General features: G+C 43.2%; 1 protein-coding gene across 1 annotated transcript; it reads left to right on the forward strand.

The window, feature by feature from the left end:
• The first annotated feature begins 18,797 nt into the window (after positions 1-18,797).
• VIPR2 (vasoactive intestinal peptide receptor 2) lies at positions 18,798-120,705 on the forward strand. The gene is made up of 13 exons (XM_074985048.1): positions 18,798-19,227; positions 25,322-25,424; positions 51,415-51,522; positions 64,085-64,182; positions 96,596-96,693; positions 101,331-101,472; positions 104,019-104,169; positions 104,883-104,943; positions 105,669-105,738; positions 112,364-112,455; positions 117,285-117,414; positions 117,500-117,541; positions 119,471-120,705. The coding sequence occupies exons 1-13, from the start codon at positions 19,177-19,179 to the stop codon at positions 119,642-119,644; spliced, it is 1,320 nt and encodes a 439-aa protein (XP_074841149.1). The 5' UTR covers positions 18,798-19,176; the 3' UTR covers positions 119,645-120,705.
• The last annotated feature ends 23,474 nt before the right edge of the window (positions 120,706-144,179 follow it).

Below are 144,179 nucleotides of genomic sequence, written 5' to 3' on the forward strand. Positions count from 1 at the left end.
GATTATATTGGCCTCCAGAGGTGTCCTGTTTGTATTTCCCAATGCCCCATGGTTGTCCACTCTGGCCACTTCCATCTCCGCTGCTCCACAGATGCACAGGAAGTAGATGACAGGAAGCCTGCAAATTTGAATTCAGCACCAGGAAGCCTGCGAAATTGAAGTGGGCACCTGGGCCCATTTTGAATTCATTTCTTTATAATCAGTGCAGCAATCACATCTAGCCATGAAAAAATAACCCCAGCACAGGGTGATGGCTTCTTCCCTGAATGGGATATAGCAGGAGAGGACAAGATTTTTCCAGCACTGGCGCCAGCCCATGTCCCCCCACACCAAGTGGGGTCTAGGCTGTGGGAGTCATGTTTGTATGAGAGGCAGAGAAACTTCTTTTCTGTGGTTCACATTTGTATAGGGGCAATTCCTCCTCCCCCAAAGACAACATGCAGTCAGGGGTCTATCCCCAACCCAACCACATCATGTGGCTAGTCCCTGACCCAATAAAAGCACATACCTGCAGTGCAGTGCAGACAATGCTTCCAGACAGTACCATGTTCTGGCTTGTGTGTGGTGAAGGCTCCAAAGGTGGAAAAGGTTTTCAGGGGCTGGCTGTTACCAGGGGGAAGTCTGGTGCCTGCAACATGCTAACAGGAGCCTTGTGGTGCAAGCTGGTGAGCGTGGTCTTTGCTATATTTTTGATTGGGTGTCTCTTCCCATGGGACTGGCAGAAACCCCCTGGAGGGATCATGTCAACTGGTCCCTCAGCTTCCATCCCCACCCTATACAGTGAACCATTGTACCAAAGCAAGCTTTGGAAGTTTGACTCCCTTTCAAGAAAGCACTTTTTGTTTTCAATGAACTGAATTGTTTCTGTTATTATTTGCCATTCAACCAGTGAATCTACAGCATGTGATTTTAAGTTGGATTAAAAGTTAGCCCATAACTTTATTTCAACCAGTAACTCTCAGGAAACCAAGATATGTTTAAATGAGTACCCTTGCTTTTCCTTAAAAGCTTTAATAAATGACGGAAGAAGACTGGCATCTCTTCCTGTAATATTTTCAGACATTGGCCGTGTCCACACTAGCCCCAAACTTCAAAATGGCCATGCAAATGGCCATTTCGAAGTTTACTAATGAAGCACTGAAATACATATTCAGCGCCTCATTAGCATGCGGGCTGCCGCAGCACTTCAAAATTGACGCGGCTCACTGCTGCGCAGCTCGTCCCAACTGGGCTCCTTTTCGAAAGGACCCCGCCTACTTCAAAGTCCCCTTATTCCCATCTGCTCATAGGAATAAGGGGACTTTGAAGTAGGCGGGGTCCTTTCGAAAAGGAGCTCTGTCTGGACGAGCCACGCGGTGGCAAGCCGTGTCAATTTAGAAGTGCCGTGGCCGCCTGCATGCTAATGAGGTGCTGAATATGTATTCCAGCGCTTCATTGGTAAACTTTGAAATGGCCATTTCGAAGGTTGGGGCTAGTGTAGACATAGCCATGATGTTTGATCTGATTTTTAAAAAATCTTTGATAATTCAGTTATAAAACAAGAAATTTCCATTAATTTGGTGAATTTTGTTGATTCTTTCTTTCCATTCTTCATTTCTTTTGGCCAAATCAAATGGCTTCCATAAGACAGGTCATACCATACAGTGGTTTCAAGGGGGGAAAAGTAGCTGAGGGACCAGCTGACATGGCACAGTCATCTGAGTGATCCCAGAGCACATATGCATTGTGTTTCCCTACTTTTCCTTCTTTCCTTCTGGAAAAATGGCCATTTGCTTTGGGGAATCAGGGCAATGCAATGTGGGAAGATGACATCACATACTCACAACCACTTGTGGGGCATTTTTTCCCTGTACTGCACCAGAGAAAAAACCCAGAATGCTACAGGGCTGAGAGAACTGTGGGATAGGTTCCCATAATACACTGCTACAACAGTCAATCTTTGGCAATTTAGTGTTGCAGCACTAATTGGATGTTGTAGAGACTTTGTGGGGAAGTGAAGATACTCAAATTCGAATTTATAGAACCCAGCATTACCAAACACAAATGGTGGAGGCCACCCAAGACCTTTCTGGCCCCTCATGGTACCTGCCTGATGGCTCTCCGGACCCACCACAGAGGTCAAAGAAGTGGGCCCCATCCTGGTTCGACTCTGAGCTGCAAGACCTCCTGGGTCTCTGGGCCAAGCAGAGCATACTGCTGGACCCCTTGGCTAAGAAGCATAATGTCCCAGGCTATGGATGCCTGGCCACAGCCCTGGTAGAGTGTGGACACCCCTCCTGAACCCTGGAGGTGGTACAGGCCAAAGTGAAAGAGCTGTGCCAGGGGTATTTTCAAGCACAGGACATGCAGTGCAGGTCAGGGGCAGGGACTGCCACCTGAGAAGTGATGATGGTGCCCCCAGCCAAGAGACCATTGATATGGCAGAGGAGCCCCCGCTCCCCGCGCCTGCAGTTGTAGCTGGAGCAGCTGGGAACCTCACCGGAGCCCCAGGCAGAGCCAGAATTGGGACCCTAACTCCAGCCAGGGGACCCTGGTCATTACCCTGGATTTGGGCCCCTCCAGGGTGTCTCTAGACCTCTTTGATGAACAATTTGGTGAGTACCCCATCGTTCACACACCCCATGGTGTGAGGGAGGGGCACAGATGGGGTGTGCTGTGAGCTGCACCAGGCCAGCCCAGGTGGGAACCCACTCTGTAGTCCCAGCATGTGCAGCTATGTGCAAGGTGGTGTTTCCTACTTGGACCTGGCAGGCAGCCTCTGGATACGGGCACTGGCCCTCTGCTGGCCCCATGGGGGGGCCACAAGAGCTCCAGGGACTTGGAGGAGTGGAAGCCTGCCTGCCCCTTCACACCTGGGATCAGGGTTGTAGTTCCCCACCCCATCCCTAGACTGAGGCCTCCCCACCTCCTATCTCAAGTTTTCATTAACAAATAGTCTTCATTGACAAAAGTTGTTTTGCACAAGCTTGTCTATCTTCAAAGGTAAAGGCAGTGCTTTTTTTCTAGAAAAAAGGGTGCTGGAATGCAAGTCTGTGCTAGGTTTTTATATATATTGGCTCTGTAGCTGTATTATAAATGTTTTAGTGATGAAATTCACAATAAGAGGTGTGATCACTTCCCCCAGCCTGTATGATGGACTAGACAAAGGCTCAGACGTTGAATGCACATCTCAGAAATTTGGGACTTGTCATCCATACCAGCCCAACTGGTCAGGTGATCTGGCTGAGCAATGGAATTGAAATCAGATGCCCACACATCCATTACACATAATATGCAAAAGGACTGGGATGTGCTAGCAAAACCAGTCACCAATGGCATCATGCCACAGTGGCTCTGGGTCAGATGACCCTCAAGGGCCTATGGGAAAAAGAAAGGACATTTTCCTGCCAGATAATAAAAATATAAAATGGCCCTGGCAGTGACCATCTTGGTTCCAGTTCTGGTTCTAGTGTTCCAGTCTTCAGTCCTCCAGTCACCATGAACTAAGCCAATGTAAGCTGGGATCACCCCCCAACCCCACCCCCCCAGCCGCATGGTATGTGTTTTCAGAGACTTTCAAGCAATCAGTATATAACATTGCTAGCGTACATCAACAACTTCAATTGATGTCTGTAATGAATCACTTTAATAAAGTTCTGTCTCACCTTATTCCTTCTTTCTTTGTTAATAAACCTGTAGATTCTAGATTCTAAAGAATTGGCACAGCATGTTGTTTTGGGTAAGATCCAAGTATATATTGACCTGGGACTGTGGATGGACCCTTTGGGGCCCGGAAGAATCTGTGTGGAGTTGGTGAAATAGGTTGAATAACCTCTCACCTGAGAAGAGAGGATTGTTGGTCTGGGCTTTTGTAGCAGCTGGAGAATTGGTGGGCTTGCTTCTGTGGTTACTGGCTGGCCAGTGAGGCTGACAGAGGTACTTTTGGGGGTGATTTGATTTGCTTTAGTGAGAAGGAAATCACAGCCTGGACTGTAAGTGGCCCATTTTTAAGCAAATATACCTTGGATTGATTCCTTTAGCTGTGCCCAGAACACCTGTCATATTATACCCCCACCAGGGGCACCCTGGGAGGGTCATTGGGAGCCATGGAAGAAGTTGTCCCTTAGGGCTGCTCAGATCCACAGCCCTTCCCTGTGGGATTGGTGGATGGGAGCCACACCCAGCTGTTAATAGCAATGGCCAGTGTTGGCTCCTGATCCCAGGAGAAAAGCCTAGCTCTTACCCTCCACAACCTTGTGGGGAGGGCACAACAGGCAGCCCTGACTTGGGGGACATTGTATTCCCCCATGTCCAGCTGGGTCAGGAGACATCTAAACCATGCCTTCAGATGGCTGAAGACACACTCGATATGGTTCCATGCCTAGTTGAGGTGGGTGTTGAAGAAGTCCTGGGTGGGGTCCAGGTGGCCAGTGTAGAGCTTCATGAACCAAGGCATGAGGGTTTAAGCAGTTTTGCCATGGTGCAGAGTGGTATCTGCATGTCCCCAACCATCAGCTCCCAGTGGGGGATATAGGTGCCTGCCCCCATCCTCTGGTGCAGGCCAGAGTTATGGAACACATGGGCATCATCTGCCCATCCCGACCACCCAACATAAATGTGGAAGAACCATAACCGGTGGTTGACACAGGCCTGCAGCATAATGGAGTAGTACCCCTTGCAGTTGATGTACTTGGCCATGCTGTGGTCTGGGGCATGGATAGGGATGTGGGTCCCATTGATTGCCGCAAAGCTGTTAGGGAACCCTGGGGCAGTGAAGCCATCTATGAAAGTGTCCAGGTCTGCAAGGCGGACGGCCCTCCGGACCACAATGGTGTTGATGACCACCACTACCTGCACAGGGCAGAGACCAAACATACACGTGACAGAGGGTGTCCCTGAGCACTGGCAGGCTCCCCTGACCCCTCACATCCCCCTTTCCCTGGGATCTCCGGGTATTACCTCCTGTGGGGCTGCCCTCCCTGGCAGCAGGTCTGTATGAGGGCGGGATGGCATGGTCCCCCACTCCCCAGCCCCATCCCTCACACTCCCAACTGCACTCCCTGAGGATCCCCCCTTGGGTAAGACCCCCTTTTCCTTCCCCCAACCTTACAGGACCTGCAGCCTGAGAGTTCCTTACTTGCATGAGGACAGCCCCAACAGTGGACCATCCCACTCCAAACTGGTGCCTGACAGAGCGGTAGCTGTCTGGGGTGGTGAGCTTCCAGAAGGTGATGGCGAATTGCTTCTCTATGGAGATGGCAGGCCACATATGGGTGTCCTGTCTGTGGAGGCTGGGGGCGAGCCAGGTGCAGTGCTCCAGGAAGGTCTTCTTCCTCATGCAGAAGTTCTGGAGCCACTGCTTGGTCCCACCACTCAGAACTGGTGATATATCTCCAGACCCACCTAGTCACCTGGATAGGATGCTGGGGTGCTGAACGCATGCTTCTCAATCCCAGCGGCAGGTCTGCCTGCCCAGAGGAGGTGGAGGACAGCTGCAATCAGGGTGATCTGAAGCTTGAGGAACTTGGAGTGGGTCCAGAGCAAGTCCAGGAGCTGGTCTGGCACCATGGTTAACTGGAAAGGTCAGAATCTCACCAAAAGCATGTTAGCCCTGCACTAGCTATGCTGTCCTTCGTGGAGATAAGCAAGCCTCGGCATAGGCAGGGAAAGTGGGTGGGGGGAGTCTCTTTAAGGGCACACCTGGCCAGGTCTCCTGGAAGGGCTTATTGGCCATGTGAACCTGTCTGACAAAGTTCTAGGGTCTGTTGTGTTGAGAGAGCAGCTGGGCTGTGTGGCCGCGCTCTGACAACAGGGCAGATCACTTTGTTGATCTGCTTTTGTGTGTGGATGTGATTTGTTGACAGATGTTTTGTCGGAAGATCTTTTCCAAAAGAAACTTCTGTCAACAGATCACTGTAGTGTAGATGTAGTCACTTTGTTCAAATGGAAGTGTTACGCAAGGTGTAAAGTGGTGGAAAAACAGGATCATTATGTTTCAATAAACCTGGTCTTCATTTTTAATCCTGAAGCTGATGAGTCACTCTTTGTCTGGTGCTCTGACACTTGTCTCCTGCTAGTCGGTCATGTGATTCAGTTAAAACTCTGTGTATTAAAGCCAGGGGGAAAGCATCTCTTAAGATTAATTTCCTCAGATGTCAAACCCAAAATAGCATTAAGTCAGGGGCAAAACTGAATTGGCATTTAAGTGCTGGAGATCTGGGTAGTTAATTGCTGACATAGTTATTTAGTGAACATTGCTACTTGATAGATGAGGTGTTGCGAACTATATTAGTGGCTGCTAAAAGGTATTTAAATTAGGGGCTGCACCACTATTTGTTTGACTAATACTAAATCCAGCCAGCTATGTGCTCAGCTTGAAAAGGGCAACATGATTTATGAAATTTTAGGTCTGAGCAATATTTATGTTGTCTAAGGGCCAAATGCTTGAACCCGTTTCCATTGAAACCAGTGGGAATGTTGCCATTGACTTTGATGGAATAGGATCAGGCTCCAAATTCAGCAGCCTGGAGTAAGAATTCAGTTATTCCCAAGTTAGGTCTGATCTTTCTAAACACTGAATATACTGAATTCAAAAGAGTCTCCGAGGACCTCGTAGAATCAAAACCTATAGACTTCTGGGTTAAGTTCTTGCATGAAAGTCTTGCTCAGCACTTGATCAAATGAACATGGAAGGCACATAGCATTTTCCAACAGATTTCACTTTGCTGCTGCTTTTGGTTTCAGATTGTACTTTTTATCCTTCAACCACAGGAGAAAATTGTTTGTATCACTTACAGTAGTCCATATCATGAGTCCAGTGTCCTTCAGTTCCTATTCCCCTGGACTGTTTGGGTATGTCTACACAGACTATTGGAGTATGCAGAGGTGAACATCCCAGCTTGGATCAACAGGCTCCAGTAGCAGGGCTCTAAACCTAGCTACGTACAGCACTTTAAAGTTGCATTCAGCCTGGAGTTTGATTTCTGATGCCTATCCCCTCCCTTAGGCTTCAGAGCCCCAGCTGCAACTTCACAGCTCTGTCTACACAGCTAATTTTTAGAGCTGTAGCTCAATTCTAAGTCCATCAGCCCAGGCTGGGAAGCTTACACTGAGGCTACAGTAACACCAGCAAGTTTTGCTGACAAAACTCAGATTTTGTTGTCAAAACTGGTGGAACGTCCACACGCAGTATGTGTTTTGTTGATAGTATATCACCAAAAGTTGGCACATTCAATGGCAATCTTCTGCCTCTCCCAGATGGGGAAGACTGCCTTTTGTCAACAGGTTCTGTCAATAAAAAACCTGTGTGGATGCTTGGGGGGCAAGGGGGGACTTCTCCCGACAGACAGTGTGTCCAGGACATTGGGCAGCCCTGTCTGCTGTGCTTCTGGGTGCCTGTTTTGTCAAGAGAGTGGCTGAGCAGTCTGGCCGCTCTGTCAACAGAGTCCAGCATTCTTCCAACTGTCTTCGTGTGTGGCTGCAATTTGTTGACAGCTTTTGTCAGGAAATCTCTTCTGAGAGTGACTTCTGTTGACAGAGCACTGTATTCTAACTACAGCCCTACAGGCTCCAAAATGGGATATAGACAGACCTTCGTCTCCATTTGCTACATTTTTTGCCAGTTGACTTTTTCACTTACAGAAGACAGCAATATTAGGATGTTTAAAAGTTTTGATTACCATGAAATTTTTCTTTGAAGTTTCATAGACAGATTTGAGATAAACAATATAAACCAAGGCTTATTGTGGTGGCTTCAGTGAAATTTCATATCTGTGGTTTACCCCTAAGGCCTTTGCCTCTGCACAGCTTAGTAGCCTCAGGGGCCCTCTGAAGTAAGGAACATTTGGAGAAAATGATGTATTGAACCCCCATAACGTCCCTAGTTCTTTGCTGTTGTTGTTTGTTGTTGTTCCTGACATGGCTGCAGTGAAAGTCGGTGCTAAAAATAATCCACCCTACTGTTCAATAGCTGGCATGTAACAGACTCCGAAATTATTGTGCCACATTGCAAATACTGTAAATCTGTGGTTTTCAACCTGTGGTCCACAGGATATGTTTAGGGGACCATGAAAGGTGATAGTGAAAAGAAAGGTTCAGCTCACAGAACAAAAACATTCAGTTTTTCTGATCAGTCGAAAGTATGTGAATATCCCCATCTACAGTTCAAAACCCAGAACGGTTGTTGTTACCATAGCAGCCCATAATTTTGTGTCCTTTCCACAGTGTCAAATCTGTGACAAGCACATGCAACATTTATAGATGAATTCTGTTCAGTCAGTTTTCACTCAAAAACTTCCATGGTGGGGGTGAATTTTCAAAGGGGTCTGTACTTCTATTCAAAAAATCTTAGAGGTCCACAAATGAAAAAATGTTGAAAAACACTGCTGTAGATAAATATGCACTATATATTTTCACATTCAGGTATGTGCTAAGATACTTAAAGCGGAACGCGTGTACTTAACATCATGACATCCCAAGAAAGTTTCACTCACTGTGTCTTCTGCTGGAATTAGGACATTTTCCCCTCTTTTCTCACATTACTACTGACTGTTATTACTACTCTATGCTTGTTTACATTCTTTGAGATGGAACTCAAACCAAACTGCCAAATGTGAATTATATCTGGATGTTCAGAATGTGAAGCTAGGGATCCAAATTTCACAACCTGGCCCCAGCTTTGCTTTGTACCAAGACCAGTGTACTCACTGAAAATAGCTCCTTTGAAACTAGAACTAGTTGGAAAAATGGTTCAGGTTTTTCCCCTTTCTGTGGAAAGTTTCATTTTTTCCCATTAAAACCCCAAAATCTGAAAACATGCAGCTAAATCCCAAACATCTTCAGTTTCATCCAAAAAGTTTTTGGTTTACACATTTCGCTTTTTTAATTAAAGTCAACATTTTCTATGGAAGTGGCAGATGCTTTTCACCGAAAAATTCTTTTTGTCCAAAAGATAAATTTTCCACTGAAAAAACAGCTTTGACTAAAAATTTTAAACCCACTATATTAGACACTTATGAAGGACAAATCTCCATTTTGGAATGAAACTCTGAGGCAGATCTACCAACCCATTCTGCTCCCTTTCTGTAGGCCAGGTGGCACAAAGGGACAGAAAACCTTTGGTTAGTTCTGTGCTGGATGATCTCACAGCATGAAGGAATTTCCAGAGCATGAAACCTGAAGCTGCATCCTGCACCTCCTAGCCTACAGCTTCCTGTTCAGCAAGCATGTTGGGGATTGGGACATGATTGGCCATACACTCATCCCTCATGAAACTAATACTTTACTTACGAGTACTCGCTAAAACAAGGGACACATATACTTACCTTTGTTCACTAGACGAGTGAACTCCCCCCACTAATATGAGCCTTGCCCCACAGCCCCAACCTGCCGCAGCCTCAAACCCTTGCCAGCCCCGCAACCCCAATCCACTTCAGCCTGAAACCCTCACCCTCCCTGTGGCCCCATCCCACCGCAGCCTGAAACCCTGCCGGCCCCACAGACCCAACTCGCCTCAGCCTGAAACCCTGCCGGCTCCTCTGCCCCAACCCGCAGCAGCCTGAACCCCACACTGGCCCTGCAGACCCAACCCACTGTAGCCTGAAACCCTGACAGCTTTGCGGACCAACCTGCTACAGCCCAAACTCCCCACCCCCCCAACGCCCCACAGACCCAACCCACCACAGCCTGAAACCCCGCCGGCTCTGCAGCCCCATCAAGTCGCAGCCTGATCCTCCTGCCAACCCTGCAGACCCAACCTGCTGCAGCCTCACCCCGACTCCACCTGCCCCACAGCCCTCAACCCACTGCAGCCTGAAACCCTGCCAGCCTCACATAACCAACCAGCCATGGCCTTAACCCCACCACCCACCGCATGGACCCAACCTGCAGCAGCCTTAACCCCCACTCCACCCGCCCCACGGACCCAACCCACCGCAGGCTTAACACCCCCAGTCTGCCCCATGGACCCAACCCACCACCAGGTTTTAACCTTCCCTCCCACCCAGGGTCCCAAACTACCCCCAGCCTTTAACCCTCTCCAACCTGCCCAACCCCACAAATCCAAGGTTCACTTACCTTTCAAAAGCAGGGGCACATGCTGCCACTCCTTTGCCAAGTTAGGAGCACTTGGAACCAATCAGAGACTTTTACTTGTATTTTAATGGGAATTTAACATCCCTCTTACAAGTTTTCACCTGTGCGCAGAAAGTTGGGAACCAATTGTGCTCATATAGTGAGGGATGAGTGTATTGTGTATGATCTTTAGGAAACCATAGCTAGCTGTGCAAGTTAAGGCAATCTTTAAGGTTTCTCTAGCCTGTCCCAGGGTTGAGGCAGAGAGTTTCAGCATTCTCTTTTCACTGACAAACAGCAGAAGCTGGGTGCAGTTTGTCCCCTGACTTCAGCTGAGGAATAAATTGCAGTAGCAAAACAAAAAGCAACCAACCAACCAAACATAACTGTTTGTTTATTTGGTCTATTTTATTCTTAGGTGTTTCTAAAAAAATAAAAAAAAATCACAAAGGAAGAAAGAACAAACAAACAGAAAATATGACAGATGCAAAAGTGCTTTCCAGTGGCAGATCTTTCAGCTTTTTCCATAAAGTGTCTGTTTAAACTTAAAATATGCACCTAACGGGAATGAACTTTTTTCTTCCCACTAGTTTTTGGTGCAAGAACTGTATCCATCAAAATGAAATCAGCCAAGGAGGCACCATTGTAATATGAACTGACAAATTCATCCACTCCAAAGTAAGGAATAACTTTTCATTCAGCATACCAGCTCAAATGTGCGTGCACACACACACACACACACGCACGCACACACACAAATACTCTCTGCTTTTAAAGGTTTCATTTGTTTTTCCATTATCTTAACGGATTACTGGGCCATACTGAAACTTTCTGAAAAATCAGCAGCCAACAAGACACTAGCTAACTAGATTGCAATTTGTATAGGATACCCAGATTACTTCCTTTCTAAAGAATGCTGCATCATTAGAGTCAGGCATTTTGGTGCCAAGTGCAAAGCTTGACACAGAAGCCATTGACTGTATTAGCCACTCACATATTTATTTTCCAGCTGCTCCACTCACAGTTAATGTTCCACCTGAAGTCAAGATGAGGGAGCTCATGGAAACACATCCAGGGCTTGATCCTGCCCTCACTGAAGCTAGTGGGAATTTTACTGGTTTCTATGTATGCAGGTTATGGGTCTGATCCTGGTTTCTTTAATTTAAAACAAGTAAGTGATTAAGCTTGCAAGCCCTGGTGGGGAGAGTTAATGGAGAATTTAAGTTTGAGCATCACAAGGTAAGTGGATCAGACACAAAATAATACAACACATGACAAACCACCTACATTAATTTTAAAAATTGTTTTTCTTTAACAAATATAAAAAAATATAAAACCCTACTTCACTTGGCCTGTGGGAGTGCAATGTAACACCCATCACTTAATTTTCTTAATGTTAGTTCTGTCTTTAAATGGAAAAAGCAAAACTGGAGTAACTGTGCCACACGTTAGTTTTTTATACTTGCACAAAGAAAAGAAATATACATTTTATTAAAGGTGAGTGGAGAAGAACACTGTGTTGGGAAGAACACCGCAGCGGTCAAACACTCTGGCATTTAATTTCAAAAAGGGGAATTACACTAAAATGAGGAAGCTAGTTAAACAGAAACTAAAAGGTAGAGTAATTAAACTAAAATCCCTGGAAGCTGCATGGAAACTGTTTAAAGACACCATACTAGAGGCCCAACTTAAATGTATACCCCAAATAAAAAAACACAGTAAGAGACCTAACAAAGAACCACCATGGCTAAACAGCCATGTTAAAAAGGCAGTGAGAGAGAAAAGGGCAGCTTTTAAAAAGTGGAAGTAAAATCCTAGTGAGGAAAATAGAAAGGAACATAAACACTCCCAAATTAAGTGTCATAATGTAGTAAGAAAAGCCAAAAAAGATTTTGAGGAACAGCTAGCCAAAAATTCAAAAAATGATAGTAAAATGTTTTTTAAATACATTAGAAGCAGGAAGCCCGCTAAAAAAGCAGTGGGGCCCTTGGACGATAAAGATATAAAAGGAGCGATCAAGGAAGACAGTGCCATTGCGGAGCGATTAAATGATTTCTTTGCTTCAGTCTTCACGGCTGAGGATGTTACAGAGGTTCCTAAATCTGAGCCAGCCTTTTTAGGTGACAAATCTGAGGAACCCACTCAGATTGAAGTGACATTAGAGGAGGTTTTGGAGTTAATTGATAAGCTGAATAGTAACAAGTCTCCAGGACCGGACGGCATTCACCCAAGGGTTCTGAAAGAACTCAAATGTGAAATTGCGGAGTTATTAACAGTGGTTTGTAACCTATCCTTTAAATCCACTTTGGTACCAAATGACTGGAAGACGGCCAATATAACACCAATATTTTAAAAAGGCTCTAGAGGAGACCCTGGCAATTATAGACTGATAAGTTTAACATCAGTACCAGGCAAATTAGTAGAAACACTAGTAAAGAATAAAATTGCAAGGCACGTAGAAGAGCACGAATTGTTGGGCAAAAGTCAGCATGGTTTCTGCAGAGGGAAGTCATGTCTAACTAATCTATTAGAATTCTTTGAAGGGGTTAATAAACATGCGGACAAGGGGCACCCAGTGGACATAATATACCTAGGTTTCCAGAAAGCCTTTGACACGGTCCCACACCAAAGGCTTTTATGTAAATTAGGTGGTCATGGGATAGGAGGAAAGATCCTTTCATGGATCGGGAATTGGTTAAAAGACAGAAAACAAAGGGTGGGAATAAATGGTAAATTTTCACAATGGAGGAGGGTAACTAGTGGTGTTCCCCAGGGGTCAGTCCTGGGACCAATCCTGTTCAACTTGTTCATCAATGATCTAGAAAATGAGGTAAGCAGTGAGGTGGCAAAGTTTGCAGATGACACCAAGTTGTTCAGGACAGTCAAAACCAAAAGGGATTGTGAAGAACTACAAAAAGATCTCAGCAAACTGAGTGATTGGGCAGCAAAATGGCAAATGAAATTTAATGTGGGTAAGTGTAAGGTAATGCATGTTGGAAAAAATAACCCAAATTACACGTACTACATGATGGGGTCAAATTTAGCTACGACAGATCAGGAAAGGGATCTTGGAGTTATAGTGGATAGTTCTCTGAAGACATCCACACAGTGTGCAGCGGCAGTTAGTAAGGCAAATAGGATGTTAGGAATTATTAAAAAAGGGATCGATAATAAGACAAAAGATATCATACTTCCCCTATATAAAACTATGGTACGCCCACATCTTGAGTACTGCGTGCAGATGTGGTCTCCTCACCTCAAAAAAGATATATTGGCATTAGAAAAGGTTCAGAAAAGGGCGACTAAGATGATTAGGGGCTTGGAACGGGTCCCATATGGGGAGAGGCTAGAGAGACTGGGACTTTGAGTTTGGAAAAGAGGCGATTGAGGGGCGATATGATAGAGGTATATAAAATCATGAATGGTGTGGAGAAAATGAATATAGAAAAATTATTTACCTTTTCCCATAATATAAGAACTAGGGGACACCAAATGAAATTGATGGGTAGTAGGTTCGAAACTAATAAAAGGAAATTTTTCTTCACACAGCGCACAGTCAACCTGTGGAACATCTTGCCCGAGGAGGCTGTGAAGGCCAGGACTCTATTAGGGTTTAAAAACGAGCTTGATAAATTTTTGCAGGTTAGGTCCATAAATGGCTATTAGCCAGGGATAAAGTATGGTGCCCTAGCCATCAGAACAAGGGCAGGAGACGGATGGCAGGAGATAAATCACTTGATCATTGTCTTCTGTTCTCCTTCTCTGGGGCACCTGGCATTGGCCACCGTTGGCAGATGGGATGCTGGGCTGGATGGACCTTTGGTCTGACCCAGTATGGCCATTCTTATGTTCTTATGTTCTTATGAGAACAATAGGAAAGGCAGTACCACATCCCAGTCCCTTCCTTCCTTATATGCACGGTTAGCATGGATTTATATGTCATTAAATCTTTCAACTAGTCCAAATTTTTCTGGGTGATATGGAGCAGACTTTGTTTTACCCTGCATCCTTTAAAGAATATAGAGAATACAGTGGATATGAAATTTGACCCACCCTTGTAATAAAAGGAGTGCAGATGCCACTATTTCTGCTTCTATAATAGCTAGGGCCAAAGGCTCTGGGTATCTGTGGCAAAATCAACTGCCACCAATATATATTTTCCCCCATTTGTGCATAGCTTAGAGCAGGGGTAGCCAACCCACAGCTTTCAAGCCTTCAAATGCGGCTCCTCAGAGCCACACACCGGGAGTGCCACTGGCTTGCTCTCTGTACCATGTGGTGGGAGAAGCATGTGGCAGTGACACAGCTCTGGTGGCTCCTCTTCAGAGCCACATGCTGGGAGTGCCACCTGCCTGCTCCCCACACACGACCCAATGCGTGGTGGGAGAAGTGCCTGGCAGCAGTGGCAGTGGCGGCTCCAGTGAATTGCCAGCATGGAATGGGGGCGGGGGTGCCTGGCTCTGGGGTAAGGCATTCATAGAGCAGGGAGGTCTGGCAGTGGCTGGCTCTGGGCGAGTCTGGTCCTGGGGGTTGGGGAGGGCATTCAATTATAGCAGGTGAGTGGGGCTGGGAGTGCCTGGCTCTGGGGAGAGAGGGAGGCCATTCAGTTACAGTGGGGGTGCTTGGGGAAGCCTGGCTCTGGAGGATGGGCAGGGCATTGAGCCATGTATTATATACTTATTTTTATCTATCAACCTATAGATATATATCTATATTTACATAGATAGATTGATAGATAGATAAAAATAAATATATAATACATGGCTCTTTGCACTCTATCTATGGGTCTTCATCCCTAACTGGTTGGCCACCCCATCTTAGGGAATAGTCCAGTAATGATCACAACAACTCAATGGAAAACTTCTCCAATTAGTCAATGGTTGCAACTGGGCTTTGTGGAGATCTACAGACCCCTGCCCCTCATCCTTTTACCTTTTTTTCCTATGTAATGACTAATTCTTTGCATAAACTTCTAAAGATCTGTTTTGTCATGCTTCTTTTGGGGTTTTAAACGTACAACAGTATGATTCTGGTGTGATTTGAAACCTGAGCAGCACATGTTTCAGAGGGGTGGCTGAGTTAATTTGTAATAATAATAATAATAATAATAATAATAATAATAAGGAGTCCTGTGGCACATTAAAGACTAACACATTTATTTGGACTTAAGCTTTTGTGGGCAGGAGCTCACTTCATCAGATGCATGAAGTGGGAACTTCAATATATCAGGGATACACACACATGCAAAGATGGGAGTGTCACATTCAATTCAAACAGGGTGGGTGTGACCCACTGCCAACTGCTGATGAGAAAGTAAGAATACCAAAAGGGAAAAATTACTTTTTGTAGTGAGCTAGCTGCTCCCAGGCTCTATTCAGACTCAGTCTGATAGTGTTAAGTTTGCGTATGAATTCCAGCTCTGTAGTTTTACGCTGCAGTCTGGTTTTGAAGATTTTTGCTGAAATACGGCAACTTTCAAGTCTATTACTGAGTGTCCAGGGAAGCTGAAATGTTCTCTTACTGTTTTTTTAAATGCTATAATTCTTGATGTATGATTTCAGTCCATTATTCTTTTGTGTAGAGTTTGGTTTGGCCAATGTACATGGCAGAGGGGCATTGCTAGCTCAAGATGGTATAGCATGAATCTACCTTGCTACAAAAAATAACTTTCTCTCTTATTCTCACCTCTTCATCAGCTCTAGGGAGTAGGCCACATCCACCCTGATTGAACTGACCTCGTTAGCACTCGTCCTCCAAATAGTAATGTAACACTCCCATCTTTTTGTGTGTATATCCCTGCCAAACAGAAGTTTCCACTTCATGCATCAGATGAAATGTGCATCCATTCATCAATCATATACTCCCTCTCCTCTTCTTTACTCATCTCAGTTCATCACTAGTTGGCTTGCTCCTCTGTCTCATGTTTAGCCTTGGTTGCCTGGATTACCTCCATGCACCACTGTTGAACTTCAACTTCCACTGCTGCTTTTCTGGCTTGTGGTTTAGTTTCTTTTGCCACCTCTCAGATCCTTAGCTCTCCCGCTTGCCCTGCTGCTCATGTTCCTCCTGCTCCCAGAGAAGCTGTTTGTGCATGTCACCTCCAGGGGTTTAAGGCTGGCTAATTTTCTCACTGCAGTTTCTTGCTGCTGCTCAAAATCCTGAGTGACCTCCTTTTGCAGATCCTCCTCTGATTTCGCCTTACAGGAAACCATATTTCATACATACATCTCAAGCTGTTGTTTATTCTTTCTGTCTACTGACTCATTCATTCTGCTGTTTCTTTGGTTTTTTTGGGGCTCAGATGATGGAGCAAAGAATCCCAAATGGTAAGCTTACACTTTGCACCTTCCCTTTTGAATCAATTTAGGGTGTGTTTGTCAAGTATTTGGAGCGTGGACTGCAATTTATGGATACCAGTGTACCACTCTCGCAGTGATTATTCCATTGTGTCATTCTGAGGGGTCTACCCTGGACAGTAAGGGGCTCTGTCATTGCCTGTCCTGTAACCTTAGTTGCCTTAATGCTGTGCAGTTATGGTTCAATCCTCTGAGACCAGTAACCTGCCCACAAGTACTAGCTAGACTACTTACTCCTTTTTGGGAGATACCAACATTCCTTCTCCCTCACGAGTCTGCCATTCTTAAGGTGACCATCTGTACCGTTTTCCCCAGGACAGTCCCTTATTTAAGTTGTCCCACAGGTGTCCTGATAAGAAAATGGGCAAAGTGGCCCATATTTTCTGGGAATCCTGTTCCCTGACAGGCAGTGTCTCAAAGCAGCAGTCTCTGCTGCCAGGCAGCCCCATTGCAGGGCAACTGCTCAGTTCTCTGGCACACTGTTGATTGAAGCAGCACCCCTACTGCCAGGGAACTCCTCTGTGGGGAGGCTGCCCTGTTACCTGGTGCCCTGTGCCTCAGGGCAGCAGCTCCTTCTGCAAGGGAGCACCTGCGTGGGGAAGCTGCCCTATTCCCTGGCACCCCATGGTGTCAGCCATTGCAAGCAAAGCTCTGCCGTGGGGCAGCTGCCTCATTCCCGGGTGCCCTACAATTAGGGGAGACAGCTCCCCTTCCAGGGAGCCCCTCCATGGGATGCCTGTCTCGTTCCCTGGCACCCTGTGGCTCAGTGAGGCAGCTCCTGCTGTGGGGAAGCTCCTCCATAGCTCTGTTCCCTGCTCCACTCCACTGCTGGGAAGCTGGGAAGCCCCTATTCTTAGAGACCCCACCCTCCCACCAAAAGGTTGCCAAGCCCCCATCCTCTGCTTCCCCTCAATGGGAGGCTGTGGAGCCCCCAACCTCAGTGCCTCACCATGGGGAAGCAGCATCCATCACCCAGGAGCCCTGACCTGGGAGAGCATCTCCGGAGACAAGTGTCCTGTATTTGCCATAGGGCAATGTGGTCACACTAGTCACTCCCTATTCTGGATAAAAAGATAATAGAGAAATGAAGCTCATCATTGGAGTGCCCTGCCAGTGAAAATTGTTTTCCACCCCAGCATAGAGAGTACATTTCTAAAGTTTGCCGATGATTCCAAGCTGAGAGGGATTGCAAGCAGTGTTCCCTGTAAGCTGTGGACTTGTGTGACCCTATAGGAGAAATTCTGATGCCACCCAGCTGATTAGTGGAGCACCCACAAAACAGGGTTGTGTTTCTCTGGGTGGTGCACATTCACATATGCATCAGTGCACATAAAAACTGATTCTGCACATGGATGGAAAAACTAGACGGAATATTGGTTACAAGTGCTTTTGGAGGACAAGATTAAAGTACAAACTGGAAGAAATTGTCTGAAGTCAAGGGATGAAATGCAATAAGGACAAATGCAAAGTACTTCTTTTAGGAAGGCACCACCAGTTGCCCACTGCTAACTGGGAAAATGAGTGCTTAGGAAGGAGTACTGCAGAAAGGGACTTGGGATTATAAGGAAACACAAGCTAAATATGAGTAAACAGCATAACACTGAAAATAAAGTGACCATCATTTTAGGAGGCATCAGCAAGAGGGTAAAGAAAGAAACAAGAAGGAATTTTTTCACTCTGCTCTGGGCTGGTAAAGCCTCAGCTGAAGTACTGCGTTCACTTCTCAGTGCCACATTGCATAACAATATGCACAAATGGAGAAAGTCCAGAGAAAAGCCACAGAAGTAATTAGAAATCTAGAAAGCATGACCTATGAAAAAAGACTGAAAAGACGGGGTTGTTTAGTCTAGAGAACATAAGATTGAAGGGGGTATAACGGTGTGCCAGAACACAGAAGATTATTGTAAGGAGGAGAATGAAAAATTGCTCTTAAACTTCTGAGGATAGGACAAGAAGTAAGGGGAAATAAATTGTAGCAGCGGTGGTTTAGGTTGGGCATTAAGCAAAACTGCCTAAACCAGGGGTTTTATGGAATCCCCAGCAGTGGAGGTTTTCGAGAACAGGTTGGTAAACACCTTTCAACAATGGTCTAGTCGAGGCTCCTACCTCAGGGCCTGGACTTACTGAGATCCTTTCCAGTCCTACATTTCTAAGGTTCTGTGCCTCCCCCCTCGCCCCATTAAGAGGCCCCGGGCTCTGTGGAAGCCAAGGCAAGGCATTGCTCATGCCTCCACAGCCTGCATCCCAGGGCTCTCTGGGGGTAGGAGGGTTGTCCATAGGTGGCTCAGGGCTGGCAGGGGGAGTGGCCAATGTTCCCTCATAGGTAGCCCAGACCTGGGGGGGCGTGGCCCAGGCTCCCCCATAGGTGGCCCAGAGCTGGGCGACGAGGATCTGCCATACCCCCGCCCGTGGCGCAGGACCTTGCCCGTCTCGCGGAGGGGCAGGCGCTGGGGTCGGAGTCGAGGGCGCCCAGGCGCGGGGAAGGCGGGAAGCCAGGCAGAGCCGAGAGGAGGAGCTGCCCGCCGCAGCGGCGGCGGGGCGCAGGCGGTGTCACTCGGGGCTGGGAGCTGGGCGCGCAGGAGCTGCCGGACGGCCCGGGGAGTGGCTGGGAGGCAGCAGCGGGGCAGGTGCCGAGTGGCTGCGGCTGAGTCCCGGCCCGAGGGCGGCTCTCCCGCGGCCCTTATGCGTCTGGCCCGGGCGCGCTCTGCTGCTTCGCGGGCCGCCTTTGGAGCCCGCCTGCGCCCGCCGCGCCGCACCGCGCCCGGCCGGGATGGGGAACCTGCTGCTCCTGCTCCTCGCCGCCTGCGGGAGCGCGAGGCCGGTAAGTCCGCCGCCGGCGCGACACAGCCCAGATGCCAAGCGGGGCAGCGGGCTCTAGACCCCGCGGGGCACAAACCCTGGGCCGGGTCGGCGTGGGGTGTCCCCGCCGGGGCGCCCCAGCCTGTGATCGGACTTGCGCGCTCCACGCGGAGCCAGGAAGTCCCTGGGGCCCCGCTGGACGCTCTGCAGCGGGAGCGCGGTCCTGTGCCCCCTGGCGGGCGGGGAACAGCAGCGCCAGGGCAGCTGGAAAGCAAGCGGGCGCGTGGGACTGGCCGCAGCTGACCGCGGATCAGCGCCGGGACCCAGGAGCGGGCCGGGCCCGTCTCAGCCAGGCGCACCTCGGGGCAGGCGCTGCAGCCGCGCTGGGCTCGGGTGGCTCCTGCAAACGCCCAGGCTGGTAACCGAAAAGCGGGTGTCTCCGTGCATTAAAGGGCCCTGGGTCCCGATCCTGCCCCGCTTAGCTCCAGAGAAGGAGCCTCGAGCTGTGTGGAGCGGGGCCACAGGGAGAGCGGGCGAGCAGCGCGCCTATGCTGCGTTACTTACACTCTGGCGTGCGGGTGTGGGCACATCCAGGGAGAGACGGCCCGGCAGTGTTACACTGCTACGTGGGGGCTGCCCCATCTAGCGTGGTGATGTAGCGAACCCCCTGAATCCGAGTGTTCTTCCCTTGGGGTTTCAGTAAACCTCGGAGCCAACGTCTGCTCTCGTTTACACCCCAGCGAAGCCAGAATAATGCAATTGATTTAAGGGGAGTTGTGCTTATTAACACCATGGAGTGAGAGCATCATTTGGCCCTTTCTATTATTCTGATGAGCTACTTTTTCTGGTATTTTTAACATATTCAAATAAAAAAGGGGAAACGGTCCCCTAGCAGAGGCTTGGGAGATTTCTTGGAGTATTGGCAGAGGAGAGTTTGAAGTAGTTATCATGTATGGCTGAAGAGTTTTATTCTGTGGAGTGTGTTGATCTGTTATGGTCTTACTGTAAAAATGATGCTGTTTAACTTCTATGCTGTGGATGTAATAATAATTACACTAAAAATCCTTAAAAATCTTTGGTTTAACTGCATTTAAAACTGTTGTTTATTGACCATGTTATTAACTAATTCATGACTTAACCGGAGACACACACAGGCATCTGACCACAGAATAGTCACCTTCTCTGCTTTTATAAATTGACAAATAAGGACTATTGTGCACAAAAACTCAGTAATCCCTATTGATGGTAAATGCAAAATGACTGTCAGAAGCAATTTTTTTGTATCGCAGGTGCCTGAAAAAAATGATTTATTAATGGGGATGCTAATAGACACTAAACTATAGTACCCAGTTAATTTGTACCAATGCACAGGTCTATAGTCACTTCTTATATAAACTAATCATTGGTAGAGTGGCGGGGGGGGAGAGACCCTAAAAGATCAATCAATAGTACTGTGCAGGATTGGGCCCTAAACTTTATAACACTGTGAGTACCTCTCAATTGAAGTGGTTCCTATACTGTACCAGAAAATGGATGCTGTTAAATATCTGATATGCTTTTGAAAAAGTATTGCAGTAGGAGTCGTCTTTGGGCACTATTGAATTGTATTTTCTCAAAGGAGTAACCTTCTCTGTTAAATCTCAGTTTATGGAATCTTTTCAATCGTGGGATTGAAGCTGTTTCACAAGTTTCTTTGCCAAAGTGTTTACACTTTAATTTATACACTCCATTAGTGGCTCTCCATTAAATTGTTATTTACAAGTCACACTAGCATTAATAATAAATGAGTATGAAATCTTTTGCAGAATAGCAAATGTTTGCAGACTGTCAAATGAACACATTATAAAAAGGATAACACATCACAAAATACACTGGCTGTGTCTACACTAGCAAGTTCTTTCGAAAGATTTTTCAAAAGAAGGGGGCTTTTTCAAACGATCCCGCAGAGCATCTATACACAAAATGTGTTCTTTCTAAAGTAAATAAAAAAAATGTGGTCCTCCTTTCGAAATTGCTCTTCATTTCCCATTTGAGGAAGAGTGGTCCCTTTCAAAACAAAATGTGTGTAAACACCTTGCAGGCCTTTTTTTTCAAAGGTGCAGTTCTCATGGGACTTATTTTTCGATCCTTGGCCCGTTCTTTCGAAAGAGTGGAGGCTTTATGGACACTTTCTTTCAAAAGAGGAGCTCACTCTTTTGATCCACTTTTTTGTGTGTGGATGCACTCTTTCAAAAGAAGTTCTTTTGGAAGAGATCTTCCAGAAGGGCTTCTTTCAAAAGATCTTTGTAATGTAGCCATAGCTACTTTGTTTATTCTGAGTTTCTTGACTACTGGGACAGGGACTGTATCTTCATGTAAGTTTATACAGCACCTAGTGCAATCCCATTTGGGGCCCCAGTCCTGACAGGGAATTTTGAGTGCTGCTAAAATACGGATAAGGAGTAATAATGATACTTGCAGATTATTTTATTTAATTTATCATAGCCCTTTAGAAACACTAACCTATACTAGGGATCTATTGAGCTTAGCACTGTGGATATACAGAGTAAGAGAAAGTGCCTGCTCTGAAAAGCTTATGATTTTAAATAGAAAATATGGAAGAAAAGTGGGGGAAAGGAAGTACCATTTCTGTTTTACAAATGGGAAACTGAGATTAATGCAGTCCTTAGATGCATCAGGTAAGGTATTTACAGTAAGAGGCAGGTAAGTATTAGTACCATTATACAAGGCACTGGTGAGACCTCATCTGGAATATTATGTTCAGGTCTGGTCTCCCATGTTTAAGATAGAAGAATTTAACTCAGAACAGGTGTAGAGAAGGTCTACTAGGATGATCAGAGGAATGTAAAACCTGCCTTGTGCCCAAAGAGACTCAAAGACCTTGCATAGTTTAGCCTGCTTTTTATAAATACAGAAGAAGGATAAATTCCAGGATGCATTATTTAAATTAAACACCAATGATGACAGAAGAATAAATAAAAACTGATGGCCAATAAGTTTTGTCTTGAACATAGTTAAAGATTTCTAACCATCAGGGTAGTGAAATTCTGGAACAGCCTTCCAATGGCAATGCTGGTGGCAAAAAATCTAACTGGTGTCAAGGCTGATCAGGATATGTTTATGGCGGGGAAGGTAGGATGAGACTGCCTACAGCAGCATGTAGCCGATATGTCACTGTTAGTAGCAAATATCTCCACTGCCCAGTGATGGAACCCTAGAAGTGGAGAACTCTGAATTGCAACAGAGGAGGTTTCCCCAGGCATCTGGAAGATGAGTCTTACCTACACACTCAGAGCCTAACTGAGCACCATGTTTGGAATCAGGAAGGAATTTTCTGCCAGGTCAAATTGTCACCAAAACTGAGGTAGGAGGAGGCTCTCCTTTCTCTGCAGTGTGCGGCATGGGCACTTACAGGTCTATATTAGTGTAGAAGGTGGATTCTGTGTAAGTTATGAAGTCTTTAAATCGTGATTGGAAGACTTCTGTAACTCAGCCAAAGGTCACGGGTCTATTACAAGAGTGTGTGAGTGGAGGTCTGTGGCCTGCAATGAGGTCAGATTAGATGACCGTGATGGTCTCTTCTGGCCTTAAACGGTATGTCTACACAGCAGTGTACATACAGGCCTAATTTACCTTGTGTCCACATACCAATTGTGTTAATCTGGGGCTCAGACCTAGGGTCTCAAGCTCCTGCAGGAATGGAGGGTCCAAGCCCATGTTAAACTGTAATACTGGTCTTGCTTTCTGGTATGCGCACAGCCCAGGCTTGACTTGGGTCCCCAGTGTCCTCCAGATATGTCTGAGGCCTTTGGGGGAACTTCCTTAGTCCTATCTATGCTGACAGTCTATGGTGCAGCAGTTTGTTGCACTCTACTGGAAACAGAAGCTGTTTGCAAAGTCAGCGTTAACCCATTGCCTACTGAACACCGATCTGCAAGCATGCTATAAGAGAGCCTGCAGGGTTTTCAACAGAGACATCACAGAATCCTAGCGCTGCAAGAGATCTTAGGAGGTCATCAGGTCTAATCCCCTGCCCAAAGCAGGACCAACCCTAACTAAATCACCCCAGCCGGGACTATGTCAAGCTGGCCCTAAAAACCCTCTAGGGGTAGAGATTCCACCATCTTTCTAAGTAACGCATTCCAGTGCTTCACCACCCTCCTGGTGAAGTATTTTTCCTAATAGAAAACCAGAAGATTTTTGTGAAGACAGCTGCTTCCTGGTCACAAGAGCACAGCCTAATATTTGGTCACTGTTCTGCCTCCCAGTCCAAAGCTCTGGCTGGCTGTGCCACTCAGTCTGCCTCCTCCCCTGCCAGCCTTGCTGCTCTGCTCCTGCAACCCTGCGTGCAGACCCCCACCCGCCCCATGGAGCTACTCCCCCCTCCAATTGAGGGATGGAGGGTGCAGGTCCTTGGACTGTTTAGGGTACAAAAATCATAAGGGCAGCCTTGCCTACAGTGCGACATATTTATAGGGCTAGAATGTCAGCAATGGAGGGAAGAGCAGATAATCTGCGATAGTTATTTTGATTTGGCTCTGTATACCTCAGTATGGACATCAAAGTCCTAGGTTTCAGCATGGGTCAGAAAATTCTTATCCTGGAGTTAAAATGCAGAATATTCTCATGCCCAGGGTTCACTGACATGGGTCAGCTGACTCAAGTCCCCCTAACACTCGGCTTACCTTGCTGTGTAGTCAAAGCCTATGAGGTACTCAGAATGAGGGGCAAGTTTTCAGATTTGCTTAACTCTCATGAACTCAGGTTGTGATCCTCTGGTCAGATTGAATAGAACACTCAGTCCTCTCTGATTCTTTGTAAATCTTGTCTTAATGGACTTGTCCACAGTCAAACAGGAGGTCTTCAGTACAACCAAAAGTTAAACTTAGATCTCCTGACCCATTCCACTGCCTGAAATCCAAGCCTCTACCTCCTCTCATTGATTTATGGTACTTTATAGTGTACCAGCTAATGTTTTAATGAAGTAATAGTGCCTTGTAAATTAGGTGTTGTTACAGGACTCTACTATTTGCTGACAAGGGGAAAGAAAGGCTGCTGCTTTGTGTAAATTACAAAATGTGCAGATGATTGAACAGTTCATCAAAGTCTTACTGCTGTACAATTTTGTTTCATTTGCTTAATCTTACTGCTTTGCTCCTGAAGACTAAAGTGAATTACTATTCCTAAATGCTTTGTTATCCCTACATCTCAATTCTACCAACATTTCCATCTTTACCTTGCAGCTTGTCAACTGATAACAGTGACCTATTCCATTCAGACTCCCTGTGAGATTCCTGAGTTCTTTTCTCCAATTTGTCTACTGCGCTGCCTGCCATGATTTTGTGGACTTTATTTTTTTTTTTTAAATCACTGTTTGTAGTTCTCCTTCCTCTAGCTTCAGTCTAGATAACTGTCCGTGCTCAGGACCAGAGACCTTCCCTTTTTGACTATCTTGAAAGTGCCTGGCATTCTGGAGGCAGTACTATAAGCAAAACCTAATAGTAAAAACACAGCTCTGTTTTAAAATAAGTTTCCCACTGCACACTACTTGCTTAAATCAAAGCATCTGTTATGAAGCATTGTGAGCCCAAGGAATTAATGATTGCTCTATGACAAAGGAAAGCAAATGTTAGTTCATTAAACATGGTTTAAAGATCACGCAGTTTAATTGCTGGACACATACAGTGATGCACATTCAGCTTTTCTAAAATTAAGCTGTTTTCTTTTAAAAAATCAAAGATGTACTTGTTGCCCTGCTTTATACTACATAGCTTTGATTCAGATTGCAACACTGCCTTTCCATAGGGTTGGAGTGTGTGTGGGGGGTCAGTTTCACAGAAGAATGTTGATAAATACACTATAGTGTCAAGGATTTTGTTTTGTAACCATCACTGGTTTGTGAATTCTGCAGAAAGGAGTTGAGGAGGACTTCTTTTTATGGAAGAGTTATTTTATGTTTCATTTTGAAAAGCCAAACTGAGAAAAGACTGGCACACACCTAAATGCTTAAAATGACTAATAAAAATTGTGGATTCTTCAATTGGTAGTTGCAGCTGTCATGGAACATTTTAATTAAAATGCTTTAAGACCCAGGCCTGTTTGTTCTTTTTGAACAGGTGAATGGCATCCATCCAGAATGCAGATTTCAGCTGGAGATGCATGAAGAGGAAATAAGATGTAGGGAACTTGAAAACAGTGTCAAAACAGTGGCATATAACGGTAAGAAAAAGATGTGCTGCAGTGCGCGGAGAGCTTGGGAATGAAAAAAAAAGATCCTTTATTCATCAGTGCTGTTGAACTTCTTTGGCAGTTAAAAATCACATTTTCAGATTTTACCTGTACTGTGACTGTACATTTATGGATTAGATAACTCATGCTAACTTTGTATTGAAAGTAAAAACTAAGGATGACAGACTTAGGGTTCTGATGCACAAAGCACTTCACAAACAGGATCAAAATCATCCTTGATGTATCACCATTGAAATCTATGTAATTATACCAAAGGTGAATTTAGACCTCAGTTGTAAATGAAACACAGCCCCCTCAATTTTCTGGATACAGTAACATTTAAAATATGTACATACAGTTTACTGTACTTCACAGAGGAGAAAGGGAGAAGAAAGTGACTTGTAATTAGATTTCATGAAGAGAAGACAAGTTTGAGGATTTTTGGTTTGTTTGTTTGTTTTAAGTAGTTAGGGGATTTTTCTCTGCAGCTAGAATATGACAGGAAGGTAAAGTGATCGGAAAACACATAAAAATGTATGGCATTTTCCTTGCAAGGAGGGGTCCGCAACAAGACCACCTCTACACTGAGCAAACAAAAGAGCTTTAATACCTTTCAGTATGAGCATAAGAAAGACACCCTGGAGTTTCAGTGTGAAAACAATAAATCCAGTATTGCAAAGAAAAAGCAGGTTGTGTTTTTTAAATAAAGTTCTGCTTCAGGGCCTCCATTCTAGATATTTTAATACTACAATTTATTATTTGTAGGTAAGGTGTCATTCAGCTGGAAGAATGTTTATAGTATTTATATTTTATTTGAATTATTAGTATTTTATGATAGTACATTTGTATAAGATTTATGTCCAGAAGCACCAGCAAGGAAAGAGCTCTCTGTACTCCCTGCATTGATGGAAAGGGAAAAGTGTGGCTATAAGATACCTTTTTTGCACAGATAGCCTACCACCGTTTTTTTCATGGTGTTTGAGATGAACTTTGGGGTTTTCCCTCTCAAGGAGGGAAAAAAAGAGATATTGCCTTGTGGCAAAAATGTTCATTTCACATGCTGGCTAGGAAATTTGCCATTTCCACAAAAAAATAAAAATAAAAATTTTCATGGGTAATTACGATTTCTAACTTGGAAAAAAATTAAATTAAATGTCCTGAATTTAAATTTCATTTTTTAATCTGGTACAGCACATTTTATTTTGAATCAGTTCAACCAAAAATGAAACTGCATTTCCCTGTCAGCAAATGGCCTTCTGGAATTGTAGTTCTGGCCCCAATGCCCTCTTATGGCCTTCAAGGATTACAGCTCCCATAATGGAAGGTGTATTTCCTGCTGACTGAGCCATGTAGTCCATAACAGTTCTCTTCTCCCCTGCGCAACATCTGTCCCCAGTCCCCTGTACCCCCTAAACTTTCCAAATTATCAGGTGTCAGCAGTGTCACTTTACCATCTGTAACAATTTGCGCACTCACCAGCACTTCACCCCTGCTGGTCTGCCTGGAAATTTGCTCTTCCAGCCCTGGAGCATGCCCCTTTTGGCTGGTGTTTCACCTTCAGTTACCTATTTTCTTCACCACCACTTCAGGCTGTGTCCTTACCAGCCCAACAAGCCCTTTCCGCCATGGTACTGCCTTATGGCAGAGCCCGCATGCACTAGTATCTTGCCCTCAAAGGGCTTGTCTACACTACCACCCTCCTTCGAAGGAAAGATGGTAAGAAGGGTGTTGGGAGTTTACTAATGAAGTGCTGCACTGCATACGCGCCTAGCCATGGCTCACCTGCCGGTACTTCGAAGTGCCAGGCTAATATCAAAGTCCCTTTACTCCTCAAAATTACTTCCTCAAAATTTTGTGGAGTAAAGGGACTTCGAAGTTCCCCTGGCACTTTGAAGTCCTGGCGGGTGAGCCACAGCTAGACGCGAGCCGGTACTTTGAAGTTTAAAACTTCGAAGTTGCTGCTGGGGGGAATTTGCTTAATGAGGTGCTGCGTATGCAGCGCAGCACTTCATTAATAAACTCACAACGCCCTACTTACCATCCTCCCTTCGAAGGAGGGTGGTAGTGTAGACATAGCTCAGGAGAACCCCAAACTCTTTTACCCACCTTGCCTCAGTGACCCACAGCCAGTTATCACATAGGCCAGTGTTTCTCTACTGGGGGTACATGTACAGTTGGGGATACACTGAGGTCTTCCGGGAGGTGCATCAGTTCCTCCAGATATTTGCCTAGTTTTACACCAGGCTACATAAAAACACTAGTAAAGTCAGTACAGTCAAAAAGTTCATTCAGACAATTACTTGTTTCTACTGCTTCATATGCCTTATGCTGAAACGTAAGTACAATATTTCTGTTCCAATTCATTTATTGGGTAAGATGGTAGAAAGGCAACAAGTTTTCAGTAGTCTTCTGTGATATTTTTCTATGTTTGTGTAAGTAGTTTTTAAGTGAAATGTAACTTGGTGATGTGCAAAACAAATCTGACTCCTGTAAAGGATACAGTAATCTGGAGCAGTTGAATGGCACCTATTTCAAGACCTCAGATTACCTTAGGACTGTATTTTTTAACTAGTGGTACACATACCCTTAAGGGTATGTGAGAGAAGTCTGGGTGTACCTATACATTTTTTTAAAGGAGTACTTTATTAAAAAACGGTCGAGAAGCACTGATCTAACCCCTGCTTTATGGGCAAACTGCAGTCTTGAAATGACCACTCGTCGTCAGCAAGGAGGTGTGGACCTGCTGCTTTTTTCTTCCCTGGATGCCTCCCTGCAGTCCTAGTACCCCTCAGGCCTTGAAAGCAAGGCCTCAGCCTGGGAGTTTGCCTGGTTAGAGCTTGCTGGCACTGCTATGTCTCTAATACCCTCTCTAACTTAACAGACAGCCAAGTCCTTCCTGCTCTGCAGTTTGAGCAAGAGTGCCCCCCTAGGCTTCTCAGCCCCTGTTTGTACTGCATTAGCCAGGCCCTGATTGGGTGCTACCTGCCCTCACTGATTGGTCCACGATTCTAGCACTCTCATCAGAGTGGTGTGACTTTCCCAATAAATCATCCATGACCCCTATTTCATGATCTTCTGAATGTCACTTACATCAGTGGTTCTCAATCAGGGGGTACGTGTACCCTTGGGTTTACCCAGAGGTCTTCTAGGAAGTACTCAACTCGTCTAAATGTTTGTGTAGGTTTACAATAGGCTTCTTGAAAAATAACTAGAAAAATCAGTGTAGACTAAAATTTCATACTTGCTTATGCTGCTCTCTATATCATACACTGACATGTAATTACAATATTTGTATTCCGGTTGTTTGTTTTTGTCATTATGGATGGTAAAATGAGAAAATAAGCACTTTTTCAGTGTAAAAACAAAAAGCAGTCAAGTAGCACTTTAAAGACTAGCAAAATGGTTTATTAGGTGAGCTTTCATGGGACAGACCCACTTCTTCAGACCATAGCCAGACCAGAACAGACTCAATATTTAAGGCACAGAGAAACAAAAACAGTAAGCAAGGAGGACAAATCAGAAAAAAGATAATCAAGGTGAGCAAATCAGAGAGTGGAGGGGTGGGGGGGAAGATCAAGAATTAGATTGAGCCAATGTAGTGTGCAGTCACGCTTTTGTATTTTTATGTCTGATTTTGTAAGTAAGTAGTTTTTAAGTGAGGCGAAACTTGAAGGTATGCAAGACAAATCAAATTTCAGAAGTGGGTACAGCAGTCTGGGAAGGCGGAGAACTACTGTCTTAGATTTTAGTGTGTGATCCCTAGACTACATGTTCACATATGCCTATGCCTGCAATAGCAGTCAAAAGCAACAGATTTATCTATCATTTCTCCTTTTGATTAATCTAGCTTAGGCATTGGGAGTTCAGTTGTAAAAACTATCAAACATGAATATCTGTTCCAAGAAAATTTCCACAGAAATCAATTGTCTACTCCTAGATTCTGTATTCACAGTGAAATTGTTTTATGGAAATAAGTGTTCAGGGAAGACACTGACATGAAAAATACTAGTGTGTAGCCAAATGTGAAATGTTTACTAAGCCTGCTTAAATAATTAATCTTAACTTATTAAATTCACTGGGGGCTGTTCAAGCATACAGACTCAGTGAACTTCCAAGTACACCTGAGCTGTACTCTGATACTGGACTGGTCCAAGGAGGAGGTCCTGGCTATCAATTTCAGCTGCCTTTGACTTTTTGGAGAGGAAGTGCTAATGTGTTGCTTTGACTTTTTTGGAGGAGTTTCCTTTCGCCAGGTTCTCCAAGCTCTCCTACCACAATTTGATGGTGGGCTCTGCTAAGGAATCTGCATGCTTCTTCTCATGCTTCGTATGGAAGAAGAACTGTTGACAGTGCAGCTTCAGTGCAGTAGGGCAGAGGGGACCCAGCAGTGGAAGAAGGGCTTGCACATGTAATTACGTAGTAGACTGGAACTTAACTGGAAATTTTCAAGTTCCAGCAGACTAGATTTAATGCCCTCTCAAGAATGAAACCAATTTATGGGGTGTAAATTTAACACCCTTGGTTAATTTATGTCCAATTCTCATGTTACAGGTAATTTCTACCATGAAACTAGCAAACTGTCACCAATAGGCTTATACTCACTCACTTGCATATCCTGAACTATTTGTTATATGCGTATCCTTGGCGCACCAGTAAAATGTCTCTGTTTATGAGCAAAATCCCCTAGTTTAAAGAATTTTAGACCTGTATACCCTTCACAGTGATGTTCTGTCACTGAAATAAATCCTTGATTTGTTTCCAAACTACATTTATGCACTCCAGAACAGCTATCCCAAAACACCAGGAAACTGAAGCAATGTAGGTGGTCAATCAAACCATGAACTGGTTAAGTCAGCAACAGTGTGGTGGTCAGGTTGGTTGGCTGGGCACCCACCCGCTCTGAGGGAGGTAATCTCTGCTTTTTGCCTGCAGGCCATGGGTGTGTTTTTCAAGTTTGGGAAATAGTTTGATTTTGTACTTTATTTCCACCCACATGGTAAGCAGACAAGGGTTTAACTTTCTATGGACAATGTTTTTCCAGTCCAAGACTCGGTGCAATATTATGCAGAACAATGTATGTAGCAGTGTACAAACATATTGGATGGGTCTACATGAGCCCCTTCCTTTCGAAAGCGTCATGTTAATGAGTGGGATCGAAAGGTGCTAATGAGGCACTGCCATGAATATGCAGCACCTCATTAGCATAATGGCGGCTGCAGTGATTTGAAAGTGCGGCTTTCGAATCATGCGCCGCCTGTGGAGATGGGGACCTTTCGAAAGGACCCCCCAGTTTTCAAATCCCCTTCTTCCTATCTGGTGTTAGACACAGGGATTGACAGAAATTCTTTCTGCGTCTTTAGGCATGTGAATGACTAGTGAGAAAAATCTGCTTAAAGGGGTAATTCAAAATGTTTGCCACTGCTATTTTTTCTTTGGCTAGCTTTCAGTTTAAGATTAAATTTCACAGGGTGGCTTTCATTTAAGTCTCATTTCCCACCATAATCAGATATAAACCTCTTCAAAGGATTATGATTCTTATGCCCTTATCTGACCTCACATAACCACACGTCACTCCCACAATAGCTCTGGGATATCATGGTGATGGGCATAGCATGAGGAAGAAAACAGAATAAGACTAGCAGTGAATTAAGCCTCAAAAAGAGACAAACTTTCTAAAGGAGATGAGTATACTCAGCCTCACACTGATTAAATAGTCAAACAAACATATGTAAAACCAAACTTATAAAAGCCACAAACACCTGGCTTTCCAGTCTAAAAAACTGGAGATTCTTCAGAGCCCCATTGTGAAAGAAAAAGAGCATGATGACACTATGCATTTCTGACTTTAGAGTCCCAACAGCGCTACAAAATTCAGATTTATTGTAATCACTGCATTTTTACTCTTCTTCATCCATTTCCTCCCACATATGGACCAGTATATAAGCTACCTATTTGGGTTATGTATATATGTATATGTATTTTGTGTTTTATTTATATCTTGTCTCAAGCTGTTGAGGAGGGACTGGTATGAGGACTGGAGCCCAGAGTATAGGACAGGCAACTGGTAACTATATTTTATAATTCAAATAAATAATCATTAGTTTTCATTTAGATAAATTAATAATTTGAACAGCATGCCAGAGGATGGGTTGGAGTCTCCATCTGTGGAAATATTCATGTCAATATTTTCAGTACTTTCTAAAAGACATGCTCTAGTTCAAGTTAAGTCTGGTGGAATTCTATGTCCTGTATTATGAGGGCAGTTGGGTGATATGATCACAAAGGTTCTGGGTTTAACATGTGAGTCAGTTGTAACATCTTTTTTGCTTGTCCTTTTGTTTTTCCACTCACTGCTGTATTTCGAAATTTCTGTTTGAAATGTTTGTAAAAGTTTCCTGTGATAGCTCCTTCTAAAGCTGTTGTCTGTCTTTCCATCCAGACACCTTTCTGGAGATTAGATGACACATCAAAGATGGAAATTTTTCACTAGCATGTGAATTTCACAAAACACATTTGAAAAGCAGCATCTGAAACTATTGATTTAAGTGTCTAGCCACAAAGCTCAAAATCAAAAAGGAATTCAGACATCAGGGTTTTATTTTTGTAATTAAATCTTTATTTTTTTTGCAGAAAATTTATGGTATACAGCGTAAGTATTTAAAACTTACAGCTTTTCTAATCTAGATGAGCAACAACATCTTTGGCTTCTCAGAGAGAGAGCCATGTTGGTCTGTATCTTTGAAACAGAAACAAGCAGTCTGACTCTTTACTTTGTTTTGTGTTCTTTGACATTAACAGTCATTCTTTTCCTTTTATGGAATAATTAAAGGAGCATGGATACGGATCTATTGCTTTAGAACTGTGTGAACCATCAAACATGGTGCAACAAAGCAATTTGCTACTGGCTTGTTTTAAGATTTTTTAAAAAGGCTTTTTTTAAATTGTTTCAGACTTTTCCCCTTTGGATTTTTGTTAGAGGTCAAATTAGTGGGCAATAGGTGATAGTCTGTTTTATTTATCTATAAAATATCCTACGTAGAATACAGGATCCATGTTAGCATAAACTGTGGATGTATTAAAGGTAGTACTTTTAGTATTTATACTGTATTCAACTATCAGAGAGCAGAAACCAGTCTCTCAACCTTTTTTTTTTTTTATAAAGTACCCCTTTTTAAAAAAAAATTATAAGTACCCCCGACATCTCATGCACCCCTAAGGGTATGCATACCTCCGGTTGAGAAACATGGTGCTGAGGTACTCCGAGTCTTGAAAGAAGTGCCATTCAACCTTTCCAGGTTACTGTACCCTTTTTAGGAGTCAGATTTGTTTTGTATATCACCAAGTTACACCTGACTTAAAAACTACTTACTTACAAAAACATCACAGAAAACTGCTACTGAAAACTTGCTGAGTTTCTGCCATCTTATTATCAAATAAATGAATTGAAATAGAAATATTGTACTTATGTTTCAGCGTAAGGTATGTGAAGCAGTAGAAACAAGTCTTTGAACTTTTAGTTTATGTATCCTGCTATAAAACGAAGCAAATATCTAGATGAATTGGTGTACCCCCAAGGGTCCACTTACCCCTGGTTGAGAAACACTGATGTAGACCACAGGCACTTCCTGAACTCCACAACTGAAGATTATGGGTTAAATGCAGAAATTACTGGCAGATGGTGTGGGCCATGTTACAGACTAGACAACAGTAATGTCCCTTTCTAACCTGTCAAAAAAAAAAGTTGATGCATCTTTATTTCTTCTGTCACACGCAGCTGATAGTTGGTCCACTAGCTAGAAGCATATTGGCTCATTTTCAGACAGCTTTAATTTTATTTTGTTTACTGTACACAAGTCCGTTGCTAAAAAGTATTAAACACTCTTCCTCCCACAGTTATTGAACACTTTGAATTGGTACTCTCTGCTATAATAAGAACATAAGAATGTCCATACTGGGTCAGACCAAAGGTCCATCCATCCCACTAGCCTGTCCGCCGACAGTGGCCAGTGCCAGGTGCCCTAGAGAGGTGGACCGAAGACAATGATCAAACAATTTGTCGCCTGCCATCCATCTCCAGCCTCTGACAATCAGAGGCCGGGGGCACCATTCCCGCCCTTGGCTAATAGCCTTTTATGGACCTAACCTCCATGAATTTATCTAGATCTTTCTTAAATTCTGTTATAGTCCTTGCCTTCACAGTCTTCTCTGGCAAGGAGTTCCACATGTTACCCATGTGCTGAGTGAAGAAGAACTTTCTTTTATTAGTTTTAAACCTGCTATCGATTAATTTCATTTGGTGTCCTCTAGTTCTTGTATTATGGGCACAAGTAAATAATTTCTCTTTATTCACCCTCTCCACACTTGTCATAATTGAATATACCTCTATCATGTCCCCCATCAGTCTCCTCTTTTCTAAACTGAAAAGTCCCCAATCTTTTTAGCCTCTCCTCACAGGGGACCTGTTCCAAGCCCCTAATAATGTTAGTTGCCCTTTTCTGAACCTTTTTCTAGTGCCAGGATATCTTTTTTTAGGTGAGGAGACCACATCTGTACACAATATTCAAGATGTGGGCATACCATAGATTTATATCGGGGCAGTAAAATACTCTGCCTTATTTTCTATCCCTTTTTTAATAATACCTAACATCCTATTTGCCTTTTTGACTACCTCTGCACACTGCGTGGATGTTTGCAAGGAACTATCCACGATAACTCCAAGATCTCTTTCCTGATTAGTTATAGCTAAATTAGCCCCCATCATATTGTATGTATAGTTGGGGTTATTTTTTCCAATGTGCATTACCTTACACTTATCCACATTAAATTTCATTTGCCATTTTGTTGCTCAGTCACTCAGTTTGATGAGATCTTTTTGAAGTTCTTCACAGTCTGCCTTTGTCTTGACTATCTGGAACAGTTTAGTGTCATCTGCAAATTTTGTCATCTCACTGCTCATCCCCTTCTCCAGATCATTTATGAATAAATTGAACAGAATTGGTCCTAGGACTGACCATTTGGGGACACCACTAGTTACCCCTCTCCATTCGTACAATTTACCATTTATGCCTACCCTCTGTTTCCTGTCTTTTAACCAGTTCTCAATCCACAAAAGGACCTTCCCTCTAACCCCATGACAACTTAATTTACATAAGAGCCTTTGATGAGGTACCTTGTCAAAGGCTTTCTGGAAATCTAAGTATACTATATCCACTGGATCTCCCCTGTCTGCATGTTTGTTAACCCCTTCAAGGAACTCTAACAGATTAGTAAGACATGATTTCCCTCTGCAGAAACCATGTTGACTTTTGCCTATCAAATTATGTTCTTCTACGTGCCTGACAATTTTATTCTTTACTATTGTTTCAACTAATTTGCCCGGAACTGACGTTATTCTTACCTGTCTGTAACTGCCAGGGTCACCTCTAGAGCCCTTTTTAAATATTGGTGTCACATTAGCTATCTTCTAATCATTAGGTATGGAAGCTGGTCCAAAGGACAGGTTACAAACTAGTGTTAATAGTTCTGCAATTTCCCATTTGAGTTCTTTCAGAGCCCTTGGATGAATGCCATCCCATCCCGGTGATTTGTTAACATTAAGTTTATCTAGTTGTTCCAAAACCTCCTCTAATGACACTTCAATCTGGGACAGCTCCTCTGTTTCATTTCCCACAAAAAGCAGTGCAGGTTTGGGAATCTCCCCAACATCCTCAGCCATGAAGACTGAAGCAAAGAAATCTTTTAGTCTCTCTGCAATGGCTTTATCATCCTTGATTGCTCCTTTTGTATTTGTATTGTCTAGGGGACCCACTGTTTTTTTAGCAGGCTTCCTGCTTCTAATGTGTTTAAAAAACATTTTGTTATTACTTTTTGAGCTTCTGGCTAGCTGTTCCTCAAAATCTTTTTTGGCTTTCCTTATTACAGTTTTACACTTAATTTGATAGTGTTTATGTTCCTTTCTATTAACCTCACTAGGATTTGCCTTCCACCTCTTGAAAGATGCCTTTTTATCCCTCACTGCTTGTTTTACAGGGGTGTTACCCATGGTGGCTCTTTTTTCGGTCTCTTAGTATGTTTTTTAATTTGGGGTATACATTTAAGTTGGGCCTCTATTATAGTGTCTTTGAGAAGCTTCCATGCAGCTTGCAGGGTTTTTGTTCTAGTCACTCTGGCTTTTAATTTCTGTTTAATTAACCTCATTTTTGCATAATTCCCCCTTTTGAAATTAAATGCCGGTGTTGGACTGCTGAGGTGTTCTTCCCACCACAGGAATATTAAATGTTACTACGTTATGATCACTATTCCCAAGCGGTCCTGTAACAGTGACCTCATGGACCAGATCCTGCGTTCTACCCAGTACTAGATTGAGAATTGCTCCTGCCCTTGTGAGTTCCCATACCAGCTGCTCCAAGAAGCAGTCATTAATGGCATTGAGAAATCTTATTTCTGCATCTCATCCTGATGTGACATGTACCCAGTCAATATGGGGATATTGAAATCCCCCATTACTATTGAGTGTTTTATTTTGGTAGCCTCTCTAATCTCCCTTAGCATTTCAAAATCAGTATCACTGTCCTGATCAGGCTGTCAATAATGTATCCCTACTGCTATATTCTTAGTAGAGCTTGGAATTTCTATCCATAGTGATTCTAGGGAACATTTGGATTCCTTTAAAATTCTTATTTCGTTTGATTCTATGCTATCTTTCACGTACAATGACACTCCACCACCCACACGGCCCATTCTATCCTTCCGATATATTTTATATCCTGGTATGTTTGTGTCCCATACATTGTCTTCAGTCCACTGGGTTTCCATGATGTCTATTATGTCAATTTCCTCCTTTAATACAAGGTACTCTAGTTCACCCATCTTATTAGTCAGACTTCTAGCATTTGTTTAGAAGCATTTTAAAGATTTGCCTCTGCTTATTTGTCTTCCCATCCAGATGTATTAGATTCTTTTATACGTGACTGTCTGATCTAGCCCATTGTTTGATATCTCCTCTCTCTTTTTTACTAAATCCTAGAGTATCTCTATCGATGGATTCTCCTCTAAGAGGAGTTTCTGTCCGATCCATGTGCTTCTCTGCACCAATTGGCTTTCCCCCATCTCTTAGTTTAAAAACTGCTTTACGACCTTTTTAATGTTTAATGCCAGCAGTCTGGATCCCCTTTGATTTAGGTGGAGCTCATCCTTCCTGTATATGCTCCCCGTTTCCCAAAAGTGCCATCCAATTGTAAAGTTCCATCTAGTGGTTTATATATCATATATGATGTATTCATGTCCAAATAAAATCTAGTACACTCATCCCTTGCTATACGAGTACAACTGGTTCCCAAATTTCTGCTCATAGGCGAAAACTCATGAGAGCAGCACTACATTCCCATTAAAATACATGTAAAAGTCTCCAATTTGTTTCAAGGGCTTGTAACTTGACATAAACCAGTTGAGTTTGGGTACTTTTATAGTTTGGCACCAGAAATAGGATGTAGTGTATGTATAGAATCATAGACTGCTGGGACTGGATGGGACCTTGAGAGGTCATCATGTCCAGCCACCTGCCCTCCTGGCAGGACCAAGTACTGTCTAGACCATCCCTGATAGACATTTATCTAACCTGTTCTTAAATATCTTCAGAGATGGAGATTCCACAACCTCCCTAGGCAATTTTTTCCAGTGTTTGACCACCTTGACAGTTAGGAATCCTTTTCTAATGTCCAGTCTACACCTCCCTTGCTGCAGTTTAAGCCCGTTGCTTCTTGTTCAATCCTCAGAGGCCAAGAAGAACAAGTTTTCTCCCTCCTCCTTATGACACTCTTTTAGATACCTGAGAACCGCTATCTTGTCCCCCTTCAATCTTCTTTTTTCCAAACTAAACAAGCCCAGTTCTTTCAGCCTTTCTTCATAAGTCATGTTCTCTAGACCTTTGACCATTCTTGTTGCTCTTTTCCAGATCCTTTCCAACTTCTCCACATCTTTCTTGAAATGCGGTGCCCAGAACTGGACACAATACTCCAACTGGGGCCTAACCAGCGCAGAGTAGAGCGGAAGAATGACTTTCTGTGTCTTGTTCACAACACACCTGTTAATGCATACCAGAATCATGTTTGCTTTTTTTGCAACAGCATCACACTGTTGTCTCATGTTTAACTTGTGGTCCACTATAACCCCTAGATTTCTTTCTGCCATACTCCTTCCTAGACAGTCTCTTCCCATTCTGTAATGTGTGAAATTGATTGTTCCCTCCTAAGTGGAGCACTTTGCATTTGTTTTTATTAAACTTCATCCTGTTTACTTCAGACCATTTCTCCGATTTGTCCAGATCATTTTGAATGTTGACCCTATCTTCCAAAGCAGTTGCAACCCCTCCTAGCTTGGTATCATCTGCAAACTTAATAAGCATACTGTCTATGCCAATATCTAAATTGTTGATGAAGATATTGAACAGAACCGGTCCCAATACAGACCCCTGAGGAACTCCACTTGTTATACCTTTGCAGCAGGATTGAGAACCATTAATAACTACTCTCTGAGTATGGTTATCCAGCCATTTTTGCACCCACCTTATAGTAGCCCGATCTAAGTTGTATTTGCCTAGTTTATTGATAAGACTATCATGTGAGACCGTATCAAATGCCTTACTAAAACCTAGGTATACCACATCCGCCACTTCTCCCTTATCCACAAGGCTTGTTATGCTATCAAAGAAAGCTATCAGATTGATTTGATGTGATTTGTTCTTTGCAAATCCATGCTGGCTGTTCCATATTAGCTTGCCACCTTCCACGGGCAGATGATTTCCTGAATTACTTGTTCCATTATTTTTCCTGGCACAGAAGTTAAACTGACCAGTATGTAGTTTCCTGCGTTGTTCTTATTCCACTTTTTATAGATGGTCACTATATTTGCTTTTTTCCAGTCTTCTGGAATCTCTCCTGTCTCCCATGATTTTCCACAAATGTTAGCTAATGGCTCAGATACCTCCTCCATCAGCTCCTTGAGTATTCTAGAATTCATTTCATCAGTATCTGGTGACTTGCAGACATCTTAACTTTCCTAAGTGATTTTTAACTTGTTCTTTTTTTATTCTATCTTCTAAACCTACCCCTTTCCCAGTAGCATTCACTATGTTAGGCATTTCTTCCTCAGACTTCTCAGTGAAGACCGAAACAAAGACGTCATTAAGAAGTGTGTAGATCAAGGATTTCCAACCCATGGGTTGGGACCCAAACATGGGTCCCATTAGATTTGTTAAAGGTCACCAGCTGGGCAGTTTCCAGCTGCATGTGGCTGTTGAAGCCATTTGCAGTTTCTTAACACTGCTGCCTCAGGTAGATTACCTCATGCCTAGGTACTGAAACCTTAACATTTGAGTTAATTGCTGGGAGCAGGAGGGCTGGGGGAGCCACCCAGCCTAGCTGTCCCGGTGAAGAGGCTGTGGAAGGAGTAGGAGTGTCTAAAACTGGAGCTGTTGAGGGATGCAGGGAGGGTCAAAGACTGGTACCCCACTCATATAAGCGGGTAAAGTTCACTCATATATGGTGCGTCTACACTACAGCTCTGTTTCGAAAGAACGTCTTTCAAAAGAGAACATCAAAAGAGAACATGCTTCAAAATGGAGCATCCACACATGTCAGTGGGGACCGAAGTTTCAATCCGTTATTTCGAAAGGCCCCCCCAGCACAATTTCGAAAGAGAGCATCCACACACCAGGATGAGCCACCACACAGCTCTTTTGAAAGTACAGGGGCAGAAAGCGCCACAGGCAGGGTCTCATGGCGGATGAGCCCTTCCAGGACTGCTGCCTGCCTCCTGCCATCCCCTTAAAGGGCCTCCCCACCCGCCCCCCCAACAGGCCTGCCTCCAGGCAGAGAAGAGGGAGAGAGGAGAGAAAGAGCGCAGAGCAGGAATCTCAGGCCCTCATGGACCCCGAGCAGCATCACCCCAGCATCGAGGCCGTGGCCAGCGCGCTGGCTGCGGTCCTGGCCGCTGTGCTCCAGCAGCTCCAAGTGGCCACTCTGCTAGCCGCTCTCCCGGAGGCCGTCCTCAAGGTGCGATGTCCCCAGCTGTTCCCCCAGGTCACCCGCTGCCTGTGGGGCTTCCCCACAAGCAGTGACTGGTGGGACCGGCTGGTGCTGGAGGACTGTGCCGATGACCGGTGGCTACAGAACTTCAGGATGACCAAGGGGACATTCTTGGAGCTGTGCCACTGGCTCGCCCCAGTCCTCCAGCACTGGGATACCAGCATGAGGCTGGCGCTCCTCCTACAGAAGAGGGTGGCCATCACCCTATGGAAGCTGGCCACCCCGGACAGTTACCGATCCGTTGGCCACCAGTTCAGGGTGGGCAAGGCCACCGTTGGGGCCATCCTCATCAAGGTAAGCTATGGCCAGGTCACATGCACACAGCATGCAGGGGGCAGGGGGCACCCCAGCAAGGGGCCCTATTGGGGAGTGGTGGGGCATCCCCCACCAGGGATGGGCGGTTAGTGGGGGGGGTGTGGGTGTGCAGGATGCAGCCCAGGTCACACTCATGAGTGCACCCCCTCACCGCCCCGCAGGTCATTCGTGCCGTCAACAAGGTGCTCCTGCGGCAGTTGATCTGTATCAGGGACCTGGACGATGCCATGCGGGGTTTCCAGGAGCTGGGCTTCCCCAACTGCTTTGGGGCCCTGGACAGCACCCACATCACCATCAGAGCCCCAGAGCACAGTTGTGGGGCCTGTGTGAACCGGAAGGGCAACCACTCTGTGGTCCTACAGGAGCTCGGCGATGCCAACGGCTGGTTCCAGGACATCTGCGTGAGCTGGTCCAGCCGCGCCCATGATGCCAGGGTTTTCAGGAACTCAGGCCTGGGACACAGCATGGCCGAGGGGACCTTCCTCCCCTGGTGGGAGCTGCCCATTGGGAACAAGACAATGTCATGTGTATCATGGTGGATGCGGCCTACCCCCTGCAGGCCTGGCTCATGAAGCCATACACAGGGCACGCCCAGCCAAGCCAGGACCATTTTAATGAGCGGCTGAACCGGGCCCACAGTACTGTGGAGTGGGTGTTCAGCCACCTCAAGGGACGCTTTGGGTGCCTCCACACGAGGCTGAAGTCGGGCCTGGCCAATGTGCCGGCAGTGGTCGGGGCCTGCTGCACCCTGCAAAACCTCGTTTAGGCCAAGAATGAGCCCTACATGCACGGGTGGGCCGCCCAGCCGTGGCACAGGTATGAGCAGCCCCCTGCCACCCCGTGCTGCCTGGCCCAGCAAGATGGGGTGTGGATCTGGGAGGCCCTGTACCAAGCCTTTGAGCGGGACACATGGTGAGCCCTCCCACCCTGCACACAAACATCACCATCCTGCACACCTGCACACACATGCATGCACACACACCACCACACTGCACACTCCCCACCACCACCACACATGCACAGGGGACACAGGGTGGAACACAAAAATAAACGTTTTATATAAATAAAACAAGTCTTCTTGACAACTGTTTACAGGGGGGCGGAATGGGTTGTGGGGGCAGGGGGGTAACTATTTACAGGGGTAGAGAGGCCCCAGGTGCGCTGCCAGGAGGGGGGCAGCTTAGTGCTCCTGGGGGCTCAATGGACATGATCCCCATCACCCACACCCTGCCCCTCCCCCCAGTGTCCGGTGCCGGTGCCATGGGCAGGGAGGGGCGCACCTAGGGCGAGGCCTCTGCAGGCTGTGTGGGGTTGGTGTGGGGAGAGCAGGGGGTGGGAGCTGCAGCCTTCCCCTGACTGGCCCTTGCCAGCAGCATGTGGGCCAGCCGGATGAGTTTGGCCGGGGGCAGGTGGGTCAGGATCAGGGCAGCAAGGTTGGGCATTTGTGGGGGGGTTTCACTGTGGGTGGTGGGGTCTGAGGGCAGACCGGGGAGTTGGGGGAGGTTGGAAAGGGGGAGGCTGAGTGAGGGACAGGAGAGGTAGGAGCGGGGGAGGTGGGAGGGCATGTGGGTGATGGGTGGACAGGGGATGGTGAGGTGGGGGCGGGAGGGCCAGCTGCAGGACTGGGTGGTGATGACGTGGCAGTCAAGGCCGGGCAGCCAGCCACGGCCTGGGTCAGGGTGTCGAGGTTGGCTGCCAGCAGGTCCCAGGCCCACCGCTCCATCTCCAGCCACTCCCACAGCATACTGGAAAGGTCCCACAGTGCTGCAGTGTGGGCAGCCTTCCCTGTGTCTTCCTCCCCACCCAGGCGGCACTGGCAGATGGCCCAGTGGCGGGCCCACGCAGGGACAGTGCGGGGTCCAAGAAGCTCTCCCTCGCCCCCAGTGGTGGGGCTGGTCTGGCCGCTGGCTACGGGAGCTGTGGAGACAAAGGAGAGAGCAGGGGAAGGGGGGCATGAGTCCTAAGCACTGAACCTTGTGCCCCCCCCACCAGGTGCCCTGTGATGCCCATGTCCCAGGGTTCCCTGTGTGGGTGCCAAGGGCACGGGCTGCCCCATGCTTGCCCCTCCACCCCGTCCCTCCACAGCCACTGGTCTGTGGTGCTGTCCCGTGCATGTGGTGCTGAGCACAGTGTGTCAGCCCCACTTCTGGGCCTGGGGAACGTAGCTATCTGGAGTCCACAGGCCCCAGGGTGGCAGGCACGGTGGGGGGGCTGCAGCAATCTTGGGAGAGATTGGATGCCCCCTCCTCAGTCCCGGGGTGGCTGGTGTGCGGCCCACCTACCTGTGGGTCGCTCCAGGAAGTCTGGCGAGGTACGGACAGATGGGGCCCAGCTGGATGGCCCAGATGGGATGTCGACGACAAGGGTCCCCTCACTTGAGCCCTCATCATCGGTGGTGGTGTCCGGCCTCCGTGGGCGCCTGGTGCTGGGCCGGGTCCAGGATGGTCCTTCTCTGTCCCCATCTCCTGCTCTGATGCCAGGACTGTTGTGTCCAGCAGCATGGCCGGGGGTCCCACCTCCTTGGGCCCAAGGAGGCAGTCCAGGTCTTCATAGTAGGGGCAGCTGGTGAGCACTGCAGTATCCCAGGCACAGCTCCTTCACCTTAGACCTTACCTGGTCTGGGGTCCGGGTGGGGTGACCCCAGCCAGTGAGGCCTGTGGTGAGGTGCTGGAACGCCGCTGCGTTCCTGTGGTGGACCTCTGGTGCGGGATGTCTTCATCTGCCCAGAGGGCAAGGAGGTCCAGCACCTTGGCATCGGTCCAGGAGGGGGCCCGGCGCTTGGGAGGCTGGCTCCCCTCCTGGGACGGCTCCCCTGTTTCCTTGGGAGGTCCCTGGGGTGGGTGGGGGTCGGGGGCGCTGGCCATGGTGCCGAGGAGGGCTCAAGGCTGGCTGGAGCATCGTGACAGGGAGCAGCTGTGCAGCAGCGTGTGCTCCCTGCTTCCTACATGCTCTCAGCTTCCTGCCTAAGGGCTTCTGGGAGCCTGCATCCTGAAATGTAGCCGGACGCTGGAGCCATAGAGCTCCACTTGTGCTGGGAGCGGTGCCGCCGCCTGCCAGCTGATCGCAGCCATGGAGGACTCACTCTTTCAAAATAGCAGGCCATGAAGTATCCGCACATGTGCTCTTTCGAAATAATCTTTTGAAGGAGGGTGCTCTTCCCATCCTGGGATGTGAAGACCTACTTCGAAAGAACAGGGGAGTTCTTTCGAAAAGTTAATTTCGAAAGAGCGCCTGTGTGTGTAGATGCTCCGTGGGTTCTTTCAAAAGAACTCGCTCTTTCGATCTGGATTTCGAATGTACTTGCTAGTGTAGACACACCCATAATGAATAAAGGTAGGTGTATATGTTCCTCATTTTAGCGAGTACTCATAAGGAAAGTACTCATTAAATGAGGGATAAGTGTATTGTATATTTTAGGGAAATAGAATCATATACACACAAATAATTTTCATTCAAGAAGGTAGGAGCCTAGATACAGTGCTGATGCAAGCACGGTCAGTACACATAGATAGAAAGATGAGATATACACCTTAGTTAACAATGTCTTTCATGCTGAATGTATCACAATCATTATAGTCCAAACATGCAAATAAAATGTATAATGTAGTCTAATATAGAAGGTAATAGTGATAGGGGAAGGCACATCAATTCCATGGCCAAGTTTCAGGGAAACCTATTGAACAAAGGGAAGATGCAAGGTTGTGAGGAGTTTAAGTTGATTGTTTTATGACATGAGTGCGGGGAAAGAAGAACAGATCCTTGGGAGGAAACTTGAAAAGAGAATCAGTCAGAGGCAGAGAAGCTCTTCCACGTAATGGGGTAGCTTGGAAAAAGGAGCTGTTCTCTGAGGCTACGGTTACAGTACAGCACTGTCTACAGAAGTCACTGTTGGAAGAGATTTCCCAACAAAAGTTCTGTTAGAGTTTGGCCACATGCAGAAGCCAATAGGAAGAGCGCTCTGTTCTGTCAACAGAGCAGCCAGACTGCCTGGCTGCTCTCTCTACAAATCAGGTACCTTGAAGCACAGCAAACAGAGCTGCCCGTTGTTCTAGATGCCCTGTCTGTCGAGAGAAGCCCCCTTCCCACCCCCCAATAGAGTGTCCATACAGCTTTTTTGTCAACAAAAAGCGCTCTTTTTCATCTGGAGGAGGCAGAAGGTTGTCGGTGGAAGTGCCGACTTTTGTTGACATATTGTAGACAAAATTCATTTTGTGTGTGGCCGTTCTACCAGTTTTGTCAACAAAATCAGGGTTTTGTCGACAAAACTGACTAGTGTGGCCGTAGCCTGAATGTGGTAGCTGTAATGGTGGGAAGTAAAGAGGACTGTAGTATTAGAGAAGTATGGGGAATGGCATGGACACTAGGAAGAGAAAAGTCAGAGAAATAACACTACTGGCATGGAATACTTTCTGTAGGTGTGCGTCAGTTTGAGAAGGTACACAATGAGTAATGAAGACTTAAAAGTTTATTTGTGCAGGATGCTAACTTAGAGAATAAATGCATCAATGGATCTAACATGGGAGGAATATGTTGCCCTTTCTGGGGCATGCAGAGAAATGAAAAGCAGAGAAATGAATATCAGGGAGTATGGCAAATGATGGGTTGGAATTACTGACATGAGAAGACAAAAGCCTTGAATGACTCTCTTCCAAGAGGAATTGATGAGATGTGGTTGAGCCTGGTTTCTGTTTGGAGGTAGTAGTGAGCCAGGAGATGTCTCTGTACATGTGGCAAAGATTGTAGAGGAGACTGGGGGAATCTAGAATCTGAACATGTTTTTTTGGAAATTCCGCAAAATATTCTGTTAGAAAAACTCTTTCTACCATTTTGAGTATGATCACTCTCTATACTGAGACCACAGTTTACTTAGACACTCAGCTCCCACTACCCCATCTAAATAAACATACAAAATGTAAAAAAAAGTATGGAAAACAAATCCAATAACTAACCAAACAAGTTATTCAAAACACAATTTTTTTTCCAAGAAGGTCAAGAGAGACTCTATAGTTCATCAGGATATGTCTCCCCTGCAGTTGAGAGGAAGCCTCCTAGCACAGGTATACAGATTTATTCTCTCTCTGCTTGAGTGAGCATGCTAAAAATACTTGTGGAAACTGTGACATGGGCAGCAGCAGAGACAAGCCACCCAAGTACAGTGCAGCAGGTTGGGGAGTCTTGTTTCTGAGCCAGTAGTCAGAGTACTAGAGCCATTAGTCAGTGTCTGCATTGCGGACATACTCATTGTGACATAGCGATTGCTATTTATTTGATGTGTTAGGCACTCAGGAATGCCAAGAATGTGTAACAAAACCTAAAATAGAATAGAATAGATTGCTCTAGGCACAGTAGGAACATCCCTGTCCCGTTTTGCCCCGTCCTGATCCCAAGTGAAGTCAACGGCAAAATTCCAACTGATTTTAAGAATTCTGGATTGTGCTGGAGCTCATTGTATTTAAAGGTATGTCGTCTTTTGTAGATGGTATGTTAAAACTGGTAGGTTGTACTAGATCAACCAGGGTGGATTGATTAAAATCAAAGCAATTTAAATCACTTATTTTAATTATAATTTAAATTAGCAAGCAGGAAGCCTTGATTTAAATAACTGATTTTAATTATGTTTTGCATCTGTATATTTTAGTTATTTTCTTAAAGAGAGGCTGATTCTCATTGTTTGGTAACCATTAAAAGATGATTATTTGCAATTAAATATAGCCTACACACTAAGGCTATGTCTATACTTGCCCCCTTCTTCAGAGGGGCGTGGTAATCAGGCTGATCAGAGATTACTGATGAAGTGCTGTGATATATATGCAGCACTTCATTAGGCTAATTCTCCCCGCAGCAACTTTGAAGTGTCAGACTTCAAATTGCTGGCATGCCGTGTAGCCGCAGGCACTTTGAAGTGCTCGCGCTACTTTGAAGTGCCTTTACTCCCCAAGTGTAGACATGCCTAAGTGTATCACTTTTGTTCATTACTCAAAACAGTACATAAATTTAATTACACAGTTATATAACTTAATTTATATTTATTCAAATTCTTAATGTTTATATTTTATTGTGTTAGGAAATGAGGACTTATGCATTTTTTATTCATTAAGTGATTAATTTTTTACTTGAGATGTGTGTCAAGCTCTATTTGGGTGATAAATCCAATGCAATTAAAGATTTATAAAAGCAGCATTTAAATTTTTAATTTAATGAAACAGCCTTAAATATGCACAATACTAAAGAAAAACATTATCAGAAGGTTGATTAGAACATGTTTTGTGTTTAAAATGAACTAATTTATTAAAGAAAGGAAGTATCTGTAGTTAGTGGATTGGACTAATTATTTCTGGTCACCCTGTCCTTTAAGATTTTAGAACTAGTAGAACTCATTCTCTTACACCTAATTTTTATTCATAGATTGGAAGAAGAAAACCAGCTTTCCTGTTTTTTCAGCTCCCAATTTTTTGATGTTTTTAAAACTCTGAATATACCAGTCTTGCAACTGAGGCTGCATCTAAACTATGAGATAAATTCGAATTTATTAGTATCGATTTTGTAATTCTGGAATTTATAAGCTCAAATTTGATCATCCTCACCTCCCCACCTACTCCTCACAAAGTTGATATCTTTTTCATTTCAGTTTATTCAGGTCATTCAGGCTGCATCTACACTACGAGATAAATCCAAATTTAAGGCTGTTAGCTCAATATTACCACGTGACTGTCTTCACTGTAAATACCATTAACTCGCTTTAGGGAGCGCTAATATTGAGATTACAAAATCACACTTACTTAACAGGTATAGTGTCAAACTGGAATTTAGAAGCTGGATTAAAGGCCAGTGTGGAAGCGCCATGTCTTAAAATCGAATTTATTAGCCTCCAGAGGTGTCCTGTATGTAATGCACAGTGCCCCTCAGTGCTCCGCCTCTGGTTGCTGCTCTCAAGGTAACAGGAAGACTGTGAATTTCAAATCGTGACCAGGAAGCCTGTGGCTGGGAGCTCATGTTTGTGTGTGAACCTGAGAAATGTCTTTCGTTCTTTGCTATTAGCGCTGTGAGCACGTCTACACATGACAAGTAGCCACTGCAGGGAATTTGTGGTTCTGTCTCTACACTAATTTTTTTCTGCACTGCCTGGTGCCAGCCGCTGCCCCACCATACCACATGGCCACATGGTTGTTGTGGGGGTTGTGCTTACATAAGAGGCTGAGAAACTTCTTCTCAGTGGTTTACATTTGTGTGCGAAATCCCCTCCCTCCCCCACACGTACCACGCAGGCAGGGTCTTTCCTGCACTCAGCCACATCACATGGGTAACCCCAACCCAATAAAAGGATGTTCCTACTATTCAGTGCTGACCATGCTGCCAGGCAGCACCATGTCTTAGCTTGTGTATGTTTCAGGCTCCAAGGGCGGGAAAGAATTTCAGGGGCTCGCTGCCGCTGGGATGGGGAAGTCTGCCCTGGTGGCTAAGATACTCAGGGGCTTGCTGCCACTGGAGGGAAGTCTCCCCTGGTGGCTGAGATAGTTGGGGGGACTAATTCAACTGGCATCCCACTCAACCCCCCCCAAACCCCTAGCAAGGGACCAGTGAGGCTTGCAGCTGCTGAGGAGAAGTCTGCTCTGGCAGCTAAGGTACACAGGGGCTTTATGCCACTGAGGGGAAGTCTCCCCTGATGGCTAAGAGAGACGGGGAGCACTTCAAGATTTCAACCAGCTCTGCAGCTGCAGACCATAGCATCACCACGCCCCACCAAAAATATTTTCAGGGACTTGCTGTCCATTGCAGACACCTGCTGGTTTGATATTTCTGTTAATAAAATCTGTTTCCTAACATTTCCTATCTGTCTTCATGCTTTGACCCCCTCCAAAAACAGAGGGCGGAAGGCATGTTGAGATTCCTGTTTCTGTTATAAGTTCAGTGTATGGTATTTCACTGCCATCTCCTGTGTTGGAAATGTCTGTGTAGTGAAGAAGAAGAACAAAAATCTTTTTCCTAGACTTTTCTATCCTCTTTCATCTAACTTTGAGAATACAGTCTGGGTCCCTGTGTTATTTTCGAGGATCAGATGCAATCACGGGACATGGGGTTAGAGACAGTCAGTGGATGGCCAGTTGAGAACAGTGCCTGTGCACAGAAGCTTTATAGTTCACCAGAAAGCCAAAGACCCTCCCTTCAGCAACTCTCTTTTTTCAAAAACTTTATCTTCTCTTTTTTCAAGCTTTTTAGGGTTCTTGTGTTATTTTCTGGGATCAGATGAAATCATAGGAGGGGGGACACTCAGTGGATGGCCAGTTGAGAATTCAGCTACAGAGGAAAGAGATTTCTGTACTTTTTTTTGCCTTCTCTGTGAATCTCCTAATTTTCCTTCCTTCCAATGGGAAAAATGGATGTTTGCTTACCACGGGAGGGGAATGAGGAAAATGCAATGTGGAAGATGATGTCAAAGACCAGCGAGCATACTCCTAATGCTGTAGGGATGAGGGAACTGTGGGATAGGTTCCCACAATACACTACTGCAACAGTTGATGTTTGCCAGTTGAGTGTGACAGCAATAAGTTGACTTTGTGAGGAGCATGTGTGGATATGAGGATAGTCAAAATTGAATTTATAAATTCCAGAATTACAAAATGATATTAATAAATTTGAATATATCTTGCAGTGTAGATGCAGCCTAGCTCCGCACCAATCTACAGTATCATCTACCCATTCTAAATATGGTCTGCCTCTTCTGTTCTAACTGTCCGTTATGCTGAATGCCAGGGTCTTGATTTTTTGTTCATCATTCATTCTGCAAACATGCCCAAATAGCTGTATCTTCCGTTGTGTAACCTTCTGCAGTAGGTTCTCTTTCAGCTTTATCTTCCTATACAATTCCTTATTGGTGATCTTCTGCATCCGTCCTATTCTCAGGATCTTTCAAAAACAACTTTTCTCAAACGCCAATATCCTTCTTTTTGAATCTTTCATTATCACCCGTCTCACACCCGTACAACATGCTGCTGAATACACCTGTTTTCAAGATGCTCAAGGGATCATATTCCTTTACCTCCACAAATGTGATACTGTATATGCCAACATGTGCCAGCAAATCCCCTCTGCTGTGTTTATAGGATAAAATGGACAGTCACTTTGCCCAAGAATTAAAAGATGCAAATCAGACATTAGGAGTCTGAATCCACATAAACCTATCAGTGAGCATTTCAGTGGCATAGACCATAGCATTCAAGACATGAAAACCTGCATTCTAAAACAGAGACTTTGAACTTGAGTTCACATGTCTCGCTTTGTAATCTGGTGTTATTCTCAAATTTGATAGTTCACTCCTCCGTCTCAACAAAGGTATTCAATTACCTTGTGCATTACAAAGACAGTTTCCCTATCTTTGATATTTGATAGTGATCTCAGGCAAACCACTTAACTTAACAGACACTTGTAGTAAGTAATTTTCTTCCCCTCTCCTTTCCTTCTATCCTATGTAGCTGATTCGTCAGTTTTCATTTCATTTTTTGTATCTTTCTGTTAAATTATTGTTGTGTCATTTTACTTTTACCAGAATTTCCAGATCTGAAGAAGTTGGTCTGTCCCACAAAAGCTCATCACCTAATAAATTATTTTGTTAGTCTTTAAAGTGCTGCAGGACTGCTTTTTTGACTTGTGAAGATACAGACTAACACAACTTCTTCTCTGTGAGTTTGGTTTCATATCTCTCAGCATCCATACTGTGCAAATTGTTCCAGCAGCCCTCCCAAGGAATTTATTTTGTTTCATTTTGAACTGTAGATTTATCAAATAGAAAATTGCAATGTGTGTCCTTTTGTACAATTGATCTTGTAGTCTCTTTATTAATTAAAAATAATCAGTGCTGAAACACTGAAGTTGTCTTCTAATGAGTAAAAGTAATGGCTAGTAGTGCAGCTGACATATTTAACAAAAGGTGATGCTTTGTTTTGATATGTGTAGAAATAAAATGGATAAAATAATTTATTTTCTTTTCATCCTATTTTACTATGATTTTTTTCTGGAATTTATGAAGTGTAACCCCAGTGACCTGCATTAAATCTACAGTGTGTCTTCAAGAACATCAGTGTTTTAGCAAAGCAATTTTAAGATGTGAGCAGTTTCTAATCAGCTTGTCCTTTTATGCTCTGTGCTGAAAGGAACACACTTTTCCATTGTCCCCTACCAAAGCACGTAAAAAGTATTGACTAGGTCTCCATTGCAGTTACCGTACATATAGTTTGCAGGTAGTCTATATTTTCTACCAGTTATTGGGACAGAGAGAGAGAGACTTTTTTAACATAAATCCAGATACAATAATGTCTAATTATTTCCATCTGCTTACTTGGGCCCTCATCCTGTAAAAAAATAACATGCATGTGTAACCCACACACCTACTGGGTGTGGCTGACTGTCCTATGTAGTAGCACCTAGAGAAAGAATGATTCTCTATAGTCTTAGCTGAGAGTGAGCTGGGTTTTAGCTCAAACTGTGGATGCTCCTGCATGAAGCTCTAGAGCTCCCACTTTTGAGTCCTTCTGGTGGTGGTTACAAGTGATGGCTTGTCCAGGATTTCAGCTGGATCTCTGAGGCATGGGCGGAGTTCCGTCAGCTAGGGGAAGTATGTAACCCACACACCTACTTTGTTTGGTTGGTGGCACTTAGACCACTTACAGAGAAAAAATGATTCTCTACAGCCTTAGCTCAGAGGGCCCTGGCTGCTAACTCAAACTGTAAAGACTCCTGCACTAAGCTCCAGAGATCTCAGGATTGAGTCTGCCTAGTGTCAGTTACACATGTTTAGCTCTATACACTCTGATTGGGTCCACTGAATATTCACAGGGCTTGTTCAGGTGCTCAGTATGGTCAGTGGAAGAGCAAGACATTGGATTCCACATTCCATAAAATTCAGCATACCCATACATCTTTGTAGGATCAGGGCCTTGTACTTTATCTGCCATTCAGAAAGTTAGAATGAAATGCCTTGGTAATGTATCTGTAGGCAAAGGAGTTCTTTGCCCAAACCTCATTTTTTCAGTAAGAAAAGGTGATCTTTTAACTTCCGAACACTGCTATGAAAATACACCAATCAAAATGGCCTCAAATCATTTCTTATCCTATTGCTTAGTGCAATGTACTCCGTTTTGGATGTTGTATTTATTGCAATATTTAACTTTAATTAAGCAAATTTTAATGGGATCCTAAAATGTAGTGTTGCTATGAAATATATATGAACCCTCCAGAAGGTACTCATTAATCTTTGTTATCTTCATTTCCTGCAAATGATTTCTTCGGGATGATCACGTCAGGATGATGTTAATTGTGAGGTAGACTTTATCAGCAAATCCATTCTCAGAACAAGACTACTGATTTACAAAGTGATGGGCTGATCAGTGGACTTTTATTTTAAAATGTTTTACCAATCTTCTAACAAATTTTGTCGTACCAATTTTTATTAAAGGACCAAATGCTTCTTTAATTACTGCTGCAAAACTTCCTTAGGCATAAGTAGGAATAAGATTACTAAGATTTACTTCCCAATGTTCATTTAACTTTGATGGATTCAGGCCTGCAACTTTTTTTTTCATTTATAGGATGTCCTGGACTTTGGGATAACTTTACGTGTTGGCGCCCCGCAGAAATTGGAGAAACAGTCACCGTCCCTTGTCCAAAAGTATTTAGCCACTTTTTCAGCAAACCAGGTATTTTGTTTTAAGTTATTTTGTGTAACTAAACTGGCTTTATTTTTTATTCCACGGAAGAATGTCACATATTGCATGGTTCACCTGAAACAATACAGTTGGGTGAAATCCATTCTGACTCTATTACATATTTGCTCATGTACTGTAAATTGTAAGGAATTCAGGATATTGTCTTATTTTTGGAGAGAAAAAAATGTTAACCTTCTCAATAGTGCCAGTAAGAAAGTATTAGATGCCACCATGAAAGCACTAACAGATTATACTGATTACCCAAATGGCATTTGTTTCCAGAACTTCAGATGTCAGTAGATACATTGATGCTGAGCAAGCTTGAAAGCCCATTTGTGTTTGACCTGACTACATCACTTATAATTGCCGTCCAGATGAAGCTCTTTTAGAAGCTAGTTCACAGTCTTTGTGCCTAAGGGAATCCCCATTTATCAGTGGGAAGGGTTCTTATATACTGTGTTGATGGGTACTTAAAAATGCTTGAAACAATACTACATACTTTAGGAAAGTTAACATTGGGCAGAGTCACATAGGATTATTATCAGCTTCATGTTGTCTTTTATCACAACCTGAAATACCCAGCTTAATCTCGTAGGCTGCATCTACACTACGAGCTAACTTTGAATTTAATTCAGTTAGCTTGATTTTAGCACATCACTATCTTCTCTATAAATACTATTAGCTTGATTTTGGGTTAACTAATCTCAAGATTACAAAATCGCAGTTACCTGAGGGGTATAGAATCAAGCTCAAATTCAGAAGTTCAATTAAAGGCAAGTGTGGAAGTGCCACATCTTAAAATTGAATTTATCAGCCTCCAGGGGTGTCCTGTATGTAACCCACAGTGCCCCTCTCAGTGCTCTGCTCTGGCCGCTGCTCTCAAGTAACAGGAAGACCACAAATTTCCAAGCAGAAGCAGCAAGGTGTTGGCTGTGGGCTCATGTTAGTATGAGAGTGTCATGGCTTTTTCCTCACTCTAGCAAGACAAATGCAGAAGTGGGGGCCAGCAAAAGTACCTCCAAAACCTTATTTACCAGGTTTTGGTATAAACTTCCCCTTAAAAATTCTAAAAACCTTAGATTTTGGGGATAAAATTTGCTGCCACCACTCAAGTAATAATAAGGAAACCAGAGAGAGACTACTTGGGAAATCTTAGCCCCAAAAGTAAAAACCAGGACACAGACATTAACCAATACCAGGTTAATAGAAAGAAAAAAGAGAGAACTTTTATTATTACAACAATATTTGTGTTGCAAGCCTTATGACTAGATGGAAGAGTCACAAAGTAAAACACATGGGGAGTCTCCACCATGGGCCTAAAACTCAGTTACAAGGAGAGTAAAAGAACATTTTTAAAAAGTGCACAGACATTAGATCCCACTTCCCAAACCATAAAACAATAAAGCCTAACAAATCTATCTAAACTTTACCCTACTTACAGAAGATTGGGGGGGCCTGTTCTTGGAGGCAGATATTCTGTCTCTCTCTCCCTCATGGCTGGAAAGAAGAAAAAGAGACCAGAGAACAGAAGAGGGAGAAGCCAAAACTTAATTTTTACCTACATTCCTATAGGCCAACTCCACCTGGTTAAGGAGGTTAACCCTTTTACTCCCAGGCTGCTGGCTAACCTTTATAATTATAACAGAGAGCCTGAGAAATGGGTTCTTTCTTTCATTACTATTACCTCTGTGAACGTATCTGCCCATTCAAATAGCCCCTGCAGGGAGTGTGCAGCTCTGTCTGTACACTTATCTTTTCTGTGCTGCCTGGTACCAGCCGCTGTCTTACCACACCACGCAGCAGCAAGGCTGTGCTGGGGGTCATGCTTGCATAACACGCGAAGAAACTTCTCAGCGTTTTACATTTGTGTGCAAACCCCCTTACCTCCCCGACAGGTGCCACACAGTCAGGGTCTTTCCGGTGCTCTGCCACATCATGTGGGTAGCCCCGAACCCAATAAAAGGATGTGCCTGCCGTTCGATGCTGACCACGTTGCCAGCCACGCGTTTAGGTCTCCAAGGGCGGGAAAGATATTCAGTGTTTTGCTACTGCTGTGGGGAAGTCTTCACCAGTGGCTAAGATATTGGGGGCTTTGCTGCTGCCATGGGAAAGTCTCCCCCAGTGGTTAAGATACTGCAGGCTTTGCTGCCACCATGGGGAAGGACCACTTCAACCGGCCCCCTCCTGAACATCCCTCCCCACTTCACCCATACTGGGCCTTGCTGCCACAGGGGAAAAGTCTCCCCTGGTGGCTAAGGGACTTGCTGCCACCAGGGAAAAGTCTCCTCTGTCAGCTGAGATACACTGGGACCTGGGCTGCCACTGAGGAAAAGCCCATAAAGGGGCTTGCTGCCACTGGGTGGAAGTCTCATGAGCTGGGGGGCTGATTCCCCATGAAGGGACCATGTCAACTGGTCCGTCAGTGCTCGCTTCTTTTTCCCTACAGTTTTCTATCCTCTTTCTTCTCACTTTAAAAAACAGTCTGGGCCCCTGCATTATTTTCAAGAATCACATGCAATGATGGGAGATGGGATACTCAGTGGATGGCCAGTTGAGAACACAGTCGCTGCATGGAAGCCTTATAGTGCACCAGAAAGACAAAGTCTCTCCCCAGTACCAGTATAGTGAAGGGGGAAACCAAAGATTTTTTTTTCTACACTTTCCTGTCCTCTTTCTTCTCACTTTAAAAAACAGTCCAGGCACCTGTATTATTTTCAGGGATCACATGCATGCAATAGTGGGAAGTGGGACAAGTGGATGGCCAGTTGAGAATACACTTGCTGCGTCCGTGTTGGCAATGTAATGTAGGGGGTAACCAAAGATTCTTTTTTCCTAGACTTTTCTATCCTCTTTCTTCTAACTTCGAGGGTCCCTGCATTATTTCCAGGGATCATCATATTTTCAGGGCTCGGGAGAGGAACAAGGAAATTGCAATGTGGGATGATGATGTCATGACCAGCGAGCGTACCCCAAATGCTACAGGGATGAGGGAACTGTGGGATAGCTTCCCACAATGCACTACTGCAACAGTCAGTGTTAGCCAATTTGTGTGGGGGAACAATGACTCGACTTTGTGGGGAACACGTGGGAAGTGAGGATGGTCAAATTCAAACTTATAAATTCCAGAATGAGAAAACCAATATAAATAAATTCGAATTTATCTTGTAGTGTAGACTCAGCCTTAGCCAGGTTGCTAGGCGTCCTAGCTTAGATGGTAATATCCAGTGTCAGCTCTACCTAGAGTGCTTAAATTTTGCTGCATATCAGGTCAGTGCAGTTTATAATATTACATATGTTATTATATATACATATAATACTACATGTAGATCTCAAAGTGCTTGGAATGTGGGTCAGTATTGTTTTCTCCATTTTTCTGGTAGGGGAACTGTGGCATGATGAAGTTATATAACTGTCTCAAGTTCACATAATAAATTACTGAGCCAGGAATAGAACTGAGATCCTAGAATCTTAATTTGGTGCTTTGTTTATTGGACCATATTAACCGATATTAGGCTCTGGCGAATGGCAAAATCATGAAGGAAAATGTAGAAGGAAGCAAGGTCAAAATAGATCTTCTCATAGCATTTCACTCGTGTAACTTCAGCTGTTCATGTCCTGTGGACATGCTAGTTGGTAGGAAGTATGCAAGTGAGCTGTAATCTTCATATCCATGTAAGCTTTTCTGTTGGACAGCAAGAACTTCTGAGAGTATATAATTGTACCAAAATTCCACAACTCTGAAAATAGCTTTTCAGTGACTTCAACTGTGGCATTTCCAAGAAAACACTTGAGCTAGGAAAACCTAATATAACTGGTTCCCCTTGGGGTAGACAAGGGTCATTGGCTGCACAAATTAAATGTAAATTAGAATAAGCACAAATTTAGGATTCTCAGAAGGAGGCAATTTCTCTCTTCCCTCAGCTACATTCATCATGCTAAGCAACAATTAAAATATGTTCCTTACCCAGACTCATAAAAGGAAACATAGAGCTCTAGAATGTGTAAAACAGGATCCAAATTCTCCTGGCTCAAATCTATCAGACAAATCCAGTTGGCAGAGAAGTCATCTGGTAATGGTAGTCCATTGATCTGATGATGACAAATCTGTGCAGATCATCTGTTATTGGTCTCATGGTGTGCCCTCTGGTGACTGTGTAAGCCAATTCTAGAGGTGCACATTTTGCCGCAGATGGTGCATGGGAAGTTTGCAATCTGGGTTGTGCGTTGCTGATGCTCTGTGACGTTGTTCGCGTGCTTCTTGTAGATGCCAGCAGCGGTCTTCCTCAAAGGCAATGCAGGTATTTCTGACTGTTGCACGCCACTGTGTTCTGTCACTGGTGGCGTCCTCAAGGTCCCTAGGTTTGATACTGTTGTACTGCAGATTGGCTTTGATGGTATCCTTGTAGCGTTTCCGTGGACGACCTATACGCCGGATGCCGTGGGAGAGTTCACCATACAGAGGCTGGCGAGGGATTCTGTTGGCATCCATGCGGCTGACATGACCGGTCCAATGTAGTTGTGACTTCTTAATCATCATTTCGTTGCTTGTCATCTGGGCTCTCTCAAGGACCTCAAGATTGGGCCCTTTGTCTTGCCAGCAGATCTTCATGATGTTACGGAGGCAGTGCATGTGGAATGCTTCGAGCTGCTTGATGTGATGCCTGTATAGTGTCCATGTTTCGCACCCATACAAAAGAGATGAGAGAACAACAGCTCTGTACACAAGCAGTTTTGTTGACATCCGGATGTTATGGTGGTTTAGAACTTTGACACGCAGACAGCCAAGTGCCTGGCTTGCTTTGGATATTCGCGTGTTGATCTCATTATCCAGTGATCCATCACTGGATATGACACTACCCAGGTATTTAAATTTCTGCACTACTTAAGCTGAGTGCCGTCAATGGAGATACTCAGGACAGGAGCGTTTGATCCAGGTGCAGGTTGATGGAGAACTTCTGTCTTTCCGAGGCTGATAGTTAGTCCGAAAAGTTGCGAGGCCTCAACAAACTTGTTGACAATGTGCTGAAGATCATTTTCAGTGTGAGCCATAAGGGCACAGTCATCGGCAAAGAGTGCCTCAGAAAGGAGTTTGTGCACTGTCTTAGTCTTTGCATTCAGGCGACGGAGGTCAAAAAGTGAACCATCATGCCGGTATTTCAAGTATATACCTCCGTCCAGGTCTTTCATTGCATGGTTAAGGATGCATGCAAAGAACAGGTTAAATAAGACAGGAGTGAGAAAAAAATCCTTGTTTCACGCCGTTGGTGATGTTGAAGGGGGCTGATGTGGCTCCATCAGACAGTACTTCACCTGTCATGTCATCATGAAAAAGGTGTATAATCTGGACAAATTTTCTTGGGCAACCAAGTCGTATTAGAATGGTCCAAAGGGCTTCCCTGGTGACAGTATCAAACGCCTTTGTCAGATCTATGAAGACAGCATACAGGTGCATGTTCTGTTCAATGCACTTCTCTTGTATGTGTCTGACAGCAAACACCATATCGGCTGTGCTCCAGCCAGGTCAAAAACCGCATTGACTTTCAGGTAGATTTGCCTCAGAAATACTGGCTATTAGGCGGTTCAAGATGATGCAGGCAATGATCTTCCCTCTGACGGAGAGGATGGATATGCCTCTGTAGTTTCCACATTCTGCTTTGCTGCCTTTATTCTTGAAAAGGGAGACAATAATAGCATCGCGGAGGTCCTGTGGTATGTTTTCATCCTCCCAGATGCTGATGATCACACTATGGAATGCTGCTAGTGCTGCTGGACTTGCCACTTTATATACCTCTTTTGGTATCCCATCTTTTCCAGGAGCTTTTCCTGAACTCATCTGGCTAACAGCTTTCTTAATCTCATCTATAGTGGGCAGAAAGTCAAGATCTGTCAGGACGGGTTGTTGTGGAATTTCATTGAGGACATTATTATTCACGGTCCATGGTCTGTTAAGGAGGTTGCTGAAGTGTTCTTGCCATCTTTCGTTGATACCCTCTTTGTCTTTGACCAGCGTTGTTTTGTCTGATGAGAGCAATGGGGTAGTCCTTGGTTTAGAAGGTCCATAGACAGTCTTAATAGCACTAAAGAACATCTTTGAGTTGTGGGTCTCAGCAGAGTGCTCAATTTCTTTGGCTTTGCTCTCACACCAGCTGTCTTGTATCTGACGGAGGTCTTTCTGTGTTTTGCTCTGAAGGTGCTTGAAATGGTCCCGTTTGGAGGCTGAGGAGGGGTCATCCTGCCGTTCAATAAAGGCTTTTCTCTTTATCTGGTAGACTTCATCTGGTAGACTGTTTTATACCCAGTAATGCTTTTCTCCATCAGTGAAATGCAGCCTCCCTTTTAAGTGACTATTGCTCAACAGTCCATAAGAAATAACACTAAGTAAAGAAAATACTGTATACAATTGTATCTAAAGGCTGAATTTACAGGGTCAGAATATAATTTCCTAAATGGGAAATTTGGACAAGCCACTATGACACCATTTCTTCTGAAACAAGTGCCTGGAGATCTTTAATTACTACGATTGCTCTGGACTTCTAATTTGAATGTTCCATATGCATTTCATATGACACAGAGCCTCCTAAACCTGTTGAGAGCTATAAAAAAAAGCCTGTTTTCACAAGATTCCTGCTGTGTTGTAGACTCAGAAGTTGCCATAAGCTCCCAAAAGCTTATTTGAATTGGACCTCACTGTCTGAACCTATTGTGAAAAAGCTCTTTATTTCATACTGATTAGACTGATTCCTGCGCTTCTAGGTAGGGGTAGGATGAGTATTGTTGCTCCCTGTCTGGTGAAACTCCTAGTCTAATTGCTTTCCTCAGTGGCTCACCACAGCTCTCAGTCTAACCCCTTTATCTTAGAGGCAAGCCATCACCCTGATCATTAGCATAGCAGTGGGTATAAGGAAGTGGAAAAATGTCATAATCTGTAGCAGCCTCTCTGGAAATGGAGGCAACAGACTAAATTTCTTATCTTGATATTTCCCCCTCTAATAGGAGGTTTTCTCCCTCAGAGCTCTGGGCCCCAACAGGGCTGTTCCCCAGTCAGGGGACTCCCTGCCCCTCATCTCTGTACCTGCAGGCTTCCCCCACCTGACAGCATCTTCACCATTCTTGTTCTCCAGCAGCATACCCTTCTCCCACCACTCATGGCACACCGCTAAGCAGGAGCCTTTTATCCACTTCCAGTCAGTCCTTGATTGGTTCCAGGTGTCCCAATTAAACCTAATGAGCTCAACTTCTTCTAGAAAGTTCTAGATTGCCTCCAGATTTTCAATTAACCTAACTGCCTCACTTGAATTCTAGGAGGTTCTTAGCTGGTCTCACATATCGTAGCTAACCTGGAGTAACTGCTGCTTGGCTGCCATGGCAACAGATTTGTTCAGCCTGGGGCTAATATACCATATCATTCATTAGTCCATTTGTTTAAAAGCTGACCCCCGGCACCCACCACCCCCAGATGAATAGTCAAGAACGGAAAATTGTTTTGACTCTTTCATGAGACAAACCTGTATTTTAGGAATTGGCAGACTGTTTCCCAGCCCATCAGGGTACGCCGCTGGTATGCCAGGATATTTTGCTTACCTGAAGGGTCAGGAGACACAGAACCCCACAGCTCCCAGTGTCTGCAGTTCACCATTTCCAACCAAATGGTGGCATCCAGCACCTCTTTCAGTCCACATTGCTTCCCGCTACTCCCATTGGCCAGGAACAGTGACAGGGAGTTAAGGGGATCTGTGCCTGCCGACGTTCCAGGTGAAGAAAACATCCTGGTGCACCAGCTGCTTATCCTGACAGGTTCAGAGCCAAAGTTTGCTCACCCCCTTGTAGTTTCTTTTAAAAAATGCTAAAAATTATTTTTATTAAATTGTGTATGTGCTGTTTTGTCATTGAGATAAAATAAGTACAGTGTATCAATATAAATAAAATGCGTGGATATCAATAATATATTTTTCTCTGTTCTTTCTCGCATAAACGAATGCTTAAAAACATATGCTTCCCAAAGTAGCTGTTTGTTTTTCCAATATCATTCTACTACAGAACTAGATTATAATTTCTGGTACTTTTGTAACACATACTATATTTTTATTGATGACAAAATAATTTGGCATCAATACTGCAGCCATTTAAAGTTGCAAAGTGGAGCAGATTGATTTGAAATGAATGCTAAAAGAATGGCGCTGCAGATCTACATGAAATGTGATGCATCCCTTTAACAAAATGCTAGCTCTTACAAACTAATCAGAAAAATACAATGAACAATGGTAGTATTGCATTGGTGTCAGTCTGCTGCTGTATAATTTGATCTCTTCATGAGTGTCAACCACTGGAACTCCTATGTCTCGAGGCAATCTGAAAATATAATTGTAGAATCCATGGAATCTGTAATAAAATTTAAGTAGCCTGTTATTTTCAGAGACATTACAATCTACTGGGCTGCTTTAAAATGAACAAAGAAAAATAATAAATTGACAGTGTTAAAGCACATGACAGTCCTAGATAAAGTCCTACAAAATCTATAAGTAAATTACTTTCTAAGATTGTCATACTATTATTTATAATGAATAATGGTGAAATCAAAAGAAAACAGTCTGCCTATGGTGCGATGCTTAAAGTGTTGAATATTCCGAAGCAAGCAATAATTGTGCTGCTGCTCATTTGTTCTATATCAAAGAGAAGCAGGTGAAAGAATAGCAAAAAAATAAAACAACACTAAGATACGTGCCAAGAAGAGGTGCTTCATTTCCTGGGCTAAAGAAAGATCTCAGCGACTGGGTTGCTGAATGCTAACAAAATAGGTATTTTGTCACTAGAACTAGCATTCATCTGTGTGCACTGGAAATGTGAAAAAATGACATACAAGTCAGTAAAACTGTTAGTGTTTGTTGCATCAGTGGGTTGGTGTACTTGCTACATGAACTACCATGGTCTCTGTCTTCATCCACGAACAAAGGTGGCACAAAAGCTGCTGAGAGATCTGGAAGAAAAAAATTAATCTTACCTGGTTTATTATAGGACGTCAAAAGGAATATGCATTTGAGCTGTCACAAATCCGAAATATGGATGAAACAGCAATGAGATGTGATCTGCCTAGCAACCGAACAGTAACTGGCATTAGTGAAAAAACAGTTTTAATTAAAATTACTGGCCATGAAAAAATCCATTTTACGGTGATTTTATCATGTTTGGCCAATGGATCAAAGCTCACTCCTGTTATTATTTTTGAAAGAAAAACCTTGCCTAAAAACATGAAGTTTCCTGTGGGTGTCTGTGTCCATGCACATGTAAAGGGATGGACAGATGGATGAAAGTGGGACTGTTGAATGGCTGTAAAATATGTGGAATAAGGGTCCAGGAGCACTTCTGAAGAAACTTGCTGTGCTCATTTGGGACATGTTCAGGATATGCATGACAGATTAGGTGAAACATGGCTGAAAAAAATCAAAACAGCTTGGTCTGGAGATGAAGCTTCTGTTCTACAGGTTCTTGATGTCTGCCTGAACAAACTCTTTAAAGACAGACTGTGCAAAATGTGGTCTTACTGGATGTGCTCTGAAAGTGGGTCTGTCCCACCAAAGCTCATCACCTAATTAATTATTTGTTAGTCTTTAGAGTGCTACATGACTGCTTTTTTGTTTTGGATATGCTCAGGCATGGTGAAAGTGACAGAAGGCAGAAATCTTATTAAACCTGAAATCAATGTGGTCACCCAGTGGGTCAGGCACTGGTGGGTGTCCATTTCCTTGGAAATGATAGAAAAATCATTTTGGAAATGTTGTATCAGCAATAACAACAAGAGGCACCTTGCAGACTAACAGATATTTTTGAGCATAAGCTTTCGTGGGCAAAGACCTGCTTCGTCAGATGCATGAGTGGGGGTTCCAGGTAGGGTCCAAATTTATAGGCTTATGAAAAGGATGGAGTCCCAGTCAAGAGGAGGGCCAGAGCTGACAAAGTCAGTTCAGTCATGGCCTATTACCAGCAGCTAATGTGAAGGTGTGAACATCAAGAGAGGAAAAAAACAGGTCAATTCAGTCAGGGAGAATGTGGCCCATTATCAGTAGCTAATGTGTAGGTGTGAACATCAAGAGAGGAGAAACTATTTTTGTAATTGGGAGTGGTTGGCCAATTACAAATGCAGTTTCTCCTCTCTTTATGTTCACACCTCCATGTTAGCTACTGATAATGGGCCACATCCTCCCTGACTGAATTGACCTTGTCAACTCTAGCCCTCATCTTGACTGGGACTTCCTGTTTTTCATGAGCCTATGAATTTGGACTGTCCTCTGGAACCCCTACTCATGCATCTGATGAAGCAGATCTTTGCCCACCAAAGCTTATGCTACAAAATATCTATTAGTCTATAAGGTGCCACAGGACTTCCTGTTGTTTTTGAACATACAGACTAACTCGGCTACCCCTTTGATATGCATCAGCAATGGGCTTGATGGGTCAGAAGATGACACCATATTTGTTGATGACACTTTGGAGGCTGATGATAAGGAATCTGAGTCTGATGACACTGCTGACATCTACGATGACAAAACAGGAGCAACTATGACTGAATCCAAGTTTAATAAGCTGTTTGGTGAATTGGAGACTGATTCAAACTTTGAAGAGTTTTAATACTTTTTAAATAAGTACGTTAGAATAAGAGAATTTAAAATCAGAAAATGGGTATTTAAAACACTGACAGTAATTTTAAAGATACGTGAACACATATTTGTTCCGTTATAACAGGTTTTTCATTAGATTACATTAAAATAAATCTACTAAAACTTTTGTGTGTTTATTTTAACTCTGAACTTTAAAATACAGCAGGATTGGTAAATTTTGACTCCTAGACTGTCAGGGTAAGTTGCTGCCACACCTAGATGTTGTGTGTACCTGAAGTCTGAGCTGGCACAGAGCCCTTCAGCTCCCAGTACTTGCAGTTTGCTAGTCCTGGCCAATGGGAGCTGCAGAAAGTGGCATGAGTTTAGGAACCTGCTGGCTGCCACTTCCTGCTGCTCCTGTTGGCTGGGACCAGCAAAGCACAGCCACTGGGAGCTGGAGGATGCTGTGCCTGCTGACACTCCAGGTGTATACAATGTCTGAACACACCAGCAGCTTACCTGGACATGCTGGAAGCCAGTGTTTACCAACCCTCTTTGATTCACTTTTTTTTTTTTAACCAAAAAATTCTGCTTATGAACAAGGGTATACAGTAGCTTTCTTTTTTCACTTTCAAATATTTATCTGGATTCTGCCCATTGCACTAATATGTTGCATCATGAATAATGTGCATGCATCTTATATGTATACTTCTTTGTTGACAAATCTTACCCCAATGTGCTATTAACTAGATTGGTTCTGACTGTGGGCTCCTACTTTTTCAAAGATAAGAGAATCGCGTTTACCACTTTGTGGCTGACAGAGTCCAGATGTCCCTTCATGCTTGAGTTAAAACAACAAGATTCCCTTTTTGTCCCCCTTTGAACTATGGGTGTGGAGGATAGATGGAAGTCCCTGAATTTTTCCTGCACTGTGATGTTTTCCTTCCTCCTTGCCTCTATGCGCATAATTTGAGAATGCCTTTGAAATGCATTATATGCTAAATCAGAATAAACTGGATTGCCACCTCCCCCACACCCAAGCCAGGCACGGCCCCACTCTGAGCGAGGCACCCTATCCCCACCCCCCAGCCAGACACCCTTCCCACTACCACCTCGCAGACTGCTGCTGACTCACCAGAGCCACACTGTCCCAAGCCACCCCATGCTCTGCCACCTGAGCTGCACGTGCTCTGCTGCCCAAGCCTCCCAGCCCCAATGCACCCCCAGCGAGCTGCAGGTGGAGTCGCATCCATACCACGACCATTCTTGTCCCACCAAGCGGTGGGGCGCATGCACGGAGGGGCGGAGGGCACTCCACATCTGCGGCTCTAAGGAGCCACTTTGCCACATTGCGCTCTCCAGTTCGCTACATACGGCAAATGGACAGCATATTGGGACACTGCGGATCTAGATGCGTGTTAATCCACATATATAGACATTCATCACTGTATAGCCAAGCACTTTAATAGCTCTTCTGTAGAACACTTCATATCACCTGCTCAGAAGATCTTAAATAATAGTTTAGAGTAATCAAGGTTTGTATAGAGCCATTTTCATTCAAATTACTTGTCTATCAAACTATTTTTACTACAAATAATTCCCTCAAAACTGGCAGATAATAAACTGCCTTCAGAATAATTTTAACAAAGTTACAAAATCTTTCGGGCTTTTTCTGGTGCATGCTTCATGACTGAAAGTAGGAGGAATTGCATTGCAATTTTGTATGTGTTTCTTTAGTATGGCCAGATATTTGGTATGATTCAGAACCACGAATAAAGGTTAAAACAAGAAGTATACCCGAATGAAAATATGAGGGATTGCTTAATGACTGGACTGGGTCACAAAGCGAGTTAATGGAGTGGTTTCACAAGACAGAGTTTCTATGAAACTTGGCTTTATGGCCTGTTGGTTAGAAAACTTTTAAATCTATGTGGATTACATTTCTGAATTTTATTTTACAGGAAATATTAGCAAAAATTGTACAAGTGATGGATGGTCAGAAAGATTTCCAGATTTAATAAGCGCTTGTGGTTATAAAGACAATTATGATGATAGTAAGGTAAGAAAAACAATTATTCTGGTCCTTCAGCTGTGGATGGTCAAAAGAATTTCATCAATTCGAAGGTCAGAAGGAGCTGTTATGATAGTCTAGTCTGACCACTTGAATAACACAGACCATAGAGCTTCCCCAGAATAATATCTCAAGCATATCTTTTCGGAAAACACCTAAACTTGATTTCAAAATGGAGAGCTCCACAGCCGCTAAGGGGATATAGTAGTAAGTATAAGTAGAGAATAGAGACTTTAAACATTTAGAAAAAGAGACCGGCACCAAAATAAGGAAGAAGATACACTCAGGAGAGTATGAGTCCATTCTGCCTTGGGTGAGACTTGCTGCTGGTGTTATATAGGTTAATTTTGTTACTGTGATTAAATACTCAGGTTAAATTAGGCATCCACTCCTTTGGAATTCTGGGGTATCCAGATGTGATTAGTGAAATTAATTTAGGGTCTTTTCCTATGACTTTACACCTATGCACAAGGTGTGATGTCAGTCGTCAGTCAGCAAATTCCAAGCGCGAGTCAGGAAAGTACCACAGGATGACATTATATGACCTTCAACTATATTTTCTGCATCAACAGGGTCGTGGTTGGTTCTTGCCAACACATCTTCCTACCGATAGCTGTGGAGGGAGGGGTGGAGGGGTTCTGAGCACAAAATAAGGCAGAAGATAGATGCAAATATATATATTCATCAATACAAGCTAATCTACAAAAATAGAGAAAAACAGAAGAACTCTAAGGGGAAAAGCAGTTTGCCAAAAGCCTTTTCTTGCAGATTCCTTCTGCAGGTTTCTTGTGGTTACTGCTAGAAGAGAGAGAAAAGTAGGACTTCCCTTTGACCTAAAATTCACTAAGTAGCAATTAATTCCTAAACTTTAGAAAGAGAGAGATATAAAAGCACAAGCTTTAAGCAAACGAATATGCTCTATAAACTACCAGGCTACACCTGTAAAGTCTGGGTCTGGCTCTCAGTGTTCTGTGCTGTTATTTAGCTGTAATTTATCCCTAAATATCTTCTAAGAGCTCAGAAAACAGTGTAAGTGTCACTAATGCTGCTATACAATATTGACCTCCTGTAGTCCAGAAAATTCTCTCGTCTGGCTCTGGTCAGGTTTTGAGGGTGCAGGATTAGAGAGATTCACCCTATATATACAAATTCCTTTAGTTAAGTATGATATATACATCATTCAATCTGTACAGTACAGTTAAGATACAGTAAGTGCCAGGAGTAAGTAGGTAGAATGAACACATAGTTCTATTGTCTTAATTGGAATGACTCCAGTTTACATAAGTTAATAACGTACATCAAAATTTGGTCCTAGTGCTGTCAGGAATACCGAAAATTATCCTAGCTTTTGTAAAACTGTGATCCACTCAATTTGCCTCTATCATGTTTTGCCTTTATGCCTTTTGTGGAGAGCAGCCAGGTCTTCCTGAATGACATGTATATTAGAACCAGTGTTCTTCTTGTGCCGATACTTGCCCGGAACCTTGCCAGCCCCAGGCGGGGGATTGGCGGTGGGGAAGGGAGCTGGCCGAGTACCAGCTCCTCTTCTTTCACAAAAAAGCACTGATTGGAACAGCTGGACAACACTGAAATTTTTCAACAAGGGAACACATTTTACGCAATGTGTTAGTGAGAAATGTTCGTGTTTTTGTAGTAGTTCTGCTTGCACACATACACACAAAGATAGAATGCTTGCCAGAAACTCCCTCCTGATCTTTTCCTCATCTCATTTTGTGTGTTGTAACAAGTACATGTGGATAGAAAACCAAAATTATTGTAAATAAGGGCTTCCTTCAAAATAATATAGGGATTCTAGATTTTTTAAAAAATACTAAAAGAAAGAAAAGAATACCACTCCACATACATATGAGTGTTTGTGGCTTAACTGTAATCACTGTGCTCCAAATGCAGTGTGATTGGAAAAGTCTAACTAGTTCCCTTCTTCTCTTTCTCATTTAAGAAAACCAACAATCATTGCACATCTCACACATGCACATAGCTGCAATCTGTAATTTCCAAGGTTTTTTCTTTTTTCCATTTTTTAGTGTGGTTCACTACTGCATTAAAAATTCAGACGTAAATAGTTGAAAGATAGTTGATGAAGAAATGGCCTGGAATATTTTATTTTCCTATTTGTACACAGGTCATTATTCTGAGGTACTGGAATCATCTGAATATTTGGAAATTTGAAAGTATTTTACTGTTTCTGTTACTGAGAACCATTTTTACAGCAACCAAACTGTTGTGTACTCAAACATTGTCAGCTGGTTTGAAAATTATCCAAAGGCACACAAAAAATATTGTAGCATTTCTGACAGCAGGTGAAGGAATTAGTATTTAAATAGACCTTGTTCTTATTTGCTGTTCCTACTAATGATCTGGGATGAAGAGAATTAACTTAAACTTGAAACTTAAATTAATTAAATTTGCAAATAATGCTGCAGAAGAAACTAGATAGGTTGGAAACCTGGGCAGAAGTAACAAAATTTGAATCAACCTGGGGTAAAGCACACAACAAGAAGGCATCTAGGATAAAATTCAGATGTTGAAAGTAGAAGGGAGCTACTTATCTGTCCATCATTGCTACAAGATCTTTTGTGGTATTACTGCTTTCTAAGCGAATATAAGTGGGTAGTGTATTATGGAAACTCAGGTGACGCGATTTGGACTGCCTTTGAAGTGACATAACATCACAGATCTGGGAGGTACCAGTCCCTCTTTCTGGATAGCACTGGTGGGGCTGACTACGCAATACTCAGTTCAGTTCTGGGCACTTCGCTGCAAGAAATAAATTGATCATACTAGTGTGACATGACATAAATGTGACAGTGAACAGTGACAAAACCTTCACATTTTCTTTTTCTTTGTATGCCACAAGTGAGTAAAAAGAAAGAGAAAATGTTAAAGGTAGGGTCTGATGTTTGTTAAGGTGGCATGTTGCAGTATCACCCCTGGGATTATGGAAACAGGAGGTTTAATGTTTTAGACTGGATTCTGATACTCTCATTTGTGTTGATCAGCTATTTCTTCTGTGATCAGACCTCCTTAAGATGTGTCAGGTGAATGAAATCTGGATGCCTACAGATTCAGTATTATGTCTTTGCTGCTGAGTGAGTTTATCTCATAGATTCAATTCATACTGAGTGAGGTTTTCAAGTGCTTTGAAGCACAGTATTAAAATTCAAAATGATCCTGACAAACTGGAGAAGTGTTACAAAGTATATAGGATGAAATTCAACAAAGTCAAGTGCAAAGTACTCTATTTAAGAAGGAACATTCAGTTGCTCACCTACAAAATGAGAAATGATTTCCTAAGAGGGAATACTACAGAAAGGGATCTGAGTTTATAGCGTCTCACAATCTAAATATGAGTCAAAAGTGTAATATTGTTGCAAAAAATGCCAAACAAACTTCACTCTGGGATGTTGTAAGCAAAACACCATGAGTAATTCTTTTGTGCTTCTCTATACTGACAAGGCCTCAGCTGGAGTAGTGTGTCCAATTCCGGCTGACGCATTTCAGGGAAGAGGTGGACATACTGGAGAAAGTCCAGGGAAGACCAACAAAAATGATGAAAGGTCTAGAAAACATGACCTCTGAGAGGAGACAAGAAAAAAATTGTATTTGTTTAGTCTGGAGATTAGAAGGCTGAGAGGGGACATGGTAACAGTTTTCAAGTACATAAAAGGGTGTTACAGGGAGCAAGGAGAAAAAAAAAGTTTTCATTTGCTGGTCGTTATTCAACAAGAAGAAATCAGCCTGAATTGAAGCAAAGGCAGTTGAGGTTGCACATTATGAAAAACTTCCTAACTGTCAGGATGCTTAAGCACTGAAATAAATTGCCCAGGGAGCTGGTGGAATCATCATTACAAGAAGTTCATAGGAGCAGGTTAGAGAAACAGCTATCAGAAGTGGAGTGCAGGGGATTGGATAATATGACTTCTCGAGGTCCCTTCCAGCAGCAGAGCCAACAGCCACCACAGGCCCTGGAGTAAAGTGGGAGGGGCACCCAGCTTTGTGAAAGGCAGAAGGGGCAGGGCCTAGGGTAGTCAGCGGCACTGTCCCCACACACACCACAGAAAGGCAGAGCAGTACTGCCAGCACTTCCAAAGGGATCACATCTCCGCCGGAGCACTGAGCCCCTTTGAAATGTTGGGCCCCAGGGCAGTTGTCTCATTTTGCACACACCCCCTCTCCCATCAGTGGGCCTGCCTTCCAATCATGCACTTCCATGTTCTATGGTTGTTTATTTCAGTTTCTTTAGTGGTCCTTTCCATTTATGGTGAGAATTTATTTTTATGCTCCGGAGGAGAAAGGCACATTTGTGTTGAAGAGCTGTTGTTTTATTGGATAAATTTAAATGAGAGGAGATTAGTTAAAAAGAAAAAAAAAACTGAACAGGTATTTAATAAGAGGGTGACAAACTGTTCGGGGTTAGTAATGATCTGGGGCAGAAGGAGATAAATAAATCACTGAGCACTTCCATTATGTTTCATTGCTCATTTCCTAAACAGAAAAAATTCATAGAGCTTGCTGAGGTATTGAGGGGTTTGATCTAATTCCCAATGAACTCGGTGGGAGTTTTTACCCTGAATTTCATGAGAATTAGTTTGGGTCTTAATCAGTATCATCATTTTAGGAAAACTGGAGACTCCGGTGTTGAATTTTTAAATTAATTAAATGTTTCTGTTTCAGCATGCCTGAAATATATGTCCTTTTTTAATAAAATTAAAAACAAACAAACAAAAACTGTCCACAAGGATTCTCCTGGTCTACTCCCTGAGTGCGTAAAGGATATTTTAGTGAGGGAGAAACTGAGTTAATCCTGATCTTGCCATTAGATCCGCTAGCCCATCCTCTGCATCCAAGTGAATACCTTTAGGTGGGCCCCACACAGAGCCGGGGTCTGCAACTGTGAACCTGATTGCAGGATGGTAGCCTAACTTGGCCTTTTAGGAGAAACAATGACACTTTCTTCCCATAAAGCACTGTTAAATTCACACTGTACAAGATGCCACATAATGTTTTATTGCTAACCTGCTTCAGTTACAGAAATATTTGATCTAGGAAGACACTTTTGGAGAGGAACAGGATTTTTCAAATTGATTGTCTCTTTTTTTCTATCATGTACATTCGAAATACAATGTCGATGGAATGCAAAGGAATAAATATGAAAGCACATAGGGTACAAGGAGTTTTGAATTTTTAATTTCAGGAGAAACCAAAAAAAATGTAATCATCTAAAATATGAGTTATTTGCTATAATAATACTTTGTCTTTTGTAAATAAGTTTGTGTAGTGATCAGGTATTTTCATAGCTGGCCAGTGTGCTCAGCTTGATGCTTTAGGGTGCTCAGTTGCATGGAAGCAACTTCATTCACTTCAGTTACAAGTTTTTGGCATCTGAGGCATGGAACTTGACTGTAAGTTTGGAATTTTAAATGTCAGTATTCATTTAAAAATATATTAAATAATACATTTAATAATTAACATTTAGTTCACTTATTTAGAATAATTGTAAATCAATAGCCTTTAAGTTAGGCACATCTAAACATTGTTCATTTCTGAGTTTACTGAGTGAACATAATGATGCAATAGAAAGCTCTGGGGAGAATGCTTGCTAAAGTACAGCTCTCACCTAACTGACCCGCAATAGTAGCTTTGAATAAAACACTGGCAGCTTGAGTCTCCTCTCATTTGCATTCAGTTTATACTGCTGTAACTCCAGAGTTCAGAAGAAAAGTATCAGATATGTAGCTGTGTTAGTCTGTATCTTTGAGAACAAGTCCTGTGGCACCTTATAGACTAACAGATATTTTGGAGCATAAGCTTTAGTGGGCAAAGACCCACATGCATCTGATGAAGCTGGTCTTTGCCCACGAAAGCTTATGCTCCAAAATATCTGTTAGTCTATGAGGTGCCACAGGACCTCTTGTTGAGTTCAGGAGAGTTACTCTTGGCTGGCAGCTATAAGATAGCAACATACAAGGCCTGATTTTTCTAAGTCAGAGCTTTAATTTAAATCTTTATTACAGTATTTAGTTTCTAAATCTCCATAAAGGATGTGAACTATCAACTTTAACATGATTCAGAGATTCATATGCAGCTGCCACTTCAACCAGGCAGGTTTTTATTCCTTTCCCCACCACCTTTGAATATTTGTATTGGGTTTTTAGTAGGTACAAAAGCAATATGAGTAACGGGGTTTGTATATACTAGAATAATGGGTCAAGGATAGATCAGTTTGCATTGATTAAGCTGAACTTTATCACAACCCTTTTTGTAGTGTGGATGAATTTCATTATTTTCTATCTAGATTTAATGGGTTAAGGTATACCCTAGGCTCCCTTCTAGGATTATTACACAGGGCAAAGACCCTGCCATAAAGCACAACATAAGCTGATCAGTCAAGGTAAAAAAATTATCTGGATGAATGAAAAAGTCAATTAGCGACCACACTGTGACCTCAACCCCTTTTTGTACCTAGGCATGTCTGCTGTGTCTAAAGATATGTCTGCACTGTACACCACAGGCATGGCATGTAGGGTATGTTTAGTGAAAAGCAGGTTACATTCATGCTGCAGTAGAAAGCTCATGTGGGAATAAAAGGCTCTGGAAAGGGGAGGCAGCAGAGAAAAAGTCTGTCAGCAGGGAGATGCCCCAGACCATTTCCCTATTGCCTCCCATGGCTACAGCCTTTTCCCATTGCAGAGCCTTTCATTATAGAAGGGAAGTCCTGTGGCAGCTCTCTGTGGTATGGAAAGACTCCAGCAGAGGGGAGACTGGGCTGCTGCACAACTAGAAATAGCATTGTGGATAGCGGTGGCCTTGCTTGGGTGCGTAGAGAACTGGGTCAGGTGCAAACACTAATGCAGGGCTGGGCAAACTTTTTGACCTGAGGATCACCTGTGGATATGGCACTTGAAGGATGGGGCTGTAAGAGACGTAGGGTGTGTCTACAGAGCTGTTATTTCGAATAAACTTTGTTAGCATCTACCCAATGCAACTGCTACTTGAAATAATTTTGAAATAGCATCTGGCTTTTTTAAAATAGGTAAACCTGATTCCATGAGGAACAGAGCCAGTTTCAAAATAAGCAATATTATGTCCAATGACTCTGTTTTGAAATAGGCCCTATAGTGTGTAGATGCTCTATTTCGAAATAGCTCAGGGCTATTTTGAAATACATTTTGGCTGCATCTACACTAGGAAGTTCTTTAAAAAACACATGACTTTTTCAAAAGAACCCACAGAGCATCTACACGTGAAATGTGCCCTTTTGATCAGAAATCAAAAGAACGCAGTACTTTTTCCGGCAGCCCTCTTCCTCTCCCAGAAAAGTGTCTTTTTCCAAAAGATTATTTTGAAAAAATAGTGTGTAGATGCCCTGGGGGGCCCTTTTTTCTAACAAGGCACCAGATTTTTCTATCCCTGGCCTGTTCTTTCTAAAGAGCGGGAGCTGTGTGGACGCTCTCTATTGAAAAACCTGGCTGATCTTTCGATCTGCTTTTTTGTGTGTGGATGCGATCTTTTGAAAGAAATCTTTTCAGAAGAGCTCCTCCAGAAAAAATTCTTCTGAAGGATCACCGTAGTGTAGGCTCAGCCTTTGTGTGTAGCAGCATTATTTCGAAATAAGTTATTCCACAATAGCTTATTTCAAAATAGTGCTGCTGTGTATTCATAACCAAGGAGAGGATTGGGCTGGGTTCTATTCCCAGAAATAACACAGTAAAGTCACACTTGTGCAGTGTGGTACTCAGCATGCTGGAAGATGGTGGAATTGTGGTTGAGGCCTGGAAGGGCTGGGTGGGCAGAACAGGGTGAGCTGCGACCCTGCTTCCTGGTGGGTAGCTCAAGAGCCAGATAGAAAAGTCTGCCAGGCTGGATGCAGCCCACAGATGTAGTTTGACTGCCCAAGCCCTGAGTGTTCACATGTGTTTATTATTCTTGCCTGAGCAGTTCCTCACCATCTACACTGATATTTATTCCACTGGTAAGGGGCATGCTGTGAATGTACTCTTCACACTGCTGTAAGGGGAGCATGCAGTGCAGATTGTGACAGGGTAAGGCTGGGAGGGGATGAGAACAAGAGGGAAAAGCAGGGCTGGCAAATGAGCAGAGTGTGAGCAGCTGTGGAGGAAGCTGCCCTGGGTTAATTGGGGCCAGCTGGTCCCACTTAAGCCTGCTTTTTAAAGGAACCCTTTGCCCAGTAGTACAGGGGAAGAGGAGAGTGATAGAAGAGGTGGGAGAGCAGAAGAAAGAAAATGAGAGCAGAGAAGCAAAAGGGGGTTTTCTGCAAGCACCAGAGGAGGAGAGGAGTGCTCAGCTACAAGGGGTTAAGCCCCCTGCCCAGGAGGCCCTGATATTTGGCGTAAGGCCAAGCAGACTGGCTGCACAGTAGGAGCCAATCCAGGAGGGAGAACGTGCTGCTTCTGCTGCCTGGAGGAGGTATGGGGTGGGGGAGAAATTGTCTGGGGAAGCGGCGCAGGGAAGAGCTATGGTGTTCGTGAGAAGGGGAGTCCTTCCCCACCACCAGCAGCCACAGAGGGTCCCTGGGCCAGAACCTGGAATGAGTGGGTGGGGCCTGGCTTCCCCCCAGGCCACCATCTTCTCCCTCCCCCCGTCTCAAGAAGGGCAACACTAAACAGAAACCTGGAGCCCAGGAGCGAGGCGAGCCTTGCCACAAGATGGACCCTAAGATAAAATGCAGCACTACATCTGAATTAGGGGTAGTGGGATTTGATGTACAGTTGTAGAGCCATAAGCAAGTGCCCACACATCTAGAAAATTAATGCAAGTAATTATGAATGTTTGTTTGGAACCAATGTAATTTACAATGTGTCTTTCCATTTCTGCTGCCCTTTGGTTATGACTAAGTTATTTAAACAATAGCAACTGACATAGCTATTTGAAATTTTGAGGCTGAGCACCTAACACATCCTACTGAAGTAAAGAAATTAGTCTGAGCTTGATTTATTCAAACAGTGCCTGAATATCACTAAGTGCAGTCAGAACATCCACGCAGCACTGTTATCTTTGAAATGTATCCTTGCTGTGGACTAATGGAGTATTTGTCTCAAGCATCTAAATTGTACCCTTCCTCTTCAAGAAAATATAATACTAGACTCACGTCTACTGATGCTTTTTAAGATATGAATCATCTGTATGCCATACTGTATTTATTTACACTGCACACTACATTTTTTCCTTACTTTTTCCATGAGAAGTGATTAAGGGCTTTCTCCTGTACTCATTAAAGTAAATATGGAAACTCTCATTGACTTCAAATGGAGCAGTACTGGACCCTTAATAAAAAATGTTATTCTGTCTTGCGAAGTGGAAAAGTAACAGAAATCTCAAACTCACCCAGCCACCATAGAAAATATTTTACAATACATGCACATACAATGTATTATACACAAAAAACACTACATGGTAAGAACATTGCCTAGATTGTAAGCCAAGCACTCAAAGTTAAGAAAAGCCATAATTAGGGTTGCCTAAGCAATCTTAATTCAAACCCCTTGTTCAGATCCCAGAAATAACACAATAAAGTCGCACTTGTGCAGTGTAGCACTTGGCATGCTAGAAGGTGGTGGAATTGCGAGTTGAGGCCTGGAAGTGATGGGTAGGCAGAACAGCCTTCAGTTATACTGTGATATATTATTTCTGCAAGACTGTTGCCTCTTTCAGTGCACAGGAAGGACCTAGCTCAGTTAACAACTCACTATTGAAGATTTTGTTTTCTCCTCATTGTTCTGTGTGTAGCCTACACTTTTTTTTTTACTGCAAACTGCTTAAGACCTGCTTTGAAGACAGAATTATTAATGGGCTCATGGGCTTTTCTCTTGCACTCATCACACTAGTATCTATATGGTTCACAAACATTAATTCATTTATTTTCCCAACACCCTCCTGAAATTTGAGGGCATTGTTATTTGAGTTTTAAGTAAGGGGAGCTAAGGCACAGAAAAATTAATACAGTCTCCCACAACATTAATGCCCAAAAGTTAAGGAAGTATGGATTGGATACATGGACTGTAAGATAGATAGAAAGCTGGCTTGATGGTCAGGCCCAAAGGGTTGTGGTCAGTGGCTCAATATCTGGATGACGGTTGGCTTCAAGTGGAGTACCCCAAGGCTTGGTTCTGGGGCTGGTGGTGTTCAACATCTTTATTAATGCCTGGATGAGGGACTGGATTGTGCCCCCAGTAAGTCTGCAGATGATACTAAGTTATGGGGGGAGGTAGATATGCTGGAGGGTAGAGACAGGATCCGGAGTGACCTGGATAAATTGGAGGATTGGGCCAAAAGAAATCTGATGCAATTCAACAAGGAGAAGTGTCGAGTCCTGCATTTGAGATGGAAGAATCTCAAGCATTGTTATAGGCTGGGGACCAACTGGCTAAGTAGCAGTACTGCGGAAAGTGAGCTAGGGATTATTGTGGATGAAAGGCTGGATATGAGTAAACAGAGTGCCCTTGTAGCAAAGAAGGCTCATGGGATATTGGGGTGCATTAGGTGGAGCATTTCAAGCAGATGTAGAGAAGTTTTTGTTCCCCTGTATTTGACACTGGTGAGGCTACATCTGGAATATTGTGTCCAGTTTGGGGCCCCCCACCCCAGTATAGAGAGGATGTGGGTATGCGGGAGCAGGTTCAGCAGAGGGCAATGAAAATGATTAAGGGGCTGGAGCACATCACCTATGAGAAGAGGCTGAGGGATCTGGGCTGATTTAGTTTGCAGAACAGAAGACTGAGGGGCAATTTAATAGCAGTTTCCACTTCCTGAAGGGGAGCTCTAAAGAGGATGGGGAGAAACTGTTCTTAGTGTTGACAGATGGCAGAAAAAGGTTACAGCAGGAGAGGAGTAGGTTGATATTACAAAAAACTACTTCACCAGGAGGACAGTGAAGCACTGGAATACGTTGCCTAGAGAAGTGGAATCTCCATCCCCATTGGTTTTTATGTCCCAGCTTGACAAAAGTCCTGGCTGGGGTAACTTACTTGGGGTTGATTCTGCTTGAAGCAGGGGGCTGGACTCGATGACCTCTTGAGGTCTCTTCCAGCCCTAAGATTCTGTGATTCTCTGATTGATTATATGACTTTAACTGCCAGGATTTCCTCTTAAACCTCTGTTTTTGAAAAAAATTTGTCATTACAGTAGTGCCTTGATTTACATGAGGTTTGTGTTCCCATGTACCCTTGCATAACTTGAATTTCACATAAGTCATGGAGGCAGCTTTTTTCCCCAGCTGGGGAAGTAGCAGGATCACCTGGAGCTCCTTTTGAAAAATAAATCCTGGGATTGTGGGGGGACGTTGAGGAGGGTTAAGCCTGGTGGTGGGTTGGGGCTGTGGGAGGAGGGCAGGGGTTAAACCTGGGGTGAATTAGGGCTGTAGAGAGGTAGGGGGTGGAGTTGCACCAGACATGCACATGGGGTGGGGGGCAGTTGAACCAGGAGGGTTTGAGCTAGAGCCACGCGCATGGCTGGTGAGCTGGGCCATGGAGGGTTTGAATTGGGGCTGTGGGTGGGGTGTTGTACCAGGGGCACACATGGAAAGTTTGAACCAGGGCAGGGGTGGTGAGCCAGAGCCGTGCTCAAGTGGTGAGCCAGGCCATGGGGGGTTTGAACCGGGGATGGGATTGTTGAACCAGGGCAGGGGGGTTGAACCAGACTGGCATGGGGGGGTGGTGAGCCAGAGCTGTGAGGGGGAAATTTGAACCAGGGAGGTAGGGATTGAGCCAGAGCCATGAGTGGGTGGTGAGCCAGAGCCAGGTGCAGGGTCTGGGGTGAGCCAGAGCTGTGCCATGGTGATGAGCGGGGGTTGGTGGGGGTTGAAGCAGGGCCAGGGGGCATTGAACCAGGGCCTGGGAGGGAGGCGGATTTTGAGTTGCGCTTAACTCGTGTTAATGCTAGTTAAGCACAACTTGAAATCAGACATTTTGAGGGTTTACCTTACACTGGTTGTCTTTCAGTCATCTGTTACAGAGGCTGATTTAACTGATATGTTGCCTATCACAGTTCGTAGTTCTGTAGTTTTGTATCTGAGTTCCTTCAGACTTTTGGGTGAATGCCATTTGGTCCTGGGGACTTATCACAGTTTAATTTATTGATTTGTTTTAAAATCTGCTTTACCAACATCTCATGTGGGACAGTCCCTCAGACTTTTGTCACCTAAAAAGAGTGGCTTAGGTGTAGGAATCTTCCTCACATCTTGTTCAGTGAAGATGGATGCAAAGAATTGATTTAGATTCTCTCTAACAGTCATGTCTACCTTGAGTATGCTTTAAGCACCTGCATCGTGCAGTAGATTCATTGGTTATTTGGCTGGCTTCCTGCACCTGAATCATCCAGTAGACTCACTGTTTGTTTGGCAGGCATCCTGCACTTGAATTGTCCAGTAGACTCACTGTTTATTTGGCAGGCTTCATGCTTTTGATGCACTTAAAAGCTTTTGCTATTAGTTTTTGTATTTTTCCTAGTTGCTCTTGAGATTCTTTTTTGGACTGCCTAATTATATTTTTACACTTGCCAAAGTTTAGACTCCTTTCTGTTCTCCCCACTAGGATTTAACTTCCAATTTCAAAGGATTCCTTTTTTTTCTCTAATAATCTTTTACTCTGGGAAAGTAAAGTGTGGCTGAATCCAGAGTAACAAGTGTGCTCCCATCAGGTGCATCAGGTACTATAGAAAAGCACAAACTTCTCCACCAGAGCTGCTTACTGGGCAAAGGGGAAATGCATACTCTAGATGTCAGGTATGCCCTGGCTTTATTCTTGGAGCACATGAAGTCCTTCTGTAGATCCACTCAGATGTTTGTTGCTATAGCTGACAGGATCGAAGGCCTTCCAGTGTCTTCTCAGAGGTCTTGACTTGTACTACCATCTGTAGCTGTACGAGTTATAAGATAGTGCAGGCTGTGCTTCCACTGATAGTGAAGGTTCATTTGATAAAGGCTACAGCATCTTCAGCTGCATTTTTGATGAATGTCCTTTTTCCTGATCTCTTCAAGACATAAGTGGTCTTTGGTACACATGTCTATGACTCATTATGCCATCACCCAGCAGATCAGAAATGACTCTGTCTTTGGGGGTGCGTCTACACTTTCATTCCTCTTTCTAAAGAGCTATGCAAATGAGGTATAAATTTGAATATCTTGGCACCTCATTTGCATATTCAAAAGAAGAAAGCCAGAGTAGATGCTGCTCTTTCAAAAGCAAGCCCCATCTTGGAAAGAATCCTTCTTCCCATTAAATAAAGGGAAGAAGGATTTTTGCGAAGATGGGTTTACTTTCAAAACAGCAGCATCTACACTGGCTTCCGTCTTTTGAAACAAGCTCTTTTGAAATTATAATATGCAAAATGAGGTACCAGATATGAAAATTTATGCCTCATTTGCATTTTCGATTTGCCTCATTTGCATACCTTTTCGAAAGACGAATGCAAGTGTAGACACACCCTGATAGATCAGAGCTGTAATTGTCATGTTCATGAACTCCTACTTGCCTCCAGAGGTACTGCTGGGGACTCACCTACAGTGGAATGGACATGAGCAAGTACTGAAAAAGAAACAGCCATTGCTAACATTAGCAGTTGCTAACATTTCATAACTGTTCTTCGCAATGTTTTGCTTATGTCCATTACATAACCCACCCTCCTTCCCCTCTGTCAGAGTTCCTGCAAGAAAGAACTAAGGAAGATGGGGAGCTGGTGGCACCCCTTGTACCAGTGTGCACACACGCCACTCCAGAGCCAGCAGAAAATAGTTCCCTGTGGATATCAATGAGAGAGGAAAATTGCAAGTGCGCAAACCTACAGTGGAATGGACATAAACAAAATCTTGAAGAACAAGTTATGAGCAGTTATTGACTGTTTTTCTTCTTATATATAGGTGCTGAAGGAGCTAATCATCCTGTCCCCTAGTGGCTGTCTACACTAGCCCAAAACTTCAAAATGGCCATGCAAATGGCCATTTCAGAGTTTACTAATGAAGCTCTGAAATACATATTCAGTGCCTCATTAGAATGCTGGCAGCTGTGGCACTTCGAAATTGACGTGGCTCGCTGCCGCGTGGCTTGCCCAGATGGGGCTCCTTTTCTAAAGGACCCCAGCAACTTCGAAATCCCCTTATTCCTGACAGCAGATAGGAGTAAGGGTATTTCGAAGTTGCTGAGGTCCTTTTGAAAAGGAGCCCCATCTGGACGAGCCGGACAGCGGCAAGCCACGTCAATTTCGAAGTGCCGTGGCTGCCGGCATTCTAATGAGGTACTGAATATGTATTTCAGCTCTTCATTAGTAAACTTCGAAGTGGCCATTTGCATGGCCATTTCGAAGTTTTGGGTTAGTGTAGATATAGTCAGTGTTATTTGGTTGTGTTGTAGACAACCTGCCCATAGGGCAAGGTAAGCAAGGCAGTTGCCTTGGGTCTCACGCCTTCAGGGCCCTCTGTTCCAGTTGACTATAGCAACTACCACCCACAAGCCAAGCCCCTCTGTCAACATGCTACCCTGGGTCCCATTCATTTGCCAGGCCAATTCCAGTTGCAGACACCTGCTAATACCTCATCTTGTGGTTTATCCATTAGGACATTGATCCGTAAGCATTCAGGATAACTGTCATTCAAATTCTGTGACTCAGAAACACATGACAACTTTTGCCTATTCCATCTTTCAAAAGTAAGTTTGAGTCATTGAGTTTCATATTCTGATGTTAATAATCACATTAATTTTCAGTAATAGAAGACTGAATTTTTTAATAAATGTACAGGTCCTGTTTGTATCTAAGCTAGTAGCACTGGTCTAGAGGTAATTAAAAATTTCATCTCTTTGTGGCCTTTGATTCCTTGATTAATTTTATTTTTGGTATCTTGATTTTGTGCTAAAAGTGGTCATATCTTCCCCCTTTTTACCCTCCCTCCTTTTGTTGTTAGTTTCTCTCCCATACCCCCACCCACAAGGGATTATGACAGCCAGCCTGACTCCAGGAATGTTGGCTCACCTTCTACAGAGATGGAACCCATCCAAACTGTACAGTCCACTCTCCCCATAACAGGTGGACCAATGTTCCACAAAACCAGACAGGGCCCATGTCGTCTTAATAGCAGTAGTCCTATGGACATGCATGGAAGCAGGCTCAACCCTAAGTTTTCATCAAAACCTGGGTCCTTACAGTCTCAGCTGAAGAACCAATGACTAAACTACACTGTTCCCCAGAGGTCCTTCCAAGCCAAGGCTGATGTTGAAAGAACAACAAGGTAACAGAGAAAAGCTTGCACAGCCACTTTCTGTGCCTATTCTGTGGATATACAGAAGACGTCAGACTCATGAAATTTGTAAACACAGCATTAAATTCACTTAAAAGTAGCCCAGAATAGTGCTGTTAAAAATAAATGACAGTTCTACATAAGAAGAGCCTTTACAAATAAGCATTCTAGCAAATGCACAGTACCTAACCACATTGTTACATTTTATTTTTACATGCAGTTTCCTTTATAGTCTTGATCTCTTACAACGTAACAAAATAATTTATTAGGTGATATAATAAATTATTTTGTTAGTCTTTAAAGTGCGATATGATCACTGTTTTGTTTTGTTAGAATACAGACTTACATGGCTACTTCTCTTTTATTCCTAAAACCTGTTAACATCAGGCAACCACACTAGAAAGAAAACATGCCAGGATAAGTTCAGTGACTTTTAGTATAAATTTATCATAATATAAACATTTCCATGACAATTACTCTGAAAGCACCTGAGCCTAGTAATGCACTAGCCATCTGCTGGGTTATATTTAGTAGTTATGCATGGCAAATTTTCCTCAGTAAATATATCAATAAATAAAACCTTAAGTCATATATTTTTAAAAATATCTTTGTCTGAAACTTTACCTCTCAGAAGCAATATTTTTAAAGTTAAATATTAACTTTCTTGAGGCCAAGTGTTCTATTCATGCCTTTCTTATCACAAAAATGAACTATTGTAATGTAATGACTTGTTAATAGTAGTTTCATAAAACTTTGGATCTGTGGATTGCAGCAGCTTGTCCTGAATAAAACTTGAAAATCTAGGAGAGCTTCAATTTCACTATGTCTGTGTCAAGATTTGTTTTAAATTTGTTTTCATTGTTTTAAAAATTAGTTTGGGGCAGTGTGTGCCATGGTCTGTAGTGCTCAGTTTGCTTAGTACAGCTTCCATTCAATGAACTATGTATTACAAATCTTCAGGGTGAAGCTAAAACTCACAGGGACAACAACTTCGGCAATGTGGCTCAATATGGAACTCTTCCAACTCAGATTATAAATTTAGTGAGCCAAAGTTTTTCAGACTTGTTGAAAGCTTGCCTCTGTATCTTTGCTTTTCACAATCGCCAGCAATACTGCTGGCTGTGATGCCCTGTTTGTTGTTTATGTGTATTTGTTTTAACCTAATGCACTAGAAAGTCTAGTCTGTACATGCTATTTTCTATTATAAAAATCAACTGTAAAATATCTTCTTTGTAATCTGCTGGTCTTGAACCAAACTCTGGGTCTTCGCTGATTTGGTATGAGCCTGAAGCAGCTTCATTCAGTGGCAGTTACCCCTGTAGAGCAGAATTTGACCACCTCTGTGTGAATGTTTTATAAGGAAGTTATTTTAATGATTCAGAACACTCCATGTTGTTGTTTTTTGTTTTAATTTGGGCTACTGGAAGTCAGGCCTGCTGATGGGGCTGGGGTTGGATGGAAAAGGACAAAGGGGGTAGTTGCCACAGGGCCCAGCAACTCAAAAGGGCCCAGGAGCAATGGCAGCTGCAGCCCTTCGCCCTTTAATTGCTGTTAGAGCCCTGCGGGGTGTGCTTGGGAAGCATAGAAGGCTGGGGACAGAGCTAGTGCAGTGCACTTCTGTCTGAGGCCCCACCCCTTCCAAGGCTACAAACCCAGCCTCAGCCCTGCACCCTGCCACCACCTTGCCCTGGGGCACAGAAAGTCTGTCAGGTCCCCTGCTGGGAATTGAGTATGCTCGCATATGAAATTAAGCAAGCATTGTGAGTATACCGTCTCTTAGCAGATGTTTGTCCAAATTAAAAAATGTGATCTTTTAAAGTGTCACAAATTACGACTTCAAAATCATTAGTCCTATTGAAAATCTTGGCACCTAAATTTAATGGGTCATCAACTGCACTTATAAGCCAGAAAATGCAATTGGAAATGTAGTTCAAATTGATTTCCTTGTCCCTTTGCAGGCAATCTGTTAAATTTATTTGACTTTGCCATCCTTTGAGAAGTATGGCTGATTCTGAGTGGAAAAACCAGTAGATTCTGTGCTCTGTGTTGGCTATAATGGAAGGAGAATACAGTCATACAATAATTAAAAAAAGAAAGGTGGTCATATTTTTAAATGTGGACTAGAAACTTATTTTACAAACCTGTATACAGTGGTGTATGTGAGTAAGAGAAACCCACTGAATCCCAGTAAGAGTACTGACTGCTAATTTGTTTAAAAACTCAAGTCCCTGGTTTGAATTTAAAGATTATGATCAATATTAAGGTTACACTTCCTCAGTGTAGTGTAAGCTGACTAATGAAATACAACTTGAATCTCTTCAGTGTAGCCCTTGAATGAACATTTTTCTTCAAATCATGTCCCTAAGGTTGCTACAGTGCACATGAGCATCAGCGTCTCAAGCCTGTGATCACAGATTTCTAGCAAGTGATGTCATTTGACTTTCACATACACCTCTTTTCTTAACACGTTTTGTTGTGCAGGCCTGAGAGTCTACAGTGCTCCTGAGATACTAAGTAATGAGTTTTGCTGGAGAAAGACATCCTGCTTGTGTTCATTCTAGTGACTAGAAGTGACTGGAATTGTTTCATATCCAGGCTCCCTGCCAGTCACTGTCAACTTTAGTGTATGTAGCCAAAGGCTAAACGTGGGTCACGGCTGCTTCAGCATGGTTGAGCAACTAATCCTTCCTTTGCAAGCTCACTTCTGGGTTTTATTTAGTTAGTTTGTAAATAGAAATATTTTCTTTGCTTTCCAAAAATGTATGTGTTGAATATGACTCAGGGCAAGCATGTTTTGGAAAGATTTAAACTAAAACTAGTTTTTCTGGTTTGTGTTTGAGTATGTAAATAAAATCTGCTCAGATGCCACAATTAATTGTTTTGAAAAAAAAATCTAAACATAGTGGGGGTGGGGGTTTTCAGGTTGGAGCAGAATGAGGTGAGAGGTTTTTTTTTTTTCTTTTTCTTCCCTTCCTTTTTGAGTCCAGCTTAGTCAGATGTTGGTTTGACCAATTCTGCCTCCTTGATGGCATATTCTGTGTAATTCTGTTTAGTTGCCATCCTATACCTCAAGCATTTTAGAATATATTAAAGTAATATTTACAGAAAACATTTCTTCTGCACTGACACATGCCATTAGGGTGACCAGATGTCTTGATTTTATAGGGACAGTCCTGAGTTTTGCCTTGTATATGTGCACCCCCCACACACACCCATCCCCATCCTGATTTTTCACACTTACTATCTGGTCACCCTACAGGCCCTACCACTTGTTTTTCATATTTGTGAAATATTTTGATATATATAATGAAATCTAGAGAAAACACCTCCAAAATTTATAACTTACTGCTATATAATAGAATATAATTAATATAATTAATATAGCAACTAAAACATGAGGCACTTTGCAGATAAGTAAGGAGATATATTCCTGCCTAAGGATTTTGCAGTTGAGTGACTTGACCCTGCAAACATTTAATCTATGTACCAAGCAGTCCTCTTGTACCCTAAAGACTAACAAATTTACCAGGCCAGGCCAGTGAAGAAGTGGGTATTTCCCATGAAAGCTCATGACCTAATAAATTTGTTAGTCTTTAAGGTGCTACAAGATTGCTTGTTGTTTGTGAAGCTCCAGACTAATATGGCTACCCATCCAAGACGATTTACTCTATGTGTACATTTAAACTGCTACATCTGTGCAGCTGTAGCACCTCAATGTAGACACAAGTTGAATCTCTCTAGTCCAGCATCCTCTGGACCTGACTGATGCCAAAACCAAGGCTTTGCTGAACCACGGGAGATCAATATTGTCCAATAGCATTACCAACAGTTAAACTGTTTCCTGGGCTCCTAGGAGACGCGTAGGAGTCAATTAGAGGTAAATAACAGCACAGAACACTGAGAGCCAAGACTGGTGGCTGTAAACAAACTTTATGGGTCTGTGGGAAACTTGGCCAAACCCATGAGAAGCAGGCATCCAGCTAACTAAAATCTTGGCAGACCATGGATATTACCAGATTAGAGAGGTTCAACTTGTACTCGCTACAGAAATGGGAGGAGTTCTCTCATGCTATAATTAATCCACAAATTAAAAAGTAGTAATTAAATCAATGGAAGAATTCTTCTATCAACCTCATGTAAACACACACCTAAGTGTAGTTCTCTGTCCCATGCAGTGGTAGCTAGACCACTTCACAGAGAAAGAGTGTCTGCTACAGCCTTAGCTGAGAGCCAGCTAGCTGGCTTTTAGCTCAAACAGTAGAGGCTCATGCACTAAGCTTTAGAGGTTCCAAGTGTAAATCTGCCTGAGGATAGTTACACTAGCATCAGGTTAGTTTGGCTTAACTAGTTACTCAGGTGTGGATTTTTCATACCTCTGAGTGACATAGCTGGGTATACCTAACATTTTAATGTAGATCTGCTCTAGGGTACATGCTTAACTGGTCTCATTTTGTCATTGCGTTGACTTCTCACTTGAGTCAAGTTAAGCACATATATAATGATTTGCAGGGGCAGTCCTGATGGTGTCAATGTTTATTATTAAGGATAGTATTTACTTCCATAAGAATTTCCATTGTCCACAGTGCTTGAGTGAGGACTAGTCTTCAATGGCTCTGCTCAAAAGCTATGATGCTCTCAGAGAAATTGTGCACCCATTATATAGATAAAAGATAGTGGATAGAGGACAGAGCAGCAATGTGAGTGAAATTTAGGCTAGATCCTGTACTACTTTTGTTTTTGTGCCAATGGTTTGTAAACATTTTATAATGCTAATGTTAGTAGCTTTTCAATTTAGGGACATGTTGATACCTGGAAAAACAAAATTTTAGTTATAAAAGCCATTGTTTCCATGAGAGAGCTTATGATTTGTAAAGACTACATGGATGCTAGCAAGTCTGTAATGCAAAGACTTTAATCCAGTTCCTGCAATCCAGGATTTCAATCCAGTCACGTCCATAAAGTGGCCATTTTAATCATGTGCCAGCCTGAACCTCCAGATGTAGGATTGATTTGTTTTAGACATCGCTAACTGGTAATTGGCCCCTATTGTCAGTTCAAAAATTGATAATGGGTGCTCAGCTCTTACCCAACTCCATATTCTGCTCCCTGCACCACTTCCACATATGGAAGATACTCTGTATCTGTTGGAAGTAGGCCTTAGGGAAGCAGAAGGTGGCTGATTTCATTGCATGTTCCCCTTTTCTTACTGATGCTATTGGAACTGTTTGCCAGTTGAGTTCTAAGAACTGGATTCCTACTGAATGCATATTGGGAGCTAGCAGGCCAGGACAGAGCGGAGGAACTTATGTCCCTGTCAGGCATCATCAGCGTCTTTCATGAAAGTTCCAGTACAATTGTCATTTTCCTAGCCAGATGATCATAGCACATTGTGGCTCTGCAACATGATCAGTTAGACTCTTCAAAAAATATTCCAAACTGCTGCTAACTAGTTTCATTGTGTACTCTGCTAACGTTGCCTGTAAATCCATTTAAGCTTGTTTACTTCACTTTGAATGATGCTGAACCATTTTTTAAATGTGCTTCTAACTCTTTTCACTATTTGTTTGGAACATTAGTGCTTTTTTGCTTTCAGATTTTAATTTGACACCATTGCAAACTGCCAGACTCTGAAACTAGGTAATTGGGCAACACAAATGGCAGATCATAATCCTGGACAGCTCACTAAAGATACGTGATCCATGTGCAGTGTACAAAACAGTAATTAAGATACTAAGCTTCATTAATGAGACAAATAATACAGAAAGTATGTAATTCAGTGGTCTTGTTCTGCCTCGTTCAGTTTTGATTGGCATCTCAGAAAAGGCAGAGAGCAGAACGCAAAAAAGATGAGTAAGAGGCGATATGGTTTATAGGATTAATTGTAAAGTAAAGAATAGTTTAGAAAAGGATTGAGTGTTCTTACAGTATTTATTCTACCTTTTCATACTTGGGGGGAAAAAAAAGGAGCTGACTCAAAAGTCAAGCATTCAAAATGGCAAGAATGAGTTTTGATGTAATATAGAATTCCTGCAGCAACTGCCATTATTGAAGAAAATAACAGTACATTTTAAACAAGAATTAGACATGTATTTAACTTATGAATTAGTTACAATGACGAGAATACAATTGTGACCCTGCGGTTTCAGGGCTGGTCGGCTGCTTGGAGGTTAGGAAAACATGTTCTACCATTTAATGTTACCTAATTACTACATGTATTATGGGGGTGGTTTGCACTTTCCTCTGGAGCATTTGACATTGGAAAAGAGGACACTGAACAAAATGGACCATTGCTACAGAGATCCGTTTAGTGTTTCTTAGGGAGCCAAGAACTCTTACATTGCCTTCTGCCAGGTTGGTATTCTTGGGTCCTGTTAAGGTGTTTTATATTTTCTCTAACAGCAACGAAGGGTCCTGTGGGACCTTATAGACTAACAGAAAAGTTTTGAGCATGAGCTTTCGTGAGCACAGACTCGCTTCATCAGATGCTGGTCTTGGAAATCTGCAGGGCCAGGTATAAATAAGCCACAGCAAGGGTGGGGATAACAAGGTTAGCTCAGTCAGCAAGGGTGAGGCTTACTACCAGCAGTTGATCTGGAGGTGTGAACACCAAGGGAGGGGAAGCTGCTTCTGTATTTAGCCAGTCATTCGCAGTCTTTGTTTAAGCCAGAGCTGAGGGCATCGAATTTGCAGGTGAATTGTAGCTCAGAAATTTCTCTTTGGAGTCTGGTCCTGAAATTTCTTCGCTGTAGGATAGCTACTTTTAAGTCTGCTACTGTGTGGCCTGGGAGATTGAAGTGCTCTCCTGCAGGTTTTTGTATATTGCCATTTCTGATGTCTGATTTGTGTGCGTTTATTCTTTTACGTAGAGACTGTCCAGTTTGTCCGATGTATATAGCAGAGGGGCATTGTTGGCACATGATGGCATAAATTATATTGGTAGATGTGCAGCTGAATGAACCCATGAGGGTGTGGCTGATCTGGTTAGGTCTTGTAATGGTGTTGCTGGTGTAGATATGTGGGCAGAGCTGGCAACGAGGTTTGTTGCATGGATGGGTCCCTGAGTTAGAGTGACTGTGGTGTGGTGTATAGTTGCTGGTTAGGATTTGCTTCAGGTTGGCAGGTCGTCTGTGGGCAAGGACTGGTCTGCCTCCCAAGGCCTGTGAAAGTGGGGGATCATTGTCCAGGATGGGTTGTAAATCCCTGATGATGCGCTGTAGAGGTTTTAGCTGAGGACTGTAGGTGATGGCTAGTGGTGTTCTGTTGGTTTCTCTCTTGGGTTTGTCCTGTAGTAAGAGGCTTCGTGGCACACGTCTGGCTCTGTTGATCTGTTTTTTCACTTCCTCAGGTGGGTGTTGCAGTTTCAAGAATGCTTGGTAGAGATCCTGTAGGTGTTTTAGGCAGCAAGCTAGACCTGACTGGTGCCATACTTGGCTGTTTGATTTGGCGCTTTGGTCTTGACGTTCTTGGAAGAAAATACACAAATTATATTCTTTATTGGAGTAAGCAGCATAGCTCAGTGGTTAAAGCAGTGGTTTTGTAAACCAATGGTTGTGAGCGCAATCCTTGAGGGGGCTTTTCAATGGCCTGGAGCAGGTTAGACTCTATTTTAATTTTAAAAAAGGTCAGAGGTGATGATAGGTGCTGCTTTGAGGGTAAGGGACTGGACTTGATGACCTCTCAAGGTCCCTTCCAGCTCTATGAAATTTGTGTGTGTAAATGTCCAGAAATGGTTCCATTGTCTTGCACCAGGTGTAATCAGTTTTCCTTTTCTAAATGGATGGAAATTTTACCGGTTCTGGCAGAATGGTAACATGTTGCAAACACATTTGCTTTGAACAAATGTAAATTGCAGAAAAAGAAGCAAGGTAGAGGAGAATCAGGGTCTTGGGCCCAGGCTACACAGAAAGTTGCACCAGTTCAATGGAAGTTGTGTTTTTAAATTGATTTAAACTGGTGTATAACTATGCTGAGAATGTAAGAACAGCCATAGTGGATCACCCCAAAGTTCCAGGTATCTTGTCCACAGCTTCCATCAGTTCTAGTGCCTTAGGAAGATTGTACAGCACAGAGTAATTCTGAAGACCTCTATTCCTGTCTTCCACACCGACTTCCTCTGTCAGTGGTTTAGGGTCACCCTGAGCATGGGTTAAATCCCTCACCAGTTTGGCTAATAAGCATTGTTAGACCTATTCTCCATGAACTTATGTAGCCCTTTTTTAACCATAGGTTAATTGTGGACTGTATTATTTTCTTCTTGTTTGTATTAAACCCACTGCCTATTAATTTCATTAGTGGACGCTGAGCTCATGGTTGTTGATGATGATGATGATGATGATTATTAGGTTTTTGTTTTGTTTTTGTTTTTATTGTGGGAAAGGGCGAATAACATATCTCTTCTCTTTTTCCACACGTGCATGATTTTACAGACCTCTATCATGTCCCCCACTTAATTGTCTCTGGTTTCAAAACTGATCGTTCCTGGTCTATTTAGTCTGTCCTCATATAGAAGTCATTCCATACCCATTATCCAATGGTGCGATGCCCCCCATGAGCATAATAGCAGGGGGCAGAGGGTACAAAACACTTTTTTTGGACATTCTTCATTTGATTTAAATGTGGCTTACTTAAGTTAGTTCCTTACTGACTTAAATGTACATGCACTTTTAAATCTTCTTTGTATAGCAGCAGTGGTATAAAGCAGTATTTCTCAACCCTTTTTATAAAGTACTCCTTTTTCAAAAACAATTATAAGTACCCACAGTTCCTACAATTTTCAGACCCAAATTTTTTCTGCCATTGCAACACAATTGTTTAAACAACTTAATTGTAACTGGTTGGTTGAAAGACATTGTCTAAAGGTGATAAACTTGTCATTGTACTTATGATTGTGCAAAAAGGATAAATACAAAAATTAGATGAACACAAAATAAGTCCAATTTTTAATTCATAAATACTGAGTTAATGTACCCTCTCGAAGAGCTTTGCATATCCCGAGGGGGTACTCGTGCCCCTGGTTGAGAACCACTGGTGTAAAGGAGCTTTAGGTGTACAGAAAATTCATATGTGTAAGTTTTTACAATTTATATGAAAAAAAAGGACGCAAACACAGCTGAGCTATAGCACACCTAAAGGACAATTAACGTCCCCCCACCTCTCACCCCCTTCCTTCTATCCTATTTGATTTTTCAGTTTTTATTGCAATTTTTTTTCTTTTTGGTCCTCTGTACTTAAAATGTCAGTCTGTATTGGAAATGAAATTGATCTGAAGAAGTGGGTCTGTCCCACGAAAGCTCATCGCCAAATAAATCATTTTGTTAGTCTTTAAAGTGCTACATTTCTGCTGGTTTGTTTTGTTGGAGTACAGACTAACACAGCTACCTCTCTGTTACTATTCTAAGGCCTGACACTTTAATGTATTTTTCAAGGGAAAATAGCAATCCAGGCCACTGTCCCTTTGCATTCCTGTATGCCAAACCATTTTCTTTCCAAAAGTTCCTATTAACTTTATGCAATATGCATCTGGAATTACATATACCCTTTAGTACAGTAGGCAGTCTAAATATTAGTAGGATGAATGCTATTGTATGGAGAAATTACATAACGGAGATTATCGTTTAGATGAGTAAGTGTGAAACCTTATCAAATTGTCACTAGAAGGTAATTACTTAATAACATGATCACTTATTACAATAACTCATCTAAGAAACCTTTGGAAGTGTTTTAATATTTATTACTGCACGTGGCTCTGCCATTGCACTTTGTCAGCTCATTTCTTACAGCACAGTTTATTTAGAATTTAAAATGTTATTTAAAGAGCCATGGAGAAATGTCACTTGATTTAGTATCGGAGGGGTAGTCGTGTTAGTCTGGATCTGTAACAGCAACGAAGGGTCCTGTGGCACAGTCTTAGACTGTGAATGGCTGGCTAAATACAAAAGCAGCTTCCCCTCCCTTGGTGTTCACACCTCCAGATCAACTGCTGGTAGTAAGCCTCACCCTTCCTGACTGAGCTAACCTTGTTATCCCCACCCTTGCTCTGGCTTATTTATACCTGGCCCTGCAGATTTCCATGAGCAGCATCTGATGAAGTGAGTCTGTGCTCACGAAAGCTCATGCTCAAAACTTTTCTGTTAGTCTATAAGGTGCCACAGGACCCTTCGTTGCTGTTACTTGATTTAGTGAATTTGACACAGCTCTAGTTCCACTTGAACTCCAGTGTTCACAGAACCTAACCTTCCACTGATTTTCAAGTTCACGGATTTGAGGGGGAAAATGTAAACTGCAGAACTAACAAAAATGAAAGAGCTAGTAGAGGAGAAAAGAAATCTTAGTATGTGGACCAGATTACTAAAGCTATAATGGAAACGGTGGGGGGGGGGGGCGGGGAAAGAGATGGTGTTTAGTCCTGCCAAGAGGTCAGGGGACTGGACTCGATGTCTTCCCAAGGTCCCTTCCAGTTCTATGAGATGTGTGTAACTTGCACTCTCATTAACTTGTTAAACAGCAGAGACCTACTCCCACTGTTGAAGCTGCAGTCATCATTCAAGCCATTTTAACATACTCCTCTTGAATTTTCTGTTTCCATAATAACATTGCAAAGGCAGAAGTCTTTTAGCAACTGAAATCCAGTGAGATTTGAGCACCCAGATCTCTCAAATTCCTTTGGAAATCCTATACAAAATGTCTTTTGAAGGAGTATTGAATTATCAAACATCATCACTAGCAGGAGAAAAACTAAAAATAATACCATGCACAAATGCCAGTGTGTTTTTTCATTTAAATAATGAAGAGGACTGGACAGGAAAAAAATCTTGATACTGATTTAAAATAAAGTAGTTTAGTGGACCGAGGGCTTGGCTCAAAGTCTATTGATGTCAAGGGAAAGATTCCAATGATTTCACTAGCTATTAGATCAGGCTTTTACTTATCACACTGTTTTATTTTAATGTATTAGGAATAGGCAAAACAGGAAATTCAAGCTAATTTTTGGTTTTGGAAGACTGAGTGAAAGTGCTTATCAAAGGATAACATCTACACTGCACTTTGAAAAAATTCTCCTAGAGGGAATTACAAAAGAATGTTGTAGAATAGTCCATCACATTAGGTAATGAAACAAATCTCTGAGCATCACTAATGGATGTAGTGCTGTAGGGTTCTGAGGAAAAGGAGAATAAGAAAAATATTAAATTCTATGAATTCATGAAGACATGAAGTCATACAGATGATGTGTATGGTAATGAGGTTCTCTGATAAAAAAGCAAGACAGGTCTGAGAGGAAACTTCCTTATGTAGTTGAAATCTCTCATACGAGTCCCCCAGTGCACATATCATATTTTTGCTATGTCCATCCGTCAGAGAGATTCTACCCTGTCCCCTGGCCAGTGTGGGGCCTGGCAGCCCCCCAACCAACTCCGCCTGTACCATGCCAGTCCTAGCCCCTCCCCAGGCCAGCAAGGGGCCTGGCCCAGCCCTCCCAATGGAGCCTCCTATCTGCACCATGCCAGCCCCAGTGCCTCCCCCAGCCAGTACAAGGCCCAACCCAGCCCCCAACAGAGCTCCTCTTCCACCCAGCACAGGGCCTGGCCCAGCCCTTCCAACAGAGCCCCCACACACTGTGCCTGGCCTCACCCTTCCTCCCTCAGAGCAGGGCCTGGCCCAGCCCCCAATGGACTTCCCACCCAGTGCAGGGCCCAGCCCAGCCCCCCAGTGGAGCCCCCCCTGCACCCTGCCAACCCCAGCCCCTTCCTCAGCCAATGCAGGGCCTGGCCCAGCCTCCATCAGGGTTCCTTTCCTGGCGAGCAGGGCCCAGCTCAGCCCCCCAGCAGAGTGCCCATTGCCTGCACTGAGCCAGACCCACCTCCCCTGGCCAGCATGGGGCCCAGTCCATACACTTTGGATGTTTATTACAAAAAGCTTCTGTCTAGAACTTTCTTCCAGCCCAACTTCCACTTGCAAGTGAAGTTGTAACCGGACCTCTAGTTCAAACTGTTTGTGGTGAGGAGTCCTGTGGCAACTTAACGACTAACATTGATTTGGGCATGAACTTTCATGGGTAGAAGCGAATTTGGCAGATGCACCTGTTGAAGTGATTTTACTCATGAAAGCTTATGCTCAAATAAATCTGTTAGTCTTTAAGGTGCTACAGACTCCGCTGTGTTTTTGCAAATACAGACTAACATGGCTACTACCCCTCTGAGACTTGTAACTAATCACAGTTCATTAGCCTCCAAATTTCAGAAGTCAGTTCTTTTTTAGTTCTAAGTTTATAAAAGTATCAGTGATGCTGTTCCTGGATGATGTGGGGAGGCGAAGAATGCAAAATCGGTGCAGTTTATTCTGAAACGAGGATATGCAAACATGCAGAAAGGTTAGGGTAAGCAGTGCAGACTAAACATGGACATAAATTTGATATACTTGGCACCAAGTATTTACGTTTTTCTAAACAAACACCTCCCCATCAAAACCAAACCTAAAGAGAATGTATAATTTCTTTTGCCTGTGTTCCTGTGGATCTCAAAGGATGCAATTTGGGAAACACAGTCTCTATGTGAGAATTGCATGATAACTCAGATGGTGGTCACATGGGGCACCAGATGATTCTGATTCTCTTTCACCAACCAGGAAAGGCTGAGATCAGTTTCACAGGTGGGGAAACTGAGGTATGGAGAAGTGAAATAATAGCCCAAGTCACTGACCAGGCCAGGGAGGGAGCTGAAAACCTAACATTACATATTACTTTGATATCTGAATGGCCAATAATGCAGTCATATGAGAAAAAGACAACGTGCTGAGTGAATGTAGTCCTTATTGATCCAGAGTTTTTGAGTGGTTAGCTTTGGCTCATTCAGTCTTGTTCAGAGACTTTCAGTATTCCTATATATTGAACAGAAAAACTTTAAAAGGTTACCAGATACATGCTGGGTCTACACTTGCCCTGAACTTCAAAGAAGACATGTTAATCAGGGTGATGGGAGATTACTAATGAAGTGCTGCAGTGAATATGCAGCACTTCATTAGGTTAATTCTACCCCGCGGCAACTTCAACGCTTCAAACTTCATAGGGCCGGCTTGAGTGTAGCTGTGGGCACTTCAAAGTGCCCACGCTACTTCAAAGTCCCTTTACCCCTCAAAATTTAGTGATCTCCCATCACCCTGATTAACATGCCCCCTTCAAAGTTGGGGGCAAGTGTAGACAAGCCCACAGAGTTTAACAGGATCATGGTTTGTTTGGTTTCTGTGCTGGCAATAAGACTTAGGGTAGGTCTACACAGCACAGTTAATTTGAAATAGTGGTTGAACCTTTTCGAAACAGGGATATCTCATTTCACAAGGAATAGTGCCTATTTCAAAACAGGTGCTGTTAAGGCAGGCTGCAGTTACACTGCATTCCACTTTTGGAAATGGAATGCAAATGAGTGAGATCAAAAATACAAATGAAGTGCAGATTTGCATATCTCACATTTAATGTGCATATTCTCACATGATCACACTTCCAGAAGAGGCTTTTCCAGAAGGAAAAACAGCCGTGTAGATGGGGTTCCTTCAAAAACAAATCCTATTTTCAAAAGAACACTTCTTCCTGAAACAAAGTCAGAAGAGCCTCTTCCAGAAGCACAATCACAAGAGACTATGCATGAGATATGTAAATCCATGCTTCATTTTCATTTTCAATCTCACTCATTTAGGTTCCAGTTCTGAAAGCGGAATGAAGTGTAGACGTAGCCACAGGGAATAGAGCCTATTTCAAAATAAGCACTTGTGCATCTAATGGCCTTTTTTTTGAAATAGGCTCTATGGGAAATGGCTGTATTTCAAAACAGCCAAGTGCTATTTCAAAATGCATTTTTGTGTATAGTAGCGTTATTTTGAAATAAGCTGTATACCCTAAGTTGAACTGCTCACTGAAGAAAGTGTTTGGATCACTGCCAAGACAGTTAGTGTTATTAATTTTAATATTTGTAGCGTACAAGATATTTTAGTAACAAACTTTTGACAGTAAAGACCACTTTGAGTGTAATATCCTGTTGCCTTGTCCTTACTTTGATACCATCTTCTTTTCGCATTCTCACTCGTACCTTCTGTGTATTGCAACGTATGTCCCTGCTGTTCCAAACCTTACTGCTTCCATTGTCTAGCGCTGAGAACATAACATGAAACCATCATCTCTGAATCACACGTTCCACATAACAGGACCATTTAGCCCTTAATATTATTTCTATTTTAACAACCATCTATACTGGTAGTAGTAACAGAGGTAAGGACTGTAAAAGATACATAGTACAAGTTATAGCCTTAAATTTGTTAACTTTTATGAACCTTTTATAATTTGTGTGAATTTATATCCATGAAAATGGTGGATTAATGACACTCGCTTGAGCCAGTGACCTATTCAGTATAAAATAACTAATGGGGTAGTGCAATCTTTAGATCACATGATCTTAGTACACCGTGATGAAAAGATGTGCTACAGCATAGTATGACTATATCACTGTAGCAGTGGTGGGCAACTTGCCACTCACAGGCCATATGTGGCCCATTGGGCTTCTGTGTGTGGCCTGCAAGACATTGTGTAGCATTGTGCATGCACAGGGTTGTCAGATTCTGCTGGTTTCCATCCATGTTGTTTTTTCCTTCTGCTATTACTAAAGTGACACATGCGTAAAGCAAGGGCACGGGAAACAAAGGGTATATTGTTTGCACACAGCATTGGCCGGGAGAGCAATGGACTCCCTCTGCAGCTAGTTAAAGTTCTGCTATGGATGAACAGGCACATCCTGCAAATTCTAGGCATGCAAGCACATTTAGCAAAACTACCCTATCCTGGGAGACCATCTTGGTTACAACAATCTTGTACCCTACTGAGAGAAAAGGGTCACTCATGCAGCTGACCCTTTAGCCTAGGTTGCCCATCATTGCACTACAGAGTTCACAAATTATTACTTTTTAACAGTGACATGGTAATTTCATATTTCCTGGAAGAGCAGAGTAATAGGTCTGCTTTGTTTAAAAAAAAAAAAAGACCAGTGATTATTAGCATAGTTTTCTGGTCTATATGAAATTTATACTCAATTTAGGCCCAGTTCATTTAAGTCACTATTTCTTAAAGTAACAGAGAGGAAGCCGTGCTAGTCTATACACTATCAAAACAAAAAGCAGTCAAGTAGCACTTTAAAGACTAGCAAAATAGTTTATTGGGTGAGCTTTCATGGGACAGACCCACTTCTTCAGACCATAGCCAGACCAGAACAGGCTCAATATTTAAGGCACAGAGAACCAAAAACAGTACGCAAGGAGGACAAATCAGAAAAAGATAATCAAGGTGAGCAAATCAGAGAGTGGAGGGGTGGGGGGAGAAGGTCAAGAATTAGATTGAGCCAAGTATGCAGACGAGCCCCTATAGTGACTCGGAAAGCTCCTGTCCCGGTTTAAACCATGTGTTAATGTGCCGAATTTGAATATAACAGCCGAGCTGGCTTTTATATTCAAATTCGGTACATTAACACATGGTTTAAACCAGGACGGGAACTTTCTGAGTCACTATAGGGGCTCGTCTGCATACTTGGCTCAATCTAATTCTTGACCTTCTCCCCCCACCCCTCCACTCTCTGATTTGCTCACCTTGATTATCTTTTTCTGATTTGTCCTCCTTGCGTACTGTTTTTGGTTCTCTGTGCCTTAAATATTGAGCCTGTTCTGGTCTGGCTATGGTCTGAAGAAGTGGGTCTGTCCCATGAAAGCTCACCCAATAAACTATTTTGCTAGTCTTTAAAGTGCTACTTGACTGCTTTTTTTTTTTTTTTTTTTTTTTTTTTTTTTAAATTAAAGATATGGTATTCATATAGAAGGTTGAACCTCTCTAGTCCAGCACTCTCTGGTCCTGCAACATCTGTGGTTTGGCATGATTTTCGTTAGCTGGATGTCATCTTATGGGTATGACCAAGTTTCCCACAGTTCCATAAAGTTTGTTTACAGCCACCAGCCCTGGCTCTTCTGTTATTTAGCTGTAATTTACTCCCAAATATCTTCTAAGAGCCCAGTAAGCAGGGAAAGTGTTGGTAAAGATGCTAGACAATACTGAGCTCCCATGGTTTGACAAATTCTCTGGTTCAGCACCAGTCAGGTTCCAAGAGTGCTGGACTGGAGAGGTTCAACCTGTATGTTAACTGATTGTTCTTTAGAATATAGCATGTGACAATAATTCTAGGTGTGCATATAATAAAATCCAACTTAGTCACTGAAAACATTAAGAAAATATACATTATGACAATTGAAACCCATCCATCAGCAGTAAATTGAAATATAGGCTTTTATGACTACTCACTGATGCATGTTCTTGTTGAAGGAAGCATGTTTATCATCTCTGAGAGGTGATTACTCAAGTGATTGGCTTTAAGGTGAAACTGAGTTCAATCTAACCCATGCTTACAAAGCATGGCTTTCTCCTTCTCAAGTGGCTGAACTCAGAGGAAGATTAAGATTTATTGGGGCCCGAGGCACAAAGAGGGCTTGGGGCAGCTCCACCCAAAAGGTAGAGAGAGGTTCAGCGGAGCTGTTCCACATGGGGGCGGCAGTTCCACATGGAGAGGAGAGTGCAGAAGGAGAGGGACTCAAAGGGAGTTCTCCATGGAAGGAAAGGGGAAATATGCTCACCCAAGCACAGTCCTAGCATCTGGCCTGCAGGAAGAAGAGAAGGAGCAGGAGCTGCAGCTAGGGTTCCAGGCTGCAGGAGCTCTCCAATTAGCAGGGGGCTCCAGAGCATGGTCCCTATGGATCCAAACTGTAATCCACCACTGGCTGAACCACATGGAGGCTTGTGAGCCTGCCACTGATTCTGAGCTAGTGGAGCAAGGTTATTCAATTGGGACAGTTAATGCTTTAAGATACAGAAGTCCCACATTTGTTTTCTTCATCACAGAGAAATGCCTTCTTGAGGGGCATTGCATTAGACAAGTGTAAGGGAGTTAATAGGATTAACGTTCCCACAGGAATTGTGTAGTTGATGGCTAGAATAAATATTGTTAGAAAATTGTCATGCACGGTTTTTATTCTTAGAAATTATTTAAAGCAATGCCACATTATTATGCATTTAATCACACCTATCACTGATAGTTAATGAATATATATTTTTCTTCATAGATTAATTTCTATGTACTAGTGAGGGCAATCTACACCCTTGGATATAGTGCATCTCTGATTGCTCTAACAACAGGAAGTATAATTCTTTGTCTTTTCAGGTAAGTACCTTGCATGAACAAAAAAGTGCACAAATAGGAAGATGTGTTTAAATCGTTGTCTGTTTTATTATTATTCAGGTGTTTAAAATGCATGATTTTAAAACCTTGAATCCTGTAATAACAAGCAACTGCATTGGCAATTTGAATTTGTCTACCACTCATCTCAGACGATTCCAAAGAACTTCACAAATTCATGCATAGTAAAATCTACATGCACAAGATTAGACCAGATCTAAATCATTTAGGGCTTTACTGATCAAAATCAACACCTTGAATTTCACCTGAAAATAAACAGAGAGCTAGTCAACATGAAACAATTGGGCAGCCTTGTTCTAGTGAGGATTCTGGGCAATCTCCAAGGGTGTTCTCATATAGGGCGTACCGTATTCAGTAATCTGACCTGAAAGTTACAAGGGATGACTGTGGTGAGATACAGAAGAGACACACCATAGTAACAATGCTTTCATTAAATGAAGATGGGGAAAAAAGTTACGGACTATACTGAAGATTGAGAGTAACCTGCAATTCAGGCTGGTTTACAGTGTAAAGAAGGACATGACTATATTACAGGGACAGACACCATTTTTCCCAGTCTCTTCAAATCCCTGCCCATGAGTTTCAATTTGTCTCGCCTGCTAGTACCACCTTTATCATCTTCATAACGAGCTTCACCCAATTTTCTTTCATGGATGCCTCAGTCTACACCAAGTACTGAGGAAGCTAAGAGAGGCATCATCCACCTTCAGCAAAAGAGAGAGACAGAGCTGAATGTTATCTGCAGTGTGGTCGTGGCAGAACCCCAACCGTGTCACAATCTACCACAGTGACAATTTCTTTTGGGGTCTTGCTGCACAAGAAGAATGGAACAATTTTAGGAGTGTTCTTCTCTGTCCTACCTAAGATCTGCCAGCAAATCAACACCACCTTGTGTTCAAAACTGTCAAGGACTGTTGACACAAGTGGAAGAATCTAACATCGACTCCTGGTGTTTGTCCATCACTAGCCAGTAGTCGGTTGGTGAGACTGAAATCCGTTATTCATGTGTAAGGCCAGCTTGAGGAGGGGTTGGGAGGTAAAAGGAATCCAGAGGATATCAACATGGCCTTATCAGAGATTCCTCTACACCATCACCCAAAGAAGAGAAGTTTAAAGACAAGGAGATTGATAATGTCCCAAGCAGGGGACAAAGAAATGCTTACTTCAGGAAAGCTAGTCCCCTGGGAGATGCTGTCCACTACAAGCAGCAGAAATGAGCACAAAACTCTATCTGTGTGTGTGCATGTGCGCGCGTGTGCATGTGTGCGCACACGCACGCACAAGCAATTGACCTACAACAAAATGTTTTAAAAAAGTTTATTCTGTGGGAAATACCAAGTACGCTAATTTGTTATAGATGGAACTTCTTGTGTATCTGACTATGCTGCAGTTCGCTCAGAAGCGGATTTCTGCACATGCAGAATTCTAGTAACTGCAAGAATCTCAGTGCCTGAGCTCCTAACATTTTCACTGAACTGCAAGAGCACAGCATCTCTCAGGAGCACCTACCTCCTGGCTAGATTAGACCTTTATTTTTTCAAATCCAACACGAGCAAGAAGCATGTTGTTCCTATTAATGGGATGCCATTCACCTGGGGGATGTGACTCAGGTTTTCATAGATGTTTTACACCATGTACCATAATAATGATGGACACACCACATCTTTTGGATGTCTCGGGAAAGTCCATAAACATAGGCACGTCAGTTGAAGTCAGTGGCAGCAGAGCAAGCATTTAAAGTTAACTATTGGATTAGGTCCTTTGCTGAATTGGCCAAAAATTCATTTTGCATCCCTGCCGAGCAACACATTGTGACTTCTTTTCTGAGGCAGAGCTGACTGCAATAGTCCATGCTTTTGTTACCTCCAGAGAGTTATTTGATGATATTTGCGTAAGTCTTCATCTGAAGACCGCTCAGAAGCTTCAGGCAGCACAAATGAAGCAACCTGCTATAAAATTCTAATCTGTTCTTCATTGTTTCAGTAATAGCAATGTTCTCTGATCTGCACTAGCTTTTAACTTGTTTCCAGCTGCAGTTCAAGGTGTTGCTTTTTACTGATAAAATCCTGTGGTTTAATTCCTGTCTGCCTTACAGATCTCCTCTCTCCTCTGTTGTGAGGTGAGACCAGATAGGACAAATGCTACATTAAAAGGCAAGGTGCTGGAGACTGGGTGTTTCAGGTGATAGGTCCTTGCCTCTGGAACCTACTTCCTCTTTCCTGGCACATTGAAAACTGCATCTGTTTCCCAAGCTTTCACAAAACAGGTGGATTAAAGAGGAAATTGCTGAGTCCTGATGGGCTGGAAGGAAGTGCAATCCAGTTTGTATTTGTGTACATACACTATTTTTAAATTCTTCATGCCTACACCTGCACCCCATCATGTGCACATTTCATCCATCAAAGTACTGGAATTAAAGACCAAAAAAAAATCTAAGAAGAAAACACTGGAAAGGGATATTTTAGGAACTTAGTCAGAAGAGCTAATAATCTAGAATAAAAGGATTGGAGCACACCAAAAATAGAAAATGAGGAAAAAAATGGCAGTGGTGTCTTTTAGTATATGACATTGAAAAGGCGTCACAGATGCCATAATTGTATGTACTGGACATAATTAAAAAAAACCTGAAAGGGGGATACCTATGTTCACACACAAACAGCAGGTGCATTACAGTTTAATTTCACTAAGGCTGTGTCTACACTATGAGCTAAAATCAAATTTATTAAAATCAATTTATTGATGCTGAGTTTTATCTCTTCAATTTTGAGCTTCCTCACCTTCCCACATGCTCCCCACAAAATTGACTTATTGCTGCTGCACACAAGCAGCTTAAATCAAGTGCTGCAGCAGTGTATTGTGGGAACCTACCCAACAGTTCCCTGAGCCCCATAGCATTCTGGCTATTTTCACTGGTGCAGCATAGGAAAAAATGCCCCACAAGTAGATGTGGGTATCTGATGACATTTTCCCATATTTCATTCCCCTCTTTCTCCTGCCATGTTAAACAAACATCCCTTTTTCCAGACAGGGGTCTGGCTTGCCTTTATAAGAGATGTGCTTTTTATAATTGAGGGGAAGGGAGGGATAGTAAACCTGTCCCAACTGACAGGTTTTTGAAAATGGGATGCAGAAGCACTGGATGGTTGCAGGCTTGGATCTGGATTTAGAACTCCTGGCAAAGAAGACCCTTAAAAGAAGAATATGTTTAAGTAGACACAGGTGCTACACTGAAACTTGAATGAATCATTGGAACAGTTATGGCTCAGGGCAGCTAAAAGACAACAGACTATAGCCGGCCCCCAAAATCGTGACCACTAAAGGAGACATCCCCTGGGTGGCTAAAAGACCCCAAACTACAACCAGGTTTGGACCTGTCAAAAAAGACCCTCAAAACAAGAATATTCCTCGCTGCAAGCCTTACTTTGAGAACTGTGGAAATTGTGTAGCTACTACATTGCCTTCCTTGAAACATGTATGGCTGGGGGAGGGCTAAAAGACCCTTGGCTATAGCTAGCATTCAAAAATCATGACCACTGAGGGAGACTTCCCCCGGATAGCTGAAAGACCCCAGGCGACAGCCAGCACCTGAAAATCGTGACCTCCAAGGGAGACTTTCCCCAGGCCACTGAAAGACCTCAGAATACAGCCAACACCTGAAAATCTTGACCCTCACCACACCCAAGCTGCCTGACACCTTGTGCAACACATCCTTTTATTGACAGGGTCAAGCCAGAGGATGCAGGGAAAGTTAGACTGTGTGGTGCCTCCAGGGAGAAGGGAAGGGAGGGGATGTGGGGTCAGGACAAAATGTAAGCAACTGCGAAGAAGCACCCACAGACTAACTGCCACATGCTGCAGGGGAGGGAAAGTTCCAGAATGTGGGGCACCTCTCGGGGGGGGGGGGGGGGGAAGGAAGGTGATGGGCAGTGGGCGGGGGAGTGACAACATGTAAACGTCTGAAAAGAAGTTTCTCATCCTATCAGACAAGCACATCCCCCACCCCCAGCCTAGCTGCCACATGGTGTGGGGGGAGAGTGGCTGCTGCCTGGCAGCACAGAAAAAAAGGCAGCTAGCAGGGCTATACACAGAGCCACAGACCACACAACTGCTCTCCTAGCAAACAAAAAGAGAGAATATTTTTCAGCCTCTCATGACCCTACAGCCACAGACTTCCAAGTGCCAAATTGAAATGGTCTTCCTGTTGCATAATTCCTCTGCACCTAAGAGCAGTGGAGATAGAAGAGGCCAGAGCTGAGAACTGTGGGGCACATACTGGACATGTCTGGAAGCTAATGAGTTTGATTTAAAGACCTGGCGCTTCCTCACTACACTTCATTCAGAATTTTAAATTTTAACTGAACACTATGACTGTCAGATTACTACAATGTTATGATTTCAATATTACGTCAATTTTAGTGCTCCATAAATTGAGATAATGGAATTTACAGTGAGGACAGGCACTTGAAAAAATCAGGCTAATTGACTTAAAATCAATATTATCTTGTAGCGTAGACATAGCCTATGAATAACCAGAAGACTGTTCAACAGCTTTTCTGTCCTGTAAACTAAAATGCGTTTTTTTAATCTCTTCTTTAATGTAGAAAACTTCACTGCACGCGGAACTACATCCATCTGAACTTGTTCCTTTCTTTCATTCTAAAAGCAATCTCTGTTTTAGTCAAGGATGATATTCTCTATTCCAATTCCAACCCAGATCACTGTACAGAAGATCGGTCATCATGGGTAATGAAGCTCTTTTGGTTACATTGTAATACTTTTTGCCTTTTAACCAGTGTTCCTTGTAAGTTGAACACTTGGGTGGCCACCCAGGAGAAATTCAGGCACCGTCCAGTGGATTAGCAGAATACCCACAGCCAGCAGCATGTGCTTCTACTGGTGATGCACAGTAGAATGCCCCTGGATAGAAAAAAGTTAGAGGGGACGATGCTTTTAACCCTCTCCACCTCTGCATCCTCAGTGAATTTTTGGCAACAGTTAGTTGTCAGATGGAGGGACAGCAATGAGAGTCTGACTGGATATTGGTAGGCAAGAAAGAAAACGCTAGCAAGCAAGCCACACTTCCAGTAGCCAGTACGGGGCTTGCATCTGCATTTTTGGCAAGCCATGTGACAGACAGTGGATGAGGCATTACCATAGTGCATAGATTCGCAAAATCTCAGAGGCTGAGAAGGTTGAAAAGCTAAGTGGTATAACACTGCTGTTTATAGAGTATCCCCATCTCCTTGGGATGAGGCAGAACTTCTTGCAAATAAATCTGTGGGGACTGCTGAAGACAGTAAGAATTCAATTTGCAGTGTTTTTTTTCCCCTGTCCAATGTGGCTAAATTTAAACTATAGAAAAACAAAAGAAAATGCAGTGCAATGTTTCTGTATTAATGAAGGTACATTCTTCCATTGTGCAAAGCTTTTCCAAGTGCTCCGTAAGCTATCTGCACACAATTCGTCAACTGAAACACTCTCTCTGAAATAAAAAATAATACTGGCACTGTAAAATCATTGTAAACTGATCACTTGGATTGACACCTCATGGACTTGAAAGTTATAAACTTTTCGGGATTAGGCTCTTGGCTCCAATGAAACCTGTTTGCACCGAAGTTGTTTCTGTTTTTGTCCTGCAGTTACTCTAGGTTGAAGCTGGTTGTTCTTGTAGTTGGACTGGTCCAGACCAACATGCTGTTCTCTAGTTTCTGTTACATTGTTAAAATGGTCTGATGTTGCTTGATGGTGTTTCAGACACTAATTGAACCTTGGTTTAGTTATATAACAGCTTAGAGTATTTCACTCTCTCATCATGTTTATGCATTCCATGGAGCTGCTTGTGCTCTTGGCACAGCTTTTTCAAAATGAACAGCTTATAAAAGACTGGAAGAGGTTCTAAAGCTGATTTACATAATTTGGCTGGTTGGTGGCATCTTTCCATTGGCTGCATACTGCCTCAGATACAGGCTTAACTTCAAGAGGAAGGGTGAAAGAGGCTGAAGAGGAGTAAAAGACAGAAAATGTGTCATGAATTTGACTCCAAATATGTCTCTGAATGCCATGTGATATCAGCGCATTAAACATCTAGCCACATTGTAAGGTATATTTTTAAAAAATTAAATTTTCCCCTGTGTGAAATCCTCCGTACCCTTCCTTGTATCATCGGATCTTTCTTAGAATGGTACCTGCTGAAGAACACAAACACTCTATAAGTTGCAGAGGTCAGAATGGAAAAATGCATTCTGGTGTGTATTTAACAAATTGGGAAACACTGGAGAATTTCACAACTGGGAAAAATACTTTTGAAGGTACAGTTAAATTTTTATTTTCTAAATATCTTAACATCCTGCCCAGTGGGACTGCATTCAGTACCTAATTCTAGATTTTTCACTTGGCCTTTGAAAATTCACAGTGCCATTTTTTATTATTATTATTATTATTATTATTATTATTTCTAACAAATTAAAATGTCTAGTAAACTTCTAGAAAAACTTCTAGGCCGTGTCTACACGTGCCCCAAACTTCGAAATGGCCACACAAATGGCCATTTCGAAGTTTACTAATGAAGCGCTGAAATGCATATTCAGCGCTTCATTAGCATGCGGGCGGCCGCGGCGCTTCGAAATTGACGCGGCTTGCCGCCGCGCGTCTCGTCCAGACGGGGCTCCTTTTCCAAAGGACCCCGCCTACTTCGAAGTCCCCTTATTCCCATCAGGTGAATCAGGTGATGGGAATAAGGGGGCTTCGAAGTAGGCGGGGTCCTTTGGAAAAGGAGCCCCGTCTGGACGAGACGCGCGGCGGCAAGCCGCGTCAATTTCGAAGCGCCGCGGCCGCCCGCATGCTAATGAAGCGCTGAATATGCATTTCAGCGCTTCATTAGTAAACTTCGAAATGGCCATTTGCGTGGCCATTTCGAAGTTTGGGGCACGTGTAGACGTAGCCCTAGATTTATATGTGTTTACTATCTTAACCAATTGTCTTTGGTATCTGCCTTTTTAATGTCGTGGTGATTTCAATGCTTCTGAGTAATTCTGCTACAAAGAAACCATACACGCAAGGTTTTAGCTAACTAAGTTCCTTTGTATGACTATTCTTTATATTTTAAATGTATCTTATTCCAAGGAGCTACTAAAAAATAACTTTTCTGTATATTGTACATGAGCTATTGACGAAAATGAGAGAGACAGGAACATACTGTAGTGAGAACTTGAATCTGTAGAAAAATGTAACAAAATATTACTGCATGTTTTTGCAAGAAGTTTGATCCTTGTTTGTTTGTAACACTCCAGGTTGGCTGCAAGGCTAGTTTGGTATTTTTCCAATATTGTGTTATGGGAAACTTTTACTGGCTCTTAGTTGAAGGACTTTACCTCCACATCCTCCTTGTGGTCATATTCTCTCCTAACAGACACTTCACAGTTTATCTTCTGATTGGCTGGGGTAAGTACTTACTGGTAAATAGATACATATTTTATTCTTTATTATTAGCTATGGATTGGTCAGGTTCAGGGCCAGTGAAAAGTGGCTATATGTCACAAACACTTCTGTTTTCTCAAGTATTCCCACAGTCGTGTAAACTATCTGGGCACAAGTTAAGGCAGCCTCGAGATTAGCCTAATCAGTATCAGGAGCTAGATGACCCTAGAAAGAGAGGAAGTGGAAAGTTACCATTCTTCTTCCCTCTCACGTGCCCAGCTGCTTAGTTTGAATGGTGCTTGGACTCAGTGATGAAACAGGCCCTATATGATCACTGTATTCTTTAAAAGCTAGGAGTGATTTTAGTCAGTGAAAATGTGGGGATAGCAGCCCTTGTTTCTGCCTTTTGGTACAGGAAGGGACCGTGGAAGCTATCCTTCCCATCACTGCCAATTCAGCTTAAGCGTGCGCCTCTGTATGTTCTGTAAGAAATAAAGGCACTCATCTGTAATAATTCCTTTTGCTTGACTTCATTGGGAGGTGGAGAGGAATTGTTTGCATCTTGCTGTTAGTCCCCATCTTGAAGCTACAGTTGTACTTTATTACTCCATGACCTGCATTTGGCCTTATGCCAGACCTTGTATATTCTACTAGCAGATGATTACAAGCAGGACAGGAGAAGCGTTCAGTTTTTAGCCTTTTAGAATCATTCACTGTAACATATTATATGTTCTTAGGAATTCCTACAATATTCATCATCTTGTGGACAGTGACAAGGATCTTATTAGAGGACACTGGGTAAGTAGTTTGGAGGACATAAACATGATGCTTCAAATGTGTACTACCACAGGGTTTCCCCTGACATTGCCCTGCTTGACCTTCTTTTGAAAGAATGTCCACACACACAAAAAAAGCGAATCAAAAGAGTGATCTGCTCTTCCGAAAGAGTGTGTCTACACAGTCCCCTCTCTTTTGAAAAAATGGGCCGGGGATCGAAAATGAAGACTGTTCTTTTGAAAGAAAGGCCCTGCGGCATGTTTATACACATTTTCTTTCAAAAGAAGCTTTCAAATGGGGGCACTCTTCCTGAAATAGGAAAGGAAGAGTGATTTTGAAAGGAGAGCTGTATTCTTTCAATTTACTTTCAAAAGAGAGCTTTTGGTGTGTAGACACTCCCCGGGCCATTTTTGAAAGCGCCCCCTTCTTTCAAAAGATCTTTTGGAAGAACTTGCTAGTATAGACAGAGCCAAAGAGAGAAACTAAACTTGAGAGTCCCTCAGTTATACCTGCCTCTGCTGCTTCTAACACTGCTCTGTTACATCTCTGCTTTAACTGATTTGAATGTGCATATTAGAAGCCAGTGAAAATAAAAATAAAAGCAGGATATCACATTCAGTTGCTTAGAGTTCACAACGGCAGACTGTTTTAGTTTTGACTTGTAAAACCAAAATACTTGTCTTCACATAGCATACTTGCCAAATAAAATTAGTATTAACATATTTTCCCTTTTACTTTCTTTATAGTTGCTGGGATACAAATGAGCACAGTGTTCCTTGGTGGGTTATACGAGCACCAATTTTAACGTCCATTATTGTAAGTAAACTACATTTTGCAATATCATTTATATATTAGTTTGCAGTCTTGTGCACTGAAATTACACATTATTCTTTACAATTGGCTATAGATAGGCTAAAACTCCATTCTAATGAAAAATAAATTACTTTATAAGAGAGATTTTAAACAGATGCTCATTTAAAATTTAACCACCTCCTGTTAAACCACTGGTGGAGTTTGTTTTATTTTTAAACTCTTACCGGCTCAAGAAGCTTGGGAGGAAAAACATAAAGTTACACTTTTCATGTGGACTATAGACTTACTTTGGCTTATAAATATTATTACAGCCAGAAAAAATTACAATTGTGTTTATCTTTTCTTAGCTAGTGGCCTCGAGTTACATATAGTAGACATGAAACATTTACACGGAAGGACCTTTTGAGCTTGTTGCACAGGGATTGTGCTTTGTAGAGCTGTTATTGTTCAATGAACATGTGTAGTTAAATTCTTGTTTGTTGTGCTGAAGATGTGCCCATAACTGTGCATAACGGTAACTTTATCTCCAATGCGAAGTACAAACACAACTTCAAATTGATGCATGTTGTACAAATTAGCTGTAGCTTTCAGCATCTCGTGTGATGACATTTTGTGGCTTCTGAGTTAGTGTTCATTAAGGACCAAATTCAGCAAAACACTTAAGAATGCACTTACCTTTGTGAGCATGCCTAAGTGAGATCCTGCATTAGGGCACAAATAGACATTGAATGATCTATATGTCAATCCAAAGAACCTTATTTCTCCATCATGAGAGTGAGTTCTGTACGGTTTAAACAAGATGGCAACAGATGGTCCTGAGGTGAATTTCCACATAGTGAGGATTCACTGACATGAGTATTTTGCTACATAACTGCATAACAAGATGGACAGCAAATGTGTGGCATGGAGGGAAGCAAAAACACCCAAAGGAGCAGGAGAAGAGACACAAACAAATACATACGTTAGTGTATTTTTTTGTCTCTTTATATATTTTGTCTTTTTGTGTGTCTCTCTCTCTATATATATAGGGTTGTGTCTCTCTCTCTCTATATATATAGGGTCTCTCTCTCTCTCTCTATATATATATATATATAGAGAGAGAGAGAGAGAGAGAGAGAGAAAATACACAAACAAGATAAACTATACAAACTATTTTAAAATGTGCAAAATTAAAGCTCCTGCTGAGCCCTTTTGGTATAAACCTCTACTTTGCATACAGGTGAGCTTTCATGGTCACTGGTGTCCCAGAATATAATAATTCAGGCTAACCCTTGAAAAGTCCTAGAACTTGTAATAGCTGAAGACATTCACAATCTTTTTGGTGTGCTAGAAGGATCCTTACAAAGGCTGGGAAGACTGGAAGATAGTTAGAGAAGCAAATGAATTAACTAACTTATGAGTCTTAAACTGACCGTCTCTTCATCCGATTCTAAAGTTAGGTGGAGGTACAAACCAGCTGCTCTTCCTCAAAATCAGTAATTGAATTGATGTAGTAATAAAGTATAGACAGGTCCATGGGCAAGGACTGTATTGGCCCATGGCATGCACACACTTGACAGTAGCTGTATTTTTCCAGATCTCTCTTCTCTCATGAGCAGCATGTTTTAAGGTAGGGGTCTCAAGATCATGGACCATCAATGGCCCAAACAGTTCCACAGTCCATCCCACAGCAGATTGCCAGCGCATGAGTCTCAGTGGCCCCGGGGCTGAGGGATCTGTATCCTTCCCCCAAGCCCAGCCCCTACTCTGCCCTCTCCCTTGTCCCCATTGCACCCTTCGCTCAAGCCCCCTAACCCCTCTAGAGAGGTGGCCTCCCTAACCATCCAATGGATGGGAGGGACCCATGGGGCCTGGTGCAGGGTGGCAGCAGGGGTTGCCACCGTCTCATACTCACCACTCGGGCAGTGGGAGCCAGAGCGGCTGGGCACCCTGCTACGCTTAATCTCAGTAGCGGCAGGAAGCAGAGCATTCTGGGATGCTCCACTTCCTGCCACCCCAGAGAAGCAGCATGCAGTGGGCGGGGAGGGCAACATGGCTTGGTGGAGTAGAGTGGAGTGGATCAGGGTGCCAAGCCAGTCCAGCTTCTACCACCTCTATGGTGAGTGAGGGCCCCTGTTGCCCCACCACAGCACGCCCCCTATAATCTGGGCCATATTGCTCGTGGGAAGAGGAAAGGGGACAGGACAGAGGTAGAGCCTGCAGAGCGAGTTGCCTCAGGCCCCCCCTTGGGATGGCCCTGTCTTGCAGCTTCTATAGGCACAGTGAGTGTGGGAAGCCCCAAACCCTTGTACTGGCTCAGGGCCCCATGGGCTAACACAGATATGAGGAACCTTTCATCCAAAGGTTGGTTGGGGAGATTGCCAGAGGGCCTCCAAAAGCATGGGTCTGGGGGGCAACCACCCTGAGTCCTCCTAAGAATGAAGCAGCTCTACACATCCCTCCCCTGATCAAAGGGATGTACTGGCAGCTCCACAGAGCTAGCAGCTAGAAGCCTCTCTAGTCACACTGCACTGCCAATGGTGGCCCCTAAGGGGCAGCATCTGAGGCCAGAGGATGCACACCAGGCAAAGCATGCAGGTGCAGCCTGTGGGGCCTATGGATACATACGGGGGGGAGTAAGTTGGCAGAGATACGTGCCTGCTTTCCTGCTTAGCATGGTTTGAGGACTAGCACTGGCCCTTGGGTAAATTTAGTTTGAGACCCCTACTTTAAGGGGTGAGAACAAGACAGAGCCAAGTGCTTCTGCTACTTAAACAGTAAATAAAATCCCGCTCCTGGCTGATTAACTGATCCCCCACCTTTCGGTTCTGAATCCCAGTTTTGTATGTGTGGTGTTCGTTTGTGAAAGAGCAGTTCACAGTGGATTTGGGCCACTTATGGAGAGCTGGGCTGCCCTGCTGAAAGAAGTGGGACTGAACATTCAATCCCCCAGTGCCACAGATGAGTTACAGAGCAGTAGTTACTTCTGGTCTAGATTATGTAGCATTTGATAAGAGACAGAGCCTGCCTGTGCCAGCACAGGGAGAGCCTGGATAGCTCTCCTCTCCTCCCCTGTTTCCTCCCTCCTTTCTCGCAGGAGGAAGTAAGTTGTTGCACCCTTTGCATGATGCAACTTGTTCATCTCTTTGGGGGCAGATCAAGGCTCCATCTAGTCTACACCGCACCCATCCGTCTATAGGAGAATAGCAGCTCTATGCAGCCTGCTCTGTTCCCTGTGCCTGGATTCTTAATCCAGGTAAATGCTGTGTGACTTTATGCTCCCTTACCCCTGTGCAGATATACAGAGGTAGGTTAAAATCTGGCCATTTATTATTCAGTTAGGTAACACCACAAGTATGCACATGTCCTAGTTGTCAAACTCAGGTGCCTGATGTTTGGTACCCAGAAGGATTGGCTTGAGCATTCGCAATTCCCACAGAAATGCAAAGGTGGTACCCCATTTGGCACCTGTTAAAGCAAGGCCTCTTTCATTTAGATGCCTAAATGTAACTTCTGACAATTAGTTTTGAAAATTTTGGCCATGGAGCTTTGCAAAACATAGGCTATGTCTACACTAGGGGAAAACTTCAAAATGGCCATGCTAATGGCCAAGTTGGTGAATACTAATGAAGCACTGAAATGAGTATTCAGCGCTTCATTAGCATGCTGCCAGCCATGGCACTTCAAAAGTGCCGCATTTTGCTCACACATGGCTCATCTACACGGGGGTCCTTTACAAAAGGACCCTGCAAACGTCAAAATTGCCTTATTATTCCTATCAGCTATACAGGGATTTCAACGTTTGCAGGGTCCTTTCAAAAAGGATCCCCATGTAGACGAACTGCATGCAAGGAAAACGTGGCACTTCAGCATGCTAATGAGGTGCTGAATATTCATTTCAGTGCCTTATTAGCATTCTCCGATTTGGACATTAGCGTGGCTATTTCGAAGTTTGCCCCTAGTGTAGACGTAGCCATAGTGTATAAGAAAACAGAGTCCTGGTGACCCCAAAGGGTGTGCAGTCTGCCTCAAATTAATGTGATACACAGGAGAATCATCAGAAGTAAGACATGATAGAAAAGTTGTTAGTAAGGAGAGCAAGGTAGAAAGGCTGTGAAAGAAGTTATTTTTGAAGCAGGCTTTCATGAAGTGAAAGGAAGGCATCTGGAATATTTGAAAAGGGACACTCTTTTCTGTAGTCTCCCTTTGGAAAGTAGACCCAAAACTGAGTGGGAGTGAGGGAGGCTGAAGTTCTAAAGGAGCTAGAAGGGGTATTTGATGAAGTGGGAGCAGAAAGAGGGGGAAAACAAGAGTTATGTGGAGCTCTGAATGGGAGGGTGAGAGTATAAATGTATTTTAGAAGGAAAAAGAAAGCAAGCAAAGGAACCTGAGCAAAGATTTACCTCTAGTAGGTGTAACAAATCAAATCAACAATCGCTCAGCTCTCTCTCCTCTCTCTCTTTCTTATGCATGCATTAGTTTCTAGTTACTTCTAATTATTTTAGCTGATTCGGGGGATTATATGTAATAATCAGCTGTTGATTGCTCTAAAACAACATTTTCAAAATGATTTCTTCAGGGTCAATCCTCATAGTCATTTCAGCATGTCAGAGGCCTCCCTGATCTATTTTCTGAACATTTTTGGTCTGAGAAATGTCGCCTGGCAGCCTTCCATGTGTCATGCTCTGCACATTTCAGAGCCTCTCTGATTTCTTTAATTGGAGATGTTCTATACCAAATAATTCATTTGGAGTACCACCCATGTTCTCCTCTTGGCAAATGCCTGCCACAGCAGTCCTGTTCCTTCCCATACAGGCTGCTCTCATTGTTGTATCTTTTCAGGTGGACGCAAATCTGAATTAACAGACTTTCAGAAACCAGAAGCTATCATGTAGCCCATCAAAATAATTGAGTTGTGTCCTTGTTATGACTCATTAAAACTTCTCTAAAGAACTCACTAAGAAAAAGCAGGTGACAAAAATACATTTTAAGTGATCACACGTACTCACAATTTAATTGGCTCTAAGGTTTCTGTTAGTTTAAGGCAGCCATAATGGTAAGGTCACTGTGCTCATATCATTCGGTACCTTACTACTTTGTCATTTACTTCTGCTGTAGAATCCCATCCCTGACTCTTCTTTTATGGGCCGTAGTAACAGAGAGGTAGCTGTGTTGGTCGCTATTCTAACAAAACAAACCAGCAGTCACGTAGGATTTTAAAGACTAACAAAATGATTTATTAGGTGATGAGCTTTCATGGGACAGACCCACTTCATCAGATCTATAGCACCTGTGCCACCTGCGCTATATAACTGAGTCTGGACTGGAAATGCTATAGATCTGATGAAGTGGGTCTGTCCCATGAGAGCTCATCACCTAATAAATAATTTTGTTAGTCTTTAAAATGCTACATGACTGCTGGCTTCTTGTATGGTCCATATTACACAATCCAACACCATTTTACATGCATGGCATAAGACATCTGTTCCATAGATTGGGAACTGAGGCAGAGAGGTTGGGGACTTGCCAAAGACCAAATAGAAGACATGATGGAATCTAGGCTTCAGATGCAGCAATTTCTGATTTCCAGTGCTGAGTTCATGCCTGCCCCTGGGTCGGATTACACTTCCTTTTAGCCAGTGACTTCAGTTCCCCATCTGCAAAATGTGGATAATAACACTTCCCTTCATCACAAGGGGGAGTTGTGAGGATAAATACATTCAAAAATCACAAATAACAAGCAGGCCTGTGGCATCTTAGAAACTAACGAATTTATTAAGTCGTGCTTGGGGGTTAGATAACTCATTAGCATGCCAGAGTCTGATGGGGAGACCAAGCCCTGCATGGACATGGAAAGGACTCAGAGGTTGATAGCTCTTTCTCAGTTCTGTGGATGGTGGCACCTAGCTGTTCTTACATCGTGGAGTGATTCATCTGGTTAATTCCAATAACAAATGAGACTCTGACATACTAAGTAGTTATGTGGCCCCTGAGCATGACCTAATCAATTTGTTAGTCTCTAAGCTCCCACGGGTCTGCTTGTTTCTTGTGATACTACAGACTAACACATTGCAAGACATTAAAGACATTAAACATCGTGAGGTGCTTAGTTACTATGGTAATGAAGGGGCTATATCAGTGCCCTAGATAGAGATGAGCAAAGAAGGCCTTTTTCACTGACTTATGAATATATCACATCTATAAAACCTTCCTGTCCATGGCAGCAGACAGGTGATTTAAGGGCCAAGGGTAAGAAAGAGCTTTAAAGAGGGTGCGCATTATGGCTTCAGCCACCAGAGGTAAACGCACCAACGAGTTTAACGTAATGTTAGGCTTTATTGAGACTCGACCAAAACTCCATCATTCTTGAGAATGTTTTCTTTAAGGGGGTTGGTGGTGAAAAGGGATTTTGTTAGCTTTTAAGTTTCTCAGAGAGTGATTCTGTAGTGCATTTACAGTCATGCGGAGGTGTTATGGATGTGACAAACTGTCAGGGAGGCAAGAGGCAGTAGATCTAAGGGAGTGCAGGATAACATGTTGCAGCAAGCACACAAGGCTCACTAATGAACTGACTAGTCTGGCTTGTTTACCTCTTACCAGCACACTACCTACTAAAGTAAGGTGCTTATATTTGTATGTTCTTTTGCAGGTGAATTTTATGCTTTTCATTAGTATTATAAGAATTTTATTGCAAAAGTTAAGATCGCCTGATGTTGGAGGCAATGATCAGTCCCAGTACAAGTGAGTAATGTGTTTTAGAAACTTCATACAGTATAGCAAAGACCTATTTAAGATTTCCTCTGTAGAGCAGATTGCCAGCAACCATCCAGTGTTGTGATGCTGTGGTACCCATTTTCAAATGGGTGGATAACTGAGGGTAGAACCCTGAATCAACAAAACACATGGAAATCAACAATGTGATATTTAAGCATGTGCTGAAAGTTAAGCATTTGTTTAAATGTTTTGCTGAACACAGGTCTTTAACAAGATTTTTATTTATTATAATCACTACTACTCTTAATTACAATTTATTTTTGTAGTTCCTATAGGTTCCAATACAGAATCAGAGCCCCATTGTGCTAAGCTTTATACACATAATAAAACAACAAACCCTGCTCAAAAAAGCATTTTATGTAGATTTCAGTTCCCCATCTGTAAAATGTGGGGAAAAATAGCACTTCCCTCCCTCTCACAGGAGAGTTGTAAGGATGAAGATATTAAAGATGCACAAACAGCATGCAGGCCTTTGGCATCTTAGAGACAAGTAGATGCTGGTATTGGCACCAGAGAGTAAAAAATGACATGTTGATGCCCCAGCCTTATTGAGCTCTGAGAGCTCCATTCTATCTAGTCACACACATCAAGCCTGTGCATTTCACAACAAACTGTTGCAATACATACATACAAAGTTATAGAAACTTGTTTGACAACGTGCAGTTGAGAAATACCCAATAAAACCCTGGGTTTTTGGTTGTGGGTTGTTTGGGGGTTTGGTTTTGTTTTTTTTTTTTATGGTGGTTTGTTTCTGTAACTACTGTGACCTGTTTGGCATCTCGCCGTTGCATCACAACACTTTTAAAAATAATGGCAACCAGTGCATATTGTAGAAATTCTCTTGCTGTTTCCACAAGTCACTTAAGAATCCAGCCAAATTCTACAGAAAATTTCAATATTCTACAGATCATTCCACATTCACCTTTAAGCAGATGTTTGAATGTGGATTTAGTTTTTGAGCACTATATACCTCTGTTAATATACCAGCATGTCAATTTAAGTTTCAAATTTGATTTTACTAACTCTGTACTGATTTCAGGACAATCTAGGCATTCTGTCTGGAGTTTTAGGCTTGTAGTGCAGTACTTATTCTTACATCCCTGACTAGGGGACAGCCGTGCTGTTCAGGAGGGCTGTGGCAGAGGAGAAGCTTCTGGCTGAGTCGAAAGCTTCAGGACAGCAGTGGACATGCTGCCACAGCTGCACCAGGTGTTCCATTGAAGTGTCCAGCTCTTCCTCCCTGCTCCCCTTGTAACCCCTAATGTAGCTGACTTCAGGAACAGGTCACATATAGATCCACATAATCAATGATACCCTGCTTCCCTGTTTGGGGTGATTGTGAGGTTAGAGATTATGATGTCTCAGGATAAACATACCCTGATGTAGACTGCAGCAGTTTGGGCTGGGCATACTTGAGTTCTCTGTGAAGGTGGTCTGTTCAGTGACTCAGCTCATGGACCTGGCTGGCTTAATCGATGGACTCCCCCAGGTGAGATTTTGGGGTCTTTGAAAACTGACCAGACTCTGAACAGGAGATCTGCTCTGGTCATCTCTTGTTGCAAGAGCTATTCTTTGTTTTCTTCTTCTTCATTCTGATATTTCTGTTTTGTTCCATGTGCTCTGTTTTTTGCCAAGCATCCTCCATAGGGCTTCTTACCATCTAGGCTGCTTAATAGCAGCAGACGTGATTTTCACTGTTCCTCAGGGTGAACTCTGCTCTTAGAGGCTGATTGCCTGTTTTTTAATTTTGGTTTGGGTGGTGTTTTGGTTTTCAGTAGGCATCAGTGAGAATAGTAGATCAAACTCACTAAGTATTGCTTCTGCAGAGCAGTTTAAGTGTCCAGATGCCCCACTTACGTACGTGCCAATGTAATTTCTAAAATGCAGAGGGCCATGAGGCTATTTTTGTATAGCGGTTTCCTCCATTAAAACGTCAATGTCCTATAGCGTTAGCTCAGCAGTCAGTCAACAACAATTAAAGCAAAAATGCTAATGTGCAAGTTAAGGAACAATGAAAATAAAGCGTGAGGTCACAGTGCACAACGTTGGTGTAAATGCTTTGGAATATGAAAACTTGTGTGGTTTGCAGTAGTCAGGATTATCATGGAGGCTTTGACCTTAAATGAACTGAAATTTTTGGTATGGGTATCAGGAGTTTGCTTTGTGAAATGAGGACTTGATTGTGCAAGGATCTTTCATACTGAAAAGCACTTACTAGTATCATTCGCTACACTGATTTCTGTGCAGCTGCTCACCAATATGAGTAAGTGTTCCACTACATGGCTGTTAGTTCCGATGGCAGATGACAGGATAAAGTGGTGGCATGACATATCATTATGCCTCCTGGGAAGAATCATACCAGGCAGTGCCAGGAAAATTAGGTACTGAAAAATTTAGGTACATTTTGAAAAGTGCCTAAATGATACTGAAAGTCAGTGAAACTTGGGCTCCTAAGGAGCAGATCCTCAGAAGTATTTTGGCTTCTAATTTCCACTGACATTAGTGGGAGTTAGAAGTCTTAATACCTTTTGAGGATCTGGGCATAAATGTTTCAGTTACTTTTGAAAATGGGACTTCAGCTTCTATAGCATTTTATGCAATCTTGAAAAAGTTAATCTTCCTGTACGACATCAGAAGCATCCGTCCATCCATGGCATGTAATTCATCCCATTGTGAAAGGCTTTGCCAGGTCCTACACAACTCATAATCTCTTAATGTAGGTCCAAAGTAGCATGTAGGGTCATGCACAAACTTTCAGTCCTGGGGCTAATTTGAAATCCACAACAGAAATCAGAAATAAATTGTCATAGCACTCATTATTTTAAAGAAGGAGTTCTTCACATTTATGGGAAGTGGGTTAACATCTGTGTTATGACCATTGATCATGAAAAATACTGATAATATGTATTATACATTTTTAATCCAAATTCACATATAATTGCAAAGATTGGGACAACTAACTCCTAAGAGTTAACAAGGAAACATGACATTTCAGAAGGCACACTGGAGAACAGATTAGACTGTGGACCACCAAGCCCTGACTGTGGATGTGACCCAGCCCATCACTTTTATATTGGGCTGTGGTATTAAACAAGAAGAAAGGCATACACAGCTGATGGCAATTTTTCCTTTCTAACTCTCCCACGAGCCAAATAGGGGCAGGCGTTAATTCACTAGATTGTTCTACTTTGAATTATTTTTGTTTCATTATTCTTTTTGTTTTGCCCTTTCCACTTCACTACTCTTTTTTCCTCTTCCCCACCTGCTCTCTTTCCCTTATCTCTCTTTCCTATCTACATCAGTGCTGGTTTGATGGTACAGGTCAGAAAGCCATGCTGAAGTCATGAGTTTTGCACTTTGTTCTGGAAGCAGTCAGATTCATAATCATTCTCTACTCCTTCAGTAGTGAATTTGAAAGATTCAGACATCGTCCTGGGAAAGCTGTGTCTTCCACTGTCGGTGAATTCATCTTCAGATCCAGACATATTGTTTCCTCAGGAGCTTTGCTGTTGGAAGGCCAATTTCACATAAACAGAGGCAGTTGCTGAAATATTTTGAGCATTATCCAGGGAGGACTTTGAGGACTGGCATAGGCACTTTCAAATAGAAGGTTCTTCAGAGATATATTCTGTTACATAGATCAAGTTTAAGATGGTTGCCTCAATACAGCCTACCTGTTTCATTACTGAATCTAGTTATGGTCAAGACAGTGATAGGTCACCAGACTCTCCATATTAACTTTTTGCTTTTTATCTGAGATCAGGTATCAATAAACATGCCAGACTGAAAAATCTAAAATATTAAAATAAAATGAGTGATAACTAAAGAATAATTAGCTTCCCATCTTTTCAAGGGTTTAGTGTCAACTTGACAAAAATCATTCTGCTTAATTAATGTTCTGTCTCCTGATACATATATAATTTTCTCTTCTACTTCAATAATTATTGTCACGTAACTGATAGAATATCAATTAAGGAAGGGTAAATGCTTCATACCATCAGTATAAATCTGAGATTCTAGGATGCTGGAATCTTTGTAGAATTGTTCATGAAATATATTGGCTGAAGGATTGCTCTGGAATCACATTCTGTAGGCACTGTTAACACAATGTACATTTTAAATGTAATTTAATTTTCAAACTAAAGAAAATGAAGATGTCTATGGAACTCTCCAACATTCCCTAATGTTTAGTCAGCACCTCAATGATGTACTGATACCTGATAAAATTTAAAAACGGTCAGGGCAGCATAAATCACCCTAAGAGCTTCATGTCCATGGGAGAGTATTGCATGGATGAAAACACTGAGGAAGGCTGCCATAAGGCCGTCCAAAGACACCCTCCTGCCCAAACAAAGGGGCACACAGTAGGCAAGAGGGGTGTGTCAAGGATGGGGCTACAGCACACAATGCTATAGTGATTCTACAGCTTCTGTAGTCCAGAGGAAATCCCAAGGAATCTCCTGTAATTTAGACAGCCCCCTCTCCCCATGGTTGTCTTGAGTTACGCCATGGGTTGTCTAGCCCCTGGAACAGCTCCAAAATCAGGTGGGAGGAAAAGGTATCTTAAAGCCACCTTAGCTCTTGGAACTATAGCATGGAATCTCACTGGGTGACTATATTACTATCCTGTGGCTCCCTGTTGGAGAGATGTAAGAGAAAATAAATGGCCATTATGAAGAATATTAATTCATACAGGGTTGATCTAAAAAATAAGTGTGCTAAATGTGTATATTAATGAAACAAGACTTTACTGGGATACGCCATTAAGCTCCAATTCTTCTTCTCTTTTTACTTAGGAGACTTGCAAAATCAACATTGCTGCTCATTCCATTATTTGGAGTTCACTACATCGTGTTTGCTGTATTTCTAACACACATTTCCAGTGACTATCAGATATATTTTGAGTTATGTTTGGGATCTTTTCAGGTAAATTGTAAACCTTTAAAATTTTTAAGACTTTTACAGATTTGGTTCAGAGCTGTGTACTAACTGACACACTGTCTGTTTACAGGGGCTGGTTGTTGCAGTCCTGTATTGCTTTTTGAACAGTGAAGTAAGTTTCCACTTCGTCCTCATGATATTGAATAGTATTTTCAATATAGCAGCAATAAGTGTAATAGCAGCCTAACTAGGGTAGTACATAAATTGTAAAAGGTGTCTGTGGATGATTATTGCAGAATATGTTGAGCTTGGCGAGGGAGGTTTTGTTAGGGGGAAGGTATGGCACTTGTGCACCTGCTCGCAGGGGCTGCAGAGGGGTGGTGGCTCCCTCTCTTCTTTCTCTTTGTGGCTGGTCAGCTGGCTGGTTTTTCTTTGTTTTATGGGGGGTGTGGGGAAAAGGGTAGCTCAGTGGTTTGAGCATTGGCCTGCTAAACCTAGGAGTGGGAGCTCAATCCTTGAGGGGGTCATTTAGCAAACTGGAACAAATAGATGATTATTGTTTTTTAAAAAACAATAAGGATGGCACTTCATCCTGCCAAAAGGGTAGGGGACTGAACTCAACAACCTTCTGAGGTCCCTTTCAGCTCTGAGATGTTTATCTCCATTTATTATTATTATTTATATGAGATAATTATATTAAATATAAGAACACCACACTAAGGCATAATTATGGGAGAGATGGAGGTTAAGCTCTGTCTGGGTTCTCTGTCATTCGACAATCCCAAAGATGGAGTTCCTGGACCCATTACAGTTAATGGGCAGTTTTGGGGTTTTTTTAATGGATTGAATGGGCCTAGAGTTTCAACTCAAAAGTTTCAAAGGTTAATTGTGCAAATACTCTGGGACAGTGTTCCTCAACCTTTTTCTTATAAAGTACCCCTTTTTCAAAAATGATTTGTAAGTACCCCCAGTCCCTACAATTTTCACTCACACAAAATTTAGATGACCATAAAATAAGTCCAATTTTCATTCATAAAAAAGGGTGAGAAGCACTGAGTTAACGTACCCACTGGAAGAGTCATGAGTATCCCCAGAGATACATGTTCACCTGGTTGAGAAGCACTGCTTTGGAACATACTTCTGCCCACAAAACAGGGCCCAGGTTTTCAAGAATCCTCATCACTCAAGAGTTCCCATCGTCCATGAAGAGCACTTGCAGTGCTGATGATTTTCATTGCCCTCAATGGAAGTGCAGAGTGCTTCTGAAAACTTCATTCAGGTGCTGGAATGAGAGCCAAGCTCTTTCAAAATCTGACAACTTGCTTAGGTCCCCAAATAGGAGCTTCACAGATAGCTCCCTTCAAAGTGCTGCCATCCAACTTCACGTGATGACCAACAGACTCCAAGACATATCTCCTGGCATGTTTCAAAAGAGAACCACACCTTACATAATATCACAGAAGTAATGTGTGCATTTGCTAGAGCAGAAGAATAGGAGTCAGATCTGAATCTTCCTGACTCTGACATTGATGTGCAACATTATCTTGGGCTCATCACTGAATTATTTATGCCTTGGTTTACTTATCTCTAGAAACGTATTATAAAGAGCTACCCACCATTTTTACAATCCCTTTTTGGTTGGTCTCTCCATTTTTCAGAGAAGCAGTATGCTTTAAATGCTGCAGATGAGAAACATATTAGTCAACTGTTCTCACTAATAGAGTTCTCAGTTGTTATGACTTTCTTGGGTTCACACAATAAATCCAGAGCAAAGGTAGACTTTGAGCCCACTTTCTCATGCCTTGTTCATTAATTTCAAGGGTTGTACTGCCTATCTGAATTTAGAAGAGTTACGTTTACTTTTATTTTTCTTCCTGTTTCTCATGAGGCTAAAAGGTTATGATGCATTTTCAGGTCCTTGGATAGATGGCATGATATGAGAGCAAAGTATTATTAATAACTCTTCTCAGGCTCTTTAACTCAATGTTGTTTTTAAATAAATTGAGACTATTTCAGTAGTTTGCATGAGAGGCTATTGAAAGCATGGGTGTTTCTCACATAAACTTAATTTTTAGTTCACATGCATTTTTTTTAAATACAGGTGCAAGGTGAACTGAAGAGGAAATGGCGGAGTTTGTGCTTGAGCCAGAACGTGGGCCGTGACTACAGAATCCATAGCTCTTCTATTTCTCGAAACGGCTCCGAAAGTGTCTCCCAGCTCCATCGGAATTCAGGGGCTCAGTCTTTCATGCAGACAGAGACCACAGTGATATAAACCATGTAGCTCAAACTAAAGACTACGGAACATATCACTGTATGGAGAGCAATGCCATGTTTTCTAAAATGTACCATTTATACTTTGCTTTTCTACATGCTGATGTCTGGAGAATGGCCTGGTGCAGTAAATCAGGTAACAAGATGGACAGGCTGTTTTACAGATGCTCTGGCATAGAACCCCAGAAGGTGGTTAGCTGCCTAATGAAAGTAGTAGGAGTGAGGCATGTAAATGTCCTTGGAGATATGAATCTTTATGCTTTTGTGATGTCCTATTCCCATTCATTCTGGTGTTCTCTTGTAATTTGTACTAGAAGTAACTATTCAAAATGTAATTTATTTTACTGCTCCATTTCTATCTATATTTCTTTCTACTATGGCATACATGCAGGATCCTGCTCAGTGTATGTTGCTTAGGTCCATGTTTAAGGAGATATGGTGGGAAGAGAGAGGGAATGTCTTATGTTTAATTTGTTCTTAACAGAATGCTTCTTTCATACAGACTAGAGACCCTAATATAGCAAACAAAATTAAAACAGATGTTTAGGGCCATATGATGTTCTTGCTCCCCACGTGGAAATCCAGTTGATGACAGTTGGAATTTACCATACACATGAAGGGTATTATGAGCCCATATTTTGCACAGAAAAAAGTTAGTCCTTCTTAGCTTCTTATATAAATCCTGATTCAATTCAGAACTACCTCACTGCAATATTTGATTCTAAGGGCTTGATTCTGTTTTCCTGCATGAGTGCCCATTTCTACATCTCTTAATGCAGAATGTGGGGCTAGCCCTCCAGTCCTTACAGAAAAGCCCATTGCACGTTAGTGGTCACCGTTAAGGCTCCATTTTAGTTATGGGGATGTTTTAGTAAAAATTAGGGTTTTTTCTGCCCAGGATGGCATTCCAGCACCTTTTTTCAAAAGCTGGCTGGATGACTGGGTCCAAGCCACATCTGGCCCTTTAAGAGCCATTGCAGCTCAGATGCAGCCGCCTCTGGCTGACCCCTCCTCCACTCCCTCCCAGCTCTGAAATGGTGGTGGCCACACTGAGGAGGTAGTGGCGAGGCAGGGGGTGAGGGGCAGGGGGATAGCAGGATATAAGAAGTGGGGTGAGTTGTGGCCGCATGGGGGGGAAGGGGTTAAGCCACAGGGAAGGAGTTGGGACAGTGCAGAGGAGCAGCTGGGGGCCAGGCGGGGGGGTAAGCTGCGGAGGGGTGTTGGGGTTGCCCTGGGGGTATGGCCCATGGGGGCACGGCTCAGGGACCATGCGGGAGGGGTAAGCCGCTGGAAGGGGTGTTGGGGTCATGGGGGGTAGGTTGGGCCCTTGGCCGTGAGGAGAGATGTGGGCCTCCTGGGTGGGGCCGTTAAGCCATTGGGTGGCAGTTAAGCTGCCAGGGGGTTGTTAGGTTCTGCCCGGGGGGAAGCTTGGGAGCAGATAAGCTGCCAGGGGGCAGCTTAGGCCTTGTTTGTGGGGGTGATTTGGGTCCCACATCGGGGGGGAGGTTAAGCTGCCGGGAGGCGGGGGTTGGGTAGCAGGGGGTGGTTTGGAGCTTGAGTTCCGCCACCATTTTTTTTTTTTTTTTTTAGAAAAAAAAAATAATAAAAATCATGGATAGGTCACAGGCAGTAAAGAGAAATCCCCTGCCCCATGACCTGTCCATGACTTTTACTGTATATCCCTGAATAAATGGGGGGGGCAGTCCAGGGGTTCCATGGATGCTCATGGGGTGGCACTCTGGGGAGCACTGCAAGTTCTAGTGGGGAAAGGGTGGCCTGGCATCCTCCTGCTGCTGGGGAAGTTCCTCCTGGCTCCTTGTAGCTTCCTGAAACCTGTCCCTCCCTCAGCTTCTAGCTGCGTGTGTTCCCTGCACCCCAAGCATCCACACCGCAGCTCCCATTGGCTGGGAACTGTGGCCCAGGTGAGCTGCAGGGGCGGTGCCTGCAGGCAGAGTGCAGAGTTAGGAGCTCTAAGTCCTCCTAAGCTCCTCCTATCCCAGAGCCTCCTCCCATACCCAAACTGCTGCTGCTGCAGGGGTGTGGGACATGGTGGCCTGAGTCTGCTGGGACAGTGGTCAGTGCAGTTGGCCCATGGGCTGCCCAAGCTGCTCAGACATCTGGACAGGACACTGCAGAAGTCAGGGAGGTCCTGGAAAGTCACAACAGCTGTAGCTTATGACCTCCAAGGCAAATTTGCAGCCTTTGTCATCATTAAACCGTCAGCGTTTACCAATAGTGGTGTTGAGATTACTAGAGCTTTACCCCAGATGAAATATCAAAGACATCTACATTAACTGTGTGGTAACATTTGCCAACTATTAATGTTTAAGTGCTTCTGCTCCATTAAATTGTTTTTTCTGTGTCTCAGACCGTACATATCTATGCTTCAGAAAGGCAGGGCTCAACATTACACTGGACAACAGGTTGTATTGGTTCTCAGAAATAATAGACTCTTTTCTTTGCCGCAAAAGAAATGATTCAGGTCAGGGGTGGGAAACACTTTTTTGGGTTGGGAGACAAGAGACATAAGTGACGTGGTTCCCAACTGCATGGGGGGGGCAGGGCTATGGAGGTCGGGCAAGAGGGAAGGTGCAGGAGTGGACTGGGGTGGGTGATCTGGGCCAGAGAGGGGTGCAGGAGGGGGCTATGCATGAGGGATTGTGGGATCTGGGTGGGAGGGGGTGCAGGAGCAGGCTGAGGTTGTAGATCTAGGTGAGAGGAAGAGTCATGAGGGTGTGGGGGGCTGGAAGGGGTCAGGGTGGAGTTGAGGGATCTGGGAGGAAGGGGGAAGAAGCAGGAGATGGGTGAGGTTCTGGGTGGGAGGTGGGTGTGGCCAGAAGGGAGTGAAGGATTTGGGGTGAGGGGTCTGGGAGGGAGGCGGCAGGGTGGAGGTGAGAAGTCTGAGAAGGAGGGTTTAGAAAGGGGGTTGGAGTGGGGGTCTGGACAGGAGGGGGTGCAGGAGCTGTCTGCGGAGGCAGGGTCTGGGTGATGGGGATGCACTTACCTTTGCAGTATCCCTAGATGCACAAAGATCTGTTCCCCATCCCCCACCTGCTCCCAGAGACTGCCCTCCACTGCTCTGATTGGCCAAAATTCCAACCAATCAGAGCAGCAGTAGGAGGTCTGTGGCTGGGAGAACAGCAGCAGAACCTGGAGCTCCTCCCCTCCCCACACCACGGCCCCTGACAGCCTAGGGTATGGGTTCGGACTGCAGCTTGCCTGATCTAGCCAGCAAGGCTCAGGGCTCAGCACTCTCCAGCCCACTGCAGGACGGATGCCAGGAAGAGGAACCCCAAGCCTCGGTATAGATCCAGGCTGCATTCTGGGGTTTCCCCTCGCCTAATTGAGGTTATGTTTATGATAGATGTCCATTATATAAGATAAATGACGAGAAAGAAACTCACACTTATGTTAGCGAAGAGTTAGGTATATGCTGAAGACAATCTGGATGCCTATATCTCTCATATTATCTAACATTCTAAAGAGGCATTTTCCTAATAGAACAACCTAATGGAGGATAAACAGGAATGGATATCCCAGTCTATTCCTGCCCACTGGAAACACGTTTTCCTGTCTAATGATTTTGTTCAAATATATATTTTAAAACTGCACATTCGGCAGCTAAAATTAAGTCTATCAAAAGTGTAAATTTTACTGGAGTTTAATGAATTATGTAAATATGTTCAGCATAATGCCATTTTATGTCTGTGAGCTTACTGAAAATGCAATCCTGTCCAGCAATGGCAGACACAGAAAAACAGATAATACTCCCTTTCAAATAACCATAATAGGCATAAATTGAAAGAATTTGTTGGTAATCTCAAGCCCCTTATGTACCCACAGTAAAATAAAAGACATGGCTCTGACAAGTGCTTATAAATACACACACAACTTCTGCAAGACATAAGCACTGATATGTTTACCTCATGTCACAACTGACTGTGTCCTCTCTGAGTAACCGGTGTGAATACTGTTTATTTGCATGAGTATTCCTGCCCCATAAACTGAAGTGTTATCATAATATTTCAAACAGCAAATTATATGATGATGGCCACACCACTGACGCACGGGACTATTCCAGCATAGGGGAAGGATGCCAATTCACTCACTGGCATTAAGAATAATGTTTCTTTATGTTTAAATCTCTGTGCTTCAATGGCCTAATTTACTAATAGGTTGCTTCAGTAGTACACCAGGGTAACTCCATTGATTTCAATGAAGTTACACTACAGAAAAATTATGATGACTCACACCTAAGGTAAAAAATGCCCTGACCAACAGTTAGCATGACTACTACAGAATGTGTAACTCTTTGTACATTATACAACAATTGCCATGATTTAAATAATAATCACTTAGTTCATATCTCCTAATTTGTAGTATTAATAAACTCCATATATTGTTGTTCATTTTAGGTAAAAATAGTTATAGAAATAAGATTGTTTTGTGTAATAATCTATTAGTGCCATGTTCACACCCAATGGCCTTGGTTCACAATGTAAATAGTTGCAAAATTGAGGCCTTTCTTGTTTTTATAATAAACTGACAATAAAGGGACTTTCATACCAGCCTTTTAATACTACCTTAAACCATTCAGAATATTTTGTAGAGGCAGTCACTTGACAAATTAACTTTAAATGTAAGAAGTTAAAAGGATTGGACTGCTTAACCATGCTTTTATTTTAACATTGATCAAAATATTCAGATACGGATGCTCAGAGATAAGCACCTCAGTCCGTATTTAGGCACCCCCACAGAATGGTCATCTAGACTCACAGCTTACATTCAGATCAATGGGAGTTATTCAGTGTGTCTGAAAATTAGGCCAGGTACTTAGCTCTCTTACTATAGGTTTCTAACGTTGACCTCTGTCTGAAACACTGGCCATTGACAAAGGCAAGTGCCAGCTTTACTGTATGCAACTTTGTGGTCAACAAAAAATGTTGATCATATGGAAGGTCATGCTTCACAAATACAAAAGCACACTCTGTTCCCTTTTGTTCACAGAAATTTCTTGCAGGCAAATTGAAATGTGCAAAGGACATTTGTATAGTAGAGAAGCAATTTTTCAAGCAACCAAGCCTATCATTTTATATCTAATTGAAAATTCAGTCAGCATTGCATGATGCCATTTAATTCATTTTTAGAATTAATTGTACGTCCAAGAGGGAATTAGGTAGAAGAAAAACTTGGATTTTAATGAGTAAATTCCAATTCATAAATGAGAAGATATCTATAAAGATACAGGATAATGTTTCAGTTTTATCTGGCACTGTGTGTTGGCAGATGCCTCTTGGACTTGAGTCTGCTCTAATTCATGCCACTATGAATCATAAGTAACGCCAGGGAAGATAATGCAGTGTGAAAATAGAACCAGGTTCCATGATGGCACAAGAGGGAAAAAGATCACCTGTTCGTAGATTCAGAGATCATTGGGCTCATCTTGTCTGGTGATGGCCGCTTAGGCCATCGTGGGTGTCCCTCCTTCATCTCGGTGGGCAGAAAAATTATTGTAACCAAGCTGGCCTCCTGGGAAAGGGTAGTTTTGTTAACTGCACTTGTGTACCTAGAATTTGCATCATCATCATCATCATCATCATCAACAATTGTGTGCAATCAGCACTCAGCTCACCTCACATGCCCTTGCTTTACATCTGTGTCCCTTTAATAATACTGGGAGACATAAGTGATGGAGCTTGGAGAGTGAGGGTACTGCAGCACCCTCTGCTTGAAGTAGTTCCCATTCTTTAGAGGGTTTACAGTTTGGTTCAATGGCTTTCCACACCCTCATTGTACAAATTGTTCCAGCACCTCTGCTGGTTGAGGGAAAAGAAAACAACTACATGCGTGGAAACCTGTGCAATCTGGCAAACCCTCCACCTGGGCAACAGTAAACAAAATGTCTTACAGGCCCCACATAGAACCTCAGGGAGCCTACAGATCACAGTTTGCCCACCACTGACCTAGACAGGTCTCCAGCACAGTACAGACCATCCCCAAAATAATTCACAGAAACAATCCAATCTTGATTTAAAAATTGTCTAGTGGAAAATCCACCAAAATACAGTAATTTTTTCTAGGTTTTTTGGGTTTTTTTGTTTTTTGGCCAAAATTGCCAAAATATTTTTGCCAATTTTTCCTGCCCAAAACATGATGCTTTATTCCCAGTATAAAAATGTCTAGATTCAACTTCCAGCCACTGGATCACATTATATTCTCTCCTACACTGAAGAGGCCATTATTAAATATTTGTTCCTTATGCAGATATTTCTTTCAGTTTTTCCTGCAAATATCTATTCCTTTCAATCCACATAGAAGGGAGTACGCTGAAGCACATTTCTTATTGAAATGTAATGATTGTGTGGACAGTAGAGGCACAAATGATTTCACAGTGATTGGTGCAAACAGTTTCCTGGATTCGTGGATTTTAAGGTCAGCAAGACCTTTGCAGTCATCTAGTTACACCAGTCACATAATGCAGCCATGGAATTTCACACACTGATTCCTGCACCAAGCTCAGGACTGCCAGCAGAGCTACAACAGACCTTTAGAAAGACATTTTGGTTTCCATCCTCTGAACATTAATGCAAACCCCCAAAGCAGCATCTGTGAACATCAGCAAACCTTTCCAAGCACCTGCTCAGAGTTCTACATTTTTAACAAAACCTGAAACTTGATTTTGCATGGTTTTGAGTTTCATTACATCTCCTATTTATCTTATCTACTTTTGTCATAGTCAACTCATTTTTCCTACCTTTATATTCTGTGGTTGTATCACGTCTAAATTCGATTGAAATGTCTTGAGAACAGGGGTTTCGTCTTTCTGTTTGTCCTGCAGATGCCTACCATGAGTTTTGAGTACTGTGAATATACTAAACAATAATGATGATTCTAATCTGAGAGAGATGAGAGTAATTAGTGTTGCTAATTAGGAATACCTATTGGAGCCTATAGAGCTATATCAGTCATGCACAAATCAAGAAATGACAGACTGCTCAGCTAGACATTGCTGTTCAGAGGGCAATCATCTAAATTCCCAAAAATGAAAATGACAGGTAGCTCCCTATTAGCAAATCAGTAGGCTTAGATAATGATTGTGTGCTAACTCTCTGCATATGGGTGAATTCCAGCTAGATTATTCAAAGAGCTTAAGGCCAGAAGGGTCTATTAGATCATCTAGTGTAATCTCCTGTGTATCCCTGGCCATTACATTTCACCCAGTTACCCTACATTGAGCCCAATAACTTGTGTTTAGCTAAAATGTATCTTTGAGAAATGCATCCCATCTTGATTTGAAGACTCCAAAAATGGAGAATCCTCAACTTCTTTTGGAGTTTTTTTCCACTGGTTAACTGGCCTCACCATTAAAATGTGTTGCCTCATTTCTAATTGGAATTTGTCTGGCGTCAGCTTCCCGGCCTTTATTCTTTCTTTGTTCTGTTAATATCCAGTATTTTCTCCTTGTGAAGATATTCATGTGCTGCAACAAACCACTTCTTGATCTTCTCTTTGATAAACTAAACAGATTGATCTCCATAAGTCTCATACTGTAAAACTCCAACCTTAAACTAGTTTTTGTTCCTCTTTTCTGCACCTGCTCCAATATTGCAATGTCTTTAAAAGCAGATAGCAGAACTGACAAAGAAGTGGTGGGTAGCATGTAGCAGGTCCATTATCAGATTGTTTCTGATATCTGAACAGTAGCCTTCTCAGAAGATCCAGGCATGGTAACTAGAGACAGGTGAATTTTCTGCTTCTTTTGCTTTGCAAAATGGTCATGGTAAAAATGGGCAAGGTCATCTCTGAAATAGACAACAGTAGCCAGTTTCATGGAATTCATCCTCACTTTATACATTTGGGATCACATTGTGCTGTTCATCCGTATTCTGAAACAACACTGAACACCACAAATAGCCTCTGTGAAATCAGTAGATTGTCCTATTTGCCTGGACAGAGTGGAGGTGGGCGGAGGGCACAGGAAGCTGTGTGTGTCTCCCTAATTCAGAGCTCCCCTGTGTTGACACAAGCTGGCACTGCTCTGGAACAACTTAAATTTATGCCACTGCTACAAGGCTCCATAAAGACCTTACTCCAGTAGAAGGTCATGAGTGTATGCCTGGCCCACTCTGTCACATCTCTTCTCCCCACCCCAAAGCACTCCTGGCATGCTCTCTCTTGCCTCTGACAGTGGGTACAGGAAGATGTTTGGCATGAAAGTGAGGTACAAAGTGGCCTTAGCACAGTAGAGAAAAGCTCTTTTCAGTGTACGAGTATCACAGTCTGGCCCTTCACCACTGATTGATTAATTTTGTCATGGCAGAGGGCAGGGGTTTAGGGAGGGAAGTGAAAACTGCCCTCCCCAAGCTACACATCTCACACCTCACCTCATCCAAATTACACCCAAGGAAAGTGACAAAGTGAAAATGACAAAAGCCATAATTCTGCATCGCTGCTTTACACACACAATTTTTCACACATGCCACATCAATCATTAAGCTCTTCTGGTAACATCCAGTAGAACAGACAAGTAATCTGCAGAAAGAACAAATCTGTATTTTTAAGTTATCTTTTTATAGTCCATATGACTCTGTATCTATAATGATGCAGCAAACTACTTCTAATTACCACCTGTGCCTATATATACCTTGATAATCTTTGGGAAATCAATACTGCACTGCTGTTGCCAAACTTCACGATTGACGACACTATGCTATTTTTGTGATTTAAATAAAATATCCAGGTAAATACTTTTTCTGACAAATATCTGATGAGGACTGCATCATCTTGGCTTAGCCTACACTTGCCCCCAACTTCAAAGGGAGCATTTTAATCAGGGCAACAGATTACTAATAAGGTGCTGCAGTGACTACGCAGCACTTCATTAAAGTAATGCTCCCCTGCGGCAACTTCAAAACGTCAAACTTCGAAGTGCCAGCATGCGTGTTGCCACAGGTGCTTCGAACTGCCCGTGCTACTTCAAAACTTTGAGGACTAAAGGGACTTCAAAGTAACATGGGCACTTAGCAGGGTCCACAGTTACACACATGTCAGCACTTTGAAGTTTGACTCTTTGAAGTTGCTGCGGGGGAGAATTAGCCTAATGGAGTGCTGCAGCACTTCATTAGTAATCTCCCATCACCCTGATTAACATGCCCCCTTCAAAGTTGTGGGCAAGTGTAGACAAGCCCCATAACATTAAACACAGAGAATTCCAGAGTCTGTTTTAATAACCCAGTATACAAATTTGTTTTGCCAGTGATACAACGTGTAATAGAGTGTAATTAAACATAGTCCAGCTACATCTACTTTGTTAGCATACACATGGCTGATATGCATGAAACTGCATTATATCTGTATGTACTGTAATAAGATTATTTCTATGCTGCAACTTTTTCCTGGTATATTTGCATAAGAAATTGTTTAACACATTTCTCTTTGGTCTTCTGTATTGATAATGGTATTTATGTGTCAAGTACAGTAAACCTTAAACATGATGTAAATGGATGTTGTTTTTTACAAAATGTACAGATATGTATAGACAAATGTGTGTATATAGACTCACTTTTCATACTTGTAATAAAGCATCTATAGACTGTTATTGTTCTAGTGCTTTATGATGTCATAATCCTAACAGATTACACTACAGTTTGTTCCATAGAAAGGCTGTGAAAAGGCAGATATTCACATGCTTTATTCCGTTAACAGTAGTGCAGTTCACTGTGATTTGTTGCACACTTTAGCCCTAATAGACTGGAGATAGTGTTAGAAGTTAGTATTTGTTGATGGTTTGGTTCAGCACCTGCGCTGCTCAATCGTTCCAACTGGTGAAGTAATCCATGTACTTACTGATGTGTCAGGCAGAGATAGTCCAAGAAACTTGTCTATAGTCCATACATTGCTTTTTAGTACTTGTATATGAAAAGTAACCCAACTACCTGAGATTTTTCTTTGAGGAGTAGGTAATCTTTATTCAACTCTAGTGCACTGACTTACTTGACTTAAACCCTTATACTCCATGTGGAGCATAGGTCATTTGTGCTGATATAAAAATATTCTCTCAGCAGCATGCAGACACGGCACAATTGATCCAAATGAGTCAATATTTTCCCTATATAAGGGCATTTTTGGTCTGTTTCTCAGTCCTTATCTCTCTTGCCTAATAGAGTTGCCCAGCTATTTCCCAGTGTCTGTGATATAGCAAAGCTACTACAGATGAAAACTATGATGTTTAAAGGAGTGGGCTCACTACATTCTATCCTAAGATCTTGCATCTCTCCAGAGGATAAGAAAGCCAGTTACCTCTACCTTTTTCTTGATTAACTTGACACTTTTGTTACATCTAGAAGCCAATTAACAAAAAAAAAAAAAAAAACCTCACAACTTTTGTAAACAAATTTCATCCACTCTTCAGTTCAAGTTACAGGCATTTTTCTATCCATAATTCAGTGGTTTTATGTTCTAGTGCAGGGCCTGATTCTGCCACTGTCATTCACTGTGAGTACTATCATTGATTCACTCTTATTTCTAGGGTCCGCATTACCCTAGATCTGGGTACCTCACAGTCTGGATTGTACAGATTGGTGAGTATTATCCCCATTTTACAGCAGGAATTTAAAGGACACAGAAGACAAAATGACTTTACCAGAGTCACACATGAAGTTTGTGGCAGATAATAAAATTGAAGCCTTGGTTTCCAAAGTCCTAAACTGGCATACTAATCACCCCAACTATTCTTTTGGAAGCCAATGGCCTGTATCATCCTCACTAGATTTGTTCACAGACTAGACCTTACATGTGTGGATGACCCTGTGACAGCTTTGGTCACAGAGATCCTCTTGAGGCAGTCAACTGGTGGACTGATCATAGTACTCAGTCTGCCTACCTGCCTTGTGGGGCACCCAAACACCCTGTCCTGCTGAGCCCAAAATGTGGGTCTTCACCAGCAAAGGCACAGAGCTGGGTTTACAGCCCACAGCAGAGCAACACACGCTGACAGCAGCTCACCTCTGGAAAGGCTGTGTCTTAGGGACTTGACCCAGCACCCAGCTGCACTGACCAAATGGGACCAGAACCTCAGATAAATCCATTGTACCCTGCATAAAGGTTTTACAGAGAGCAAGCTCATCAGTTGTTCACACCCTTAATCAATGAGAGAGATGCACAGGAGATGTGTCTCCTCCCCACCTCAGTAGCAATTTGTTTAATAACACCTTGTTTAATAATCACCAAAGTGACTTTATTAACTATAAGAAGTAGGATTTAAGTGGGTGCAAGTGGTAACAGGTCAAAGTAAGTTATCTAGAAAACTAAAACAAAACACACCAGCTAAGCTTAATACACTAAGAAACTTGTTACATGAAATTTTTTACCCTAACAGTAGTTCTATTCATGGGGATGAGGTGAGGGTGTGGTGGGAGGGGGAGAGGGATTAGGAGGAGGCACCGTGGTCTGTGCCAGGGTGACCATGGTGTCACATAGGGAGCATCCCTTTGCCAGCAGCTCCTGCCAGTTCTCCCACTGTAGCTGCAGATCCTCCTGTGCCCATTCCTGGTGGGTGTGGTGTATGGGTCGGAGTGCCACCAGGTGCTGCCTGTCATTGTCACTCATGAATAGGCTGCGTCTGCAGGAGCCCCAGGTCAAGGAGGGTGTCCCTGGTAGTGTGGACTGCCCTCCTCTTGCAACTGGTCCAGCTGAGGAGGATAAAGATGGATGGTCAGTCATCCCAGGGGACATAGTGCCTGAAGCCTAGAATCCATCTGCAAGCTGAGGGTGATGGATCTTAGCTCTGTTGCAGCCAACGTGCTGGGAGCCAGGCCATGCGCACTCTGGCCAGTGGACCCTGATATCCCCAGGAGTGGGGGCTGCCATGGGACTGTGGGCATGCCTGTGTGGGGGACTCCTGCATGTGACTGTGTGTTTTAATGTCTCCTGCCTCTTCCAGAGGGTGCTTGTGGTGGGAGGGTGTGTCCCAGGGGCCAGACCATGGCAGGCCTTTCCAGACACCCTTTGCCCAATAGCCAGAGTCCCCTGTGATAGCCTCCGCAGGGTGTGTGCTCATGAGTAGCACAGCACGGCACACACTGCCACGTGTGGGTTGCTGTGTGATCCACAGCCAACAAGGGCCAAGTGTGGAGCACCCAACTCCCTGCCCCCCCTCCCCCAGCCTGGCCAGCCCCTCCCATCCTCTGTATGACAGGAAAGTGATGACACTCACACAATGTTCCTTCCCCAGCCTCAGGCAATGCCTGTGACACGTCTGCAGTGGGGGCTTCGAGGCTCCTGTGGTGTCAGGCTGGCCTTGGCTCCTGGCTGTTGTCTCTCCCTGCCCACGAGGTCAACGAAGGGCATCTCCAGCCCAGAGTCTGTGGCTACAGGTGGGGAAGGGAGCACTCCACCTCCCCAGGATGCAGGCCTGCTCCTTCTAAAGGGGCAGCTTGTGGACAAAAACCTATTGTGCTATTTTAAAACAGAAAATCAGTCCAGTAGCACTTTAAAGACTAACAAAATAATTTATTAGGTTTCATGGGACAGACCCAGTTCTTCAGACCAGAGCCAGACCAGAAGAGACTCAATATGTAAGGCACAGAGAACCAAAAATAGTAATCAAGGTTGACAAATCAGAAAAATTATTATCAAAGTGAGCAGAGCAGAGGGGCAGAAGAGGGAGTTGGAGACAAGAATTAGATAAAGCAAAGTATGTAAAAGAGCCCCTATAATGAGCTAGAAAATTGTCATCCCAGTTCAAATCATGTGTTAATATTTCAAATTTGAATACAAAAGAGGGTTCAGCAGCATCGCTTTCCAAACGGCTGTGAAAGTTCCTTTTCAGTAAAACACAGACTTTCATTCACAATGGCCCACTCCATTAAAGTGATGGCTGACAGGTTTGTGAATCAGGAGTGGTTTTATGTCTGTTTTATGCCCATTAATTCCTTGTCTAAGAAAGTTTGAAGTCTGTCCAATATACAAAGCATGTGGGCATTGTTGGCACATGATGGCATATATGATGTTAGTTGAGAAACATGAGAATGTGCCTGTGATTCTGTGAATAACCTGGTTAGGTCCAGTGATGGTATCTCCAGAATAGATATGTGGACAAAGTTGGCAATGGGCCTTGTTTCAAGGACATGTTCCAGGATTGGTATTCCTGTGGTATAGGCTATGGCTGTTGGTGAGAATCCTCATGAGGTTGGGAGATTGTCTGTAGGAGAGAACAGGCCTGTCACCTACGGCCTTCTGTAGGTAAGTATAGCAATCAAAGGGTTTCTGGTAGAGTGTGGTACTGATCAGGCCATCCTTGATTTGTACTGTAGTGTCCAGGAAACGTATCTCTTACGTGGAGTAGTCGAGGCATAAGTTGATGGTGGGATGCAGATTATTAAAGTCTCTGTGGAATTCTTCTAGAGTCTCTATACCGTGCGTCCAAATCATAAAGATGTCATCGACGTATCATAAGTAAAAGAGGAGTAATAGCGGACGAGAGCTGAAGAATCATTGTTCCAGGTCAGCCATAAATATATTAGCATATTGAGGGGTCGTGCGGGTGCCCATAGCAATTCCACTAATATGGAGGTATAAATTGTCCCCAGATCAGAAATAACTGTGGGTGAGAACAAAGTTATAAAGGTCATTCACCAGATTGGCTGTGGTGACATCAGGGGTGGTATTTCTGGGATGCCACCATGGATGTAGAGGATCTGTACACTAATATTCCACACAAAGATGGATTACAAGCGATCAGGAGTACCATCCCTGATGTTATCACAGCCAATCTAGTGTCTGACCTCTGTAACTTTGATCTCACCCACAATTATTTCCAATTTGGGGACAATTTATACCTCCAGATTAGTGGAATTGCTATGGGCACCCGCACGACCCCCACAATATGCTAATATATTTATGGCTGACCTGGAACAATGATTCTTCAGCTCTCGTCCGCTATTACTCCTCTTTTACTTATGATACGTCGATGACATCTTTATGATTTGGACGCACGGTATAGAGACTCTAGAAGAATTCCACAGAGACTTTAATAATCTGCATCCCACCATCAACTTATGTCTCGACTACTCCACGCAAGAGATACGTTTCCTGGACACTACAGTACAAATCTAGGATGGCCTGACCAGTACCACACTCTACCAGAAACCCACTGATCACTATACTTAGCTACATGCTTCTAATTTCCATGCTGCACACACAACTAGATCCATTGTTGACAGTCAAGCCCTTAGGTACAATCACATTTGCTCTGATCCTACTGACAAAGACTGAAAACTACACGATCTCTACCAAATATTCATAAACCTGAGTTACCCACCAGGAGAAATAAAAAAAATAAATCGACAGGTCCAGACAAATACCCAGAGACCAGCTACTCCAAGATAGGCCCAAAAAAGCCAAGAACAGAACAACACTAGTCATTACCTACAGCCCCCAACTCAAACCACTGCAATGCATTATTAAAGACCTACAACCTATCCTTAATCAGGATGCCACACTCCAGAAGACCTTAAGTGACAGGCCTGTTCTCTCCTACAGACAACCTCCCAACCTTATAAGAATTCTCACCAACAGCCACGGACTATATCACAGGAATACTAATCTTGGAATGTTTCCTTGCAACAAGGCCTGTTGCTAACTTTGTCCACATATCTATTCTGGAGATACCATCACTGGTCCTAACTAGATTATTCACAGAATCACAGGCACATTCTCATGTTCTTCAACTAACATCATATATGCTATCAAGTGCCAACAATGCCCACATGCTTTGTATATTGGACAGACTTCAGACTCTCTTAGACAAAGAATTAATTGGCATAAAACAGACACAAAACCACTCCTGATTTGCAAACCTGTCAGCCATCACTTTAATGGAGTGGGCCATTCTGTTAATGACCTGAAAGTCTGTGTTTTACTGAAAAGGATCTTTCACAGCCGTTTGGAAAGAGAGGCTGCTGAACTCTCTTTTATATTCAAATTCGACACTTTAACACATGGTTTAAGCCGGGATGACAATTTTCTAGCTCATTATACAGGCTCTTTTACATACTTTGCTTTATCTAATTCTTGACTCCGCCCCCGCCTTCTGCCCCTCTGCTCTCTGATTTGCTCACCTTGATGATAATTTTTCTGATTTGTCAACCTTGATTACTATTTTTGGTTCTCTGTGCCTTAAATATTGAGTCTGTTCTGGTATGGCTACGATCTGAAGAAGTGGGTCTGTCCCATGAAACCTAATAAATTATTTTGTTAGTCTTTAAAGTGCTACTGGACTGCTTTTTTGTTTTGATAATATATAGACTAGCACAGCTATCTCTGTTACTATTGTGCTATTTTAACTTCATTCTATTAGCCAAAGGAAGCCACATCTGACACGATCATACTATATTACATGTACATCAAGGCTTTCCCATTTCCCTTTGAGTTATCCTGTGTGTATTCTTCAACTGTTTTGGAGCATCTGTATTTATCAAATTGCATAGGAAATACAGGTCTTAATTTAAACTTACTGGTCACTAGTTATGCTGCCGCTACTGACAAAACTGATATTTCTTGGCATGCATGAGGTGATTTACTTCAAAGTCTAATTAGATTTCAGTGTAGTGAAATGTTGAATATATTGTGAAACTTAACAGGCAGCAGCATAGGGAGGGAAATTATTTTGTTCCCAAAGAATAAAATTGGATAATTGTTCTCAAATGCAAGAATTTCTGCGATCGTTTCTGGTTCTCTTATGCCAGCAAAATGTCACAGTGAAGCCAAATATTTGATCTAAAATGCATTGAGGAGACATGCAAAAATCTGAGGAGAAAGACAAAAAGTTAGAATAATTTAGACATGTACACAATACAAATGAATCTAAAAATGCAAGCATGTCAGAAAAAAACTAAGGGGAAAGTATTTACTTGGCCATCTGTCAAACATTAACGCAAGAATTTAGCTACAGCTTTGGGTTATTTACATGCATGCTTCTGTGCGTATTGTAGATTTGTTTTTACATAGTTGCAGTATATTTTCAGGTATAATCAGAATCAGCTATCGTCCTAGCTGTTCTGGAAAAAATTTAAGAAAAAATTAAAAACTAGCTTAATGAGGTGATTAGTCCAATCTTCTCTTACTATTACCCTGTACAATGTGTCCCTTGCCAACAGAGAGATGAAAAATGCTCTTTGAATTAATTATTCAAAAACTGAGTCATGAATAGCATAATTGCATTCTCTTGTAAATATATCCCAGAATCGGTTTGGGGTAAATAATTTCCTTGGATTCCTTAATTGTTTTATTTTTGATTATGTGACTTGACTTAATTTGACTTAAACCCTTGTACTCTGAGTGGAGCATAGGTCATCTACAAGTGTCTTCCACTTCACTCTGTCTCAAGACAAAACTTTTAGCTGACTTCAGGAGTGCCCCAGCTATCCTTCAGTCTCAGTAGATCTCCACGTTGTCTGAGGCCTTCCTCTTTTGTGTTTTCCTTGCGGATTCCATGTGAGAGCTTAACGGTCTATGCTGGATGATGCGTTTCTGACAGTGTGGCCTAGCCATCCCCACTTTCTTCTCTTGATTGGGACATCAAGTGGTTCTTGTCCTGATCTGTTCCAAATCTCCTCATTTGTGACAAAGTCTCAGCATTTGATATCAAGGATGTACCTCGGGCATCTGTTTATGAATTTATGTTGCTTGTGATTTGAGGACTTCTGAGCACGCCGGGTCTTGCATCCATACAAGAGCACACTCTTCACATTTGTGTTGAAGATCCGCAGTTTCATCTTCACAGATATTATTTGTGATCTCCATATGGGATGAAGAGTCTTGAACGCATAGTGAATGTATAGTGAAATATTTGACTGTCTCCTGGGTGGAAAGCTACTTGTAGAATCACTGATTTAATGTAGAGTTGAACAGTTTAGTGCATTCTGGCTTTATAAAAAATCCAGGTTCATCCGAAGAGATGGATGAGAAGAAAATGCCAACTACAACAGTTGCAGGTCCTTTCTTTGAGACAATAACATCTCAACTTAGCCATCTCATGCCACAATATGTTTACAGAATTCAAACAGAGAAATTAATTCCAGGAAGACATAGTTACACAATAATAGGGGCTAGATGAATGTAACCACTATTAAGTACAATTCTACACATAGGAAGATTCTCTCACCTTTCTCAGAGAGACTAAAGATGGGTTAGGCGTCATTTGGAAATAAACATCTCATCCATATTCTGCCGTTCCCTTGTTGTGGTTAAAAGAAACAGAAACCCAAGTGGCACATACCTGGGAGCTGCAGGTAACTCCAGTTCCAGTAGTGTATGAATTTCTTCTGGGTCAGACAAGCAGCTGTGCTTAAGATGCAAACCATTTGTAAATCAAAAACAGTTCCTACAAGATGAGGATTGATGGCTTGATCCTAGATTCTTTGGGAACTCAGAATTCCTGTTAACTTTAAAGAATGCAGGATTGCACCAAGTGATTTCATGGCTGTTTAATCTGCCCTTTTCAATAGATGTAAACAACAAAACAGCTTTATTGCTTTGCTTTTCTCAAACAACACCTCAATGACTTATTGACATTTGAAATCCACCACTATGCATAGGGCCAGCATGGGGGCTGCAAATCTCTATTTTCAGGGTTTAGGTGGAATTAGTAATGCATTAACTTTTGTGCTGACCTCGCTACCTAGGGGTGAATTTAATGCAGTCAGGGAGTCTCCTCTAGGTCTAATTTCCAGCCTGGGTAATTCGACCAGGGAATTATAAAATCACTTTATCTCCAGTTCTAGATGCAGTTCAAAGATTTCTGCAAGGCATGTTGGGTTCTACTTTGACTGTCTCTCCAGGATGTCTTACTGAACTGCGGAGGAACCTGGTTCATTTTAATAGAGCAGAAGGGAGTCTGATCGTTAACTGATCATGCACACACTCTGAGATATCTGTGAGAAATTACTGATGTAAGTTAACAAAATTAACTAGGGTTTTCTTTCACTGTTAATAAGAGAGCTGGAACAGTTTTCATGTTTCATTCTCTGTAGTCTACAGTGACGAAGACTAAGATTTTGTTTAAATGACATGATTTTGGATGCCTCCCTATTTAGGTGGTGATTTTGATTCTCCTCCCGATTCTCAAGAGTTGGGATAGGGAGCAGACGCTGCAAGAGGTCAGAAACACTGATGATCAGTCTCTTCAAGAAGGGTGTCAAGTCAAACTGTCGAATCTATCGTGACATTTCCCTGCTCACAAAGGTGAGGAAAATCTTAGCTTAAATCCTTGCAAACAGACTCCTGCCACCCTCAGAAGAAATTCTCCCAGAATCCCTGTGTGGCTTCCAACCATTCCAAGGAACAGTGGGCATGATCTTCACTGCCTGACAAGTGCAAGAAAAATGTTATGAACAAAACAAAGCTTTGTATATGAGTTTCATTGACCTTACCGACACATTTGATTCAATGCAGACCATCCTCTCAAAGATAGCCCAAAAAATCATTAGCCTCTTGAGGCTGCTTCACAACAACATGACTGTAAAAGCATTGACCAACAACAGATCCCAAAGTGACCCCTTTGAGGTCAAAACTGGAGTCAAACTAGGACGTGTCGTTGCCCCCATCACTGGTCTGCATCTTCATCACCCTTGCACTTCACCTCACTGATGGCAAGCTACTAGATGGTGTGAAGATTATCTATAGAATGAATGGGAAACTTTTCACTCTCAGGAGACTGAAGGCTAAAAGCAAGGTCTCCACATCCATGATCATAGACCTCCAGTATGTGGATGACAACCTGGTTTCTACTCTCTCTCCCACAGTGCTTTAGATCATCTCAAGTGCCTTTGCTGAAGCTCGTGAGAATCTCAGCTTCACACTGAACATCAAAAAGACCAAGGTGTTCCACCAACCCTTGCCAATGGCACTATCTCATGCACCTTTTATTACAGTCAACAGCAAACTGCTGGAAAATGTGGAGCATTTTCCAACCTCAGAAGCCATCTTTCTGCTAAAATCGACATTAATGCAGAAATCCAGCATCATCTAAGCTGTGCAAGCTCTGCTTTTGTCCACCTGAGACAAAGGTTTTCGAGAACTGGAACATCTATCCCAAGATAAAGCTCCTTGTATACTGAGCAATGGTTGTTCCAACGTTACTGCAAGCATGTGAAACCTGGACAACAGACAAGCCTCTTTTAAAGGCACTTGAACAATATCATCAACACTGCCTAAGGCGAATCCTAAGTATCTCTTGGGAGGATAGGCACATGAACGCTAATATCCTGGAAGAGTCAAACATTACCAGCACTGAAGCCATAATAATTCATTAACGACTCTGTGAGACTGTTGATGTGGTTTGGATGTCTGATCAGAGCCTACCCAAACAGATTCTGTTTTCTGAGTTGGAGGAAGGACAAAGGAGTGTAGGGAGCCAGAGGAAGTGATATAAGGACATACAGGGGGCACAATGAAAAAGTGCAGCATCAGTGTCTACACATGGGCAAACCTTCCCCAGGACCATTCCCACCGGAGAAGGGTAATCTGTGAGTGGGTGGTACAATTTGAGAGGTCCAGCCACAGTGCAGATGAGGAGAGGCGGAGAAGAAGAAAAGAGCAACAAAAACTGCCCCACCCCTCTCCTACAGCTACCAACACCTGCCCCTTCTGTAACAAGGCCTGTGGCTCCAGAATCAACGGGTCAGCCACCAACAGACTCACAAATAGGAGGTGACACGAAGACTTCCTACATGTTATTGAGTGACTGCCAAGAAAACGAATTTAGTTGCCCCAGCTGAGACACCACAGAGGGGTCTAATTTTCAAAGGAAGCTCCTCTCTTTAAGGTGACTCTACTGAGTGCTCACAACCATTATCTCTTGAAAATATGGGACATGTTGCATAGATTAATAGTGAGCAGGAAGAACTGAGACTTCAGTGGGAATTCTAGGCACACAAAAAAGAGGATTTGGCTCACTGGGCTCACATGTTTGCCAGAATCCTGACTCCATGTCAATATCAGCTGTATATCATAACCCACAACATTTTAATAGAATGGTAATATTAATGGTAATATACTTGTGAATTAAGTAAATGCATAGGCCTTTGCTGGTTCTCTATATGACTGAATCCATTTTGTCTGAATAATAAAATGAGAAAGAAGTTATTGTTTCTCTAGAAAGAAAAAGGAAAAGACTTTTCATGACACAATATCAAGAAAGTACCAATGCACAAAACTGATATTTTTTAGAAGCATATAATTCAAACCATGTTGCTTTGTTCCATTATGCAATTTAAAATTGTGTTTATCATGAATCTTGCCCTAGTTTGATCTGCCAAGTTAACCACTATTTGAGAGCAAAGTTACCTCTTGGAATGAAGCTATAAGAATTTATGCTCTTGTGGTTGCTGATTCTATTAATTTAAGCAGGGCTGATCCCCCTAACCTATTTATCCATCACCCCACTAGGAAAAATAAAGTTCTCCAAAGTTCCACATGGCCTAAAATATTTCCACTGATTAAGAGATTAGGATTTCTCCTGTACCCTATGTGCTTTCATTGCCCTTCCTCACTCACCCCTGCAATACAATAATTCAAAGATTCCCTCCAATACAAATTCACAAATAAATCAAAAGGTTGTGTTTAATTTCAAATGACTCCACTTCAGTCTAGCCTAATGCTAGCATTTTTGATGATAGAGCGTGCATGGATCCATGTTTGCACTGAAATGCTGCAGCAGGAAATGGTGTGATCTCCAGTTCTTTTTTAGCACCATTAGTGGTGCAGTGAATTATGCGATAGTGATTGGAATTCTGGATTCCAACAAGAAACACCTACAGGCAACCAGGGCTAAGGCACTGTGGGCTAGGTACCCACAATGCAGTGCTCACACTGTCAAACTTGGACGGGACAATGAGGATGCAGAGATTTGACATGGACAAAAGGTGGGTTGAATTTCAAGAAGCTTGGTGGACATTATTCAAATTCATGACAGCAAGATTAAGTATTTAATTTTATTGCATATCAAAATTATCTCGTAGGCTACATCTACACCAGCCCAAAACTTTGAAATGGCCATGCAAATGGCCGTTTCGAAGATTCCTAATGAAGCTCTGAAATACATAGTCAGCACCTCATTAGCATGCGGTTGGCCGCAGCACTTCGAAATTGCCACAGCTCGCTGCCGCACAGCTTGTCCAGATGGGGGTCCTTTTTGAAAGGACCCTGGCAACTTCGAACTCCCCTTATTCCTAGCATCAGAGAGGAATAAGGGGATTTCAAAGCTGGTGGGGTTCTTTCAAAAAGGACACCCATCTGGACGAGCCGCACGGCAGCTAGTCGTGGCATTTTCGAAGTACTGCGGCCGACCGCATGCTAATGAGGTGCTGAATATGTATTTCAGCGCCTCATTAGTAATCTTCAAAATGTCCATTTGCATGGCAATTTCAAAGTTTTGGGCTGGTGTAGACATGGCCGTAGTGTAGACACAGGCTAGGAAAAAGGGCCATATGCTTGAGGCTCTGGAAAACAGCTTCCTTTTCCCGGAAAACTGTGCTTCGCCCCCAGTTCAGCAGACCATGAGCTTATGTCCATCAGCAGTCATCACAGCATTTAAAACATAGTTTTAAGCACATGACTAAGCACCACTAAAGTCAATGTGACCTGAGCCCATGCTGAAATGCTTTGCTGAACAGGAATGAACTAAAGCATATACTAATCTTTACGGACATGTTTAAGTGTTTAGCTAAATTGGGACAGTAATGTGTGTGTAATAACACAGTCTAGCAAGGCAGCATCAGGTCATCCCACACATTTTCTTTTATGAGTGCACTTGTATAAATTGTCTGTGACCTTGAGAATCTCTGACCAATACTAAGATGTTTCATGTTTGCCCTTTTATTGTTCATCTGTTACATTTTCCCTTTATAATACTGTGAATTCACTTTCAAATTGATGTGCACATTTTCGTTTAATTTACATACATTACTTGTTTGTTTCTGTCATCTGGCCCTGTTTACCACAGGCATACTTTATCTGAAATTAATTTTGCAAATTATTTCTGGAACGGTGAGGACAAGACCAACTGATGCAGTTGTTGTACTAACCTTTCAGCTCTGCCCTGAGGTTCACGTAACTCGTAGGTCACGTGTGAAGAGTTCAGTCAGCTCATCCTAACTACCGTGAGGTGTTTTTGCACAGCTAGGGCTCTTACTTTAGTGCTGTGGTGACCAACAGGCTAGCCCCAGCCACATGAGGCTATTTGGCCAGTTGAGTGTGGCTAGTTCACTTTTACAATACATATGTTTTCAGAATAATGCCACCAGTTTGGTACCAAAGCTTTAGTGGATGGGAGTTTATATAACAGCACATGGACAGACTTGAACAAGAGACCTTTGGAACTTAGTACACGAGAGGGGCATCTGCACTAGAATGCTACATCAAAGTAGCAAGAACAACTTCGAAATAGCACGTGCCGCGTTTACACGTCGCGCTACTTCAAAGTTGAAATCGATGATAGGCGGTAAGACGTCGAAATTGCTGTTCCTATTAGAAGATGGGAATAGAGCCCAATGTCTAATGTCAAAGTAGGAAGTGTGTAGATGTTCCGCATCCCACTACTTGGAAATAGCGGAGTGAACCTTGGTGGCAATCAGCTGTCAGGCGGAGATGTGCCATCCAGCCCCTGTGGGGCTCTATGATCTCTGTGCCGAGCAGCTCCTAAAGCTGCACGGACACAGAAACCCCATTGCAGGAAGCTGAGACCATGTAGGCAGCAGCCGTGCCATGAGGCGCCTCTGCATGGCCCAGAGGGAGACCATGGCAGCCAGCTAGCCCCCTGAGCACCTCCAGGGCTCCTCCCAGGGCCATCCCAGAGCTCCCAGGGCTCCAGCCAGTGGGGCAGGAAGCAGGGCCCTTCCTGGACCGACTCTGAGCTCTGCAACCTGCTGGGGCTCTTGGGTGAGGACGAACTGCTCCACGTAATGGGGAGCAAGTGGCAGGAGCATCCCCCCTGGTGGCCAAGGTCCTGACCACGTGGGATCACCCTGCCTGCACTCCTGACCACGTGAGGAGTAAAGTCAAGGAGTTGCAGCACAGTTATGCCCAGGTGAAGGACTCAGCCAGCCAGTCTGAGGACGCCCCAGCTGCTTGCTTCTATTACCAGGAGCTCAGGACCACCCTGGGCCCCCAGGACACCTCCTCCTGCCCAGCCATCCTCAACACCATGGCCAAGGAGCCTCAGCAGGATGTGGAGCTGGAGGCCGGAGTCAGGACTATAGCCCAGCCCCGTACCTCCAGGGCTGGAGACGGGACCATCCACCCCACTGTCCGAGTGGTCCAGCAAGGAGGGGGAGCTGGTGCTTGACATCCCCTCCTGCAGCTCCAGCCAGCCATCTGCTCAACAGGCCTCCGCTGAGTAAGATGGTGGACTGTCAGGTATGTACGCCACAGGGCAAACCCCCCCCCCCAGGACATAGGGTGGGGGCACCATACATGACTGCGGGGCCCCCACACCTCCAGCTGGCCCCAGCCCACCAGGGTCCTGGCAGACCATGAACCAGGGAACACTACAGCCACCAATGCCTACGAGCACCCTCACCCACATACAGTGCTGCACCCCAGCCCCCAGGATGAGGGGTGATGGGGTTACCATGCAAAGGAGACACCCACAGGGCCACCACATGCACTGATGGGAGACTGGGGACAGGGACCAGACGTCACGGGACAGGGCTTGGTACTCACGGCCTCCCTCTCTCTCCCCGTCCCATTTCCAAAGCCACACCATCTGAGAACCAGGACAGTATAGCACCATCCGTGGTCCTGGCCATGTACATAGTTATCCCCCGCCCCCATGTATATAGTTATCTCCCCCTCACCATGTGCATAGTTATGGTATTCGTTAATTGTTCCATAATCAGAGAAAAGCATTTTGGTTAGTTGACAAGGATTCAGTTTTATTTTTCAAAAACCCCATGGTATGTGTGCTTTTGGTGGGGGGCAGTGTGTGCGTGGTGGGGGCAGTGTGTGGGAGGCCCGCCAGGGATGACCTGGGTGGCACTCACTGGGCCCACTCACTGAAGTGCTCCCACAGGGCCTCCCGGACCCAGACCCTCTCCTGGTGGGCCTGGAGGCTAGGGGTGGCTGCCAGCTGGGATAGCCTGTTCTGGCCTCAACCACCCACCTCTGCATGAAGGCCTTCCCTTGCTTTCCACCAGGTTGCGGTGCGTGCTGCAGGTGCCCACAACCTGTGGGATGTTTGGGAGGCCCACATTCAGGCAGGCAAGGAGGCATCACCACTGGCCCTTTAGGCTCCCGAAGGCCCACTCTACCACCTGCCAAGCATGGTTCAGCTGGGTGTTGTAGTGCTCCTGGGTGACATTGAGGTGGCCCAGGTAAAGGCATATAAGCCAGGGCTGGTGAGGGTAGGCAGCATCTGCCACGAGGCCCAGTGGTATGGTGGGTACTGGGGGATGTAGGTACCCACCTCCACCTGGTGACATAGGCCTGAATTGTGGAACACACGGGCTTTGTGGGTGCAGCCGGAACTGCCCACATAT

This window comes from Carettochelys insculpta, chromosome 2, assembly GCF_033958435.1.
Source record: "Carettochelys insculpta isolate YL-2023 chromosome 2, ASM3395843v1, whole genome shotgun sequence".
In the NCBI taxonomy this organism is placed as follows: Eukaryota; Metazoa; Chordata; order Testudines; family Carettochelyidae; genus Carettochelys; species Carettochelys insculpta.

What these genes read in the sequence shown, in the direction of transcription:
- VIPR2 (XM_074985048.1), top strand. Translation starts at nt 19,177, where the DNA reads ATGGGGAACCTGCTGCTCCTGCTCCTCGCCGCCTGCGGGAGCGCGAGG. An exon ending in ATAATTCTTTGTCTTTTCAG is followed by an intron (nt 96,694 to 101,330) that starts GTAAGTACCTTG and finishes TCTTTAATGTAG; the next exon opens with AAAACTTCACTGCACGCGGA. An exon ending in ATCTTATTAGAGGACACTGG is followed by an intron (nt 104,944 to 105,668) that starts GTAAGTAGTTTG and finishes CTTTCTTTATAG; the next exon opens with TTGCTGGGATACAAATGAGC.